The sequence below is a fragment of the Myxocyprinus asiaticus genome, chromosome 43 (genome assembly GCF_019703515.2).
Source record: "Myxocyprinus asiaticus isolate MX2 ecotype Aquarium Trade chromosome 43, UBuf_Myxa_2, whole genome shotgun sequence".
Classification (NCBI taxonomy): Eukaryota; Metazoa; Chordata; class Actinopteri; order Cypriniformes; family Catostomidae; genus Myxocyprinus; species Myxocyprinus asiaticus.
This window is the reverse complement of record NC_059386.1, coordinates 29286889-29402415: the sequence shown is the minus strand read 5'-3', so window position 1 is coordinate 29402415 and position 115527 is coordinate 29286889. Positions and strand designations below refer to the sequence as shown.

At 37.7% G+C, this 115527-nt stretch overlaps 6 protein-coding genes and 2 long non-coding RNA genes across 12 annotated transcripts; 3 read left to right on the top strand and 5 right to left on the bottom strand.

The window, feature by feature from the left end:
- Nucleotides 1-7282: 7282 nt before the first annotated feature.
- Nucleotides 7283-22524, bottom strand: LOC127433325 (galactosylgalactosylxylosylprotein 3-beta-glucuronosyltransferase 1-like). 2 transcript variants are annotated; one of them, XM_051685120.1, is made up of 7 exons: nt 22384-22524; nt 20996-21060; nt 20733-20829; nt 18189-18314; nt 14384-14895; nt 13728-14024; nt 7283-13472 (listed from the first exon to the last, which is right to left on the bottom strand). In XM_051685120.1, exons 3-7 carry the CDS (start codon nt 20803-20805, stop codon nt 13386-13388), a joined length of 1095 nt encoding a protein of 364 aa, XP_051541080.1. In that variant the 5' UTR covers nt 20806-20829; nt 20996-21060; nt 22384-22524; the 3' UTR covers nt 7283-13385. The 2 variants fall into 2 exon arrangements, with proteins under 2 accessions (XP_051541080.1, XP_051541081.1); XM_051685121.1 differs by lacking the exon at nt 20733-20829.
- Nucleotides 22525-30229: 7705 nt separating this feature from the next.
- Nucleotides 30230-41194, top strand: LOC127433954 (glucose-6-phosphate exchanger SLC37A4-like). The gene is made up of 10 exons (XM_051686344.1): nt 30230-30301; nt 31071-31525; nt 31978-32210; nt 35709-35961; nt 37633-37788; nt 37969-38054; nt 39661-39774; nt 39925-39990; nt 40092-40230; nt 40375-41194. Exons 2-10 carry the CDS (start codon nt 31378-31380, stop codon nt 40539-40541), a joined length of 1362 nt encoding a protein of 453 aa, XP_051542304.1. The 5' UTR covers nt 30230-30301; nt 31071-31377; the 3' UTR covers nt 40542-41194.
- A 998-nt stretch (nt 41195-42192) lies between these two features.
- LOC127433674 (40S ribosomal protein S25-like) lies at nt 42193-43487 on the top strand. The gene is made up of 5 exons (XM_051685767.1): nt 42193-42285; nt 42589-42681; nt 42844-43027; nt 43216-43314; nt 43428-43487. Exons 1-4 carry the CDS (start codon nt 42205-42207, stop codon nt 43308-43310), a joined length of 453 nt encoding a protein of 150 aa, XP_051541727.1. The 5' UTR covers nt 42193-42204; the 3' UTR covers nt 43311-43314; nt 43428-43487.
- A 2771-nt stretch (nt 43488-46258) lies between these two features.
- Nucleotides 46259-55386, bottom strand: LOC127433673 (mitochondrial intermediate peptidase-like). Of its 4 annotated transcripts, none has more exons than XR_007895908.1 (9): nt 55321-55386; nt 55051-55221; nt 52832-52880; nt 52685-52735; nt 51492-51544; nt 51242-51395; nt 51096-51173; nt 49996-50969; nt 46259-46460 (listed from the first exon to the last, which is right to left on the bottom strand). XR_007895908.1 is itself a non-coding variant. In XM_051685765.1 (9 exons), exons 4-9 carry the CDS (start codon nt 52724-52726, stop codon nt 46453-46455), a joined length of 540 nt encoding a protein of 179 aa, XP_051541725.1. In that variant the 5' UTR covers nt 52727-52735; nt 52832-52880; nt 55051-55221; nt 55321-55386; the 3' UTR covers nt 46259-46452. The 4 variants fall into 4 exon arrangements, 1 of the variants encoding a protein (XP_051541725.1); XR_007895909.1 differs by having other exon boundaries at nt 51269-51395; XM_051685765.1 differs by having other exon boundaries at nt 50765-50969.
- Nucleotides 55387-55566: 180 nt separating this feature from the next.
- LOC127433675 (uncharacterized) lies at nt 55567-58644 on the bottom strand. Its single transcript, XR_007895911.1, has 3 exons — nt 58326-58644; nt 56430-57789; nt 55567-55621 (listed from the first exon to the last, which is right to left on the bottom strand). It is a non-coding gene; the product is annotated as an uncharacterized LOC127433675 (long non-coding RNA).
- Nucleotides 58645-60544: 1900 nt separating this feature from the next.
- LOC127433837 (non-histone chromosomal protein HMG-14-like) lies at nt 60545-64056 on the bottom strand. Its single transcript, XM_051686090.1, has 6 exons — nt 63852-64056; nt 62591-62617; nt 62447-62476; nt 61850-61885; nt 61625-61729; nt 60545-61526 (listed from the first exon to the last, which is right to left on the bottom strand). The coding sequence occupies exons 1-6, from the start codon at nt 63867-63869 to the stop codon at nt 61479-61481; spliced, it is 264 nt and encodes an 87-aa protein (XP_051542050.1). The 5' UTR covers nt 63870-64056; the 3' UTR covers nt 60545-61478.
- Nucleotides 64057-69526: 5470 nt separating this feature from the next.
- On the bottom strand, nt 69527-78622 carry LOC127433606 (uncharacterized). The gene is made up of 4 exons (XR_007895905.1): nt 78516-78622; nt 78287-78367; nt 71775-71909; nt 69527-69641 (listed from the first exon to the last, which is right to left on the bottom strand). It is a non-coding gene; the product is annotated as an uncharacterized LOC127433606 (long non-coding RNA).
- LOC127433605 (immunoglobulin superfamily member 5-like) lies at nt 76943-89287 on the top strand. Its single transcript, XM_051685639.1, has 8 exons — nt 76943-77108; nt 78533-78841; nt 83262-83546; nt 84034-84165; nt 85124-85151; nt 85297-85434; nt 85589-85641; nt 86504-89287. The coding sequence occupies exons 1-6, from the start codon at nt 77066-77068 to the stop codon at nt 85388-85390; spliced, it is 891 nt and encodes a 296-aa protein (XP_051541599.1). The 5' UTR covers nt 76943-77065; the 3' UTR covers nt 85391-85434; nt 85589-85641; nt 86504-89287.
- The last annotated feature ends 26240 nt before the right edge of the window (nt 89288-115527 follow it).

Sequence of the window (115527 nt, the reverse complement as noted above, 5' to 3'; positions counted from 1 at the left end):
TGAGGGGATGTTACTACCCATTCTAACCACCTGGCGTCTGCTTGACAGGAAGTCCAGGATCCAGCTGCACAGCGAGCTGTTTAAGCCTAGAGTTTCTTGTCAAGCTTGGAGGGCACTATGGTGTTGAATGCTGAGCTGTAGTCTACAAACAGCATTCTCACATAAGTGTTCCTTTTTTCCAGGTGGGAGAGAGCAGTGTGTATTGTAGATGCAATGGCATCATCAGTGGAGCGGTTGTTGCGGTAAGCAAACTGCAATGGGTCTAGTGATGGAGGCAGCACAGAGCAGATGTAATCTCTGATTAGTCTCTCAAAGCATTTGCTGATGATGGGGGTCAGAGCAACAGGACGCCAGTCATTTAAGCAAGTCATTAGTAGCTGAAATATTATGTATTAGACCCTTTATGTTCACTTTGTATATGAAAACTTAAATTGCACTGGCCAATCAGGCAAATGTACAAACATTACACAATTAAGACTGTCATAAATACAACTGTCATGAATCCTGCCTTTGTTGTTCCTCCCACTCACCACCAGAGGGCTCCATCACATGGGGATTGACTTTAACTCTCTGGACTCCATTTCCCATAATCCCCGTACCTGTCACTGATTACCTGCTCAGCTGTTTCTCATTTACTCAGCTATTTAAGTCTCACTCTCACTCTCTATCATTGCAAAGTCTTGTTTTGCCCTGGCTGACATTTCTAAGCGTTCTCTGAGTTATTGCATTATCTGTGTATGATCCTGGACTGTTTAACCTGTTTTGACCCGTTGCTGGCTGCCTACTACTACTGCCTTGTTTACCTGGAAATAACCTGTAATTGTTTATTTTCTACCACTCTGGATTGCCTTTGTTATTACTATTGCTGGTGATTGACCCTGCCTGTCTCTATTATGACGTTTGTCATTATTAAAGCTGCACATGGATCTCAACTCTGATGATTCAGCATTACAGAAGATTTTGCCACAAACCGACTTTTTTCAGCGGCTTCTTTCAACTAACCATGGGGTCTCAACTCCTTCATCGAACACCAAATGAAAGATGCTCAGGGTCCCTGCTCATCTGCGTGAACATGCTGCATGGAGGCATGAGGACTGCAGATGTGGCCAGGGCAATAAATTGCAATGTCCATACTGTGAGATGCATAAGACAGTGCTACAGGGAGACAGGAAGCACAGCTGATCATCCTCGCAGTGACAAACCCACCTTCGCTGGACCAGACAGGACTGGCAAAAAGTGCTCTTCACTGACAAGTCGTGGTTTTGTCTCACCAGGGGTGATGGTCGGACTCATGTTCATCGTCGAAGGAATGAGCATTACACCGAGGCCTGTACTCTGGATTGGGATCAATTTGGAGGAGACATCCTCCTCCCTCATGTGGTACCCTTCCTGCAGGCTCTTCCTGACATGACCCTCCAGCATGACAATGCCACTAGCCATAATGCTCTTTCTGTTCGTGATTTCCTGCAAGACAGGAATGTCAGTGTTCTACCATGGCCAGTGAAGAGCCCGGATCTCGATCTCATTGAGCACGTCTGGGACCTGTTGGATCGGAGGGTGAGGGCTAGGGCCATTCCCCCCAGAAATGTCCAGGAACTTGCAAGTGCCTTGGTGGAAGACTGGGGTAACATCTCACAGCAAGAACTGGCAAATTTGGTGCAGTCCATGAGGAGGAGATGCACTGCAGTACTTAATGCAGCTGGTGGCCACACCAGATACTGACTGTTACTTTTGATTTTGACACATTATTCCATTTCTGTTAGTCACATGTCTGTGAAAATTGTTCAGTTTATGTCTTAGTTGTTGAATCTTTTTATGTTCATACAAATATTTACACATGTTAAGTTTGCTGAAAATAAAAGACGTTGAAAGTGAGAGGACGTTTTTTTTTTTTGCTGAGTTTATATTCACATCTGATAACAGATGCATGCAAAGGCAAGACATTTTAATTGTAAATGTAGGGGAATACAGTTACTAATATTTTGTATTTTAAATAAGTAATCCTGTTACATGTATTCTGTTACTCCCCAACGATTAAGGTTAGAGGTTTGTGCTACCATACGCCCCTTACCCCAAGTATTAAACTTTGGCTACTCATCACTCACCGTTTGTGCTATGGACATGCACGATACCTGAAATCATGCAGCTTATTGAGGAGAGGTGTGCTATATAGTGACACCTCACTGAAAGCAGATGTCTTCCCCACATTTTTTACTAATAAGTTTACAGCCATCAGCAATACATTCTCCACACCATACACTCCCAAACACCATCTCCTGTATGCAGATTTTCTATCCTTATGTTCTCTGCTCTGACTGACACTGAGGTCTCTAAACTCCTCCTCTCTAACCACCCCACCACCTGTCCCCTTGACCCCCACCTTCTCCAAGCCATTTCTCTATCCATCCTACCTACACTCACACACATAATCAACACATCTCTACTTACAGGCATTTTTCCCACTACATTTAAGCAGGCTCGAGTAACACCTCTGCTTAAAAAACCTACACTTAACCCCACACAAGTAGAACACTACAGACCAGTCTCTCTCATCCCGTTCCTGGCAAAAACACTTGAAAGGGCAATTTTTAATCAGATCTCTGCCTGTCTCTCGCAGAACAAGCTGCTGGATGACAATCAGTCAGGCTTTAAAAGTGGACATTCCACAGAGACTGCCCTGCTGTCTGTCACTGAGTCGCTGAGACAGGCGAGAGCTGGATCCAGATCTTCCGTCCTGATTCTACTGGACCTTTCTGCAGCCTTTGGCACAGTCAACCATCAGATCCTACTCTCCACCCTCTCTACTCTGGGCATCACAGGAACTGTGCTTGACTGGTTTAAGTCCTTGTGGGGATGGGGGTGTGGTCATGTATCTGTCTGCAGCAGAGGGAGAGCAGTAAGGCTCGTCACCTGGGCTGTCATTATCATTAACACCTGCGGAGCATCAGGGATCCGGATCAGCATCCCCACCTCCATCACTAGACACCGAACCTGGCAGTGCCCGGCTTCCCCGCAGCTCACACAGACCGGCCCAGGTTTCCCTACTGTGCCCATGGGGGCTGTCTCGACAACCTGGGGGGGAGAGCAGAGGGAGACAGGGGAAGGGTGACACACAGACAAGGGGAAGGGTTTGGGTGGGGTTCCTCCCCACTTCCGAGGAGCTGGAACTGGACGGAAATGGGAGGGGTGGTAGGGGGAGTTTGTGAGATAGGAGAAAAAGAGAGAGAAGAGAGAGAAGAAAGAACTTCTGGTGCGCTGCCTCCTGGAAATGCCATCATGTAGTCTTCTGCCAGCTGGATGGCCTCTTCCAGCGACACCGGGCGGTGACACTGGACCCACTCGGCCATCCCGGAGGTAGATGAGAGATGAACTGCTCCAGTGTCACCAGGTCGATGATATCCACAGCACCGCGGGTTCCCTCAGCCAGCAGCCATCTTTGACAGGCATCCCGGAGCTGTTGCGTGAAAGCAAATGGGCGGCCATGCTTCCCAAACTTCAGGGTCCTGAAGTGCTGGTGGTTCTGCTCAGGACTACGGCCAACCCGTTGCTTGATCGCCTTCTTCAGGTCTCTGTAGTTGAGAAGGCTGGCGGCAGGAAGTTGCTGGGCCACTAGCTGCGCTTCCCCGGAGAGTAAAGGTAACAGGCAGGCCACCCATTGGTCGAGGTAGGCCTCGGGAAAATCACTTGGCCCCAACTTGATGAGGGTAACAGGGGTTGTGGGCTCTGGGGTCGCAGCTGCAGCACCCTTCTCTGGCGATCAGGCTCTGGAACACCTGCCGATCTTCCGCTTGAGCTCGGAGCAGGACTTAGAAACGCTGTTCCTGCTCCAGGCGTAAATCCATGAGAGCTTGATGTTGGTTCTGCTGGATGCTGGCGAGGGACTTGATTACTTAGCCCAGTGGTGAAGGGTCCATGATGACGTTATCCTCCAACTCCTGGGTTTCGGCACCAGTGTAACAGAGTTCGTATTTTCAGGGAAAATGGAGGAGTCATGAGGCAGCGGAAACAGTCAACGTGAGTATATTTATTACTAATTTAGCATCAGAAAGAACATAAACAAAAAGGGCTCTTTGTGGCCAAATAAACACACTAGCAAGTCAATGAGAGTTCACTTCAATATTAGTAGTCACACACACAGTCGACTCTCTCTCTGCTTTCTCTTTCTGCCGACTGATGCGTTTGTCAGGTCTCCCTCCGCCATCACTATAACAAGATACAGGTGTTAATGAAAATGACAGCCCAGGTGACGAGCCTTACCACTCTCCCTCTCCTCCAGACAGATACATGACCATGCAGGGGGTTCCCTGAGGGGGATTTCCCTCTAGAGCAGTCACCTGTCGAGTCCCTCAAACACAAGTTTGACCAAGTGAGAGTCATCGATGGATGTATCAGGTACCAGTGAGTTTAAAAGGGGATACATATCAAGCTTTGGTGGATTCGGGTTGTACCCAAACCTCTATCCACCAACGCTTGGTGCAAGGCGGAGCATTGGATAAGAATAAACGATGTTTGCAAGTGGTGTGTGGCATGCCGTGATTGTAAGTTGGTGAATCCACCGGCCACTCCAAAAGTATCATTGCGCCCTCTACCACTAATCGAGGTCCCCTTCGAAAGATTTGGCATGAACCTCGTCGTGCCATTAGAACGGACCGCACACGGGCATCGCTTTGTATTAGTTCTGGTGGACTATGCAACGTGATATCCGGAAGCAGTGCCCCTACGCAACATCTCAGCACGTAGTGTTGTGGAGGCACTCTTCAGAATTATCTACCGAGTGGGAATTCCAAAAGAAATCCTCACTGATCAAGGCACTACATTTATGTCATGAACACTACGCGAACTGTGTGAATTGTTAGGTATTAAATCGATTCGCAACAGTGTTTATCACCCTCAAAAAGATGGGTTGGTGGAACGATTGAATAAAACCTTAAAAAATATGCTTTGTAAGTTCATACACAAGGACGCTAGAAATTGGGATAAGTGGCTTGAAACCCTGTAACCCACAAGCCTCCACAGGGTTTTCCCCATTCGAACGTCTGTATCGGTGTGCTCGACATGATGCCGGAAGCTTGGGAGGAGGGACCTTCAAACAGTAAAAATGAAATTCAGTACGTTCTTGATCTTAGAGCAAAACTCCACACTTTGGGTCAATTAATTTGCTCCAAGCTCAGCAATGTCAAAGCTGACTGTATTACAGGGGCACTTGACCATGGGAATTCGCACCGGGAGATAAAGTGCTTGTATTACTGCCCACCTCAAGCTCTAAATTACTCGCCAAGTGGCAATGACACTTGAGGTCACACAGCGAGTAAGAGATCTTAATTATGAGGTTATGCGATTATGCGGTCGCATTAACCTCATAGACCACCATTCGAGACCACCCCGGGGGTGGTGGTTCGTAGCTGCCCCATTGCCTTCCTGAGCACAAGAAATTATTTTAGATATGCTGAGCACAAGAAAAGGGCAATGCTCGAGAAGAGTCGCACATCGATTGGGCCAGCCTGGTGGTTCTGGTACCTAAGAGCAACGGGACGGTCCGGTTCTGTGTAGACTATCGCAAAGTGAACACAGTATCCAAATTTGACACGTACTCAATGCCTTGGATTGACGAGTTGCTCGATCAGTTGGGCACGGCTCAATTTTATTCAACACTAGACTTAACAAAGGGTTATTGGCAGATCCCTTTAACTCCAATCTCCAGAGAAAAAATAGATTTTTCCAAACCGTTCGGCTTACATCAATTTGTGACTCTTCCGTTCAGTTTGTTCGGGGCCCCTGCCACGTTTCATTGTCTCATGGACAAAATTCTCAGACCACATACAGCATATGCCGCCATATATTTAGATTATATTATTATTTAAATTAATGACTGGCGGCGGCACATGCAACATCTGAGAGCTGTCCTGAGGTCGCTGCGATGGGCGGGACTCACGGCCAATACAAAGAAGTGCGCAATTGGGCGGGTGGAAGTTCGGTATCTGGGGTTCTACTTGGGTCACGGGCAAGTGCGACCCCGGGGGGGGGAGCTGGCAGGCCGGATGTTGCCCCGGCCTGAGTCAGTCGATGGGAGTATGTGGGGATGGGGGCGTTGTCGTGTTTCTGTCTGTGGGAGAGGGAGAGCGGTAAGGCTCATCGCCTGGGCTGTCTCTCATTATAGTGATGGCGGAGGGAGACCTGAAAAGCTGACAGAGGCATCAGTCGGCAGAAAGAGAAAGCAGAGAGAGATTCGGCTGTGTGTGTGACTACTAATATTGAAGTGAACTCTCATTGACTCCAAAACGGTCAGAAATCTAGGAGTAACCATCAATAACCAACTCAATTCACAGACCACATCTCAAAGACAGCACAATCATGTAGATTTACACTCTACAATATCAGGAAAATAAGACCCTTCCTATCGGAACATGCCACTCAACTTCTTGTTCAGTCACTTGTCATAACTAGACTGGACTACTACAACACTTTCATTGCAGGCCTCCCTGCATGCGCAATTAGGCCCCTGCAAATGATACAGAATGCAGGAGCACGTCTGGTCTTTAATGAACCAGAGAGTGCATGTTACACCACTCCTTGTCTCTCTTCACTGGCTGCCGGTTGATGCACGTATCAAATTCAAGGCTCTGATGCTGGCATACAGAACAGTCACTGGGTCTGTTCTAGCATATCTAAAATAATTTCTGCAGAGCTACGTTCCTACCAGAAGCCTGCAGTTGGCTAATGAGTGGCACCTTGTTGTACCAACACAGAGGCACCAAAACACTTTCCCGGACTTTCGGTTTCACTGTACCTCATTGATGGAATGACCTTCCCAACTCCATCCGTGAAGCAGACTCACACTCTGTCTTCAAAAAACAGCTAAAAACACATCTTTTCCATGAGCACTTAACCATGCAATCATAAAAAAGAAAAAAATATATATGTATATTCTAATCTGTCTTGGATACTACTATTCTGATGCTAATGAAACTTTGTATTGCAGCACATTTCGTAAGACTGTCTCCTTAAGATGAATCGCTTATGATGTATTATTCCTCTTTTGTAAGTCGCTTTGGATAAAAGCATCTACCAAATGAATAAATGTAAATGTAAATCAAAGGGAGTGGGCTTGTTTGACTTAGGCCAGATAGCAACCACACAGAACACTTTAGCAACTGTTTGTTATTAACATTTTTATTAATTCCATACACAAAAACCAATAAACACAACTTAAAATACGGAATCAGTTATATAAATTAAAACCCCTCCCCCCGATCATCCAACCCCCCCACCCCGACCTGACACAAACACGCATTACAGTGGTCTCTTACAATTATAACAAAAAATTAGAAACAAACTAAAAAAAAAAATAATACTTTCAAAAAACAAATACAATGCAAATACACATCAAGCTAAAAATTCAAAATCAAAAATCCTTCTCCACTGCCCCTCCCCGAGAACCCTCCAAAAAATCAAACTATCCACCCCACTTCCTATTAAACAAATCCCACTTTCCCAACCTTCTGTAGATCGCCTCCTCAAATGTCACAACCTCACTCATCTCCCCGCACCACTCCCGAAATGAGGGTGCCCCAGCCGTCTTCCACCCCCTGAGTATTATTCTCCTGGCCACCATAACTCCGGCCAGGACCCAACCTCTCAAGTGGCTATCCCCAAAATTAATGACCTCCCCATCATCCAAAATGCAGAGTCTGGGGCAAAATGAAAACTGTGTGTCTAACACACCACACATAAATCCCTGAACCTTCAACCAAAATTCCTGTATTTTAACACATCCCCAAAAAACATGGGTTGTGTCCCCGTCTTCTGATTGGCATCACCAGCAGGTGGGTGTGTCTTTAAGACCAAGTCTATACAATCTAGAGGTGGTCCAATATAAACGATTCAAAATCTTAAATTGCATCAGATGCACCCTTGAATCTCTAGATGTAGACTTGACATTTTTTAGAATCTTAGCCCACACTCCCTCCTCCAATACCAAATTTAAATCTCTCTCCCATAATCTCTTGAGAGAAGTTGAAGCTCCATCCCCCAGACTCTGAATTAACAGCGAGTAATACACTGATGCCTCATGACCTTTTCCAAAAGCAGTTATCACCACTTCTAGAGTATCTGCCATTTTAGGGGGGTGTATGCTACTCCCAAAAATAGTACAGAGCAGGTGGCACAGCTGTAAGTACCTGAGAACTGAGATCTAGGAATCCTGAAATGTTGGACCAAATTTTCAAATGATCTCAACCCACCACTCTCATATAGGACACCGAGTGTATTAACACCCCTCTCAATCCACTTCGTCCAGCAGGAAGGGGACTCACCAATACGCAACTTTGGGTTTAGCCATATGCTCGAGGCAACATTTAAATAAATGTCTGAATTAAACACTTTGGACACTTTTGTCCATAGCACGTGCAGATGCGAGATAACGTGGTGCGACTTAACTTCTCCAATTAGTTTAATAGAAGGGTTTTGTAATAGTAAAATAGGGGCAATAACTTTCTGTTCAATTCCAAACCAGTGAGGGGCTCTCTCAGGTGGAAGTGACCAATGAGCTAAATGTCTGAGACCGAATGCATAATAATAAAACAAAATCTTGAGTAGGCCTAGCCCACCTTTGTCAATCAGTCTATGTAACTTGTTGATAATGTAACCTGGGATGCTTTCCATTCCAAATGAAGGACTTCGCTATGCTATCAAATTGCTTGAAATAAGAGAGGGGGACATCTACAATGAAAGATTGTAGTAGGTAGTTGAATTTTGGAATACAATTCATTTTAATAACATTAACCTTCCCAATCATCGATAATAATACTGAGCTCTCATAATAATGAAGCCCACCTACTCACATCACTCGAAAATCTTTTTATTAAAGAGTCAAAATTAACTGACTAAATCACATAATGTTGCTGGGAATAAAATGCCCAAATACTTAATGCCCTGTCTGGGCCATTGAAAGGTGCCCGGTTGAAAAGCCATTACTGGGCAGTACGCAGTCAGAGCTAAAGCTTTGGATTTAGACCAATTAACTCTGTACCCCGAAAATTTAGAAAAGGAATTAATAATTCTGTGGAGGCAAGGCATAGATCTAGTGGGGTCAGAGACGAATAATAAAATATCATCTGCGTAATGTAAAAGCTTATGCGCCACGCCTCCCGCCGTCACCCCTGGAAAATCATCCTCCTTTCTTATCGTGGCTGCTAATGGTTCCAGGGCAAGACAGAACAATAATGGGGAAAGAGGGCAACCCTGCCGAGTGCCCCTATTCAGAGTAAAATAATCTGAAATTAATCCATTTGTTTGTACCGCCGCTACAGGGTGTCTATAAAGTAACTTAATCCATCTGATAAAAGTATTTCCGAACCCGTATATTTCGAGCATCTTAAAAAGATAATCCCATTCTACCATATCAAACGCCTTTTCGGCGTCAAGTGAGATGGCAGCGACCGGAGTCTGATCATTCGCCACTGACCACATAATATTAATGAGACACTTAATGTTGTCAGAAATGCTGTGGCCCCTAATAAACCCCACCTGATCTACATGTATAAGAGATGTCATAACTTAATCGGTTAGCCAGAATGTTTGCCAAAATGTTTTACATCTAGTTGGATCAGGGAAATTGGATGGTAACTTTTACACTCGCTTGGATCTTTGTCCTTTTTAAGAATCAGACTGATCCGGGTTTGTGTCATGGTTGGGGGAAGCTTTCCATTCTTTAATGACTCTGTATAAACTTCTAACAAAAGTGGAGCCAATTCTGTAGCATAAGATCTAAAAAATTCAGCGGCAAAGCCATCTGGCCCCGGAGCCTTGCCAGTAGCCTTGACTCCAAGGCTATCTCAGATTCAAGATAATTTTTTTACTCAGTCGTCAATTTAGGGAGTTCTAATGGTTCCACAAAGTTTCTAATATCTTCATCAGTAGATGAAGATGTGGAACTATAAAGATCAAGATAGAACACTTTAAAGGCATTATTAATATCAATGGGTGAGGAAATGGTAGAAAAAGACTCTCTCTGCTTTATATATCTAGCCAAAAGCTTCCCTGCTTTGTCCCCCGACTCAAAGTATGACTGCCTTGCCCTGAACAACCAAAACTCCACTTTTCGCAACAAAATAGTATTATATCTGTATTTCAATCGGGTCAATTCTCTGAGGCCATCAGACGACATTTGGCGCTTTAGCTATGCCTCTGCACTTTTAATATTCTCTTCCAACTCCACGAGTTCTCGTGCTTTGGATTTTTGGTGAATGAGGCATACTGTATGATTTGACCCCTAAGAACTGCCTTAAACGCCTCCCAAGCCACGCCCACAGAGGATACTGAGGACCAGTTGGTCTCCATATAAACACTGATTTCGGTCTTTAACATTTGTTGGAAATCAGGATTTTGCAAAAGGGATACATTAAAGCGCCAGCTGTATGATTTCTTTTTCTCCATATGTGGCAACACCTCCAATCTCACCAGGGCGTGATCTGAGACTAAGATGTTTCCAATTGAGCAATCAATAACAGATTAAATGAGGGACTTAGATATTAAAAAAAAAAAAATCTATTCCAGAATAAATCTTATGGACTGATGAAAAAAATGTATAGTCTTTACCAGATGGTCTGCAAGTCCAAGATTTTTACACATCCTGTGAAGCCTCAGTGTTGCTCTAGGGGGCTTACACACTTTTGCTTCACTTTTGAGTCCATCAATAGATTAAAGTCTCCTCCCAATATTATATCATGAGGGGTGCCAGCAGCTTGCAACATCCCTTTAAGATCTATAAAAAAGCCCTGATCATCAACGTTAGGCACATAAATATTAGCCAAAACCAACCTTTGCCCCTGAATTTCTGCTAAGACAATAATGACTCTTCCTAATTTATCTTTAATCTGTTTGAGAAATTTGAATTGTAGATATTTATTAATCAATACAATAACTCCCTTGCTCTTACTTGAGCCAGCACTAAAGAAAACATGTCCACCCCATAACTTCCCAATTTTTTCAGCTTCCTGTGGGGAAAGATGCTTTTCTTGAAGAAACACTATATCATATTTTTTACACTTAAGAAAAGAAATAACTTTCCTTCTTTTTATGGGGTGCCCCAACCCATTCACATTCCATGTGGAGAGAGATAACCCACTCATATTAACATTTGACATTTTGATATGACAGAAAAAAATGTGTGTCAAAAACAAGATTATACAGACCACATTCCACCATTATTGCAGCAATCAAACCCTGAACTTCCCCCGGAACAAAACAAACAGGAAAAAGATAAACGTGCGCATTAACCCCGCGCACGACAGCACCAACCGGCGTCAATCCCTCTAAATTCAAAGAGTCCGTGTACGCCTACACGCAACAATTTTGCCATCGGATTATTCAAGTCCGGTGCTTCTACACAAATTTTGTGAGGCAGAATTACATAACAGAATATCCTTTGTAAAACAGACACCAGCCAATAGGCAGCATAAACACAAAGAACATGTAGATTCATTCACAGAACTGCCTTGAAGGTGTGTTCCTCCACAAAACAAATTCCAGCCGATATAAAGCCATTCAGTTTCCTCGGACAGACAAACAATTGTTCAGTGAGCTGGCTGTTATGAGTTCAGCAGATGACGTAATCATTCTACTGTCCCTTAAAAATACTCCACAAAAACAAACTCCAGCCAACAGGAGGCATAAGCACATAGAACCAACAGATTCATCCACAACTGTCCTGAAGCAGTGTAATTCCACAAAATAAACTCCAGCCGCTAGGCGGAACCAACGCAAAAAGAAACAAAAATGGCGCCCAGCTTCCTCGGACAGCCAGAGTAAATACAGCGAGTTAATCCACTCTGGAGCTACATGAAAAACCCCAAATGGCTTACTCACCCATTGTTTTTATAAAAGACAGTGCTTGCTTGGGACATGTAAATACCCTGCGACCATCCTTCATTTCTATTCTCAGTCTGGCCGGAAACATCAGTGCAAAAGCGATCTTCCGTTGATGTAAGTGTTTCTTACATTCCTTGAATCGATCATGTTTCTCTCTTGTCAAATTCGCAAAGTCCAGGAACAAGAAAACATTGTGATTCTTCCAAGAACGATTTCCTTTGCTCCTCGCCTCGCGCAACACGAGATCTCTATCGGATGATCTCAGAAATTTGGCCAGAATTAATTGGGGCCTGTCTCCATCAGCAGATCTGTGAGCCGGGACTCTGTGAGCCTGCTCGATTTCCAGTTTATGGCCTGTTATGTCGAGCAGACTCAGGAAGAGCTTGTCAAGGAATTTCACCATATCTCTGCCTTCTTCATGCTCAGGAATTCCAACAAACCGTATGTTATTCCTTCGGCTCCTATTTTCCAAATCTTCCAGTTTTTCCAAAAAATTTTCCACGACTATTTTGGTCGCAGGCGAATTAAAGGATAATTCCCTTTCCAGTGACTCCAGATAATCGGTCCGTTTCTCAACATCTCCCAATCTTGTAACCAACTCAGAGAATTTAGTTTCCATTGCTGTAATCGATTGACGTATTACAGCGAGATCCTCCAAGTCAGCAACAACCTTAGTCAGCATCACCGAGATGTTGGACAGTTGACGCTGAATTTCTTCTCCTATCGTTTCTTCTCCTATCGTACTTTCCAAATCGAGTCCCCGGTCTGCAGGCCCAGAGGTTTCATCTTGAGCACATAAGTGTCTTTTAATGTCTCCAGAGCCCGAGAATTTTGACTTCTTTGCCATGTTTACCTCAAAGAACAAATATGTAACTGGGTGTATCGAATCTCACTGGATTATAACATGAAAATAATAAAAAAAAACAGCAAAGTGCGCAGAGCTCGTGATTCATACGTCTGCTTCTAGCATGGCGTCACGTGATCCACACTTTAGCAACTGTAAAGCAATGTACTAACAGCCACTCAGAACATCTTAGCAACCACATAGCAATGCCCTGGCATCATGGTAATGAGTTTTGCATGGGCAAGTTTTATGCTTTTGTTTGTTTAATAAGACAAAACAGTAAGACCTGGACAGTGAAATAAATATTTTTATCTGAACTCCAATTTAAATCAGCATTGTAAAGCTATTAGGGCAAAAGCTTTCCAGAGAATTTATCTGGATTAAAATACAGACATGTTGTGCAGCACGAGACAGTTTCACTCTTTCCTTTTTAATTTCCTTTTAATCCTTTTTAAGGATGCAGATTTTTTTTTTTTTTTTTTGTCTCAGAGGGAAAACATTCATTGTATAAAAGGATACAAATGGAGAATTGCTCTTTGTTGTTTGTTGGTTGAATACTCCAGTGTGTCTCAGATGAGGTGAAGTTCACATTCAGTGCAGTGAACAATGACATTTTCAGCATTGTTCAACTTGTAATACTGTTAAAAAAATAATACAGCATGGTTGCAGTTCATCATATTTCCACGCTGACATCCGTAAATCCCTTTTTTCCTTCATTCACAAGCACAGGTCTTTCCGTTCGCGTGTGCCAGACCAGCACCTGAAAAAGAAAATGGTACACCAAAACACATTGTTTTGCTTATTTTTTTCATCATGTATAACAACATCTTAGTTTCTGACTTGCTACAATAATTGATGTCATATGTTTTAACTTAAATTGATATTTCAACCAAAAATGAAAATTCTATAATAATTTATTCATGTTGTTCCAAATCTGTATGACTTTCTTCCTTTTGTGAGGAATGTGAGTAAATGATGACAGAATTTTCAGTTTTGGGTGATGCCATGGAGGCACCTTTGTGCAGTTGGCAGCTTTGGGTTCCAGGTCACTAAGGGTCACCAGATCCTGTAACAGACTGCTCTCCTGGTATCCGCCCTTTATCCCCCAGAGCTTAAAGTAGGCCTCAGGTTTACTGAGGATGAGCTGGAGGTTCACAGCAAACCCTGCCATATCGATGGCAAAAGGTCGATGAGGGTCAAACACCGTCCTCCAGCCGGACACTTTGCCAAGAGAGTTGATTTTGGGCGATTCAAATCGAAGACCTCCGACAAAGGCGACTGGCCAGACAGATGCTCTATGAGTCCAACGCATCTGCAGAACATTGAGGAGGAAATAGGTCAGGTAAAAAGACAGATCAAGACAGCTTCAGGACGGTAATGTCTAGATCAGTGATTCTCAATTGATTTGCTTCAGGACCCAACCCAACAAAAATGTATAGTTTAGCATCTAAAAGTAAGTATTAATTCAAATAAATGTATTAATTTGATGGTTTTTCGCATAAGCTCGTAGATTGGACACAAAAGATATAGGACGTTTTTTTCTAGCTTATCTGGCTAGCGGAACTATGCATGATTATATAGCAAGTTACATTGTATTATTTGCATTTAGCACAGTTTTTTCCTTGCAACCCATATTTGGGTCAATGAGGACCAAATTTGTTCCTGTCCTACCTCTTCAAACAGCTCCAGGCTGTAGGTATTGTCATCATCTGCAAAATAGACGATTCCTTTGTGACCAGAGTTGCGGTTGATGTTTCTCCTCAGCCAGCGGAGGGCCAGATTCCTCTGCATGGTGCCACGAGGGATCTGTGAATTTTTGGGTTTCATTCGCACCTTGAGGTTTCGGGGAGTCTCTATGTTCAAGTGGGTGTAATTCAAACCCGTGTTCTCCAGCAGTCTGGACACGAGTGGTGTTTTCCGCGCTGAGTCCTCCACCACCAACCAATGAAGGTTGGGGACGTGTAGGAGGGTGTTAGCGAGGCGGGTCAACTCCGCCTTCTGGACAGGCCTACTGTAGGTTGGAGTTATAATGTGAAGAGTGGGTAGTGTGTCAGACCAAGTCGGGAGTCGGCTGTAGATGTACCTCGTCCGGGTGACCTCTGTGATTTGCGTGTTTTCCGTGATGCAGGATTCTTGGAGTCTGAAGCCTCTTCTGTGAGCTTTGCTAACCCCTGACCTGTCATCTATCACAAGAAGAGACAGCCAGTTGTTTTTAAAACTGTCAAAAAGAGGTATTTTGTTTGTCTATCTATCTGTCTGTCTGTCTGTGTGTCTGTCTGTGACAGGTAGGATGGTTTTGATGGTTTTTCTTTTACTGCTCTGGACAGTCAATGTCTATGCGCATTCCTTATGGAGCGTGCTTGTTGTGCGTCACTTATTAGAGAACGAGTTTGCTAATAGTAAGCTCTGCTCTCCGTTACTGAGCACACATGTGCCTCTCACTCATGATTGGTGCGCATTAAGTATTTGATTTACGAATGGTGTTTATAAGTGGATGTTTGGCACTATAGTGTGTTTCTCTCCCCCGGTAAGCAGTTTAGTGCAAACGAAATGTAAGAGAAATGCAAAATGCAACTCTCTCTCCTGGTGAGTTGCGAGTTTGACTTTTATTCTTGTGCTTGTACCCAATAGATCCGATATTAATTTGTGTTTATGTATATATTATTTGGTTGTAGTGCGTCGATGTGATGAGCTTCAGTGTGTGGTAAGAGCCTTCTCCTTGAAGGTAAGGCATTTATTATAGGGCTTTAGTGGGGTGATTTTATAAGTGGTTCCCCAATTTTATATTTTTAAAACTGTTCATAATCTTGCCATTGCAGGTGTGGTGCGGCCTTGTAAAATGCTAGCTGCTGTTTCTGCGTACCTGTTTCTGCGTACCTGTTTCTGCGTACCTGTTTCTGCGTACGTACCTGTCTACACACGTGGTTCATCATGCTGTTTTATCAAAGTCGCTCATTGAATTGGTTTTGCCAGACTTATTGCAACATGCCTTGTTTCTGTCTTTGACCATTCTGTGCTGTTGATTGTACAATTTGCAATTATTGTTTTAGTTTCCACTGAAGAAAGCCATTATGCTTTGAATATGACAAGTGTTTGGAGAGAATTAGGATTTCTGTTTTCGTTTCAGCACCCATATTAACAGGTGTAACAGATTACACCTTTCACATTGTAAGCGTGAGTCGTGAGGTGAAGCGTCCCAGATGTGGCAGTTAGCAGATAGTTTCAGCGCGAGCCTATTGTTGCCGTGCGGCTCACACTGAGCTCAGCGACTCTGGGTGCAGTAGAAAACTAAAATAATCAGGAGATTTTAGAAAAGACGCAAAAACAAATAAACAATACTTAAATCGAACCTACTATACACTACAATTTACTAGTCTGCATACAAACAAACACAAAATAACTAAATAAAGGAAAAAATAAATAAATAAACTGCAGGGCCCGTGTTGTTTATATACAGAGACAGTTTAGAAGAGACGGACCACTGGTATTAAAATGAATGGGAGAAATTGGAACGCCACCCTTACAGGTAAAAGAGTTTTAGATAAAGACATCGCCTGTCAATCAACTCAAGAACGTACTTGCGCATTAGATGAATCAGCCTGAAAAAAGCATTTTTTAGCGTAATCTGAGGTAAAGCAGCATAATTTATGATACTATTGTTGTCAGATTTTACTGCTGATTTTAAATATATTCTTTACTCATAATCTTGACCAACATTGGCTGACTTGCCTTGAAAGGGGCTTTGATATTTTATCCAATCACGACAAGTGTGCTGATAAACAAGTGCAAGGGAATGCCCATCGTTGCTGTTTGAACCTTGAAAAGAGACGCGGCTAATGTGAAAGCCCAAACACAACGCGTTGCTCACACCTCGCTCACGCCCCGCTCACTGAGTATGTGTGAATCCGGCGTTATGAGCCAAAACATTTTGCCACTAACAGGTGAAGCGATTAATGTTGATCATCTCCGAACAAGGCCACATGTCAAGGTCTGGGTAGATTAGATGGTAAGCAAACAATCAGTTCTCGTAATCAACTTGTTGAATGCAGGAGAAATGGGCAGGAGTAAAGACCTAAGCGACTTTGACAAGGGCCAAATTGTTATGGCCAGAGGACTGGGTCAAAGCATCTCTGAAACTGCAAGGCTTGTGGGGTGCTCCCGGTCAGCAGTGGTGAGTACCTACCGACAGTGGTCCGAGGAGGGACAAACCACATACCATTGACAGGGTGTTGGGCGCCCAAGGCTCACAGATGTGCGAGGGCAACGGAGGCTATCCCTGTCTGGTCTGAACCGACAGAAGGTCTACTGTGGCACAAGTCACAGACAATTTTAATGATGGTTATGGGAGGAATGTCACAACTGCTGCGTATATGGCTGCGTAGCTGCAGACCGGTCAGAGTACCCATGATGACCCCTGTCCACTGTCGAAAGCACCAAAAATGGACACGCGAGCATTGGAACTGGAGCTTGGAGCAGTGGAAGAGGGTTGTCTAGTCCGATGAGTCCTGTTTTCTTTTACATCACATGGACATCACATGTACATGTGTGCTGTTTACCTGGGGAAGTGATGGCACTAGGATGCACTGTGGGAAGACGACAAGCCGTTGGAGAGTGTGTGATGCTCTGGACAATGTTCTGCTGGGAAACCCTGGGTCCGGCCATTCACGTGGAGGTCAATTTGACACGTGCCACCTATCTAAACATCATCACAGACCAGGTACACCCCTTCATGGCAATGGTATTCCCTGATGGCAGTGGCCTCTTTCAGCAGGATAATGCACCATGCCACACCCCAACATTTTCAGGAATGGTTTGAGGAACATGCTGAAGAGTCCAAGGTGTTGCCCTGGCCTCAAATTCCCCAGATCTCAATCCGATTGAGCATCTGTGTGATGTGCTGGACCAACAAGTCAGATCCACGGCGGCTCCACCACGCAGCTTACAGGACTTGAAGGATCTGCTGCCAATGTCTTGGTGCCAGATACCACAGGACACCTTCAGGGGTCTTGTAGAGTCCATGACTCGGCGGATCGGCACTGTTTTGGTGGCATGTGGAGGATCAACAGCATATTAGGCAGGTGGTCATAATGTTTTGGCTCATCTGTGTATATTTACCATGATTGCCATAACTTTTATCAAATTAACGTAAACAGGCATTGAAATACTACGTTAACTATTAGGAAGATTTTAGAAGGGCTATATAATCTATAGCAGTAGCCTAAAACAATGTTCAGATTTCTATTTGGCAACATTACCAATAGCCTGCGTGGTCTAGGAGATGTCAGCCGCAAAGGAAAATCATTTCAGAGGCAGAGCAACTTATTATTTATATTATTTATATTTTGATGGAAGACAATTTTTTTCTTTAGAATAACCTGCACTACTGAATTGTGCACAATAAGACTAGAAATAGATATTGGGTCCGTTTTGATTTCATGTTGACATTAAAGCATTCTAGAATCAGCTTTGTATTTACCCCTCTGAGCTGGAAGCAAAGGATTGACAGCATGTTGATGCCAAATTGAGATGAGCAAAGTCCAGGGTAACACGATCAATATGAGCGCAAGGATGTCTCTTCTCTTGTGCATTTCCTCTGTCTGATCTTTGGGGGAAAAAAAACATGACGTTATTCTCTCCTCTTTACGGACTCATAATTTCTAAAAGATATGCCTGCATAATTTCCATCATTGCATTGAGTTTGTCCCAAACATGCATCATAGTGATTTGAAGCATCCAAAAGCATAGCTAAGTCAGGTTGTCACTACTTGACAAGCTGCTCAAAAAATAGATGCTATTTTTTTCCCAGAAAATAGGTCAGCAAAAGCTTTAAGCTCTCGACTATCATTCAAATAAAATATTAAAGAGCCCAAAAACTGCAACTGCATCCTCACAATCTCAGACCTCCAAAGAAGTGTTTCTATAGATGTGTCTCTATCAAGCAGGGCCATAACCACCATCATCCCTCTACATTGCGAGTAAATCTTGCATATGGGAACAAATTTTGTGCTTTGCAACTTCAAAATGTCTGCTATTAGCCACTGGCTAGTAAATATTCAGTTTTCACTCGCCAGTGAGTTGTGTAGTGGTGAAGAACAATTTTAGTGCAGAGATCCTTTCACTGCGTGTTGTGTCTCATGAGTGTGCACTCAGAAGGAAATGTACCTTATTTGGCAGCAGTGGGTCCTGAGGTGTCGTGAACGCACTGTCACCATCGCTTTAGTTGAGCGATGATATGCTACATTTACATTGCATTTAATGACGAAACTCTGATTTTGCTTAAACTTTTCCACACACTGTTTTCACAACATTCTTCGTTTAACAGCATGGCTACAGACCAGTGTAATATGCCTGTTGGAAGGTAAAAAGTGTTGCAAACTCGAGAGCTTGTCGATTTGAATTTGAGAACTTATGATTTATTGACAACAATAAATATTTGTACACGTCAGTCAATACACAGAAATGTGTGTCTAAAGATGATCTCTATGATATATATCTATATTCATTGAATAATGTCTCTTTTAATATCCTTTCTGTTATTAACAGTCAGTTGTTGATCAAAAAGTAAAAAGAAACATGAATTGCACGTACCATTTAAGCACCGTTTTATATGGAGGGCCAAACTACTCAAAATTAAATAATTAAATAAATATTTAAATATTTAAAGAAATCATTAAATACATAGTGAATTAAATAAATGTATTAAATAAATCATTTAATATTTAAATAAATAATTAAATACATAGTGAATTAATTAAATGCATCATTAAATCAGTACATAAAATCTCCCATGTATTTCATTTCAGCACTAGCTTTGAATAAGTTTCATTTAAACAATAGTTATCTGCCTCCATTTTCATTTAAGAGCTTGCCTTGGGATCTTTTTAATTTAAGCAAGAGCATTACCAATACGCCAATCAAAGCAGGTAGGTGTAATCAGCACTCCTTTGTCAGCAGTCCAAAATAATCAGTGGAACGCCTAAAGTTTGATGACGAGTGAAGAAGAAATAGAGACAGTAGCTGGCACGTGCTGACAGATGGAGTCATCAGAGTCAAAAAATACTAAACTAACCAGAAAGTCCAAAGAAACTGATTTTGAAAGGTGATGCCCACTCTTGTTGAGTGACATACTGATTACCATAACCCTGAAAATGAAAAGAAAAGAAACTCATGCGTGAATGTAAAATCAATGGATGCAAAATAGTGCTAAAATAAAATACAAGGGACATTTATTAATTTATTTACTTTTATCATTAATTTAATATTTGTATAGTTCTTTTTTTTTTTTTTACAGTTTCATTATGTATTTAATGATTTATTTAAATATTTATTTAATTATTTAATTTTGAGTAATTTGGTCCTCCTTATTTTTATACATACTGTATCAATGTAAACTCAATATAAATACTTGTAAACCATACAAAATATGTATATAAACAAACATGCTACAAAATGTAGTAAGTATAATAAATATGTACATATATCTAAATATTTAAAGGGGCAATCAAACGTTATGAAATACTTTAACTTCAACAAACACTGTAAATACTGAAGAAATGAACAAATAGGCTCTTGCCGCATCTATGCAGGAGGTTGGTAAAAACCTGTGCAAAGCCATAACCCATAAACCTAAACCTTGTTGCTTTTTTTACATAGTACATTTTATATAGTATTATAGTATATTAAGTTCCAACCTTGTTTTGCATTAAAACAGTTTTTCAAACAGTGACAACAGCTTGTATTATTATTATTATTATTATTATTAATGCAATTTTATGACATCATATAAATTGATAGAATGTGAAATTTGCACAAAATTTAAAAAAGCTAAAATGTGATTAAAATGATGAAAAGCGAAATATGAAATAAAATATACACTCTCACTTACTATAGTGCATGAAGTCATATAAATGAACACTATATAGCCTATATGTCAAGACGCCCCCTTCCCAGTTTGCTTAATACATTTTCAGTTTCATTACGCTTGCATGTTGTCAAAAGTCTGGTAAAAACTCAAATTTACTTGCCAAAGCCGATTCTTTCTCCAGCGTGTCCGTAGAGGGTTGACCATAGACACTGAGTGGGACACGTCTCATCCAATATTCAGATTAGTGGTTGATCTAAATGGGTTTTTCAACGGGTGGTTCTTAACTTATTATATTTGGACCACCAAATGGTGACTATTTGTCTAGATACTGTGGTTATACTATGATGCTATGGCAATATCAGATACTGAGTAGAATTGTTTTGTTTCTCTCATTTGTCAGCATGATACAATGAGCTCACCTGTGTTTATCCTTCTATCATCATAACCCTAGCAGCAGACATCGTCTTAGTGACTCCATCGGTATCTGCAAGATGACAGTAATTGAGACAATTAAATCACATTAACTTTCACAACAGATGAACAGTAAACATTTGATGTACAATTTCAATAAAATATGTTTCTTTTATAAATAAAGACAGATAAAATTAACAAATGCAAAAATAAACAAACAAGCAAACAAACAAATACACCAACAAACGAAGAATCAAATGAAGAAATTAATTATTTACTAATTTACTAACATTTCTTTGGTTTAAGTTTCTCAATAACTTTCACCCCACTTAAAAAAAAAAAAAAAAGAATTAATATGCACATAATTAACAGATATGTATTCCTGGTCAGCACGTCACTTCATGAAAATTCATAGCTTCTCTGAATTGTTTTCTCTTTGCCACTGAGCAAACTCTAGTGCTGCATATTCTCTCTGGTTTGGCAGATCATTCAGTCCATGAGAGTCAGTGAGGATTTCAGGGCATTAAAGGAAATAAAAGCTGGTACAAAAATATGTAAAAGGTACTATTCTGTTTTAGATCAGAATTCTACTTTGGCAACTCTGGAAACCCAGAAATAAATACACACACACACACACACACACACACACACACATACATACATTCTCTCGCTGTCTGTAATTTGAGTGTTAGATTTGGGTCAATCCATTGTGTTCCACAGCTGAAGTCACAAAATAATGAGCATCACCAGGGATTCAGTTCTACATGCTACATACTGGAGTCCAATTAAGGCCCCAAACCATATACAGGATTTTGGATGTGTTATGCATTTCAACTGTATAGGTTTGAAGTTAGAAAAACTGCATCATGACACATTTTAAAATATTTTTTGTATTCTAACCAGATTCATATCCTTTTATATTCACACATAATATTCAATATTCTCCATAACATTTATACATAACAGAAACTCTAAGTCTGACATTCCGATTCCCATATTTCAAGATTATGCATCTCAATCTTTCTTAGGATACTTAATAAAGATGTAAGCATTCTGTCTAACCCAAAGTGTTACACAAACATTTGCCAATAAACAACTCCAGACTCACTCACACAAATGTCTAAACAACCAATGAAATGCAGCACTCCTCTGTGTCTCACCTGTCTTGGTTTGTTGTGTGTGCTTTTTTGCCCAAATTGGTTGTCATAAAAAACTGTGCTTTATTCAGCACAACTGAAAACTGCATAAAATTACTTGGCATCTGTACTTCCTATATTTTACATTTGTAAGCATTCTCACAGTTAAGAGGAAAACACATCAGCATCTGCTCTATAGAAAACTGCATAAGCATATTTAGAAGAAAAAAAACAGTTTGATATAAAAGCCAGTTACTTACATGCTCAATCTATTTCTCATTGCCTTGAAACAACCATTTACACTCTATATGTCAGTCAGATATCCTGCTGGTGGCCTTTGAGAGGTAGGACAATGAGAGCAGGGGAGAGATACGGCTGCTGGGCTGGTGTGGGCAGTGCCAGGTCCAGCGGGGAGAGAAGAGGTCATCCCTCTGGAAGAATGTGTCCTCTCATTCAGACAACAAAGACTGCAATTGTGGACACTGATGGGAGATGGCAGCAGAGACAAAAGGCACTCATCAAAAACGACACCAACTGAAATTCTTTAAACATGAGAAATAATAAATATTACCTTAAGAATGAAACTTTGTCTTATTCATTAGGGTTCTGATATTGTTTTGAGGTTCTGAGATGCTGCCTGTGAAGTGTGTATTTTTTTCTTGATCATCACAGAATGTCTTTCTGTTTAATTCGCAAACCATACCAATGCACACGGGTAAATCTGCTGTGGAAAGTCTGTCAGGTTCACTGTAGAGAGGCTGGAATAAAGAGAGGAGACCGATCAAAATAAGACAGCAAAATCAGACTGAGGGGATGATCAGGCAGTCAAATCAGTCTGAAATGGAGATCAGAAAGTAAAATCAGATGAAGATCAGACAATAAAATCAATCTGAGTTGAAGATCAGACAGTAAAATCAAACTGAGATGGAATCAGACAGTAAAATCTGTCTGAAATGGCCATCAGATAGAGAAATCAGACTGAGGTGGAGATTAGACAGTAAAATCAATCTGAGTTGAAGATCAGACAGTAAAATCAATCTGCGATGGAACTCAGACTGACAGGATGATCAGACAGTAAAATCAGTCTGAAATGGAGATCAGAAAGTAAAATCAGACGAAGATCAGACAGTAAAATCAATCTGAGATTGAACTCAGACTGACAGGATGATCAGACAGTAAATTCAAACTGAGATGGAAATCAGACAGTAAAATCTGTCTGAAATGGAGATCAGAAAGTAAAATCAGACTGTGGAAATCAGACAGTGATATCAGGCTGAGGTGGAGATTAGACAGTAAAATCAGACTCAGATGGAGATCAGACAGTGAGATCAGACTGAGGTGGAGATTAGAGAGTAGAAATCAGACTCCGGTGGAGACCAGACAGTGAAATCAGACTGAAATGGAGATTAGACAGTGAGATCAGATTGATGTGGAGATTAGAGAGTAAAATCAGACTCAGGAGGAGATCAGACTGTGGAAATCAGACAGTGATATCAGACTGAGGTGGAGATTTGACGTATTAACAGACTCTGATGGAGATCAGACAATAATTAATCTGAGATGGAAATCAGGCAGTAAAATCAATCTGAGATGGAGATCAGACAGTGAAATTAGACTGAAATGTAAATCAGACAGTAAAATCAGATTAAGGTGGAGATTAGAGAATAAAAATTAATGTTACTGTCTGAAAAGGAGATCAGACAGTAACATTAATCTGAGATGGAAATCAGACAGTAAATCAGACTGAAATGTAGATCAGACAGTAAAATCAGATTGAGGTGGAGATCAGACAGTGAGAGTAGATTGATGAGAAATCAGACAGTGACACTAGATTGGGGAAATCAGTTTAAGATGAAGATCAGACAAATCAGAAAAATCAGGCTGAGGAAGAAATTTGAAAGAAAGAAAGAAACAAACAAAAATAACAAAGATATTTTGTGAACCATTATCTAAAAAGAAATTACAGGTACAAATAGTACCAGTTCCTGAATACCAACTCCACAATCTAAAAGTATGCATAATAACTGTTGCTATGGCAACAGAGGGAACAAATGCTAGTATGAGTGACAGACGCTTCCCTCTGAACTGCTCCTCTCCTCTGTTCTCCCTCTTTCCCACCATGTATGTCTTTCTCTCTCCATCTTATTTCAATGTGTATTGTTTCAAAATGAAATTAATTCCATCTTCACTCCATTCTATCTACAAAACATGTGTGTAATCCGATGCTGCTGCATTACTTTAACTGCCAAATAACACCAGACCCACAGAGCAAAGTTCATTCTCTAGTTCTGTATTTAGATCACTGCTCAGTTTAAAACATCCTCTAAATGTCCTAATTAATGCATTCACCCTGTAGCACCCGAACAGAGTAAACAGATCATTCTGCACGTTCACGTCCAATTGCAGCATTAATCACAGTTTCTAAGCTACAACAACAAAACCCATAACAAAAAAACTGTAACACGGTTTAACCTTAAAGAGTTCACCCCACAATGAAAATTCTGTAGTCATTTACTCACCCTAATGTTGTTCCAAACATGGCTTTACTTCTTCTATGGAATGCAAAACAGATGTCAGGCAGAATTTTAAAGATTAGAAAAAAGATGCAATTTTATGGCATATTCTAATCTAAAACTTGCATCAGTACTGTATGTAATTTACAGCTGTACAAAGACAACAAGACAGGCTGGGAGACAGCTACACTCCAACACTCAAAATCTAATTTGAAAAGAGTAAAGCATCCTGTGTGCTCTCTCTCTCTCTCTCTCTCTCTCTCTCTCTCTCTCTCTCAAATTTGAAGATGTCAATTTCTAAATATTTGCTAAGACACTGCAGTAAAAATCTACACAGCATGTCAGAGGGCTAAGCTGTTGTATGTTTAATAGGGGAGCTAATACTGCAACCTCTCAAACTTTATCAAATGTCTGCTATTCTAGAGCAATAGGGAGTCCGAGACCCCCAGGGGGTCCGCGGTGGTACCGCAGGGGGTCCGCAAATTATTGTTTGATCCACCACTGGTGGCATTTGTAATAATCACTCACTCGACATGTTGAAGTCCTTTGCAGCTGCATGCCAAATCTTCAAGTGTGGCGTAAAATAGCGCTAGTCAGCAAAAGCGCGCGGCCCGGACAAACCCTTCACACGATCACTGCTCATCACGAGCCGCTCAAAGCGCGACACACATCAGGTTCAGCAGCGCTGCAGTGGAGTGTGAGTAAAACGCCTCTGCTTTGCGTTGGTCGCGCTGTGCAGTTGAGCAGATGACAGCCTGCTTTTAGAACAATAGCGTACTTGCCTGGTTTAAATAAATAGTTACCACTGAGATTATCAAGCTGGCATATACGGTCCTTGACGTTCCACACATACAAGACAGTGCTCTCAAATCAACATAATTAAAGGAGCACTCAATCATTGTTTTCCTCATTACAAGTTTTTACTCCATGAAATCAACAGTAATTTTAAAATACATGTATAAAATGTATCACTCACATGAGATGAAGACTCCATTTTAGTAACCTTATAAAAGTTGTTTTATTCTGACAGGGTCTGTCTGTTTTTCTGTCTGTCTGTCTGTCTTTTTCTTTCTTTTTGGAGGAGGTTTGGCACATGGATTTACAAGGGAATTTAAAAATGTCATTTCATGTCAAAAATGTTGCAGACACCTGCTGTAAATCCCTGCTGAAAAGACCAGCTAAAACCAGCGTAAACCGGTTGGCTGGTTTTAGCTGGTCGCCTAAGCTGGTCAGTTAGCTGGTCTCAGAGGGGGTTTGAACACTTTTTAGTTGGTAAGGCTGGGAGGCCAGCTAAGACCATCCTGACCACCCAAGACCACCCTGACCACCTAAGACCATCCTGACGATCTAAGACCAGCCTGACCAACTAAGACCAGCCTGACCAGCTAAGGCCAGCTAAGACCAGCCTGACCAGCTAAAAAAAAAGAGTTCAAACCCCCTTTAAAACCAGCCTGACCAACTATGACCAGGCTGGGCGACCAGCTAAAACCAGCCAACCAGCTTATGCTGGTTTTAGCTGGTCTTTTCAGCAGGGTAGCATTTAATGATTATTTCAATGGCTTTGCAATGTTAACATCATGAAATATACATACAGTAATATGGTAGCCTACCATCCTCGTTTTTATAGGCATAAAACACAACACTCAATTTTATACAATATGTAACGGGGGTCCAGGCTCCATCTCTCTACCCAGCAAGGGGTCCTTGGCCTGAAAATGGTTGAAGACCCCTGTTCTAGAGTACAGAGTTTTACTATCTGTACATTATGTGAGGTGAATTTGAGTAGGGCTAGATGCCAAATTGTTAAAGTGATAGTTCATCCAAAAATTTAAATTCTCTCATCATTACCTCACCCTCATGCCATCCCAGATGTGTATGACTTTCTTTCTTCTGCAGAAAACAAACGAAGATTTTTAGAATATTTCAACTCTGTTGGTCCATACAGTGCAAGTGACTGGTGCGCCAGACCTTTCAAGTTCCAAAAATCACATAAAGGCAGCATAAAAGTAATCCATACTCCAGTGATTTAATATATATCTTCTGAAGTGATACAATCACTTTGGGTGAGAAACAGATCAATATATTTAAGTCCTTTTTTTTATTATTTATTTATTTATTTATTTATTTATTTTATACCATAAATCTAAATATTTTCATTTTCACTTTAAGAATATGAACATGAAACTGGAGATTTATAGTAAAAAAGACTTAAATATTGATCTGTTTCTCACCCTCATCTATCATATTACTTCTAAAGACATAGTTTTCACCCCTGGAGTCATATGGATTACTTTTATGCTGCCTTTATATGATTTTTGGAACTTGAATGGTCTGGCCACGATTCAATTGCATTGTATGTACCTCCAGAGCTGAAGTATTCGCTTTTTTATTTTATTTATTTATTTATATTTTTTTTTTTGCCAATGTGTGAACGACTTGTAATGCAACTTAAAAAATTAACCCTTCCCGGACTTTCTAGGTTGCCTATTATAGCCTGTAGACTGATTTTCATGAAGGGAGCGGGTCGGTTTTGCCGGGAAAATCCAAAGGATGTGACGTTTATGCACTCTCCCAAGAGCCTTCTACTGAATCCAGTCTGGCTAAGCGGGAACGTGATTGTGGTTGAGCGAAAACTAGAGTGAACTTCGGCAGGGCATTTGATTCCTGGAGGGACCTTTGTTTGGTTTTGGGGATCAAAACCGACCCTGAATTGGCGCTCTTCTTATTGGACAGGTAAGCTTACATAACTGCAAAGCATGTGAAATATAGTGCCATAAGGATTGATCTGTGTAATTTTAGCTAACTTGATCTTGCCTGCGAACGCTGAAGAATTGCAAGGTACCTTGCTTTGTAACTTTCAAATAATTTCAACGATCTCCTCTTTATACTAAAAGTCAGGAATACAGGATAAATTTAAGCAAATACGCTGGTTTCTTGATCGAAGTACAACATATGACATACAAAACGTACAATAGTGCAACATAACAGTATAGTTCGGTAGTATGTAGCTGTATGTGTGTATCAGTATGCTATGTTAGCTGATAAGTAGTTTTAGTTTAGTCTCAAAGTTTGTAGTAAAACAATCATAACTGTGTAATTTTAATTATGCTACCTCACCTGTCAGCATGATGCTGGTGAATCACCTTCAGTCTCTTTGTATGTTACGTCATTTTTAAGCATAACTTGTGCTGTTCAGTATCACCATCTAGTGGCTTCAGTGCAATGGTTGGCTACATACTGTATTTGAATTGGGATAGTTCACCCAAAAATGAAAATTCTCTTTTCATTTACCCTCATGTCATCCCGGATGTGTATGACTTTCTTCTTCTGCAGAACACAAATTAAGATTTTTAGAAGAATATTTCAGCTCTGTAGGCCCATACAATGCAACTGAATGGGTGCCAAAATGTTGACCCTCCAGAAAGCACATAAAGGCAGCATAAAAGTAATCCATACAACTCCAGTGGTTTAATCCATATATCCAGAAGTGATATAATAGGTGTGTGTGAGAAACATCAATATTTAAGTCCATTTTTGCTAGAAATTCTTTTCCCTGCCCAGTAGGGGGTGTATGCATGAAGAAAGTGAATCAACAAAAAACAAGAAGAAGAATGTGAAAATGAAATCAGCTGAGCAGGGAGGAGAATTTATAGTAAAAATTTACTAAAATATTGATGTTTCTCATCCACACCTGTCATATAGCTTCTGAAGACATTGATTTAACCACTGGAGTTGTATGGATTACTTTTATGCGGACATATGTGATATTTGGTGCTTCAAAATATTGGCACCCATTCACTTGCATTGTATGGACCAACAGAGCTGAGATATTCTTCTAAAAATCTTTGTTCATGTTCAGCCATCCAGGATGGCATGAGGGTGAGTAAATGATGAGAGAATTTTAATTTTTGGGTGAACTATTCTTTTAAGCACCAAATACACAGGTCTTGTTTCAAAATTATTAGCAACCATTCAGCCACTGTATGAAATTAATTAAACTGAATTAAAATTAAAACGTTTCATTAAAACATTAAAAATAACTATACTGATAAGTCAAACTTTAGGTTGGAATGGGGCAAAAGGCACACCTAAAGGAAAATTAAGTCACAAAGTGTCTCAAGATTTAAGAAATAAATGTATTTTTATTGATGGAGCAACATAATTTGAGTGAAATGATATAACAACAGAAGGTTGTTTTGAATACAGTTCAAAGGTGGCAAGGGACCCTTTTACCCCACACCTGGTGTAAAAGTCTCCATCACTTGGGGTAAAAGACCCCTAAGGGGTTATAGTGATATAGTGTACTTAGCGGGGCAATAGTAATAGGGCACAATTTGTCAACTTATGCAAATATATTTGAGACAACAAGATGCTTTTTTGAGTTACAAATTAAGATAATGCTTATTCAAAATAACCACTTCAGAAAAGGCTGCACAATTCCCTGTTAATTGCAAAAAACAATTGGTATTTTGTAATATCTCAAGTATTCTATAAACAAACTAATCTTCATTAAATCTATTCCCTGACTTAAGAAAAACAGTGTGTTTAATAAGGGCCTTTAGCCTCTGCAACAGGGGGCTTTTATTTTTTTTTACCCCAAATGCTATCCTTTCACTTATTGGACAGTTATTGATTTTTTTTTTTTGTTTTTTTTTTTTTGTTTTTTGTTTTTTTGTTATGTATATATAATCACCTTGAACATAACTGAAAATTACTAATAAGTATTTTGTCTAAAAATAAGTGTGATTATTTCCAGGATGTTCGTAAGCTACATAAATTTATAACATTTAAAAAAATATTAAATATTAGATCAGATTGCCTCTAAAATCAACCTTTAGACATTACACGCAATGTTCTCATGGAAGAGGGAAATTTTGCAGTTAACAGTGACAAACAGGTGTTTAGGAAAGTGCTGTGGTAGTTTTCTTTTCTCCCCTTTTCTCCCCAATTTGGAATGCCCAATTAATTCCCAATGCGCTCTAAGTCCTCGTAGTGGCGTAGTGACTCGCCTCAATCCGGGTGGCAAAGGACGAATCTCAGTTGCCTCGGCGTCTGAGACCGTCAATCCACGCATCTTATCAGGTGGCTTGTTGAGCGCGTTACCGCAGAGACCTAGCGCCTGTGGAGGCTTCGCGCTATTCTCCGGCATCCACACACATCTCACCACGTGCCCCACCGAGAGCGAACCACATTATAGCGACCACGAGGCGGTTACCCGTAGTTTTTGATGCTATTTAGTGTTTTGGGAGAAAATAAAATCAAAGAAGCCTTTTGCCCCGTTGTACCCTACTCACTAAAACAAATATCTTTCAATTCAGTTCAGCAGTTATAAGATTTTACCTTTAGTAACAGTTTATATATATATATATATATATATATATATATATATATGTGTGTGTGTGTGTGTGTGTGTGTGTGTGTGTGTGTGTGTGTGTGTGTGTGTGTGTATGCTCCAGAATTGCAGTTAAAGTCACATTTTTACAGTAAAAGTGAAAAAACACGTATATGTGAGGATTGCGCCCCCGCCTCTTACCGTGAGAGAGAAAGATACCTAAAGCCCGCCCACTACTTCATGAATGACAGCTTTACAGCCAATAGAAACACAAATCAGGGAAGTTGTTCCTGCAGCGGCGTGAATTCTGAACGAGAGCCCTGGCTGCTTGAGGTACATTTTATTCTCTAATCCTTACATAAGAAACCGTAAACTAACGTCAAACTGTGTAAACAAAATTTATGTCGAGAATTATCTCTCACATACGCGATACGTTTGTTATTAACAGTTCTGTGGCACTGAGGATGTGTGTTTAGGTTGATTTTGATGCAGTGACGTCAGAGCGCCGTTGAATGTGTTTTACTTGTTTATAATCGCGTTCACTGCGCGTGCTGGCGTCATCACTTGCTCGCTCTTTCAAGGGCATTTCCACGGTCATGAAAAGCGCAGGATGATCCAGGCGCAGGTGTACCAACTCCAATAGTAGCCACCTGCCAAAAACATCTCTTAAATTCACATGTTACGTATTGCATATCTTTATTTTACATGATAATCCTTTTCAAACCGCATGTTGAGAGGGCATGTGCCCAGCTGCTATTTAAAGCCAGCACGCATAGTTATTTTTATCCCATGTCTTGGCAGGGTTGCAAGGGGCATTCCCTGCATCGTGTTTCAAATTTATATACCACTGTCAAAAAGGCCACTTTAGATGGCCACTCTCAAATAACACTTGGCATTTAGGTGACTGAATGAGGGCTGTAGACAGTGCTGCTGATAGTCTTATGAAAGAATCCTCAGTTCTAGCCTGATCTGTTTTTATTTTGAAAGTCTTAAATAGTGCTGATCTAGCGCAGATGCATTTGAATCCATGCCTTCCTCATAGCAAGCATCGGGATGCTGCTTGCCAATAGAGCAAGTAAACTAAATTTGAAATGTTTTTCAGGTACAGCAGTGAATGCTGAACGGAGAGAGGCCGTGCACAGATTTAAGGAACCTGGAGAGAAGCTGATAAAATTTACATCCCCCTTTGAAGGCAAATTAAATGAATCAGATCTTTGGATCACATTTTAAAAGTTTGAGTTGGTAATGTTTCATTGGGAGAAGGTTGGTTATTAGAACTTAAAGATTTCCAGACTGTCTGATCTGGTTTCAGCACAAAATCACTGGTGTCACTGTCATTGGCCACTGGATCTTGGATTTTGTATTTATTTATTTTTATTATATTTGTTCGTCATCTTATTGGTGCAATCATGGGAGCAACTGGTTATGGATATTATCGCACTATTATATTCATCTCAATGTTTGTGGGATACATGCTGTATTACTTCAACCGGAAGACTTTCTCCTTTCTGATGCCATCAGTGATGGAAGAAATTGACCTGGATAAAGAAGAGCTTGGTGAGTGTGCATGTCTTCTGCCTGTCCAGTAAAGGTTTTGGATTGGATTTTCAGATTTTGTACTGTAACACAGAATGCTTCTTTAAAGCACAAGTGTGTTTTTTTTACCTTTAGCTTTACCTTTAGCTTCACCAAATGGAATTGCAAAAATATTGCACTTCTTCCATTGGTTGGACTAACAGATACTTCCGACCCCAATCTCACGCAATTGGATTTGCCAGTGTTGTCATGTCGGCCTGGTTGGGATGCTCAAACAAAAAGAGCAATTTTCTGATTGTGCAAAAAAATAGTTTTTTGGTTAAAGCAACCTACTGTACAGTTAACTTACCTATAGTTGTCTTTGCATGCATAAAAATTATACACAATATCTTTCTTACTCAGAAAAGTCACATTATTTAGGAGAGCATTTTTCACAAGTCACATTTATGTTTTCCCTGTTTCCTGTGATGCAGGTCTGATCACCAGCAGTCAGACTCTGGCCTACGCTATCAGTAAGTTTATCAGCGGAGTGCTTTCGGATAAGTTCAGTGCTCGCTGGCTCTTCTCCATTGGGCTTTTCATCGTGGGCGTCATAAACATCTTCTTCTCCTGGTCGTCTACTGTCATGATGTTTACCTTGCTTTGGTTTGTGAATGGGTTCGGTCAGGGTTTTGGCTGGCCACCATGTGGAAAAGTGCTTCGGAAGGTAACGCTTTACCCATCTTTCATGGATCGTTCACACAAAAATGAAAATTCTGTCATAATTTACTCACCCTCATGTTGTTCCAAACCCGTTTGATTTTCTTTCTTCAATGTAATACAAAAAAGAAGAAAAACTCACCACACACCTGATAAGTTATTAGCAGGTGCGTAGGAAAATCAACTGAGATAAGTAAACAAGAAACAAAATCCCGCACGCTGCTGTTGCTTGCGAATAAACAGTTTAATGAATTGATACAACTTTTTAAGGGCTGACAGCCTTAATCACTATTTACTTTCATTGTATATAAAAAAGAGCAACATCAGCAGCATTCATCAAAATATCTCCTCTTGTGTAACACGTTAAAAAAAAAAAACTCCTGCGAGTTTGGAACAACATGAGGGTGAGTAAATGACATCATAATTTAAATTTTTGGTTGAACAACTAAGGACAGATTCTCTCCTGTGAGGACTTGCTCAGTGGGTCTGACCCTTTGCTTTAAATCTAGTCAGTGTACACATGTTTTCTGAGTTAGCATTGTGCCAGGAATAGTTGGGAATTCTAAACGCAGACCTTATACTGCTTGCTACGGAGCCCCTTAGAGGATATGGCAGGACATTTTTTTCTGAAATAGTTTTGCATGCCTTCACAATAAGTTTTGTGTTCCCTCGCAATAGTTTTGCATTTCCTTGCAATAAATCGCAACCATGGTTTTTCTGTAGTTACCATATTTTAACCTTGATATTCATAGTAAAACCATAGTAATAATACAGGAAAATGAAAACTATGGCAATAAAAATCATAATTTTGTGGTTATTATGGTTTTACTGTAAATATTTGTAGTACAACTATAGTAACCACAAGATTAACCATGGTTAATCCATAGTAAAACCATTGTTACTATCATGATACAGTATGCTGTAATAAAACCATGGTTTCCGCAAGAAAAAAAATAAACGTGGTTAACCTACAATAGTCAAGATTACTACAGTATTAACATAGAAAAATTATTTCCGCCAGAAACTATAGTTACTACAGTCTACAATATTACTATATTAAAGCCATAGTAACTGCATAATTATGATTTTTATTACCATAGTTTTTGTTTTCCTGTATTATCACTGTAGTTTCACTACGAATATCATGGTTAAAATATGGTTACTCTAGTAAAACCACGATGAACTTATTACAAGGCAAAACTTATAGCGAGGGAACGCAAAACGCACTGCCCATGAAATCAATCTGGGATCCTTATTCAGATCTAATAAAAATAAAAGGCAGCAACAGTTATCTGTGCCAGACCAGCCTGGAAAACAGTTTATGTCATGGAATTAAATTACTTTAAGAGGGTGAAAACATGAATATTAGGCCCTTATCCAGAATGCTTTTGAACAAAGGAATATTCAGAGTTCAAAACAAGCTCAATCGACAACATTTATGGTATAATGTTGATTAAAACAAAATAAATTTTGACTCGTCCCTCCCTTTCTTTAAAAAAAAAAAAGCAAAAATCTGGGTTCCAGTGAGGCACTGACAATGAAAGTGAATGGGGCCAATCTGTAAACGTTAAAATACTCACTGTTTCTGGGGCCTGGGTAGCTCAGTGGTAAAATACGCTGGCTACCACCCCTGGAGTTCGCTAGTTCGAATCCCAGGGCGTGCTGAGTGACTCCAGCCAGGTCTCCTAAGCAACCAAATTGGCCCGGTTGCTAGGGAGGGTAGAGTCACATGGGGTAACCTCCTCGTGGTCGCTATAATGTGGTTTGCTCTCAGTGGGGCACATGGTGAATTGAGCGTGGTTGCCGCGGTGGATGGCGTGAAGCCTCCACACGCGCTATGTCTCCGTGGCAACGCGCTCAACAAGCCACGTGATAAGATGCGCGGGTTGACTGTCTCAGACGCGGAGGCAACTGGGGTTCGTCCTCTGCCACCCGGACTGAGGCAAATCACTATGCGACCACCAGGACTTAGAGCGCATTGGGAATTGGGCATTCCAAATTGGGAGGAAAAAGGGGAAAATAATACAGCCACAAGATGTAAACTCTGTGTGTTAATGTGATTTTAGTGTGATAAAATCACTTACTAACCTTTTCTGTGTATCGATAGATCCAGTCGTTGCCATGACAACATAATGCTTGAAACCCTAAAGCCTGAATGACTTCAAAAACAACGATTTTAAACAATTTACAGCTGAAATAATACACAAGTTTTAACAGAGGAATTAATGCAAGTGCTTTTATAAAATTATAATCTTCACATTTCTGCCTTTAAACCCTACATAAAATTGGCCTCATTCACTTCCATTGTAAGTGGCTCACTGTAACCTCAATTTTTGCTTTTTAAAATAAATAAAGGGACGAGTCGAAATAATGTTTTTGTGATAATCAAGATTATGACACAAATTCTGTTGATTGAGATGAACTTGTATTAAACCCGGAATAATACTTTAAGATTTATCTCATGATTATTTGGCATTCAGATTTTAAATTTCAAATAATATGGAAGCAGATCAAGTAAGTACCTAGAAAATCCGAAACTGGCATTTCTCTGTGTGGTCAGCGCCTCTTCTATGAGTTGCGCGAAGTGTCCTGATCTAAGGGGGAGAGATTGAAACTGCACCCGGCTGATGCACACTCTGTCGCGGGGACACTCATACCTCGAGCGCGCATGCTTAATGCAGCTAGATTATAACATGATGGCTCGCGACTTATTGAATCTTAATATATGTCACTGTGTGTTTCTAATCGTGAAGAAAATTGGCAATACGCAGCTTTATTAATAAGAGTTTGTTTTTTGTGAGTTAAAGATGGATTGAAGTGAACAGAAAGGTGAGAGAGGTAGTCTTCGCCCCATTATACACTGCAACAAAATAAGTTTTTGATTTTTTGTTTTGGCTTTTTTTCCAATATAAATATATAAAACACCTTTAAAGAAGAAAAAATTGTTATCTGAGAATGTTGAATATAATATTACAAATACAAATATTTTAAAATATCTAAAAATCCTTTGAAAGAAGATGCATTCATCTGAGAAGCAGCATATAAGATATTTAGACTTACATTTAGAGAATAGATCTTGAATATAAGTATATTTTGTCTTTACTGCGCTCGTAGAAGTATAACCAAGTGAAAAAATACACTTATATACAAAATACACTTATATTTAAGACATTCTCTTAAAGCAAGTTTAAATATCTTATATGTTGCTTCTCAAGTAATTGTATCTTGTTTTAAGGATTTTTAACCATTTTAAATGGAAAACAAGACAAAAACACTTGATAACAATAGGATTTTTTGCAGTCATTACGGTAATGATAATTTTGAGGGAAATGTGCATAACAATAATGAAAGTAATATCACAATACAAAAAATCCTATTAGTTCTAAAAAATACGGTTCGTTTTCTTTAAGCAAAATAAAATGTTGTATTTTTTGTCATTTCATAACATGATATTATGCATAATTGTGCAGTCTAATTAAAATGACTTCATTCTGGCTTTTTTCAGTGGTTTGAACCATCTCAGTTTGGGACGTGGTGGGCCGTCCTGTGCTGCAGTATGAACCTGGCCGGTAGTTTGGGACCCATCATCACCACAGTGTTGGTTCAGTACTATAACTGGAGAATCATCATGTCCATGTCTGGGGTCATCTGTATGGCCATCGCTGTTGTTTGCCTTCTGCTAGTGAAGAATGAGCCCAGTGATGTTGGGCTTCCCAGCATTGAGCCTGGAGCTCAAAAGGGCAAAGGAACGAAGGGAGGTAAGAGAAACATGTGTCATTAGGGCTGGAATTTTATAATCCTCTGTTTGACAAAAGCAAATATTTGCTACAGTACAATGCTGCTTTAACCCTACAGGTATGGTCAATATATATGTATATAATAAAATGTAAAATCTTATAAATACACTAAATCCCAACTGGTAGTTTAGACATTCTAATAAAGGAAAACAAATAATATTTTATATATATTTATAATATATTTTAATTGAATATTTAAAAATGTTTTATAAAAAAAACTAAAAAAAAACTTTTAAAAATAAATTCACTGCTATTTAAGATCTGTTTAGTGAATTTAAAGCTACACTATGTAACTTTTGGCCCTTTAGCGGTTAAAAAATAAAACTGCATGCATATTGCGGAAGAACATTGTTTTGGTTGTGCTTCGGCTCTGCTCCTCTATGCGGATCAATGTGGTTCGAGGCACCGGTGTACACATGGATACAGGACATCTTATCAGAGCGAATGGATAGATAAATAACGAAAGAAAGGAAAAGACGGATATCTGAAAACATATCATCTGAGCAGGTAAGTGCCATATCTTATGCTGTTGTTTTGACTTATTGGAAACATTGATGTTTTGAAATAAATTACATTACAAAAGTTAGGCAATGTTCGTTAACATTAGACATAACAATTGCTAGTCTGATAAGGTCAAACGTTGTAAAGTTTTAATAACTGCTGGATATTTGGCCAAATAGACCACGGTAGTAACTAATTTATAGATTGTCATTGTTACCAACCAGTGGTCAACATAATTTCAAGACTCACATGTCATTGGCAAGCCTAGGACTAAAGGATTTATTTATATAAATTATTGCCATTATAAAGAAAAATACACACGTGTGAAAGCAAGTGAAAAGTTCTGCACCAGTTACAGTATAATTATTGTATTTCACTACACACGCACACAGACGTGTATGTGATTACACAACTATACATAAACCATATCAATAAAATATCTTACCTGTTGAGTAAGAAAAAAGCCATCTCTAGGTCGCTTTTAAATCCTTTCAGATCTCGGAGTTGTCACCACCTCTGAAAAGCCAAGCCAATGTTGATTCGGGTTTTATTACGGACTCTGTCACTTTCCCTTTTTGCATGTAGACTCTGCTCTGTTCGGGGTTTCTTTTTTTTTACAACTGGTGATTCCCCGGAGGTTTGCCATTTTTAATGATCCATGGTCAATTTTTCTCATTCATTGTGACAACAAACTTTCAGCTTCACACTACTCCCACACACGCGCTACAATAGCCGGAGCTTATTTTCTCTGTGTACGGACATGACGTGACACACACGGGCGAATGACGTATGTATGCAATTTCCCACTAAATCCGTCCTGACAGTTCTAAAATATAAATAATTTTTATAGGTTTATCAAAGTGTATTTGGGTAAAGACATGGTTTGGAAGATGGATTTTTGTTGCACGCTCTCATTAATAACATTTTGTCATTTTTTAACAACAACAAAAAAAAGTTACAAAGTGTAGCTTTAAATATTTCAGGCAATTGAGGGTCAAATAATTAATTATAAAAATTAAAAACATTCTGCAATTTGTATACTGTCATGATTCACTGTTATATTCACTGTATATTGCAATGTTTATAAACCACTTTTGGCTGCTGCTTCTGTCAATCAACCCCTTTTTCCAGCTCCTAATGATGAAAGCACATTGAAAGACTTCCTGCTGTCTCCCTACCTTTGGGTGCTGTCTGCGGGCTACCTGGTCGTGTTTGGGGTGAAGATCGCCTGCACTGACTGGGGTCAGCTCTTTCTCATGCAGGAGAAAGGCCAGTCTGCAATGATGGGTCAGTTGGTTACTTTACCTGAAGTATCAGTGTTTGGTTCCTCATGCATTCAAAAGCATTATGGATTCCTCTTGAACTTCAAGATTAAATCAGAATGTGTTCTGAAAACAGCCATTCTCCCTGTATGAGTTCCAAAGCTGTCTGTGTTGTTTTTGGCCAGTGTGTGTTTGTTTTCTGCAGGCAGTTCATACATGAGTGCCCTTGAAGTTGGTGGCTTTTTTGGCAGCATTGGAGCTGGTTATCTGTCTGACAAGGCTGTTGCCAGGGTGGGTACAAGGGCAATGTAAACAGGCCATTAATAGGTTGATTTCCATCTACAGACCACTGCAAAATTATCAGTTTCTCTGTGTTTGAGTAAAATTAACATTTTTGTTTTATTCTATAGCGTACTGACAACATTTCTCCCACATTCCAAATAAAAATATTGTATTTTAGAGCATTTATTTGCAGAAAATGACAACTGGTCAAAATAACAAAAAAGATGCTGTGTTTTCAGACCTCAAATAATGCAAAGAAAACAAGTTCATATCCATTTTTAAATACAATACTAATATTTTAACTTAGGAAGAGTTCAGAAATCAGTATTTGGTGGAATAACCCTGATTTTCAATCACAGCTTTCATGTGTCTTGGCATGCTCTCTACCAGTCTTTCACATTACTGTTGGGTGACTGTATGCCACTCCTGGTGCAAAAATTCAAGCAGCTCAGCTTTGTTTGATGGCTTGTGGCCATCCATCTTCCTCTTTGTCACATTCCAGAGGTTTTCAAAGGGGTTCAGGTCTGGAGATTGGGCTGGATCTTGATCCGGTGGTACTCCATCCACACTTTGATTGACCTGGCTGTGTGGCATGGAGCATTGTCCTGCTGGAAAAACCAATCCTCAGAGTTGGAGAACATTATCAGAGCAGAAGGAAGCCAGTTTTCTCCCAGGATAACCTTGTACGTGGCTTGATTCATGGGTCCTTCACAAAGACTTATCTGCCCGATTCCAGCCTTGATGAAGCACCCCCAGATCATCATCGATCCTCCACCTGGTTGTCTAATGGTTAGATGGAGACCTGGAGAGGTCTTCAAGCCACAGTGTCTCGCACCCACTGTGAAATTTGGTGGAGGATCAGCGATGATATGGGGGTGCTTCAGCAAGGCTGGAATCAGGCAGATTCGTCTTTGTGAAGGACGCATGAATTAAGCCACATACAAAGTCATCCTGGAAGAAAACTTGCTTCACAGCCAGGTCAATCAAGTTGTGGATGGAGGACCACCGGATCAAGACCCTGTCATGGCCAGCCCAATCTCCAGACCTGAACCCCATTGAAAACCTCTGGAATGTGATCAAGAGGAAGATGGATGGCCACAAGCCATCAAACAAAGCCGAGCTGCTTGAATTTTTGTGTCAGGAGTGGCATAAAGTCACCCAGCAGCAATGTGAAAGACTGGTAGAGAGCATGCCAAGATGCATGTAAGCTGTGATTGAAAATCAGGGTTATTCCACCAAATATTGTTTTCTGAACTCTTCCTAAGTTAAAACATTAGTATTGTGTTGTTTAAAAATTAATATGAACTTGTTTTCTTTGCATTATTCGAGGTCTGAAAACACAGCATCTTTTTTGTTATTTTGACCAGTACTTTCTGCAAATAAATGCGCTAAATGACAATATTTTTATTTGGAATTTGGGAGAAATGTTGTCAGTACTTTATTGAATAAATCAAAAATGTTAATTTTACTCAAACACATACCTATAAATAGTAAATCCAGAGAAACTGATAATTTTGTAGTGGTCTCTTAATTTTTTTCAGAGCTGTAGATATTGGATTTGTATTGCAGCAAAGATGTTAAATGCACAATAACTTCTCTATGTAATGTTGTACAGCAAGGGTTGGGTATCTATGGTAACCCTCGTCATGGGCTGCTCCTGATGATGATGGCAGGCATGGCTGTGTCCATGTACCTCTTTCGGGTCACCATCACGCCAGAGACTCCACAGGTAAACTTGCTTAATTTCAGTGTTTTATTTTTCATTGTAGAATCTATATGGGGATGAGCCTGTATCTATTCATATTTGGGTATGTTTTTCCAGAATCATTTAACTCTATTTGCAAGTTCTTACATTAAAAACATATATCTGCTTTCGTAGGAAGCACCGCTTTGGGTTTTGGCTCTCCATCCAGTTTCAGTTCTCACTGGTGTTTCAGAGAAAGAGGTATAGATCCCCAGCATTTAGCTAGAATCATGTTTAAGCTGATTTCGCCATCACCATGATCATCATGCTTAAATTTGCTTTTCTCTGTCTCTGTTTTATAGCTTTGGATTTTGATTCTTGGTGCAGCATTTGGATTTTCCTCGTATGGACCAATCGCTTTGTTTGGGGTGATTGCGAGTGAGAGCGCCCCCTCCAATTTCTGTGGGACGTCCCACGCCATAGTAGCTCTGATGGCAAATGGTAAGTCTTCTGAAAAATGAGTTTCATGATACATCATGAAGATAGATCTAGTCAAGTCACGTTTTTACTGCTGAAATTCTCAATGTCAACATATTTTCCTCACAGTTTGATTAAGTGCATAATTATTGTTGAATGTTTTTTCAGTTGGTGCATTCATTGCTGGTCTGCCGTTCAGCACCATTGCGAAAAACTACAGCTGGGACACAGCATTCTGGGTAGCAGAGGTCACCTGTGCCGTAACAACAGTTTGTTTCTTCTTTGTGCGTAACATGCGCACAAAAATGGGCCATGAACATAAAAAAATTAACTAATCAGAGAGCCATGCCAATGTGACAGCACGCTGCCAATCAGAGACCGTTAGGACATCTGTTCCGAAAAAATGGCTTCATGGTTGTAATGTCAGTGTTACTGTTATTTTTAGTAAAAACATATTTTTTTAAACTTGCACTCAATTCACCTTCATTATCACATTATAGCGACCCTTTTGTCAGCAGAAATGGCACTTCATTCTCACACTTCAGCTAGAGAAAATGTAGCTCCATGGTACATCTTTCAAAAGAACAAAACTTTTACTGTTTTTAAAAATAGAAATGTTTACGTTCTTTCTAAATCTGGAGAGTTTTTTAGTTTCTTATGTAATAACTTGAATTATATCACATGAATGTTAATGCTACTTTAACATGGAGGTTTTTGATTAAAGCATGAATTGAAATGTCACTAGTTAGGTGTCCCTCTTTGTTATTTGCTTAACAGCTTTTCTAGAACTTACACACTATTACTTACAAATAAATCATTTTGAACTTTATAACTCTGTTCAAATGCCACTGTTATCACTCCAAGGAATTTAATTTTTAAATATGTGTCTACTTGGGACAAGAAATTTCATGCACTCAGCTGTATCCTTTATGATGTATGAAGGTGTAAAAAAAATATTGTGCACATTAAAGTTTGCTTATCTGTAACAAGAGAATCATTTTAAACACTGTTCTTTCTCATTTTTATTTTGTGCATTAACTTTTTTAGAGGTGTAATATTTGTACATGACTTTGTGTTTAATTGGCAGGTACTGTGAAATACTAGATTTAAGAAGCTGTCCATTTAAACTTAAATAGCTCAGTCAGCGCATGCCACAGCAAGTCCTGCCTTTTTATATAACTCAAAGAGGAACAAGCAAATTATGTAGGTAACAACTGCGAAATAGTTTTAAGTTGAGTATCAACATGTCACACTGCAGGACAGAAGTTTTTCAAGTCGGCTACCCATATGCATCTCTCTCTCAAATCTGTGACCTGTAACCTTGCATATTAATGCATCTAGGCATAAGTTAAAGAGTAGTTTTAGCAATTTTTAAACATCATATCTTTAAAGATACAACTACAGTATTCTTGCGATCACACTTTATTCACACACTATTTTTACACAGTTTTACAGACAAACGTCTGTCTATGTCTAGAACACATGCTAATTACTTGGGGTTTTTTTTTACATTACAGCATGACATGATGTACAGTAAATCATGCATATTTGAATCCTATGTCATTTACTCAGTTAAGCTATTTTTTATTTTCTGTCCTTAGAAAAACCTATTTAATATTTTTTAATTAAATCTATTATTAACAATTATTTTTTTTAAATCTCCTATTGTCTTTTTATTCTACTTGCATCCGAAATAATAATAATAATAAAAAAAACAAAAAAAATTATTAGCCTGAATATAAATAGAAATGTACATTCTAGATGTAATTCTAAAATGTACTGTAAGTCACAAATAATTCTAAATAGGAATCCTAATTTTGTATATATACATGTTTAGAATAATGCATTATTTTGGTTATAAGCAGTACCTTTTGAACTCTGTATCTTATCAAAATGAATGTGCTTTCTAAAAAAAAAAAAAAAAAATTACACAAACTCGCTCCTGTCCTGCAGGGTGTGGGCGCGAGCTGCAGGGCGCCACGACCGCTCGCACTTCTCATGTCGAAGCGCACGCGGACAAACCGGAACTGCGCGTGCGTCACTTTCTTTCTCTTCCGCAGCTCGCAACGGCTCAGCATGGTGAGTGCTCGAGCGACTCCTTCACGTTAGAAAATATAACTTTTTACCCGGGCCTAACGTGTTAATGCAGCACTATAACTACAATATCCTATGTATTAAAGCATAAACAATAACATAATGTATCTTAAGTGGGTCATTTCAACCTTTATGTGTGATTATTTTGTGTGGAGTTTTGCCGTGCCGAACGCACATTGTTCGCGAGGCCTGAGTACACGCACGCCGCAGTGGCACGCGCTTATTAAAATAAAATGAAATTATGTGTTTATGCGCGTTGTCTAAAATGTGTTCGTTTTGATTCTGTAGCCGCCCAAGGATAGTAAGCAGAAGAAGGATACGGGCAAGTCCAAAAAGGACAAAGATCCCGTCAACAAATCCGGAGGCAAGGCGAAGAAGAAGGTAAAATGCACACAAATGCTGATATTTACACTAAATTATATCCGTAAAAAATTATGGCAGCCGTGTTTAAAGCAGTTGACTGATTCATGCACATGTTATAGTGCAGTTGCATGTAAAGGCTTCAGGTGGACTTTAATTTTTGCCTTCCTTGGTCCTGAGCAGAAGTGGTCCAAAGGAAAGGTGAGGGACAAGCTTAACAACTTGGTCCTCTTCGATAAGGCTACTTATGACAAACTGTACAAAGAAGTTCCCAACTACAAGCTCATCACACCCGCTGTGGTATCTGAGAGGCTGAAGATCAGGGGCTCATTGGCCAGGGCTGCCCTCCAGGAGCTGCTCGGCAAAGGTGATGATCAGATGTTGTGGCTACAAACATAATTACCAGAATTAACTTTTACATGTATAATGGTGTTTAGATTTGACTCTAGACAATTTCACGTATGGAAATCGAGACTATTCATCACAATTTGTCAGTTGTGTGTTATGAATGGTGTATGAAGGACAGTTGGAATTAAAGGTGTTTTTTGTTTTCAGGTCTGATCAAGCTGGTGTCTAAACACAGAGCTCAGATCATCTATACCCGCAACACCAAGGGCACAGATGAGGTCGCGCCAGAGAAAGAGGCATAACATGGTAATTATAAACTTGATATGTTTACTTTTACTGTATTTTTCAATAAAAACGTTTTTATCATCTACCTGACACTGTGATTAATTCCTCTCTTTCTTTTTTTTTTCCCTGCCCAGATTCCATCCTGGCTTGAGTTATGGTCTTTTGTATAGGTAAATAAACAGAAATTGAACTTGTGTTTGTGCATTTCTTCTGCTTCAAAAGAAGAGTTTATATGCATCTTGCGTTCGAAGTGTCTACACATTTTGCTTGAGCCGATCATCTGTGAGCTTTCAAAGGTGAAAAATTACTGGTTCACTTTTTTTTATTTTTTTACTTAATTTGTACAAATTTACCATATAGAATACATCTTAATGTCTAAATGTGAACATTTTTAAAGTGTGTTGGAATGGTTGTTTACTATTTAACTGTGACTTAAATCTTAATGAAAATCACCATCTACATTCCGTTAGTGCCAGTGTTCTATTCACACTTTAAAGGAGTTGTTCACTCATAAATAAAAATTCTCAGTTACATGCCCTCATGCCATCCCAGATTATTATTTTTTTTTTTATATTTCAGCTCTAGGTCCTCACAATGCAAGTGAATGTGTACCAATATTTTGAAGCTCAAAGCACATAAAGGCAGCAGAAAAATAATCCATAAGATTTCAGTAGTTCTATATCTTCAGAAGCAATATGATAGGTGGGTGAGAAACAGATTTGTATTTAGGCCCTCTTTTACCATAAATTATCTTCCGTTCCCAGTAGGTAGCGATATGCACAAAGAATGCGAATCGCCAAAAAGCAAAAGTTTGTGAAAGTTGATATTTATAGTAAAAAAAATGAAATAAACTTAAATATTGATCTGTTTCTCACCCACACCTATCATATTGCTTCTGAAAATGGATTTAACTACTGAGATATTATGGATTAATTCTATGCTGCCTTTATGTGCTTTCTGGTGCTTCAAAGTTCTGGTCACCATTCACTTGCATTGTGAGGACCTACAAAGCTAAAATATTTTTCTTAATTTTCATTTGTGCTCACAGAAGGTCATACACATCTGGGATGACAATGTTGTATAAAGTATCCATTTGTCCTACTTGAGTTAAAGTAAAGATACCTTCATGTAAATTGACTCCAGTAAAAGTTAAAGTAGCTCATGAGAAAACGACTTAAGTAAAAGTAATCAATATTAAATTTACTTAAGTATCAAAAGTACAAGTACATTGCATAAATTATGGAACAGTTCATTAAACCCATGGCAACCTGTTTATTGGTGGTGCTCATCATTTACTCATCCTCATGCCATCCCAGATGTGTATGACTTTCTTTCATCTGCAGAACATAAACGAAGATTTTTAGAAGAATTTCTCAGCTCTATAGGTCAATTCAATGCAAGTGAATGGTGGCCAGAAATTCCAAGCTACAAAAAGCACATTAAGGGAGCATAAAGTTATCTATACTACTACAGTAGTTAAATCCATGTCTTCAGAAGCAATTCCGTTGGTGAGAACAAACCAAATTGTAACACATTTTTACTGTGTATCTTGCCATTGCAGTCTCTAAGCACAATCCTGATTTCAAGCTCTATTTTACTTTCTAGTGCTTAACGCATGCGCAGAGCCCTAGATGGCACTATAGGGAGTGTAACTGAGCTTGAAATCCTGATCGCCAAGGAGACTGCTAAAGTCAAGATTTGTAGTTGAAAAAAAGGTTATATTTTGGTCTATTCTCACCCAAAACCAACTGGATCAGTTCAGAAAACATTGGTGAAACCAGAGTCTTCTGGTTTATTCTTATGCTGCATTTGTGTGCTTTTTAGAGCATCAAAGGTCTGGCCACCATTCACTTACATTGAATTGAACTGCATAACAGCGATATTCTTCTGAAAATCTTTTTTTTGTGTGTGTGTGTTCTGCAGAAAAAAAAAAAGTCTTACACATCTTGGATCGAATGAGGGTGAGAAAATTATGAGAATTTTCATTTTTAAATGAACTATCCCTTTAATGGTGCGTTCAAGTCGCATCAGAATGATCATATTTATGGGATGTGTAAATGAACACCACAGTCCATACAAATTGGAGCATTAAAGGAGGGAGTTGAGTCATATCAGTGACCAGAACAGAGACTTGTGGGGGTGGGCTCTTTTCATTTGGGCCAATAAGCAACCACCCAGAACACCCTGGCAACTGCATAGCAATGTGCTGAAACACAGTTAAAACAAGTTAACAATAGCATAGCAACAACCTGACAACCACCTAGAATACCCTGTCAACTACAGGCAATGTGCAGAAAACAGCATAGTAAAAACCTGGCAACCACATACTGTAGCAATGAGCCAAAACACACAGCAGAGATCACATTGACAACTGCATAGCATGCCCTAGCAACCATCCAGAAAACCCTAGTTACCACATATTTTAGCATAAATGTGCTACAAAACAAATATAACCACCAGTAAAAAAAAAAAAAAAAATGTAACTCACATGAGCAGTTTCTTGTCTACCCCAGTGGAGACAGACGACGGAACACGTAATCTGGCGCACGCGTCGCATGTGATTTTGATTCAGATTTGTGATTTGCAAAATGAATCATTCAGACCGCTTTTTGAATCTTTTTGTTCAGTTCAAAGGAATACAATTTAAAAGATTAGATTCAAATGATTCTTTCAACGAATCACTATCACCGATCTGCATGCATTTTTGAACGTACAGCTGTCATTTTTTTGCAGTGTTCAGTCACAAAAGGGTCTGGAGAAATTTGTTGGCGTAAAAGTATACATTTTCTCTTCAAAATGTAATGAAGTGAAAGTAAAAGTCCAAAAAAATATTTATACTCAAGTGCAAATATTAAAAAGCTGTACTTAAGTACAGTAGTGAAGTATTTGTACTTCGTTACTATACACCTCTGGTTTTTTATGAAATGCAGCTAATCACTCTAAGCAGAAAGACACCAGGCTTACATGTAATCATATCACATTTTAATGAGGCTTAAAAGGAAGAGAGGAAATAGTGAGGTAGCACCCAGTGTTTCAAGAAGTAATCGGGATTGTAGTGACGTTACAATTATCAATGCTCCACTAAATGCAGGATTTGAAATCTGCATCAAGGTCCAACACTAGTGCATCTATAAAGTCTTCAGTGGTTGGAGCCTTCTGTTACATTCCTGGGAATAAGAAATGAGATTCAGTGGGTGAATATTGAGATTTCATTTATAACACTACACGTTGGTTGTTACAGTTTGAAGTGATTTAAAATTGCATTTCACGAGGACTAAAAATTCTGATTCTAAAAAAAGCAGGGTTTTATTTTAACTTGTACCATCAGAAAAGGCTCTTTATAACCTCCATGAGCAAGCATCTCTCTGCGGTAACGCTCTTCCATCACTCTGCAGCGGAAACACGCAGTTCGGTGTTTTATTAGACTTATCCAGTCAGTTAATGTGTACACCAGTGATAATGAATAGATAAAAAGTTTGAATTAATGTACAGATTCTTATAGAAAGAAATTGGTACTTTTATTCTCCAAAGTGGCATTCAACTGATCACAAATTATAGTCAGGACATTAATAATGTGAAAAATTACCATTACAATTTGAAAAAAAAAAAATTAAGCGCTTCTTAAACTACTTCAAAGATTTCTCATCCAAAAATCCTCCACGTGCAGCAATGACAGCTTTGCAGATCCGTGGCATTCTAGCTGTCAGTTTGTCCAGATTCTCAGGTGACATTTCACCCCACGCTTCCTGTAGCACTTGTAATAGATGTGGCGGTCTTGTGGGGCACGTCTCACACACCTTACAGTCTAGCTGATCCCACAAAAGCTCAATGGGGTTAAGATCCATAACACTCTTTTCCAATTATCTGTTGTCCAATGTCTGTGTTTCTTTGCCCACTCTAACCTTTTCTTTTTGTTTTTCTGTTTCAAAAGTGACTTTTTCTTTGCAATTCTTCCCATAAGACCTGCACCCCTGAGTCTTCTCTTTACTGTTGTACATGAAACTGGTGTTGAGCGGGTAGAATTCAGTGAAGCTGTCAGCTGATGACATGTGAGGCATCTATTTCTCAAACTAGAGACTGATGTATTTATTCTCTTTTTTAGTTGTACATCTGACCTTCCACATTTCTTTCTGTCCTTGTTAGCGTCAGTTGTCCTTTGTCTTTGAAGACTGTAGTGTACACCTTTGTATGAAATCTTCAGTTTTTTTGGCAATTTCAAGCATTGTATAGCCTTAATTCCTCAAAACAATGATTGACTGATGAGTTTCTAGAGAAAGCTGTTTCTTTTTTGCCATTTTTGACCTAATATTGACCCTAAGACATGCCAGTCTATTGCATACTGTGGCAACTCAAAAACAAACACAAAGACAATGTTAAGCTTCATTTAATGAACCAAATAGCTTTCAGCAGTGTTTGATAAAATGGCAAGTGATTTTCTAGTACCAAATTAGCACTTTAGCTTGATTACTCAAGGATGAGGTGTTGTTTTTTCAAATAGTGATGGTACTGTTTTTTACATCAGTGATGTCCTGACTATACTTTGTGATCAGTTGAATGCCACTTTGGTGAATTAAAGTACCAATTTCCTTCCGAAACAGGAAAATCTGTACATTATTCTAAACTTTTGGCTGCCAGTGTATGTATATATGTAAAATTATCGAAAGAAGTACGTGGACAGCCTTGCTTGACATCATCATCAGGAGCAGCCCATGACAAGGGTTACCATAGATTTCCAACCCTTGCTGTACAACATTACATAGAGAAGTTATTGTGCATTTAACATCTTTGCTGCAATACAAATCCAATATCTACAGCTCTGAAAAAAATTAAGAGACCACTACAAAATTATCAGTTTCTCTGGATTTACTATTTATAGGTATGTGTTTGAGTAAAATTACATTTTTTTGTTTTATTCTATAAAGTACTGACAACATTTCTCCCAAATTCCAAATAAAAATACTGTCATTTAGCGCATTTATTTGCAGAAAGTACTGGTCAAAATAACACAAAAGATGTCGTGTTTTCAGACCTCGAATAATGCAAAGAAAACAAGTTCATATTAATTTTTAAACAACACAATACTAATGTTTTAACTTAGGAAGAGTTCAGAAATCAGTATTTGGTGGAATAACCATGATTTTCAATCACAGCTTTCATACGTCTTGGAACCGGTTAACATCTCTGTTCATGAGTTTACTATATGGATAACATTAAACAGCCATGGTGTCCATGGCAGGACATGATGAAGGAAGCTGCTGCTTTCCAACAAATACACTGCTGCATGCCTGAAGTATGCCAAAGACTATCCTGACACTCCACAACGCTACTGGGAATATGTTTTGTGGACTGATAAAATTAAGGTTGAATTGTTTGGGAAGAACATGCAGCTCTACGTATGGTGTAGAAAGGGCACCACATATCAACATATAAAAATCATCCCAGCAGTGAAGTACAGTGGAGGGAGCATCATGATTTGGGGCTGCTTTGTTGCTTTCAGGGCCTGGACCGTTTGCAATCATTGAGGGAAAAATGAATTCCCACTTGTGTTAAGATATCCTACAGCAGGCCTATTCAACAAATTTTCAGTGGCTCGCGTGAGGTTGTCAGTTGTCTTAGGGGCTGTTCACGCCAAACATGTTTTGTGTCTGATTGCACTGTTTTTCCAATTGTTTTCATGTGTAAACTTATGCTAGACAGATGATGTGCCAGGTCTCTTACAATGTCTCGTGGAGAAGCGACATGTTTTTAGACACTTTCAGAGGTTGCGCTAAAAATAATACATAATTTTGACAAAATGGAAAGATTAAAGTACTAAAATCATGGATGACTGGCAAGTGTGAGTTCGGAGAAACAGAAAGTTCTATTCATTAATTTGGTCAAGAAATTCGATTTTCGATTTGAAAATTCAAAAGTTTAAATCAATGCATCTATAACAAACTTCACTCTTATTGTTCAATAAAATTTTAGCATCAGTCTAATTTACTCCAATTTTAAAGCACTTTTAAATTTATTTTTCAAAATTTCCAGCTGGGAAGAACAAATACTTTGTTTTATTTATATAGTGAACAATTGTTATAGGCCTTTTATAACACAATATCTGATAGAAGCTTTATGTTAACAAAATATTCTGGCTTGGCCCACATGCCCCGGAGATTTTTTCCATGTGGCCCACTTGTCTATGAAGTTGAATAGCCCTGTCCTACAGCGTGGCTGTACACCAGCTGAAACCCCATAGAAGTTGGTTGATGCAGCAGGACAATGACCCTAAACATTGAAGTAAATCCACAACAGAATGGTAAAAAAAAAGAAAGAAAATCCACCTTTTGGAGTAGCCCAGTCAGAGCCCAGACCTTAACCCAATAGAGATGCTGTGGAATGACTTCAAGAGAGCCATTCACACCAGACATCCTAATAATATGCTGAGCTGAAGCAGTTCTGTATGGAAGAATCTAATCCACAACTACCGGAAACGCTTGGTTGAGGTTATTGCTGCCAAAGGAGGATCGACCAGTTCAATAAAGACATGAAAGGTTATAATTGTTTGTGTGTTGTTAGCTTAAGCACATTGTGTTTGTCTATACTTGTGACTTTGATGAAGATGAGATCACATTTTATGACCAATTAATTCAGAAAACAAGCTAATTTCAAAGGGTCAACATACTTTTTCTTGCAACTGTATATGCATTTACTCATGTGACTCACTTCTCCAGTCTGATAATGTCAAGCAAACTGTCTCACAGCTTGATAATCTGAGGCAAAATCCTCCATCAGAACAGATGGAACTTCAGCAAAATCTGTAGAGCACCTGGTTCCTTCATAGTAAAAATGAAGGAACAAAACAAAAAAACAATTGTGGTCAAACAGTTATTTGCCATGCAAATTTACCGCCTTATTTGTTGTGTCATATATTGTGAAAACATTTGTCACAAAGATAATTATTAGATTTCAGAGATCCATACTTTAAAGGTGCACTCAGTAATTTTTCCTCATTAAAAAAGTTTAACTACTAATGACATTAATTTAAAATTTTGCAATATACTGTATGTAGGAAATCATGACCACTCACATTAAAAGACACCAGTCATATCAGTAACCTTATAAAAGCTGTTTTAATCTACATGGAGAGGGTCCACACATGGGGGCTGCCATGTTAGAATCACATAACCAGTCGAATACTACTCGATTAATCTCAGTAACAGTCCTGTTTTGTGACACTTTCACTGAGTGATTAAAGTAATCATTGCTGACTATGAATACTAAATTTCTATAATGGCATCTGAAATTGAAAACTATTAATTTTAAATGATGCTGCATCCAAGCCGCTAATTGCCAGTGTAAGTCCAAGATGACACAAAGACAAAAGTTACTAATAGACCCCCCACACACGTTCATGCATTTCATACATCTGATTTATACAAAAGTTTTGTAACAATTATTCAAATGTCAGTTATATTGCATAATAAATTCTGACCAGTGACATGCTGATACCATGTCCTTCCTAACAAAGAGTGCATGGCATGTCCCATCTCGTGGAAGAGGTTCTCCTCCATGAAAGGAGTGAGCAAGGATGGGGTTTTGCTCTTGGGTAGAGGTAGACTCAGCATCAGCACCACAACAGGAAGCTGGTAAACACCAACTTCCCTGAACCGCCCACCACAAATGGTGAAGTGACAGTCCTGCAATATGAAAGATATTCACGTTACCAGCCAATACAACAGGCATAATCTTGTATTATATTGTAAGCCGTGGTCTAGTGGTTAGCACATATGCTTTGTCGCATTGCGCTGAGCAGCACGCTTTACCTGGTGAGGTTTATCAGGTCTTCGAAAGAAATCACAGTAGATGTATCCCAACAGCCCCTCTGTTTCATGGACCACAGCCTGTTTGCAGGTGAAGACAACAGTCAAACCTGAAAACTAAACAAAAGAAAAAAAATTCTAAAGCTTACCAGTTTTCGAACGTCTTTGTTCCACACCTCACCCATCTTCGGCTCCTCCGCTTGGAAAGAGATGCCAAGCATATGCGTAAAGAGACGGCTGAGTCCCTCCATGCAAGCACCAAGAGAGAAGTATGGACTGTAAACGCTGGGATCTATATTAAACCTAAAAAGTACACAAGCAAAAGGGTGTATATAGGTATCATTTTCAAAGAGTGGCAGCTTGCTATTTGAATATTCTGCACACATGAGAAATTTGTACATTTCTGTCCATATGGCTCCACTGAGGGCTGCATGATCCCAGGGCATCACTTCCTGATATGCAAAAAAAACAAAACAATATTAAGCAAATGTGATTCATTCGGACTGCATTTGTATGATTATTTTAAAAATATATTTATAAATATTTGTGAAAAAAAAAAAAATGTTACATTGATTTTTTGAATAATAATAATAATAAAACAAAAAGGAAACAAAATGTATGCAAAACAATGTCAAATCAAAATGCACCAAGTAAATATTTACGTGATTTATTGACAGGGACTAAAAATGCAATGTTTTTCATTTCGGTTTGTTCTGAGCAGAAACTGTATTTTTTTGGTTCTGCAGGCTCCTTTATAAATGGTAAATGGTTAGGACAAAATAAAAGAATGGTTAATAATGTTCTTTTTAAAATGACAGTACTCTGTGCTAAGGGTGGGTGATACCAGTTGCAGTGTTGCCAGATCTGCAAAAGAAACAAGCGACCTGTCTGGAAAAACAAGCTGAAAATAAGCCACTTGCCTCACGGAAATGAGCAATCATTTTTTTCCTGTGTGGTCGATATATCAGCATGCATATCATCATAAGCATACAGTTAATTCAAGTATAATTTTAATTACAGATCTGCTTCTCAGTCAAAACACGACAGCATCACATCTGGATTAATGCATCATTTCTAACAATAATTCAGTGAAGATTTGGAAACAACTGAAAAATTTACTTTTTACCTCTAATAATCTGGATTAGCTGTGCATGTATATGTAGTAATTATACATAGTTGTTAAAAAGGTCTTCATTCACAGAGTGCTACATCAACAACATGCAATTAGGCAAAGAAATGTGTGATGCAGCAGTTTCCTTCAGGATCAAAGCACGTTTCCTTTTTTCGGCCAATACTAAGTAATAGTAATTCTAAAAATATACTGTGATAAACCCTTTTAACTTTGGTTTCATTAAAAAAATTATCGGAACAAAATTAACCGGATATAGCTGGTTACTAGCATTTAAAAATAACGCTTACACTCCTTTTATGACTTAATTTCCATTTTCGGTTAAGTTCTGCAAAACATTTATTTCGTTTTCATTTTTTTTTTTTTTTTTTTGTTTTGTTCCTTGAACCGTTTTTATATATATATTCACAAAATATTAATATTCACAAAACGTCAAACAAAAATGCAAAAAAGAAACATTTACGTGATTTGTTGAGTATGTTTTCTTTTTCATCTCACTCATCATCTTGAAATCCTTTGAAGTTTTGTTTTAAAACATGAAAGAGAGTAAAGTTTATTACACATTAAAGATTTTTATAACATCAAGTGTGTGAAAATGTGTGAAACATACCTGTCAGAGAGTTTTTCTTTAAGCAGCTTCAAAAACTTCATCACAGTTTCTGAAAAACAAACCCGGCGTTTGCAAATTGTTACCTCGGTTTCTTTATTTGCTGCAGCTTTTAGCCTAGCAGATGGCGCTCTGATTTAACACTGTTTTTATCTGGTGTTTTAGCCATTGTTCCTTTCAAAGCCCTGTGTGCAAACGACTCATAGCCCACTAATGTTGCCAGCTCATGTCTACAAGCCAAAAGCTCATCCAGGCAAAGCAAGAGACTATTGTTGGGGTAATGAAGGATTTTATATGCAGCTTCCCGCACCTATCAGAGGGAAGATGTTTGCTTACCAAACATGCAGAAGAAGGAAAGGCAATTTATTTATAAAGCACAATTTAAAACAACAGACTGTTGACCAATGTACTGTACAATAAAATAAGTAGAGAAAACCAAACAATAACAAGCATAAGTATGAATACATCAAATAAGCATACTAAACAACAGGACAAAAAAAATCTCAGCTTATGGTTAATTAAAAGCCTCAAAGAAAAGATGAGTTTTTAATTGAGATTTAAAAGATAACAGCGTTGGAGCTGTTCTAATATGCAGGGGTAAAATGTTCCAAAGCTTTGGGACCACTACTGAAAATGTGCGGTCTCATTTTAGTTTGAGTCTGGATGTAGGGACACTCAAAATTCTCTGATCAGATGACCTAAGAGATTTAAGGGGCTTGTGTAAGTGTAAAAGGTCAGAAAGATAGCAGGGTGCTAACCCATTTAAAGATTTAAAAACAAACAATAAGATCTTAAGATCAATTCTATAACGGACCGGCAGCCAAGAAAAAAGCATACGTTCTAAGCCAGCTTACATAGAGCAGGTCACACCATGAAGAAACATTAAAGATTTAGCTCAATCACATAACTACAGGCCTAACTCACCCAAAAATGAACATTCTGCCATCATTTACAGTATTCACCCTTATGTTGTCTTTTTCCACACAGTGAAAGTGGTGTCTGACTATTTAAAGGGATAGTTCACCCAAAAATGAAAATTCTCTCATTATTTACTCACCCACATCCCATCCCAGATGTGTATGACTTTCTTTCTTCTGCAGAAAACAAACAAAATATTTTTAGAAGGATAGCTCAGCTATGTGAAGTGAATGGGGTCCAAAGCTTGAAGCTCCAAAAAGCACATAAAGGCAGCATAAAAGTAATCCATACAACTCCGGTGGTTTAATCAATATCTTCTGAAGTGATCAGTGATCCAGTTTTAGGTGAGAACAGACCAAAATGTAGCTCCCTTTTCACTATAAATCTTGACATCAGTAGTCTCCTTGGCGATAATGATTTCAAGCTTGATTACACTTCCTATTGAACCATCTAGCACCTTGCGCATGCATCAAGTACTAGGAAGTCTAATCGAGCTTGAAATCATGATCATGCTGAGAGACTGCAATGGCTAAATTAAAGTACAGTGAAAAATGAGTTATATTGCGGTCTGTTCCCATCCAAAACTGATTAGACCGCTTCATAAAACTTGAATTGAAACACTGGAGTCATATGAACTTCTTTTATGCTGCATATATATGCTTTTTGGAGCTTCAAAGTTTTAGACCCCATTCACTTGCGTTGTATGGACTTACAGAGCTGAGATATTCTTCTAAAAATCTTCGTTTGTCTTCTGCAGATGAAAAAATCTTACACATCTGGGATGGCATGTGGGTGAGTAAATGATGAGAGAATTAACATTTTTGGGAGAACTATTCCTTTAAGTGAATGGTGACTAACATCTCGTTTAGTGTACCGCAGAAGAAATAATAATGAGGATGAGTAAATGATGAAAGAATTTTAATTTTGGGGTGAACTATCACTTAAGCTCAAGCACCAAACAAAGAAATGGTGACTGTGATTGTTCATTTTTGCACGTTCCTGATCGCCTCACGCCCGGCCGATCGTATTGCCTTTTTGAGTATAATTTTCTGACCGCGAACGTATAGAAATGCGTTCGACACAAGCACACTACAACTGCTTTGTGACACTCTTTTAGTATGGTCAATGGCCAGCGCGTGAGAAGATGATGCGCACAGCTGAGAACCGCGTGCGTGAGTCAAGCCACGCGGCTGTTCTGATGACGCAATTTGCGTCAAACATACTGTGCACGGAGCGATCTGCAATGCGCATACCCAAAGTATACTTTTGCATTAAGGTGCATGGAAACATTCGATCACACGTACCAGTTCGTAAGGAGAGTCAGCATGCAGCCCACCGATCTGAACGCAGTTCCCGTCTATGGAGATGTGTTCTGGTAGAACCTGCTTCTCTATGGCATTCGGGAGCTGGGAACCATTTAGAAACTCGTGGTAAAGATCTAGGAGCATCACGTTCAGAGCGACAGCCTTTTTCCTCTGAGATAAATCATACAGAATGATATACTGTATAAAGTGGTTAGCGTAAATAATATTAAAAAAAGGTTCATGTGAAGGCTTGTATTTGTTCTTACAAACCTTCGATTCATCTATATGTATCCCACTGATCTTAAAATCAAACATGAAGAGCTCTGCAACTCTCCTAAACCAGCAACAGAACCACATAAACACAGCCAAGATGAGTCCACTATCAAACTGTTGTTTGGTTTAGATATACATCTGCTTCTGTTTAACTTCTCTAAAGCTTTGTAAGGTGTAATTAATGCACTTTCTAGTAATTTTAGTAGGGGTTCAATAAGTATTTGTGCAGAGTACAGGAATTCCACTTGCCTTGTGTCTGGGCTAAAACAGCTTCATTCTCCAGCAAATTCTTCAAGCTCTGAAACAAATCCACATTTGTATTGAGCCAGTAACACACACTCATACAAAACACAAATGTCATCACTGTACAAAAAGTCATATTAAAGGAATAGTTCACCCAAAAATCAAAATTCTCTTATCATTTACTCCCCTTATGATATTTCAAACCTGTATGATGGAAGAAACAGTGTCATAAAGTGTGTCCCAAACCGCACACTTCTGCACTATTCTACTTAATTTTGTAGTGTAAGTAAAAAATAACACAAAAAAAAAAAGTGTACAATGAGTACTCGGATGATTCGCTGCTTCAGCTGTCAAAGCACAGTGTGGATTGTTAGACACTTCATGCACTCAGCGCTTGTGGCTTGCCGTACGTAGCGGAAGGGGCGAAGTTACCTAGCTGCGAGGCTGCATAATGGAGAATGTAGCAACTAATAGCGAAACTTCTGTGACCTAACAAATGTGAGTTGTATGTTTTACCATCACACCACGCTGTGTGAATATTTATGTTGTTTCAGACACAAGTACTGAACTGAGTATTAAAGCTAGTGGCAACACATTGCATATGTTTGTGACTTCACTTATGTCAGCTCTTAAACAGCGAATGCAGATAGTAAAAAGATAGTTTCATTTGGGAAAATACTACCTTCAAACATTTATACACTACATGACAATTGAGTGCATAGTGTATATTGTAAGTGCATATTGTATAATGCGTAATTTGGGAAACAGCTATACAGTACAAGTTTGGGACAACACGAGGCTGAGTAAATGACAGAATTTTCACATTTGATCAAACGTACCCCTTAAAACAATAGGACACATACTTCTGTACAAAGGTTCCAATATCAATGCAGGCTTCGCCAGCTGAGGAAGTTCAACTTGCCACAGGCGCTGCTGATCCAGTTCTACTCAGCAGTAATTGAGTCTGTCCTCTGCACAAACTGTCTGGTTTGGTTCAGCTCCTAAGTCAGACCTCAAAAGACTTCAAAAGATAGTTTGGACTGCTGAGAGTATTATTGGCACTCCCCTACCCGCCATGCTAGAGCCGTACACATCCAGAGTGACGAAAAGGACTGGTAAAATCACTCTTGACCCCATGCATCCAGCACACTTCCTCTTCAAACTGTTGCCCTCTGGCCGGCGCTACAGAGCACTGAGCATCAGAACCACCAGGCACAGGAACAGTTTTTCCCCTCAGGCCATCCACATCATGAACAGTTAATACTGACCCCAAATACTTTCCTTTTTATCAACACAACCATGTGTAATATTCAATCCATCCATTCCTACTTATATCTATATTTCATTTATATTTTTTAACATATGTATCCTACCTCTTCTTCAATACATCACCTGCACATAACTGTATATCTGTATATAAAATATTCGAACAACATTATTGCTCTATTGTCTATTTCTCTTTTTTTTTTTAATCTGTTATATCTTATTTTTTTATTTGTATGTCACTATATACATATACACTGGCAGCCAAAAGTTTGGAATAATGTACAGATTTTGCTGTTTCGGAAGGAAATTGGTACTTTAATTCACCAAAGTGGCATTCAACTGATCACAAAGTATAGTCAGGACATTACTGATGTAAAAAAACAGCATCATCACTATTTGAAAAAACAACACCTCATCCTTGAGTAATCATGCTAAATTTGGTACTAGAAAATCACTTGCCATTATATCAAACACAGTTGAAACCTATTTGGTTCATTAAATGAAGCTTAACATTGTCTTTGTGTTTGTTTTTGAGTTGCCACAGTATGCAATAGACTGGCATGTCTTAAGGTCAATATTAGGTTTAATAATATTAAAAGAAACAGCTTTCTCTAGAAACTCATCAGTCAATCATTGTTTTGAGGAATGAAGGCTATACAATGCTTGAAATTGCCAAAAAAACCTGAAGATTTCACACAAAGGTGTACACTACAGTCTTCAAAGACAAAGGACAACTGACTCTAACAAGGACAGAAAGAGATGTGGAAGACCAGCTGTACAACTAAACAAGAGGATAAGTACATCAGAGTCTCTAGTTTGAGAAATAGACGCCTCACATGTCCTCAGCTGACAGCTTCATTGAATTCTACCCGCTCAACACCAGTTTCATGTACAACAGTAAAGAGAAGACTCAGGGGTGCAGGCCTTATGGGAAGAATTGCAAAGAAAAAGACACTTCTGAAACAGAAAAACAAAAAGAAACGCTAAGAGTGGGCAAAGAAACACAGACATTGGACAACAGATAATTGGAAAAGAGTGTTATGGATCTTAACCCCATTGAGCTTTTGTGGGATCAGCTAGACTGTAAGGTGTGTGAGACGTGCCCCACAAGACCGCCACATCTATTACAAGTGCTACAGGAAGCGTGGGGTGAAATATCACCAGAGAATCTGGACAAACTGACAGCTAGAATGCCAAGGATCTGCAAAGCTGTCATTGTTGCACGTGGAGAATTTTTTTATGAGAACTCTTTGAAGTAGTTTAAGAAGCTCTGAACATTATTTTCAAATTGTAATAGTAATTTTTCAAGTTATTAATGTCCTGACTGTAATTTGTGATCAGTTGAATGCCACTTTGGTGAATAAAAGTATCAATTTCTTTCCATAAGAGCAAAATTTGTACATTATTCCAAACTTTTGGCCGCCAGTGTATATTATATCAGTGTATGTATATCTGGTTGTATTCTCTTTGCACTATATATATAAAAGTCTCACCACATTTTTCTGTAAATAGTCCACTCGCCGGTGCTGAACATTAAAGCAGCTCCAACAGCAGACCGTGTACTGACGCGTCTGTAGAGCGCGTGTGAACGCTGCAGGATGAGCCGCGCGCTGCGCATCACTGACCATCATACACAATACTCAAACATAACACAACAACATCGGTCCCTGAGAAAATCAGTTGTGAAACAAGCGTACTGGCTCTTATGAGTGTTAATGCAAACATGTATAACCTAAGTAAAAGTTTCCCAGGGCGTAATGCGGAGATCAGCGGTAGATTATACATCACATGTGAAACATTGCCAGAGTGTTTAGCTTTACTTAGCACACTTAGCTTTCACCGCAGCACTTTACATTAACAGCAATAAAACATTAAATGTTTAATCAGTAAAGTATAATCCAGAAATGTCTGTAATATTAATACATTTAAAAAATATTATCTATATTTAGGGTTTATTATTATTACTATTATTTTTTTTATATTTTTTTACATCATACAATAACGAAACTGTGCAGACGTTGTGTAAATAGTATGTGACGTAAATCTGGTTGTAAATCCATTCAGAGCAGCGGACAATAGGTCTGCTTGCCAGTGTTGTTCTCGACTAATACACCGATATAAATGTTTCACGCGAAGATTAAGCCTTGTTATGAATCTGAAGTCTAACACAATGATTAACCACTGCATCCCTTCATGGCCAAAGAGTCATAAGACACTCAATTTACAGTTTTTAGTTACAACAGCCAAATTCAACATTCAAAATGTGACCAGTTGATCTGCTGAATGCCTTGGTCAAAGTCTAATCTTCATTTCCAGCGTTTTTTTTTTTTTTTTTACAGTAATGAGTCACTCAAGGAAAGACATTTCCTCCATTTTGGTGGTGAAGTTGCATGTCTTTGGTCAAGTTGGTGTTTAGTCACCTTTCCCCCCCAGAATTAGAGAGTGTAAAAGCAGGCTTGTTTTTTCAGTTCCTTGACAAATGATCTCAAGGGAATCTAGCCAAGAGCATTAGCTTGTCAAACCCACACTGGAAATAGCAGGAATGTGGCACAAAGCACAGACACTCCCTTGCCTTAAGTTCACGAGTGTTAGAATATAAACAGGAATCTTTATGACAAATATATTCTAGGGCATTACAAAGTTGGAGAAAGCTTTTCAATGGAGGTTTGGTTTTGCTTTGGGGGCAAGGTCACGTTTAGGTATCATAGAAGTGTTCACATATGGTGGCCAAGTGTTGGTTATCCAAGGTACCTTATCCATTTATCTTATTAGGCAGTTTCTCTGTTTTCTTAGGCAAGCAGAGTGACTGTTGCTGTCAATTCCTGTGTCGACAGGTGCTGTTGTTGAGCTCAGATCCATCTGCCTCATCTCTGATTTAGGGATTAAGATACCAAAATCTGTACAAAGCTGTTTTTGACTAATAATCTATACATGTAAATGATTTTTGTCTAACACTCACATTCATCTGTCTAAACAAATGGATACAACTTTACTGAAAAAGTCCAGTTACTGATATCAAATGTTGACATTGCCTTTAAATTCATTATAGCCAATCGTAGCTTACACCATTGTAATAATAATTGTAATTATAACCTCTAAATTCTATCTTAACAGGTGTGAGAAGCCATCATTTGAACAAACTGCTGATAATGTTGTAGAAGTATCACTTACTGTGCCAAAAAAAAAAAATCATGTTTGAGTAGTGAAACATGATTTACATAACTTTAACACCAAATACACTTTAACATAGTCCTTGATTACTCTCTAACTACAAAATGCTTAAGAGATCTGTCTTATTAGGATATAACATTTAACACTATAACACATTATTTATCCTGGTGAGGGGGAATTGCAGAATCTGCTAATCTAGAAACCGTAATTAATTACTGATGTTAATCGACTACATTTATCATCAGAAAAAAGTATTATTATAATATTTACACACATTTTCTTAAAAAAAAAAAAAAAAAAGAAACATTGGACAAATGTGCTTCATGAGGTAAAATCTAAATTAACTTGTTTTATTCAAGTAAAAAATATTATTTAATGACTGAATCAAGTACACTACATGCAGTAAAATAACATTAGTTTTTAAAGGTCAGATCAGATAGAAATTGCTCCTTTATTCTTTTCTATTTCCTTATTTTAACTCATGCAAGTATAGTTAAACCTACAGTAATGAATGTAACTTCAAAATCAAAGGGAAAACAGGTTATCACAACTGAATTTTATTGGCTTGTTTTATCGAACCATAACACACAGAGATACATCTCTAAACAATGATCAAAAGAAACTGTACATTTATACTTGATATCTAAGTCCCACAAAAAATATTGCTACTGCTGGTCAGAAAGCTTTACGGCTATTGTGATTTTACATGTAATGACTCAGTTGTCCCCAATTTAGCAATATAATGATGTTAAAGAATCGCCGGCTTTGCTGAGAACAGAGATATTAATCCCATATTTGCCATCTGTACCATATCACACATTGGCCTTAATACCCAAAAATCTTTTTTTTCACAGCAGTTTTACAAATTTATTGTGGTACTATCACAGAGGAGACGAAATCAATACACACAAAGCACAGGCCTGACATGAACTCCAGTACTAGAGAATATGTTTATTTAGCAGAAATGATTATGAAGAACTGCAGTTAACATATGGAACACAGCTTACAAACGTCCTACAAGTAATCTTTCGCCTTATAAACAATAAACAATTAGTTATTTGCCCATCCCCCCCTCCCTCCCCAAACACACATTACAAGTTACACACAAAACAAAAAAATCCCTCATAGAGCCAATGGAATGTTAGTCATTCGGACAAGCTCGGTAAGATGTCCAGCTGTCTGTGTACACAACATGCCTGCAACCTGCCGCTCTACCTCTCATTTTGAAAGAGAGAGAGAGAGAAAAAAAAGCCTGTCGGCATTTACGATGACGGTCATTTTTTTCTGCCGATGTAAAAATGTAGAATATGATGAGATCACTTTCAAAATGTTTCTTTTCTTACATAAAAAATGTGTCTCTACAATTGAACTACTAAAAAACCTGCCTTTAGAAAATAGTAGATAAAAATATTCCCCTGAATTGTACAAGAAAAGAGGTACAGGGAGTGCTGGTAAAAGATGACACCTCAGCAAAGTTATTCCCCATCTTCTTCGTCTTTCTTGTCTTCTTCTGTTGCCGATGCCTGAAAAAAAAAAAACATTTGAGATTGCAGAGTCTGTTTTTGAACACATCATTTTAGGTTGTTTTTCCATAATTTTTGCCAGCCTATGAGCATCTCACCTCCTCATCAGCTTTTGTCTCTCCGTTTTCTGCGGGCACCTCCTCTTTCTTCTCCTCCTTGGCCGCCTTGGGTTCCTTCGCCTTCTTAGGTTTGGCAGGTGCCTTCTACAATGTGACAAATCATTTTTTATATTATTGCTAGGCTACAATTCCTAATTATTTGTGGAGATGTAGATGTTTGTATTTAATATTATTAGTAGTATTTATAATACATAGTTTCCTTACCTTTGGCTTAGGCTCCGCCTTTGGGGCTGCAGGTTTCTAAAAACCCAAGAGTTATAACACATGAATTATTACAACTAATCAGCGTTGGGTAAATTACTCAAAAATAGTAATCAAATACAAATTACTAATTATTTCTCTAAAATTGTAATTAGATTACTAATTACTTCATTGAAAAAGCAATCACATTACTAATTACTTAAGTTACTTTATAAAACACCTTTCTGCTCAACAAATGTTAAATAATGTTTGTATTTATACAAGTCATTCACTCAGCACCTCACATTTTTCCTTAACAAGGACTCGTTACGCGGCCATAATTCTTGTATTCTACATAAATAATTTTATTTTAAATATGCATAACCCTATAATGTACTTAAAAGTAATTAAATTAATTGAAAGTCTGTAACTGTAATCTGATTAGAAAAAAATGTAAATAATGCGTTACATTACTTTTTTTGGACTAAAAGTAATTGTTACAGTAACTAATTACTTTGTAATCAGATTACACCCAACACCGCAACTAATAAACAAACAATATAAATAATAGTCACATCTGCTGAATGACTGCAAATTAGTGTTAAAAACACGAATACTCACATTTACCAATCTCTCCGACCTTCTTTTAGGCTGTAAAGCAAACAACAACAAGGTTAAACATAGTCAAACCACAGTGTATTATATTTTGACTTGACATCAGGCCTTACTATGTATTTCACGCATTAAAGAGGGAGTTCTGCTTACCTCAGAGACTTCAGAATCATTGTTCGCCTATGGAGGGAAAAACAGAGAATGTTATTCTCTTAAATCCAAATTAATCCATGCATTTTGTAACAAAAGTCATAAAAGAAATAAACACTCTTTATTTGGGTCTAATGAGATAAATAGCTGAATGCATTAGTTAGACCACGGTAAATCGTTTTTTTTCCATCCCATAGCCACACAGCAATGCATCAGTGTTTATGTTCTTCCTCCATTCGTCCATGTTGTGCTGCTGCCCCGTCCGTTTGCATTGCAGCCGTGTGTGTGCACCGCCCCCTTCATGCACAGCGACTCATTCGACGCTGATTAATAGAGATTTGCGCTCGCCCCACCCACCCCACCGCAAATGGCATTCCCGCCATTCACTTTCAAACCCAACATCCCGAGGTGCACGGGGGAAAAAAGCTCTAACGAAAATAGAGAATGTGAATAATAGGAAACACCAAACAGTGGCGCTATGATGTGTAAAAATATCGCCATTGCATAATCGCGAACTTGCACGATCGAGTATTTCGAGATGCGGACATGCATTAGTCGCCGAATTAAAGCCCCAACGCAGGAATTAAATCCCTAATGCACGGATGAAATATTGCACCGTCTGTCACTGCATGTTCAAAGCCATATAGCGAGTTTAACCCATCGGGTTGAGCTCAAGGGCAGCCATGACACTAAAAAACAAGCCTTTACAAACCGATCATTGCTTTTAGACAGGCATGTGCAATTTCTGGAAACCGTGGCTAAAAATAAAAATGGCATGTATAAAAATAAATATTCGATGCAACAATTTGATGTGCCGCTTTGCGCGCGACAGCCTTGGGCTATGAGACTGTAAGCTGCACAAACGAAAACTAAGATCGTTACACCCCCTTTGTCTGATCAATGTAGACAGACTTCCCATCTAATTATAAACAACAACAACAACAACAACAACAACAACAACAAAAAAACACAAAATATATACACAAATCATCGCGCATCTGTCCGTATGCATGCAAAACAAGCACGCTTAAATGAATTCTAAATGCAGAAAAAAAATCTCAGTCGCGCGTTCTCGAATCAAAACACGCGTTCATTAAAACACGAGTTTGCAAACACGAATTTCTTAACATTACAAACTGGGGGGGAAAAGAAAATTTGCGTGCACAGTGAATGCATCCGTGCACTTTTCTTTTTTCCTCCTCAATACTGCATATTCTATTAAAGATGGTGCCTCGATAAATTAAGAAACCATTGCGCTACTTACTTTGCTCCTTTTAGGCATGGCTGTGGATTTGTACAAGCACAAAAAGGGTTTGAAATACCAGATGCAAGGATTTAACGCTGAAAAACAGCAGCCACTGTGTGTTGAGCACGGTAAAAGATTCACACAGTAGGTTTGATCAGTGTATGAAGACGTTAATGTTCCTCCGAAACAAAAACCTGCTCAAACCGGATTGGATTCTCCTCCTCCTCCTCCTTTTTCTTCTTCCCTATTCAATTCATCATAGCGCGAAACAGACGGCGGATTTTGAAATACTACTATGGCGAAGACATAGCTCGTGAATATTAAGTAGGCTACGCTGACGTAACACGGTAACCTTCCTAGAGCGTCCAGTCACGTACCTTCATTAATATTCATAAGCTACGCCTCGCTCATAGTAGGATTCGTTCATTAATTAACAGACTTGCGCCCCCTTGTCAACGTCTGCCTCTCGGCCAATCAGGTAAGCCGTATGAGTTAACGTCATGTTGCTCGATTTATATTCACGAGACCAGCCTTGTCCATAGTAGGGTAATCAAACTCGTCTCTCCACCTCCTGCTCCCAGTGATTGGCCTGCGGAGACCCACTGCACATTTTCAAATCATAGCAAGATACCTGTGTGGACAGTTTTGCATGCCAATCACTTGGGATATTATTTGTTTTTGCAATGATTTACAAGATTATTTTGCAGTTGTCGTCAAGCGCTTGCAAGGCAGCCCTGTTTCCTGTTTAAAAATGTTTGGAAAGCCAAAGCCATATTCTCATCTCTTAATTTTTCAAAATAACTAGACCATAGCTGTTGCGCAATATGGGCTTTATTTTTTATTTTTTTTATTTTTAATCATGGTTTCCAGATGTGTGCGTGTTTATTTGGGGGCTGGATTTGAAATATGCCGCAAAGGTGTTTGTGTTATTGAAGCCCCTCAAGCATGAAAAGGTTTGCAGAGAAAATGGCGACCGGACAGAAACATTTCTCCTGTTACACCAACAAAATGTTGATAGCCTTTCCCCCTTCCTATAAAAGCTGCGCCACTTAGTTACATTGCTCAAAATGCTACATATCAGTGCTGGTGGGGCTGTTTCTTTTATCTAGATTTTTAATTTGCTGGTTTATGTGCGAAAATAATTATTTCTGATGTTAATATTGATGAGGAAAAAATATTCCCAATGCCACAACATAAAAAAAATAGACTTCACTTGAATTTATAAATTCCACAGTAACATATAGTGCTTATACACAAGGATTTACGTAACAACAAAAACAATACATTTATATTCATGAGTACAGATTTAGCAAAGACAAAATTCACCTCCATTTTGCACATACTGTATGTGTGAATTTTATGCACATGAAGCTATGTTTTGTTATATGCATGTAACAACAACACAGTAAAAAAAATAACCAATACATTAAGCAGCTTTTACATGGCATAATAACATGTGCATACATCAATACACTGCACAGAGCATGTTTACCTATCATATACACACAGATCAAACACAGTGTATATCTGATAATAATATTCCTTTGTAGGGAAATTGTGTGTGTAATGGCTCTGTTACCTAACAGATGCTTTTCAGTAAATGGATTTCAGAAATGTTGCTCTGTTAAAGTCGTTTGAACGGTGTTAACCTAAAACATGTGTTTATCAGCTTGGTGTTGTCATACATGCATAAAAATAAGGTTCTTAAATGGTTCTTTGCTGTTTTTTGGCTCCCACAAAGAACATTCCCTTATCATGAACCATATATTTACTTATTTTTGCTCTTAAGGGTTCTTGGGTTGGCTATATGGTTCTTAATTAAAGACTGAAAAGTTCGTAATCGTTATGTTTTAGGTTCTTCAGGCCAGCGTATTGCTTTTTCTGTCAATAGAGTAAAAGTGAAACCCTACTGGATATATTGACGGTTTCCTAAATGTTTTGTATCTAACTATAGGACAAAATGTTCCCTATGGACTTCAAAAATGTTTCCTAAGGGCATCAGCCTGTAAAACCATCATTTCGGTTCTAAGTAGAACCTTTATTTTGAAGAAAGTTGATGTCCAACTTTTCACATGGTTCACAACATCATAAAAATCAATCCCTTTCTTAACCACACTACTATCTCCTCGTTCAGACCCTTGCGATTTCACAGCTAGGCCATAGTAAATCCCATCTGGTCCCCTCCCCCATGAAAGCATTACCCCCCTTTCTATAGGCAGAGCATTCAGGCGGGAAAGTCTTGGCGTCCTGCTCACGAAGAAGTTCTCTGCATGCACGTGTGTGCCTATTCAGGAATGGGGTGGGGGTGGGTGTAAGTGGGTGTGGCCGATGAGTTTCAGATAACAGGTCTCAGATGAAGGGCCTCTGACTGTTGCCATCCTTAAACTCCAGCTGCAGCAGAGCTGAGACAGGGAGGAAAGGGGCACCAAAGTGATCTGTACAGCACACGATTACACTGCTCAAAGTCACTAAACATATGTGAGAATGAGATCAGTCTGCATGTGGTTGCGTCACTAAGAGAAACACACTAGAAAGTGTACAATGAGGTCCATACAAGTCAAGACAACCTTTTGAATGTCCTCAGTGTTTGGCCTCATGTTTATTGCAATGGTTCACATGCTAAAAACCTACATAATTTAGCTCTGTATGTGTGTTTATTTTAAACAGAGAAGAATGCCAATGTTTCTCACAGGACAATAAAACTTAAAGTTGCCTATGGAATTTAAGTGTTCAAAACTGAAATTGTAAGACACACACTTCATTATTACTGTACTAATTATGTTTCGAACCCTTCTGACAAAATGCTGTAGTTGCTATAGTGATTATTGCTACTAACTATATTTTGACATTTCTTGAAGAAAATATAAGTGGTAAAACTTGCTTCCATGGTGTTGTGGGTGGTTTCCGGGGCATTGCTGTGTTGTTGCTAAGGTGCTCTGAATGGTTTTAATGTGTTGTTTTTCAGTTGCCAAGGTGTTCTGGGTGGATGCTTACTAGACCAAGCCAAAAGAGATCACCCACACGTAGGACATTTAGATCCCTGGATATGGTTTGGGAATTGGGATAGTTTTGTGTTCCCTTGGCATATGTTTTGTGTTCCCTGGCAGTATACGTTTTGCGTTCCCTCACAATTAATTTGGGTTCCTTCGCGATATCTTTGTCCATCTCTTACAAAAATTAACCATGGTTTAAACAGTAACCATAGTTGGACTATGATATTTGTTGAAAAACCATAACCACAAAATGTACCATGGTTTTACCACAGTATGTAAATTTACAGTACACTATAGTAACACCAAGGTTAATTTGTGGTAAAGTAAACCATGCTTTCCACCCAAAACTAAACAAATAAATGCCCTAACAAAAATTAACCACGGTGTTACTATAATAAAACTAACCATGCTTTTTGGGCAGAATGATTGCGATTTGTATTACCATAATATTTGTTTTACTTTATTATTACTATGGTTTTACCATGAATATTATGGATAAAAAAGGGTCACTGTAGTGAAACCATGGTACATTTTGTGGTTACTGTGGTTTTACTACAAAAACCATAGTTCAACTATGGTTACTGTATTAAAACAATGGTTAATTTTTGTAAGGGATGGCTAAAGGTATTTCAAGGGAATGCAAAACGTATTGCGGGGGAACGCAAAGTTTATTGACAGGAAACTCAAAACGTACAGCGAGGGAATGCAAACTATTGCAAGGGAATGCAAAACGTATTGTGAGGGAACACAAAACGTGTTGCGGGAGAACGCAAAGTTTATTGACAGGAAACTCAAAACATACAGCGAGGGAACACAAACTATTGCAAGGGAATGCAAAACGTATTGTGAGGGAACACAAAACGTATTGCGAGGGAATGAAAAAACGTATTGCTAGGGAATGCAAAACTTATTGTGAGGAAAAGCAAAACTATTGTGAGGGAATGCAAAATTGATTGTGAGGAAAAGCAAAACTTACTCACAAAAAGTAAGCTTTCAAAATCGTTCTGTCATTTAGTTGTTTATGTATTTATTTGAAGACTATTTTAAGTAAATTGAAGTGAATTAAATAAAATATTATTTAAAGTGGTGGCTATAAGTAAGATTCCACATAACTTTGGTGGTTATCAAGATAAATGTCTGTAAAGGAAACGTTTTCTGTTCCGTAAAGTTTAAAGATGCATTGTTAGGCTCAGTCTGAATAGATTTACAGTGGGATGCATTTGATAAGTGAGATTAAGATACTCCGGTCACCTTGAGGTATTTCCAGTAGCTTGAACAAAAGCCTCTTTGAGGGGCAGCTCTTCCTGTGGTTCTATCCTACCACCTGCCACAACATCTTGCTCAATCATCTTGCTTTATATTGCCCACTTGAACATTAATCGCAACTAAGTCATTTAATTAAAGCTCATTTAATTAAAGCTACCTTTAGCTTTGACTATTCACTCAAACACAGACCTGCACAGTAGGATGGTGAATTCTAGAAATATAAAATATATATAAAAATAGAACAATAGTTCACCCTAAATGAAAATTCTCTGTGACACAAAAGGAGATTCTCAGTCACAATTGAATTCATTGTGCAAAAAAGATGCAATGAAAGTGAATAGTGACTGAGGCTAATGTTCTGCCTAACATCTCATTTTGTGTTCCACAGAATAAAGAAATTCAAATGGGTGTTAAAACAACATGAGAGTAAATGATGAGTAAATGGTGACAGAATGTTCATTTTCCATTGATCTATCCTTTTAAGATAAACACTACAAGTACAGACAAACATACATGTTATAGAAGAGCAAGTGTGACCCAGTGACTGTATGGATCAGTAAGTGGATTTCTCCACTTAGGTGAATGGCTGCCTGCCCATCTGGACATGCATGTAAAGCCCAGATTATACATATATAACTGTGAGATGCGGCAGGGGTCAGTGAGAGAGGAGCAGACAGAGGGAGCTCGTCAGCAGAGAACTGTCTGTTATACAGATTTAGCATTATAAATGAAAGCATTTATTGATTCGTTGATATATGGAGTTGATGCATTAAAGGAGATTTAGAGTGTTTTTCTGTATGAACATCACTGTATACCTCTCTTCATCCCTTTAATTACATCTGATACTGGAAAATTATGCTACCATGGTTTAATATGTTATGCACTAAAAAAAAATTATCCTTTGTCTTTTGTTTGCTATGTTTGATGTAACATACATTTACAATGGTCTTTAGCAAATGCATCTATCCAACAAAACAACATACAGTGCATTCAAGGTAAACATTTTATCAGTATGTGTGTTCCTTGGGAATCAAACCCATGACCTTGGTGATGCTTGCGCCATGCCCTACCAGTTGAGCTACAGCAAAATAAACTGTAGATTTATCTATCCACACACACACACACACACACACACACACACACACACACACACACACACACACACACACACACACACACACACACACACACACACACACACACACACACACACACACACACTCTCTCTCTCTCTCTCTCTCTCTCTCTCTCTCTCTCTCTCTCTCTCTCTCTCTCTGAGCATTTCATTAGGTACACCTGTACACCTACTTATTCATGTGATTATCTAATTAGCCAGTCGTCTGGCAACAGTAAAAATCATGCAAATATGGGTAAGGAGCTTCAGATAACGTTCACATTAACCATCAGTATGGGAAACAAATGTGATCTCAGTGATTTGGACCGTGGCATGATTGTTGGTGCCAGATGGGCTGGGATTTTCACACACAACATTCTGTAGAATTTACTCCAAATGGTGCCAAAAACAAAAAAGATCCAGTGAGCAGCAGTTCTGCAGATGGAAACGCCTTGTTAAGGAGAGGGGTCAACAGAGAATGGCCAGACTGGTTCGAGCTGACAGAAAGGCTACTCTGTACAATTGCAGAGATCAGAATACCATCTCAGAATGCACAACACTTTGAACCTTGAGGCGGATGGGCTAAACAGCAGAAGACCATGTCGGGCACTTTATTAAGACATAGAGTTACTATTAAAGTGCTAGGTGAGTGTATACACAGTATATATATATATATATATATATATATATATATATATATATATATATATATATATATATATATATATATTGTGCTCAAAAGTTTGCATACCCTAGCAGAAATTGTGAAATTTTGGCATTGATTTTGAAAATATGGCTGATCATGCAGAAAAACTGTCTTTTATTTAAGGATAGAGATCATATGAAGCCATTTATTATCACATAGTTGTTTGGCTCATTTTTAAATCATAATGATAACAGAAATCACCCAAATAGCCCTGATCAAAAGTTTACATACCCTTGAATGTTTGGCCTTGTTACAGACACACAAGGTGACACACACAGGTTTAAATGGCAATTAAAGGTTAATTTCCCACACCTGTGGCTTTTTAAATTGCAGTTAGTGTCTGTGTATAAATAGTCAATGAGTACTACAGGCTGCTCTGGAAAAAGACGGTGTGGTTGTTTCAAGGGCCACAATATTTGTTGACCCCTCTCCAAACATAGCGCTTATGGTTGTGACCAAAAAGCTATTTTGGTCTCATCACTCAAAATTACAGTGTGCCAGAAGCTGTGAGGCGTGTCAAGGTGTTGTCTGGTATATTGTAACCAGGCTTTTTTGTGGCATTGGCTTCTTTCTGGAAACTCGACCATGTAGCTAATTTTTGTTCAAGTATCGTTGTATTGTGCTCCTTGAAACAACCACACCATCTTTTTCCAGAACAGCCTGTATTTCTCCTGAGGTTACCTGTGGGATTTTCTTTGTATCCCGAACAATTCTTCTGGCAGTTGTAGCTGAAATCTTTCTTGGTCTACCTGACCTTGGCTTGGTATCAAGAGATCCCCAAATTTTCCACTTCTTAATAAGTGATTGAACAGTACTGACTGGCATTTTCAAGGCTTTGGATATCTTTTTTATATCCTTTTCCATCTTTATAAATTCCATTACCTTGTTACGCAGGTCTTTTGACAGTTCTTTTCTGCTCCCCATGGCTCAGTATCTAGCCTGCTCAGTGCATCCACGTGAGACCTAACAAACTCATTGACTATTTATACACAGACACTAATTGCAATTTAAAAAGACACAGGTGTGGGAAATTAACCTTTAATTGCCATTTAAACCTGTGTGTGTCACCTTGTGTGTCTGTAACAAGGCCAAACATTCAAGGGTATGTAAACTTTTGATCAGGGCCATTTGGGTGATTTCTGTTATCATTATGATTTAAAAAGGAGCCAAACAACTATGTGATAATAAATGGCTTCATATGATCACTATCCTTAAATAAAAGACATGCATGATCAGTCATATTTTCAAAATCAATGTCAAAATTTCACAATTTCTGCCAGGGTATGCAAACCTTTGAGCACAACTGTATATATATATATATATATATAAAATATTATAATTTATCAAACCTGGAAATAAAGTTTTAGGAATTTGGAAAAAAAGTAAAGCAAACAAAAGTTATGACATAAAATGAAGAATAAATGTAAGATTTTGCAGGATTTTTAAGGTCACTAATCAAATACAAGCAAATCTGTGAATTTGACCATGTTAACTCCTTTCCTTCCTTAATTTATCAACCAAAATGTTATGCTGATAATACAATCTGTAGTGAAAAATGTTGTATAAAATAAGAAAATGCAAAATATAAACATTTTTACTAGTGGTCGCAGACTTATATATATAGTATAATGTATATATATATATATATATATATATATATATATATATATATATATATATATATATATATACATTACCTATTTATTTAACTTCTTTATGATATTTAAGCAATCAATCAAGAATGTCTATTTCTATTTAAACCTGTGCTATTCGGCAAAAACATGCACAGAATACACAACATATATGACAAAACTGTAGCCACCAGAGGCCAATGTCAGTGGTTAATTTTCACAGAAGGATACAGAAACCTGCTGTGATCGAGTATCACAATGGAGATTGCCTTAACAGTTCCAAGACACTCCTTAGACATGCATCTTTCTTAGACAATCATCATGGCTGACCAACTTTTCTTTTGTGATGAAGCTTATCGCCTCAAACTGTAGTGAAATCACAATGACAATTGATGTAATCAGTTGAATAACAAAAGAACAGTTGGAAGTCAGTAACTTTAGACCATAATGAGGGACACAGCAGTGAATGTAAAGACTATATATTGATATTTAGTGCCTTAAAAACACAGTGAGGGTCTGAGATTGTCTTGGGGATTCCCCTCCCCCGTCCTATAGATGATTTCCTGTTTGCAACACAGGGGTTTTTCCATACAATACTGCTGTTTGTGTTTAAGAGCTTCCCTCAGTCTGCCTACAGCACACACACACACACACACACACACACACACACACACACACACACACACACACACACACACACTTACCATATATGAGATGTAATTACGTCAAACTGAATATATTTTCATGTAGGCCTAAACTTCTATCACACTACATCAGTTGTTTTATTAAACGTAATAAATACACACATTATGTTTTGAATATAGAAAAGTCATGTAATTGTATATCATCACAAATAAACGGACCATTTCGCAAGAATCTCCAAGAACAGACTGATTTGATTGTCAAAATTTGATATGGGGCAAATAAAAGCGATGCCCCCTGGCCGCAAATGGGTTCATTTTTGTTAGATTTCCAAAAGACAGCAAACTCTTCATTAAGTCAATTTATTATCACCATGCTGAATGACACACATCTCTTCACTAAAATTAAGAAGTTTATATGTTCTAATCTAAAACAACTGATAATCGGTCGTTTGCTTTTATTTTTACACCACTAGAGAGCGACAAAAGCAAAGTCATTGCGGATGCAACGCAGCCCATCACTCAGTTTTGTACTCAGTACTCGTCTGTTTTGTCATATTAATGTATCTTGGCTGAAAAAATTGATAGTATCCGTCAAAATACTACCGGATAAAAACAAACAAATGTAACAGAATTATTTTCATCATGAGCCAAACACTTTCTTCATGATGTGGAGAAGAAAAAAAATAAAAATAAAATACAACGGTATTACCATCTGCCTGAAGCCTGCCTGTAGCAGTATCCCTGAATAACACGTTCCTAAACCCTTTAAGGGAAAGTTCACCCAAAAATAAAAATTATCTCATCATTTACTCACCCTCATGCCATCCCAGGTTTGTATGACTTTCTTTCTTCTGCAGAACAAAAACAAAGATTTTTAGATGAATATCTCAGCTCTGTAGGTCCATACAATGCAAGTGAATGGTGACCAAAACTTTGAATCTCCAAAAAAGCATAAAGGCAGCATAAAAGCAATCCATAAGACTCCAGTGATTTAATCCATGTCTTCTGAAGCGATCCAATTGGCTTTGTGTGCAAACAGATGTAGTGTAATCGAGCTTGAAATCATGATTGTGCCTAGAACCTACAATGGCAAGATATAAAGTGAAAAATAAGTTCAATTTTGATCTGTTTACATTTAAAACCGATTGGATTGCTTCAGAAGACATGGATTGAACCACAGGAGTCGTATGGATTGCTTTTATGCTGCCTTTATGTGCTTTTTGGAGATTCAAAGTTTTAGTCACCATTCACTTGCATTGTATGGACCTACAGAGCTGAAATATTCTTCTAAAATCATCATTTGTGTTCTGCAGAAGAAAGAAAGTCATACACATCAGGGATGGCATGAGGGTGAATAAATGATGAGAGAATTTTCATTTTTAGGTGAACTATTCCTCTAAGACCTTAAACGCAGTGTCTCTGTCTTTCAAGGTCCTGTATAAAAGTGCTTTTGCTTCGCTGAACGTTTCAGTTCAGGACAATATGTTGAAGAGTTCAAAAGAAATAACTGCAGTGCAAAACATGAGTCGTATTTAATAAGTCGTAATTTATGTTTTATACATTTAATAAAGTAAAAGCGAAATCCCAATACCCCCTAGAATACACTTAAAGGGATCGTTCACCCCAAAATACAAAAATCTGTAATCATTTACACACCTTCATGCCGTTACAAACCCAAAAGACTTTCTTCCGTGGAACACAAAAGGAGAAATCTCTAAGATGTTGACACTCGCTGCTCTTTTCCATACAACGAAAGTGAATGGAGACTGAGGCTGTCAGCCCCTAACATTCTTCCTAACATCTAATAAAGAAAGTCAAACAGATTTGGAACAACATTAAGTTGAGTACATTTGTATTCTTCATTATCCAAAAACCGGTCCACTCAGTCATAAAATCTTACACAGTTTGCTTGACTGGAATTTACATTCCAGTTAAGGGTTTGGTTTGTGTTTATCTGCAGTGATTGAGTGATGTCTGGTGGCACAAACAGTCAAATCTAAGTTAAAGTTCGTTTATTGTCATGTAGGTGAAGAAACCAAATGTCTCCTTAAGGGCAACAGTACATGTGATACATGTGTTGAACAGGAATATGCGTTTCAGGCATGATGTTATCATTACCTGTTTGCATATGTCCCTCTCTGAATGCTGTACAATTTGTATTTATTTATATATTGGTTTATTTGTATAGGGACAGTACAAAAATTTAAAAAGATGCATTGTACATAAAAATTATAGCACATGCTAATTTGCATCTCAGGTCCCTAGATAGGCTTTTTTCACTAAAAACTACATAAATCAAGCAATATAAACTAATCACACACACACACACACACACACACACACACACACACACACACACACACACACACACATATATATACATATATATACATATAGTAAAATTAGTACAGGTCTGGTTTCTTTTAAACCCGCGCTTAACCAATATTATGAAAGATTTTAGTCTGTTATTGATTTTATTTCAGATGGTAACATGCTCCAGAGTTGGGAACCCTTCACAGAAAAGGCCCTTTGCCCCTGAGTTGTTCTATGATAGTCAACCCTACAGTTACCATTCACTGTGCTCCTTGTTGTTCTACTACCATTCTGTCTATTTAGCAATTTACATAATACCTGTGGGGCTTTATTGTGGATACATTTATACACCAATTTTATGTAAATTTTTATGTACATTTATACAAAAAAATTAAAACTAAGAAAATGTTGTTTTGTTAAATATTGCAGTGATGATTGATTTGGTTTATTGTCCATGATTTTTAAAGCCAGATTGTAAAGTGACATTATATGATTTACTGTGGATTCACTTGTTTGAGTCCAAACTGTAATGCAATATGAAATATGCGACAAAATCACTGAATGCATAAAAAAAAAGCCGCCTGCTTGGAAATGCACTGTCTAATATATTTGAAACAATGAAAGTTAATCTTTATCTTTTTTTAAAGTTTCTTTACGTGTCTATCAAATGTGAACTGAGAATCTAAAGTAATACTTAAGAAATTGAATTCTTTTACCTCTGCAATTTTTTTATTTGTATCTTAATTTTCATTGTTCCTTTTTGTTTTCTATTAGAGAAACACATGCTGTGTGTGAATGTCAGAAACTGTTTTTCTGACATTCAAAGTGAGGTGGTTATTTTGGAGCCACTGAGATATCCCCTCCAAGTTTGCATTTAAAATCTCAGCTACTTTTGCTGGTGTTTTAGCTGACGTGTAAAAAATGGTGTCGTCAGCAGAAAGCTTACACTTAATATCTGGGCAGCAATTTGGCAAATCATTTATAAATAAACTAAAATGCAATGGACCTAAAATTGAACCTTGGGGTATTCCTAGTTTTATTGTTAATAAAAGATAATTCCCCCCCCGATCAATAATCACACATTACTCTCTTTTTTTATAGGTAAGAGTCAAACCACTCAGATGTTTGATTACAAAAATTAAAAGCAGTTCATTTAGACAGAAGAATATCATGGTAAACAGTATTGAATACCTTTTTCAGGTAAATAAAAACTGCTCATACAACATGCCCCTGATCTAAAGAACATCTTACGTTTCCAAAAAATAACAGTTTGCAGTTTCTGTAGAGTTGGGCCTAAAACCAAACTGCAAATGTAGAATAAAACAGCTTTTATAAGGTTACTGATATGACTGGAGTCTTCATTTTAATGTGAGTGGTTGTGATTTCCTAAATATACTGCAAAATTACAATTAATGTCTTTAGGAGTTAAACGTTTTTAATGAGGAAAAAAAACACTGAGTGCACCTTTAACGTTCTCTCAGACATTTGGATCCCACTGTATATCTGGTAAGATCCAGGAATGACCACAGTACTGATTGTCAGTGCTTCTCTTTTCAAACAAACAATGATTGTATCATTGAAACTGCGTTTATCCATTTCTTTCGTAAGATTTCAATAAAATACATTCAGTTACAACCTCATGTGAGCCCAAACAGATGGGTTATAGGCTCATAGACCCCAGAAGAATCTTTTGGGTAGACAGGCCATTTATTTGACACGTAATTAATCACTGACTTCAAATTATCACTTGATCTAGAGCACCCATATGCAAGAATGGCTCAATGGGTTTCGACTGTGTGGAGATGCAATAGAAGTCTTGTCTCTCTTTGATCTTGATTAAGATGAAAGGCAAGCAGGTGGACTTTGGCCCTCCCATATAGGCAGACAGGTGACATAGGTAATCTAAAGAACAATGTTCCCGGATAAAACCCTGGAACTTTTTTTAATGTAGGCACAGTATACTAATACTGAAGTTTACTTCCTATAATAATATTTAATTTCACTTTTCATGTATGTTAAAAATGTATCTGTCGCTATTTACCTAGTAGATGCTGTTGTAGATGGTGTACTGAACAAATATTGTAGTAATAATAAAGGGCTTGAACTCTTTTACAGTAGCAAGATTACATAATTATTTCATAAGGGAGTGCAGACACTGTTTAGTATCATAATTTCTTAATAAAGATTTTATTTTAAGACTCTCCAGCCAATGAGGCAGGAGCATTGTGGATATTAATAATATAATAGTTATGTTTTAAACAGAACTGCTAAACTAGATTGATTATAAGAACTTAATATTTTCCTAGTTTGATTATAAAAAAGAGATAGAATAATCTGAGGTTTGTGAAACATGCAAAGAATCTACGCATACCTTGTAATCAAACCAAAAAATGTTCATGACAAAGACACACCTAGAAAAACAAAATTCCTGACTGAGGTTTGAAGAGAATCAAATGAACATAGCATTCATTTTGAAGCTTCAGAATTGGTCATCCCATCAATTGCCATGGGTTTCTAAATGCTTTTTATTTATTTTAGGGTTTGGATGTTGGTGTGACAAGAAACATGGATTTTTTCAGACTGGGGCTTTTTCTTCTGATGATGAAGGGTGAGTTTACATATTAATCTCTTCAGGGTTCCCACGTTCTGGAAATGTAAGGGAATTTGTTCAATTTTGGACAGTAAAACAGTCATTGAGATTAATAAAATAAATTTCACTTGAATAAACTTCCTACTAAAATTGAAAACTTTAGTTTAATTGTGAAAAATCAAAAATAGAGCCAAAGTTCGACCCCTTTTTAAATTAAATACTGATAAAGAAAATCAAGTTGAAACTCTTTAAATGTATAAAATATTTTTTATAGAAATTATTAAATGAAAAGAATGGAAACAAACATGTTGTTATAACATGATTATAAAATCATTTTAACATTGTACAAAGTCATAGACATTTTTAAAGTGAATATATTATTTCTAGATCTGCTCATCTCTAAAATATTTAGTTGGTTCGAAATTATGCATCTTGATTTTATTTCTAAAGAGAGGAGAAACCAGAGCAGAGTGCATTTCATGGATTTTCATTGAGAACTTTACTGAAGACTACATGATCGTTAATTTGGTCTTTCTCTTTGTTTTTTTTTTGTTTGTTTTTTTTTTCTTCTCTCTATTGGGAATGCCCAATTCCCAATGTGGTCTAAGTCCTTGTGGTGGTGTAGTGACTCACCTCAATCCGGGTGGCGGAGGACGAGTCTCAGTTGCCTCCACGTCTGAGACCGTCAATCCGCACATCTTATCACGTGGCTTGTTGAGCGCGTTACCGCGGAGACATAGCGTGTGTGGAGGCTTCACGCTATTCTCCGTGGCATCCACGCACAACTCACCATGCACCCCACCAAAAGTGAGAACCACATTATAGCGACCACGAGGAGGTTACCCCATGTGACTCTACCCTCCCTAGCAACCAGGCCAATTTGGTTGCTTAGGAGATCTGGCTGGAGTCACTCAGCACGCCCTGGATTCGAACTCGCAACTCCAGGGGTGGTAGTCAGAGTCAATACTCGCTGAGCTACCCAGGCCCCCTTTCTCTTTGTTTCTGAAGGCATTCAACAATGTAAATGGTGTATTTTTTAGTACTGCTGCAAGTCTGAACAGGCACTTTATCACTGCAGTTTTAAAGTACAGAACAAACACCAAGTTTTATCAAAAAACATTTGTCTTTTGCTTTCCAGGAAAACATTTAAAGGGATATTTCACCCCAAAATGAAAATTATGTAATCCTTTACTCACCCTTGTGTTGTTCCAAAATGGTATGACTTTCTTACTTTTTTCAGAGCTTGCCGGCCCCTGTCACTATATGAATTTGTTGCACTGAAAAGAGAAGTGTGAACATTCTTCAAAACATCTCCTTTTGTGTTCAGTGAAAGAAAGATAATCATACATGTTTGAAACAACATGAGGCTAAACAAACTAAGCAGAGAGAAGATAAACAAAAGCATGTGAGTTTTAATGAACTGACTGTGTTTTGCACTGCAGGAGTGGCCGCTCAGGTGCAACTAGAGCCTCAAAATGCAGCTGTCCTCCGCGGTTCACAAGCTCGTTTTAACTGCAGCACATCTCTGCCCCCATCTGTCATGACCTGGATGGTCAACGGACGCTTAGTTCTCACCATTATGGGAACGGGGGTGTTGAACAGTATGGAACGTTTTTCTGCCAGAAATCTTACCACGCCTGGAAATTTTAAGTGGGAGTTTATTATAAGCACTGTACAGAGAGATGATGCTGGTGAAGTCACCTGTCAGGTTTTGGGTGGGGACCCTCGAATGGCAAAACTGTCTGTACAAGGTGAGCAGTTTTTTACGTTTTATTTGTACTCATTTCCACTCATGCTTCATGCCACAGAATGCATATAAACCTCTAAAATAAGTGCATTTCCATGCACAATCTAACAACAATTGTGCTTCCCTGGTTAAAAGACCAGCTTAATCAGCATGCAATTCCCATGCTTGGTTTTGATCTACGACACGTAGATTTTTGCTATTTTATTATTACATTTAATTATACAAATTTTGGTAACACTTTACAATAAGGTTCCATTTGTTAACATTAGTTAACAACATTAGTTAACATGAACTAACAATGAAAATACTTTTACAGCATTTATTAATCTTAGTTAATGTTAATTTCAATATATAGTAATACACTTTTAAAATCAAAAGTTGTATATGTTACTATTAGTTAATGCACTATGAACTAACATGAACTAACATGATCAACTGTATGTTTATTAACTAACATAAACAAAGATAAATAAACACTGTAAAAAATATATTGTTCATTGTTAGTTCATGATACCTAATGCATTAACTAATGTCAACGAATGAAAACTTATTGTATAGTGTTAGCAAAATGTTATTCTGGGTAACCTTAAAAAATGGGTTCATTTAAAATTAAGCATCTTAGTATTTAATTGTCCAATTACACCAGTGACACAATATAAAAGCAATGCCTTTACACTTTAAATATCATCAGTTTATTCATTATTTTTCACAAAAATTAACTATTGAAATTTTGTCTTTCTGTCTGATATTTCAAATAACTTTCTGATGAATTCATATAGCTTAACAAATATGATTGAACTCATGAAATTATATATATATATATATATATATATATACATACACACACACACACATATATATATATATATATATATATATATATATATATATATATATATATATATACACACACACACACACACACACACACACACACACACGGTATATCTATACTGTATGTATGTATATGTATGTATGTACATACATATACATGCCTGAGGGACATGTCTAGACATTTAGCAAAAAACAGAAATTTATCAGTCAATGCTTTTTACTGTTGAAGACAATATTTAGGACTCTCCTTCATTCAATTTTTAAAGGTGTAGATACACAGTGAGGTGTTTCTCTTTAAAGTTGTACTCCTTAAGAAATGAATAGTAATTTTGAAACATATGTGTAAAGTTGGTCATGACCACATGAGATAAAGAAACCAGTTATATCAGTGGCCTTTTAAAATTACCGCACTATTGTGACTTGAAGACATTAATATATAAGAGCTAATTTTTCTGCTAAAGCATAATTTTCTGTAAAGCTGCTTTGAAATGATGTGTGTTGTAAAAGCGCTATACAAAAAAAAAAAAAGACTTGACTTGACTTACAAGCTGTTTAAATCTACATGGAGAGCAGGGCTGAATCTAGAGGGGAGCTGGGGTAAGCTTTGCCGCGATGCACTTAAATGGAAGACATTCGTCAACAGACACACAGGTGCGCATCCCTACATATGTGTGTCTGTGTGTATATACAGTATATATATAGTATACAGTGTGTGTGTATATATATATATATATATATATATATATATATATATATATATATATATATGGTCACATAAAATTCGGCTACAACCAAGCCCAGTATGAACATGCACAGAGAATTAATCTTTACAGCTAGAAATATCTTCACTAACTAAAGCCCTTATTAGTACTAAAAGTTTCCTTTTAATTTCAACTTGAAAATGCAACAATACAAGGCCAAGATGAATGAAGAGGAGTTTGGCAGCCGTATACATTAACATAATTGCTTCATTACTGTAGTACATTTAAGAGAATGGAGGTTTAATTTACAAGACCTGACAGTGAAGATTTTATGGACATCCACAATAAGTACAAAGTGAAACAAAAGGCAAAATAGAACCCAAAATGTTCACTGCCACACCTTTGAATCATTACATTCACCTGTCCTGCTGTCCTGAGGGAAATTGTACAATTACATCTCCAAGTGCAGACAATCAATAATAATCTACTTCTTAATTAAACTGGACCATGTTCTAAGACGGGCCAAACCATCATCAAAGTAAACAAACATATCCATAGAGATTTAAGAAGAGATTTTGAGCGAGTGTGTTTGTAGAGATTCAATACAGGGCTAAAAGTACAGTATGTAGACACCCTTTTCTAATTAACCAGTTTGACTTGGCTCCAGTGAGGACAAATCTTAATTCTAAAGCATTCAGTGATATTCTAGAGCAGGGGTTCTTAAACGTTCTCGGCCCAGGACCCCAATATGACATTTTGCGTTTATCTGGGACCCACACTTACAAAACTGAATTTGCTACATGCTGTATGTTAATTTATTAACTTTTTTATGACTAAAACAATTGTGATATAGACTCTTTCAGAAATCATTACTGTTTTTCACAGACTCAAAAAAACAAAACAAAACAAAACATGGTAACACTTTATAATAAGGTTCCATTCGTTAACATTAGTAAGTATCATGATGTAATGTTTATGTGTGTGTTCATGTATATCATGTCTTTTATTTTGTATTCTATTTCCTGTTTCATGTCATGTGTCCCTGGTCAGGTATTGTGAATGTAACATTGTCAGTTTATGTCAAGCCATGTTTATGTCAAGTCAAGTTCAAAGTCAAGTCAAGTTCATGTTTATGTTTCACGTTTGTAATTAGTTTTTTTTTTGGATATCACATTTGTCAATAAAATTGCACTTGGGTTCTTCACGTCATCGTCTTCATCATTGCCAGCAGCCACTCATTACACATGAACTTAAAAAAATATATATATATATATATATATATATATATATATATATATATATATATATATATATATATATATTTACAGCATTTATTAATATTTGTTAATGTTAGTTCATAAAAATACAACTGTTTATTGTTAGTTCATGTTAGTTCATAGTACATTAACTAATGTTAACATATACTACTTTTGATTTAAAAAAATGTGTTAACATATGTTGAAACTAACATTATCCAAGATTAATAAATGCTGTAAAATGATTGTTCATTGTTAGTTCATGTAAACTAATGTTGTAAACTAATGTTAACAAATGAAACTTTATTGTAAAGTGTTACCAAACTAATTGTAACACATTTGCACATGCATACAAACATGCATTCTCTCAAATTGTAGAAATAAATAAAAAAATCTTATCATATTGTGTAACCCCTACAAAAATGTGCCATGGCAGCCATACAGTAGTTTCTGCCCAAAATACCATAGTTAATACAGTTATGGTTAATAAAATAAAAATATTTCCAAAAAGATAAAACTGGTGGGAACCTTTTAGTTTTTTTAGTTGTTTTTTTTTTTACAGTTTGAAGGAAATACAATATGAAGTTTCATAGAAACTATGATGACCATGTTAAATTGTTCATACATTTGTAAATAATGTTTCAAAAGAACAAAAAAGATAAATAAATTAGTGTCAAGCTGACCATTATTCATGATACTGATGTCTTTCTATTAATTTAGAATTGGACTATGAAAAATTAATTGCATGACACACAACAGTACAGAGCAACTGTTTGTACACAACACTTGGATAGACAGTACTCATATTTCTGCTTATCTTCACCACATCAACTCTTAACTATTTTCCTGTCTTACTCGAAAAACGACTTTTCATCTTGTTCTGACAGAATTTTCGCAGCCGCAGGCGCTGCATGAGATTTTGTCCAGTTGGTTATGGGTGAGAACAGACCAAAATATAACTCCTTTTTCACTTTACATCTTGACATCAGCAGACTCCTTGGCGATCATAATTTCAAGCTCGATTACATTTCGTAGTGTCATCTAGCACTCTGCTTTGGCACCAAGTGTAATCCAGCTTAAATTCTTGATCGTGCCTAAAGACTGCAATGGCAAGATGTACAGTGAAAACTGAGTTACAATTTGGTCTGTTTTCACTTAAAACTGATTGGATCATTTCAGAAGACATGGATTAAACCACTTGAGTCATTTGGATCACTTTTATGCTGCCTTTATATGCTTTGTGGAGCTTCAAAGTTTTGGTCACCATTCACTTGCACTGTATGGACTTACAGACCTCAATTGATATTGCAGAGAAAGAGAGCATGCCTCAATATCAAATGATGAAAGACTAAAAAAACGTCACAATCCAAAATGTATGGTTATGCGACCTAATTTGGACCACGACCCATAGTTTAAGAACTGTTCTGGAGAATTGTGTGCTTTCCCTTTTTTTTTTGTATCAGCCTAACAATGACCCTGTGGACCCAGTGAGGTCCGTAAAGAAATGGATTAGCAGCTAAGTGAGGAGCTACTCCATAATTATGAGTTAAATGCTCAACAAGCACATACGGGTGTGGTGTTTGCTGGATGTCCACATACTTTTGACCATACATTCTACTGTGTTTCTCTCCAGAACGTGGTAGTGTGGAGATTATAGGTGGAAATCGGACTGAAGTGCAAGGAGTTCAAATGGAGTTCCAGTGCCAGGCCGTGGGCTGGTTTCCAGAGCCCAACATGTCCTGGTCCATAAATGGGCTGTCAGTGGGAAACTGCAATAGCAGCTCTATAGCTCAGGGAAATCTGTTTAACTCCAACTGCTCGTTGAAGCACACAGCAGTCATAAATTCTTCTATCCAGTGTTTTGCCACAGTTCCTGCCCTGAGTACACCAGAAAGCAGCACTGTCTTTCTTACAGTTGGTAAGATCATTTAACCTCATTTGCATGTTTAATCAATAATCAAAATTGATTAAATAATGATGATGGCAAACACGGTATCACACAAAAATCATGTTAACACGTATAATGTTTATGTGTTGTGGCTATACTTTTAAAATAGTGTGTATGTGAATGCTTATGGACTGGCTCCATTGTGAGTGCCTTACTGAAACTGCAGTTTTATCTTATATTTTAAATAAATGATGGGTGAGTCAAAATAATTTTGTCTAATCAACATTTTGGCATATTGAGCTTAACTTGTATTGAACCTAGAACAGTCGTTTCAACCCACTCAGAGCAATTGCCATCAGCAACAGCTAGAAGGCACTGCAAACACCAATGAAAATTGGTGTCCGCCATGACAATTCATTATTAAATTCAGAGTTAATTGCAAGGATAAGTCTGCTGACCTGTTAGGCTGACACAAAAGGAACATGATGCTTGACTCTCTTTCCTTTGTCTGTTTAAGGTTCCATAGTCAAAGCCACTGTAAGAGACCAGACGATATTGATCGCAGTCACCGTGGCCATCAGTGCTGCTGCTCTCCTGTATCTTCTCATCATTGGAATTATTTTATGCCGCAAGAAGAGTAAGAGAAAAAGTGAGTGTTTTGTATACTACTTGCACTATACTGTACAGTGTGCCAACTTAGGATAAGTGTGATGGTTCTCTACTGACCTTTTCATGACAATGTACTTACACATGAGCTCTGAGCATAAAACTAATTTATTGGCGTTAAAGGTACACTCGGTTATTCTGTGCTAATTGCTAAACCTTCAAAGAGAAAGAAATAGTGATAGTAGAATATGTTCTTGGAAAATGTTTAAAATAACACACATATGAAATGAATACTCCAAACATATCAGTCTTATAGAGGAAAAGCTGCATGCACCTTTAAAGGAATATTCTGGGTTCAATGCAGGTTATGGTCAATCAACATCATTTGTGGTATAATTTTGATTACCACAAAACGTATTTTGACTAGTCCCTTTTCTTTAAAAAAAGAAAACATCGAGGTTACAGTGAGGCACTTACAACAGAAGTGAATGGGGCCAATTTTTGGAGGGTTTAAAGTCAGAAATGTTAAGTTTATAATAATAATAATAATAATAAAAAAAGGCTAGTAAGCAATTTTATCACACTAAAATCATGTTAACACACATTGTTTACGTCTTGTGGCTATATTTGTAAAACAGTGTGTATTTTAAAAGTTAACAGATTGGCCCCCATTCACTTTCATAGTAAGTGTCTTACTGCAAGATAATGAGGGGTGAGACAAAATTAATTTTTTGTGGTAATCAACATAATGCCACAAATGCTGTAGATTGAGATGTACCTGTATTGAACCCGAAATATTCTTTTAACGAAATCTCTGGATTTTCCATTTTGTTGTTTTATTTATAGCATTTAGTGCAAAAAGCTTTTGGTTATACATTGGATTTTAAATTGGACACATTTTAGATGGAACCCAGGTTTAATCTCCCAATTATTGTTGTAATTCTGGTCTTATCATCTGGTCTAAGTACAGGTCTTAACTCTTTTTCTTGCTGCTTTTACAGAATCAAATTACCAAGAGGAGGTCAGGAGGTAAGAGATGACTGAAAGCCAATGAGTTCCAGTGTGTCTTTTGGATTTAAGAGTGATTTAAAAATGCTAATGTAAATTTGATGAACTTTTCTCTCAGCCTTGTTGTTGTGAGTGGCTTTACTGATAAATCTGTGCTCATTTTCAGGACACAATCACAGAACAGGATGCCAGAAAATATGAGAGGTAGGGACAACCGGGGATACATCACAGATGGACGTGGTGGTGAGACTCCAGTATAAACAAACAAACACATCTTCGGGAACGCCGCTCTGCACATTTCAAGGCAAATCAAGAAGCCCCTATTTCTCTTTCTCGCACTGTCATGTCTTTTAAATTTAAGGATTCAGCAAAGCATGAATATTCTGTCATATGTGAAGAACTCTGTGCTGTAAACCTTCATTCCAAAGACAAGTAGAAAACTTTGCTTCTCTTTACAGTACGAGACACCAGTGGTGGCATCTGACACACAAACTATTCTAACAAACATCAGGTGAGGCCTCAGGTCAAGCTTAAAGTCAACATGAAATCAAAATGGACCTTTCTTACTTAATACACATTTCTGGTCTTATTAGTCTTTGATTAAAATTTAGTAAACTCACAATCAGTTCTCACTTCATTCTAGTATTGAACGGCCACTTTTCACAATCCAATCAATTCTCAATTGATAAAATCAAACCCCACCTAAATTTTTTTTCACATTTAACTAGGAAATACACTCATTTAGCACTTTACACTATGGTCCTATAAAGTTCCATATGTGGTCTTCTGCTGTTGTGGCCCGTTCGCCTCTAGGTTTGTCATGTTGTGCATTCTGAATTGTACAGAGTGATTATCTGAATTCCTGTAGCCTTTCTGTGAGCTCGAACCAGTCTGGCCATTCTCTGTTGACCTCTCTCATCAACAAGGCATTTCCTTCCATAGAACTGCTGCTCATTGGATGTTTTTTGTTTTTGGCAGTTTTCTGAGTAAACTTTAGAGACTGTTGTACATGAAAATCCCAGGAGATCAGCAGTTACAGAAATACTCAAAACAGCCCGTCTGGCACCATTAATCATGCCACGGTTGAGATCATATTTTTTCCCCATTCTGATGGTTGATGTGAACATTAACTGAAACTCCAGACTGGTATCTGCATGACTTTATGATTTGCACTGCTGCCACATGATTGGCTGATTAGATAATCGCATGAATAAGTAGGTGTACAGGTGTTCCTAATAAAGTGCTCAGTGAGTGTATGTCATATAAAAATGGTTGCGAATGCCATTTTATGTTGACTTTAATATTTCCATAAATTTCATGAGCATGACTGTTTGGCAAGACTTTAGATCTGACTCATGTATTTGGTTTTTCAGATGCCCAGTGCAAAAAATGGCTTTTATGAAGATGATCTAAGCAGTCACATGCATGCAACCATCGTTTAGAGTCTAAAACTGACTAAGGAACATTTATGTTGGAATTTAGAGTCAGTAGAAGCACATATGATGTTATTGTACATAAAATTATAATTGTAAGTGTAATTACAGAAGAGAGCCGATGGACTGCAAAATCATATGTGCAGTGGCTGGAAATACTAGCACACACTGTGATCTTCATCTGCACAAAATTATTTATTGGCTTTATTGGGAATATATTAAATACGGTGGCACCAAAAAGTATTTGGACATTTAAGCCTTACTGAAAAATGTATGATTTTATTTGGATTATATAACAAAATATCAAACCAGATTTTAATATAGCACAAACACACTTAACATTTCACAAAATAAATTTGTTAAGTTTCAAACGATAAAACATTATATATAATATTCAAAATGGAAATAAAACATATTGACATACTTTCTGGTCGTGAAACTTGGAATATATCCATAGTTAAAGTTGCTAAATTAACTATGCCTGTAGTTACCTAGGCATAAACATGAACTTTCAGGTAACAGACTTCATGCATTCACTAACAATGAACATGGCACCAGTTGGTTAAAAGTAGGGATGCTTCGATACCATTTTTGGAGAATGCGTACCAGTACTGATAGTTCTTTTTGATACTTGCTGTATAAATCGTATGCTTCTCTTTTGTTTTATTTTTTCTGAATTCCATATTCAAAAGTTTATTTCAATTTTATCATCAAAATGGGGTATAAATAAATAAATAAATTAAAACTGTAATCAAAGGAAAATAGAACATAATTTCAAAATAATGTTGTAATATTTTTATAAAATGAAGAGCTTTTATACAGAACCTCACAGCACAATTCAAAATATAACACTGGAGTTAATTTTGTCAAATAAAGTGCTTCACAACAGAGCATCACAGATGTGAGATATTGCTTAAATATAAGACAATGATATTGATTTATTATTATTATTATTATTATTATCATCATTATTATTATTATTATTATTAGTAGTAGTTTAACAGTGAGTGAATATTACATAACTATATTATTGATACATTTATGTCAAACTTTTTTCCATTTAAATTGAGGTTTTAATTTGGCGGAAGCTTTTATTTGAGAGTGAAGCCCTTTCTGTTTCTGTGTTTTTTTGATGGTAGCTTCTCACCTCCTGAAAAGCAGGTCGCAACCTGACCCAGTGTGATTATTAGACCGCAAAAGGCTGCTATAAGTATGTAGTCTGTATGTGTTGCACGCTAAAATGTGAATTAGTGCTCTGCTTGCTGTCATCTGCTACAAACAGAGCTTGCGATGCTCATGATGGTGTTTTAGAGCTCCTTTGTATGAGCAGCTGGCTTCACATTTACATTCAAACTTTCTTAAAACAAGATCTATTCAATTTAAAGCATGCAGCACATGCAAACTACAGTATATATTTATCTCATTAAATCGCAGCCTTTGCAGTTTGATAATCACACTAGGAAATAACGTGATTTTAATTTGTGCGCTGAATGTTTATGCAATGGCATTCGTACATCAGATGGTATCGGTTTATGGTATCGGAGCATTTTTACAAGCATGAGTACAAGTACATGTGCGCAGTATTGGGACATCCCTAGTTAAATGTAAATGTAATAATTTCTCAGAAGAGTGAAGTTCTGAAAAAAGGTGTAACATTATTTGTTTGCAAGAGCCACTTGATTTCATATTTTGTTTCCAAAGCAATGAAATTCATACATTTTTAAGAGCACCTTAAGAGTTTCCAAATGCTTTTGGGGGGCCAATATATATTATGTTTTAGATTAGTTTTTTTCTACCTGTGATCCAGTTTTTCCAGAAAACTTTGGAATTGTGTATTACATACTGCATATTTTTTGTTGCCAATGTATGTTTGAACTTATGAACTCACATTTTTTAGTCTTTGGGCTTTAACATGCCAACATGCCAGATCAGCTTGGACAAACTGATGGCGGTGGAGGGCCTGAAGATCTGCTGGAAGTCATCCGTGTCCTCATTTTACGAAACAAATCCTCTGGTGTCGGGTCATGGTCAAATCACATCACATCCTTATTTACCAATATCACTGTACATCCTTATATGGGCATACTGCTTTCATCAGATGCTTGCATTGCAACAGCAGGTTTGACTGTAACAACTTCCCTTTTTATAGATGCTCACAATTAAAACGGATTATTCATGAGAAATGTTTAAAGAGGACCATCGAATGTGACACATCATGCTTCATGGAGCATAACGCACTTAAACAGTTCATCTAAATCACTGATTCTTCTCCACAGGGTGAAAATTGTTTAGACTGCAAAATGACATTATTTATAAAGTAAAGTGCCATGAAACTAGGGCGGATCCCTGTGCTGCTAATTAATCAGTCAAGCAATTAATCACTTGGTCAATCAATACTATCTATTTTAAATTAATCTTACTAAGTCCCTTCTATTCATGAGCACTTTTCCTCACATTTATATGGCACTAAAATCCATAAAATCTTACAGTTCTGAGCCTTTTCTCCCAGTTAAATGTTCTTTAATTAACCAATTACTGGTTAACCAATTATAACCAAGGTGTTCTAAGACGGGTTGGTTTGAGTTCAGCTAGCTCTAAGTTGTATTGTGTATGCATTTTAAAAAAAACTTTTCCAAAGAGCAATTCATTATTTTTACATATTTATGTATGACTATATACTGTACAGTATATTCAAATGAATTCAGCAATAAATACATTTTTTGAATTTGGTGTAAAAAATTTTTTTGTAATTTGTCAAACCTTGAATGGGTAGATGGATGGATAGATAGCCACTAATATGTAGACAAAATCAAACCGAAAGCTAGATATGAGACATAAAAGTTCTGCTTTTCCAAGATGTGAAGTAACAGTGTGCCTCTTTTAGATGCAGACATGATTTGGAGGTTCTATTTAAAATATTCCTTTAGTAAAAAATCTGGCTTCAGTTTGTATCTCACATTCTCAGCCAAGAGTTCTGCAGTCAGTGTTTGTGAATATTAGCCCGCTTTCATCTTTTCCCTTAAAAAATAATGAATGTTCATAAATAAATAAATAAAGCAGCATTAATGGGCAGCTGTAGGCTATTCCCCTGTGGCTTGTTATAAGCTTTAGAGTCTTCCTCATCCTCATGCCTCACTCCACCCAGATCAGAGCTGGAGGAGCAGCTCATATTCTTCCTCTCATTACGGCCACACCAAAGACACTTCCTGTTATGTAACAAACACTGTGCACCTGAAAACCAGGCAGTTATGGAACATTTCCAGTTTCATTCTGGTACGAAATGAAACACCTTGGTGAACACTCACAAAAAAGTACTGTAGTGGTACCATGGTATAGTGATGGAGTTAGATGGTAATCCCATGGTACTTTCATATACAGTACTGTGCAAAAGTCTTAGGCACAATAGATGATTCACAAAAACATTTGTCTTAAGATGGTTATTTATATCTTCAGCTTTAGTGTGTTAATAGGAAATTGTAGGACATTTTAGAATCGCAATCTTTCCTTTTGCCAATAGAATAGAATAGAAGAACAGGGAGCCCTGCAACAGATGGCATGGCCCCTACCGAGACCCCCACTGAACATTACGCCAGTCTGAAATTACATGAAGAGACAGAAGCTATTGAGACAGCTTAAATGGATAGAATAATTGTGGCAAATTATCCACAAAGCTTGGAACATCCTATCTGCCAGTAAATAAAAAAAGCTGTGAACCAGATGTACCTAGGAGAATTGGTGCTGTTTTGTAGGCAAAGGTAGTCACACCGAATATTGATTTAGCTTTTTTCAATGTTTATTGAACTATGTATGACGTTAAAGAAAACTATTATTTTTGAAGACATCCTCAATATGCAACATTTTTCACAAGGGCTTAAAACTTTTGCACAGTACTGTATATCATGGTACTCTATGACACCATGTACCTTATTTGGGACAATCTCACTAAACCAGTCAAGAACACGTCTGGGTCATATTGGTTACCCCAAAATCAAAAGAAAGAAATATAAAGTTATATTTCACTTAAAGAAAATAAAGCCTATTTTGGATAGTATTTAAATATTTTGCATTGTGACATTTACAATTAAGCACCACAGTTCTTAACACTGTATTGCTAAATGTTTCTCCTTACTGTAATGTAAAAATATAATTATAGAGTAAATAACATAAATTATTTACACATTATGGTAATATTTTAAAAACATTGCATTGCAGTAATTTTTGACTATAATACAGTAACAAAAATACATTATTACAATATTTAGGATGTAAATCACCATTGAGAATAATGGGAACTACAGAAAAACTCAAAAGTAAAACATCGACATATATTATGGTAATGAGAATTTAGGGGTAAATGTGGTTAACTGCCATACAAATATTGTCACAATGCAAAAAATAAAATAAAAAAATAAAATAAAAAAACAACAACAACTTAATAGTCCTTAAATATTTTTATATAATTGTAAATCATGCTAAATATGATTATTTTTCTTTTGATTTTGGGGTGAAATGTGACCTCGACATGTTTGCCCATTCATATACCATGGTATTTACATATAGGTCTACTCCAAGGTACTTCAAAGACAACCATGGAATTACCATGGTACGTCTAAGAAACAATAGTAATACCATGGTACTTTTTGGCTATTGAAGCCTGCTAAAGATGCCTGAATTAGTGACTTTGCTGGAAAATTATTTATTGAATGACATATGAAAAAATTAAGGCAAAAATAATGTTTAGCCTATACTGCACACCAGGGTCAAAAATTAACAGATGCTCAGGGCAAAAATGCCACCCAAAATTCCCCCGAAATTACAAATATGGAGGCAAAAATGTCCTCTTAATGCATTCTTTTTTTTTTTTTTTTTACATTTTTTTTATTTGTTACATCTGATATACAGTAGTTCTTCATATGCTATATTTGTCCTAGTTACACATATTATGGCATAACATATGAGTTGATGTTGATTTAATTCTAGGGTAAGCAGTATTAAATTCTCAATCTTAAAAATGTATATTATTGATTAAAATGGCTATATTTGACATAAATGGACGACACACATTTTATGTTTTAAAATCCTGGGAACAAATTAATTAAACATTAATGCCACTTAATTTAAAAGTTATTGTCTGACACTGCTGCACACCCTACTAAATTTCTATTTCATAAGACTGATTCATTGCCTTTCTTTTTATTATGAGACACTCAACATATTTATCTTTTGGTTGTATTCTAATTTCACTGTGGTTATACCCTCGAATGGCTTTGCTTAGGAGATCATCTTATTCAGTCCAAGAACAGCCATTAAAGTAAAACCCTTTTCAAAAGCATTCTCACTTAAATAGCATGCACCTTCATAGGTACTGCTATGAAATTTTCAGAGCTCCTCATTCTCTCTGTTGGCATGGGCAGATGTGAAGCCGTCAGAGCTTGGCCCACCATTAACAATCTCTCAGAATTAGCTGCTTAATTCAATTGGTTTGAATGGCTGTCTTCTCCCAAAACAAATTATCATGGAAATGAAATTGTAAAGGTCAGCCAGACTCAGACTCTACAGTTTATTTGTCAACACAGTGCTGCAGGATCTCTCGCTAAAGGCTCTAGGAGTTAATGAACCACCATGACGTTTTGGAAAACCACGCAGAAAGATGGCAGCCACTAAAACTGAAGCACACGGGTGGTCTTGCCAGAAGATATAACATGCTTTCAAGCTTGATTACCATATCAGAGCAAAAGATTGGAGAGGAAATAACATGCTTAAAGGTGAAGTGTGTAATGTTTTCGATGTTAAAATACTTTCTCCTATCCAGTGTTTGGTAAGTTACTCTAAAAAAAAGTAATTAATTACTAACTACTAATTACATCTTCTACAGTGCAATTAGATTACTGTACTAATTACTCTGTCTGAAAAGTAATTGCATTACTTATTCCTAATTACTTTCTAAAACCCTTATCAACCTCGACCAGATGAAAAATACAAGGATAGACATGAAACTGTTCTTTTAATTCTTTCAAATAAATCATATAAAATCAAATAAATTATTAATGAACTGGCCAAAGAATTTAAGGGAGCTGCGTTAAATTAGAAAACATATATTTTAACATTAGACATTAAATTTCAATTTTAAATTCACTATTGTTTATATAGAATTGTTCTATAGTCTATATAGTATTTAACACAATTACATCATTAGTAACTGTAATTAAATTACTGAAAAATTAAGAGTAATACCTTACTTTATTTTTTCAATGAAAAAGTAATTTCATTACAGTAATTACTTATTTAGTAATGCATTACACCCAACACTGCTCCTATCCCAACTTAATATACAGAGGTAACTATGAGTAAGCCATTTGTGGGTTGAATACCTTGAAAAGTGTAAACACTGTGGCTCTGAGACACAATCAAAACATTGCTCTGATTGATTAAGCATCCCAACCAGTCCAACCAGTCAGACACAGCAACATTGGCTCAACCAGTGGCATGCATTTGGGGTGGGACTATCTGTTAGACCAACCAATTGTAAATGGTTGTGCGTTTGAGAAACCTTATTATTGAAAACTAATGGCACATAAATTACACCCTTCACATTTAATGTTTTTTGAACACTGTTTTTCTCAACCTTGACTTCAAAATGTAACATTTTCTCACAAAAGCAATCTTTTACCTATCTTTATTCCCCTACAAGCCAGCAGAAATGCTTCCTTCTGTTGTTCTGCATGGGGCAAGCACACTTGGGGCTCATTTCTGTGTGCATAATTTAAAATATTGTGCTATTTTTGTACTTCCAACAGAAAAAGCTGTGCTGATCAGCAGGGTTTTGCAGATGAATTCATAAGCCAGATGTTGCCAATGAAAGATTCCTCAGCTAATGCCTTTAGGTTCAATGCTGAGCTAAAACATTGCTATATAAGTCGAACTTGTCAACTGAAGGCTGCTGCCTAACAATCACTAATGCTTCTTAAAGCCTGCAAATCCATTCTAAAAATGTTCATAAGCTCTAATAGAAGCAGCATTCGTTTAGTCAAGTTTCTAGTCCAATAAGCACACTCATGCATACTGTAGTCAAGAAGATCTCTCCACTCAACATCCATGCCATCAATAATTTGCATCATTAATGAGGGCTTATTAAAATTGTATTGCACATGTAAAGTTGCCATGAAGTTATTTGGAGCAAGAAACAACTCTTGCTCTTCCAATGAGATTTGCAAGTGGCTTTATCACCTTTAAAATCTCATGTAATGCTCAACATTTTTTACATATTAAAGCTTTCAAGGATGACAGGTCTAGGTAGGTAAAGCAGCTTAACAATGCAAGGAAAAATATCCTCAAAACTGTCCATAGAAACAGTAATATACTGCAATAAATAAAGATACAGAGTCTCCCAGGAAGCCGTAGGAAGCGGTGGGTTCCTGTTGTTACAGGATAGTAATAATTCAGTAAGATTCAGTGACAGTGAAAGCCATTTTGTTTAAATGAGCCCACAGTGAATTTAACACTTCATTACGATGCATTGTTGATGAAAGTTAAAGTGCAGAACACTTGGCATCAGTCCTCAACCCGCTGTCACTGTAAAGATCCGAAAATCACTTCCCCATTTTACTCCCCATTTGATTTTTACATTTTTTGAAGAAAGGTTGAGTGGTGCTTGCCCATGCAGAACTCGCCACCGCTATACTAGGGTGTTCTGGATGGTTGCAAGGGCTTTTACAGTAGGTGGTTGCTAGAGTTTGCTGGTTGGTCAAAAGAGCCAACACCAAGTCTCTTTGATATTCTGGTCTCTAGATATAGGTTGGGGTCCCTCCTTCAGTGTAAGTCTATGGGAATTTCCCCCTTGTTTTACCATTTACCAGGTGAAAATTATGCATTTTTTCACTTAGAAAAGAACTAACTAGATTTTTACCATTTTTGGAGAAAATGTGAGTGGTGCATGTCCGTGCCAAACTCACTGTCACAATGCTGGAGTGTTCTGAGTGGTTGTCAGGGCATTGCTACATGGTTGCTAAGGTATTCTGAGTTGCTTTTAGCACTTTACTATGCAGTTGCTAGGGTGTTGCTAGGTCTTTGGTTAATGTTTCAAGTCAAAAGAGCTCACCCCCAAGTCTCTATGATATTCTGGTCCCAAAATATGGCTTGGGTCACCCTTTTTTTAATGTAAGTCTATGGGATTTTTCTCTTCAATAAGCGGCACAATTTTAAGGTATCATTTATGCACAAAGGTGTGGGATGAGTTACACACAGAAGTTAAAAGGAATATTCTGGGTTCAATACAAGTTAAGTTCAGTTGACAGAATTTGTGGCATAATGTTGATTACCACAAAAGTTAATTTCGACTTGTCCCTCCTTTTCTTTAAAATTAGCAAAAAAATTAAGGTTAAAGAGAAAGTGTATATAATTTTTATAAAAGCACTTACATTAATTCTTCTGTTAAAACTCATGTATTATTTGAGCTGCAAAGTTGTTTAAATCGCCATTTTTATGGTCGTTTTAGGGTTTGGGATTACAACGTCATGGCAAAAAAGCTGTAAAAATTAGATATAACTTTACACAGAAAAGGTAAGTAAGCGATTTTATCACACTAAAGTAATGTTAACACACATAGTGTTTATGTCTTGTGGCTATACTTTTGAAATAGTGAGTATTTTAACGTTTACAGATTGGCACCATTCACTTCCATTGTAAGTGCTGTAACCCAGACATTTTCTTTTTTTAAAGAAAAGGAGGGACAATTCAAAATTAATTTTTGTGGTAATCAACATTATGCCACAAATGTTGTCGACTGATCTTAACTAGAAATTAACCAGGAATATTCCTTTAATGCTTAGGATTAGGGGTTATGAACAAACCTCTAACCCTAAATACAAACAATAATAATATGTTTACCTTAGCAAACACCACTGATAACAGTCGGGATATGCACAGATAAGCAAACAGAATGAAAGAATTAACACTAAGAGAGGTCTGAAAGGGGTTTCCTCTCTTTGTGACAGGGTTCACTATATACGCCAAGTTGAGTCAATGCCAGCAAACACTTTCCCCTCCTCCTCTATTTTCTGCGGTTATCTCATTGTAGGCAGTTTTTGTGCCAGCAATGCACTGGAGATGATTCATAGTATTCTGCTAATGGCCATTGATAGTCTATCAGGAATGGCCCTAATTAAGGCTTAAGCATTCATAGAGCTTTATCTGTGTAATTAATAACTGAGAAGTAATCACAAGTAGACTTTAATTAAACATTTGGTTGAATATGTACAATAATTTGTTACCGCTGTCATGTTTGGCTGGATTACTGTTATGGATTCTTCTAGTAGAACATGATACACAACATCAATAGTTCAAAAAAGATGTACTAATTCTCATGGCATTCCAAAGTGTCATTACAAATATTTAAGTAAATATTTAAATACTTAAGCCCATTTTTAAGCCCAAATTTCGCATTTCAATTTCATAAAAAAATTCCATCAAATTGAACTGTGTAGTTTAAAAAAAAAAAATTGGAATAAAATGTTAAAAAAAGAAATATATATATATATATATATATATATATATATATATATATATATATATTGATTTTGATAAAAGATTATTCAATTCATTATGATGGTATTTTGTTATGAAATTGAAATGCGCAAATCTTAAAATCTTTTTTTTAAGTGTGTGTTGTTATTATTTTCCATTGAACACAAACATAGAAATTTTTGAAGAATCGCTATCCAGCTCTTGCCATAAACTACCAATGCCATTTTTACATCAATTACGCTGAAATGGCACTTTTGGGCCTTAAAATATATTTTAAGAGTGCAAGCGTTACCGCAACGCAATGCCTTAAGTCATAAACGCAAAGTTAATGGGCATGGCCATGAAGTTTTGATATTTTCGTGCAAACATGCGCTAAGTGTAGGCGCAAGTGGGTTTGGCGAAATCGTGCACGCAATGCGCAAAAAGGCTGGACCAAGTGCAATTTAATTGTGACGATCTCCTCCGGTTATTCCAGTGCCTGTGCCATATTATATAGTCCATTCCCTCAAGCACAAATGATTTAAACAAAGACAGCAAATTCATAAGAAGTTGGTAGTGTAAATAGATTGTATACAATGAATTAAAATAACAGAAATATGGACTGCTTTTTTGTGCATTAACTGCGTCCTTGTTGAATGCCAGGCATATTTCTATGACAGTGACACGCTCCTTTTATATGCATGGAAAATTCGATTCTCGTCAGAATTTTGATGTACAGTATGCTCCTTTATATTATAGAGAATGTAAGTATTATTAATTAATTTCATCTACTGACACACAAATCATGGCTTGTGTTAACAGTGATTGTATCTGTGCGCACTTCACTTCTACTGGCCGATTTTGATTTTGAAAAAAATAATTAATTTATTGAAACACAAACAAATTAAACCAAATATATTTCTAAATTAAAATTACCCTAATTTAAACATTTTACTCTGTCCAACTTCTTCCACCGGCCCCTTCTGCAGTGACTTAAATTAGATCATAAATAAAATTGTAAATATAAACATAATGATAATAATTGAAAAATAAGCTAAGACCTTTAGATAGTTTAACACAATCTCATAATAATATTTTTTTTCTCAAAACGGTTACGACAGTAATTGTCAGGAATTTATTTATTTCTATTAGTTGAGTTACTGCACAATTTGATTGTGTTTGAACAAGCTTGTAAATGTAGTTGATTATGTAATGCAAACATTAAAATATATTGCCTTACAAGTCATGTGCTATGGTAGTTGTTTTGATGTCATAAGTTAGCATTGTGTGAGGAAGAGGGCGTGTAAGTCTTTATGAACTGATAATCTGCCATTTATTTGCGATTTGTGTGAAAATGAATAAAAGTCCTTGTTGTTATAGCGCCTCTAGTGTTCATTTCACCAGAAAACTGCCTTGATATGTACAACGAGGCACGTACAGGTTTTTAGTTATAGTATCGTGATTATATGAGACCAGGTTGTATAAAGCTATCGAATGGCTTCAGCTGACTTGGAATATATAGCACATACTCTTTAAGTTATATGGACTACCTTTATGGTGCTTTCATTGTGTGTTTTTTTGTGTGTGTGTTTTTTGGAGCTTGACACACCCTGGTATGCCAAAGGCTGTGTAACAATTCTTCAAAAATGTCTACTTTCACATAAACTGCCTGTCAAAAAAAAAAAAAAAGTTGCATACTCTAATATTTAGTTGGACTGCCTTTAGCTTTGATTACAGTGCGCATTCGTCGTGGCATTGCTTCAACAACCTTATGCAATGTCACAACGTTTATATCCATCCAGAGTTTCATTAATTTTTGGCCGAGATCTTGTATTGATGATGGGAGAGTCAAACCACTCCGTAAAGTCTTCTCCAGCACATCCCAAAGACTTTTAATGGGGTTAAGGTCAGGACTCTGTGGTGGCCAATTCATGTGTAAAAATGATTCCTCATGCTCCCTTAACCACTCATTCACAATTTGAGCATGATGAATCTTGGCATTGTCATCCTGGAATATGCCCGTGCCGTCAGGGAAGAAAAAATCCATTGATGGGATAACCTGGTCATTCAGTACCTTCAAGTAGTAAACTGACTTATAACGTTGCTGAGTCTAGACCTGACCAATTGAAGCAACCCCAGATCATAACACTGCCTCCAGAGGCTTGTACAGTGGGCACTATGTATGACAGGTGCATCGCTTCATGTGCTTCCCTTCTTACCCTGATGCGCCCACTTTGGAATAGGGTAAATCTGGACTCATCAGACCATATGACATTTTTCCATTGCTCCACAGTCCAATCTTTATGCTCCCTAGCTAACTGAAGTCGTGTTTTCAGATTAGCCTCACTAACAAGTAGCTTTCTTGTGGCCACACAGCTGTTTAGTCCCAATCCTGTAAATTCTCATTGCATTGTGCATGTGAAAATGCTCTTACTTTCACTATTAAACATAGTCATGACATCTACTGTCGATTTTTTAAGATGTGACTTCAACAAGCGTTTTAGTGATCTCCGATCACGATCATTCAAGATTTTTTTGCGACCACATTTCTTCCGCAAAGCTGACGGTTCACTACTATCCTTCCAGGTTTTAATAATGTGTTGGACAGTTCTTAACCCAATTCCAGTGATTTCCGCAATCTCCTTAGTTTTCTTTGCTTGATGCAGGCCAATAATTTGCCCCTTCTGAACTGAAGTAACATCTTTTCCACGACCATGGGATACATCTTCCGGCATGGTTATTAAAGAAGTGAGAAGCTACACACTGCATCAGTTAGGGTTAAAATAATTGTTGCCAGCTGAAACATATTAATCACTGCAATAATGTACCAATCATAGGCTCTTAAGTATTTGCTTATTGCAATTTTTTATTTATTTTTTGGCCAGGCAAGCATAAGGGATTGGAACAACTTGAGGCTGAGTATACTGTATATTGAGACAGAATTTTCATTTTTGTGTGAACTATTCCTTTAATGCTATATTTTGATATAAACAGAAAACACAGCCACAGTCCTTCTCTAAGGCATTAAAGAAAAAGCAGCCTGCACATAGTAGTGAAGTGCTGCAGTATAACGCGGGTCATTATCAAACTCCTGCTTAGAGCTGGAGGGCAGCAGAGACATTATGACACTAGGCAGCACCATTAACAGGGACTGTCTGCAGCACTGTTTACTCAGGATAGACCAAAAATACAGACTTGAACACAATTCTCTTATGTAAAGAATAGAGTTGTGACCTTCTAGGTGGCTGTGATTTTAATTAAAGTGGTGAGACACTAAAAACATGTAAAAAAAAGGATAAAAAAAGGTTTTTCTTTTATTTATACACAGTAAGCTTTCACATTTTTTTAATCTCATGGCGACGAGTTTCTTGCACAGGCCTGTTTTACCAGAGTCAACAGAGCATGCAGCCGAGTGCCATTGACTGCCTTTTAATTTCTAATCTCCATTAAAATGTCTCTATTAAAATCACTAAAGTGAGTCTTGCATCTTTTATTAAATCAAGGCAATTGACTCTTAGACTTAAGATTTATCTGTCATTTTACAAGCCAACAAATAAAAATGTTACGGTAATACAAGGGAACAAAGGCAGAAATATCCCCATTTGTAACACAATTATATGATTTGACTGTAGATGCAGCACTGTAGATGGTTTTACCCCGGCAACAGAGTAATAGCTCGTGTTTAATGGAGCTCATCTGTTTCAGAGAAATGATAACATCTGTGATAACCAAACTCGCTCTGCTTACCGATTATAAAGATGGCGAATCGAGTGCACCAAGCCCCAAAACGCTTCGAAATTGTGTTAGTTTATGGGTGGCAGCATGCAAACAGGAATACACCCAGAAATTGAGCTGCCATGTTGCAGTGGAGTTTTAAACTGCATGTTTTAAACTGCATGCTAGCTCCTCAAAGTAAATACACTCTACACATTTCACACTCTGCTGGGCAACTCCAAACATGCACAATAAATGTTAACAAGAAAATGATCGGTTTTTAAAGGGATAGTTCACCCAAAAATGAAAACTCTGTTTTCATTGACTCACCCTCATGTTTTTCCAAACCCATATGCTTTCTTTCTTCTGTGGAACAAAAGAAGGTGTTAGGCAGAATGTTAGGGACTGACAGCCTCCATTCACTTTCATTGTATGGAAAAAAATAGCATAATCAACAGATGAAAGAAAGCCTTGCAGGTTTGTTCAGAAGTATTATTTTAACTAACCCTCATGACATCCACTAATTAAGGTCCAGTCTCTTCAGTAGGGGTGAGACTAGTGGTATTTGCTGGTGAGGCATCTTCCTGCTTCTGTTTTAAAGACTGTATTGATCCTAACTCCATTTATGCCAAGAACCACTGCAGCAGTAAAGGTTTTGCCTTGGCTTTCATCTGAATCCACAGTGAGTTAAGGGCTGCATCCAGACTCTCTGTGGGGAGATGCGGTGTCTGTATCCAGGTGCATCAGCACACATACTGTTAGAATATGGACCTGCCTTAAACTAGCCCATTTCTGCTTTAAAACTCAGTGATGCAAACTGAAAACTGACGCATTTCAGTGTGATCTATGCTAGCTTTTCTATAAACAATATTTACATACAAAGTCCAGGTGTGAAAATTATGTACACACATGAAGGTGCTTGTTTATATTCCTTTCTGGTATCTAAAAGATATATGTAGTGCAATGAAGGAGAACAATGTACTTGTATAGCTACAGTCAATGCATTGCAATTTTTGTAGAAATATATAGTAAAATCATGATATTTTAATGCATTTAAGGTTGTAGGTACATTACAAGTGTAACCGGTCCTACTCGGTCCTACATTTCAAGTTTTACTCTGTTACACATGCATTTTAAAATATCTTGCTTATATTATATTAAACATACAGTATAAGCAAGATATGTTTAATGCATTGAAGGCTGTGCACAAACACACACGCACTACTAGTACATTCCAATGCATTACAAACATCTTGAACAATAGAAATCCACAAGTATGCAATGGTGCACTTGGGTGATTATTCAGGAGATTAAACTGGTGACATCAGAAGCATTGACACCGGCAGCTTTCCATTGGTTTAGTGCAAACGTGATGACATGAAGGGAGTTTCAGCTCCAAGTATAAAACTCCAGCAGGCGCACAAACCCACGCAGCGCGCGTACTGGAGGACTGCATCACTGCTGTTCTCGTGCCGAATCCACCCAACATCATTCTCATCCAACATGAGTGAGGTGAGCTCTCCTCTTACCATAACCGCTCAATGCACGATGCATCACTCTACTGTAATGGGAGAACGCTTCAGAAATGAGGTAATGGGGTTTCCCTAGGTGGAAATTCTCTTTCTGTTGACTGGGCGGAACTGTAAGTGTTGGTGGCAAGTGAAAATGCAACATTAAGACTTGCGTTTATTGCATTCAAATTATGACAGTTTAAGACACGTATTTACCTGTTTATTGAGGTTTTTAAGCGCATGTTTTCTTGCAACTCTACCGCAAAATGTTGTTTTAAAAAATGTAACCGTATGTTTGATAACGCATGGGAGCGAGCGACGTATTGTAAATAGATCGTTTTGTTGCACGTGCGCGCAATGGCAGATTGTCGAATCAGCGTTATCACCGCGATGCCAAATGATGCAACAAATGACAGCTGGTTCGAACATCAAACTGAACTGACTCTGTTAGATGGTTTATAGATGATGCCAGAGATAGAATTAGTTTTCTTATTTAGATTTAGTAATTTGATTCATTCATTTTAAATTAATTGTTTGTATTTGCATAAAATAAATGTTCTAGTTAAAAGCTGTTTGCGTGGTGAATAACGAAATTCGGTTTATTTACAATGCACAAGGAGCCACCTCGAAATAGTTCATCAGTTTTACACTCGCATATTTTCCGCCTTGCTGGCTGGATTCCGTTTTCCTCCACATGTAACGATGTTTTCAGGTTTTATCTTTGAATTTGGTCTGAATTAAAGACTGCTTTGACTATTAAACTCAAACACGCGGTCGCATCTGCCCCCCTCCACGCGCTCAAGATGCCCAAAGCGCGCGCGTTTTCTATTTGATGCTGCGCATGTGCGCGTTCGGCGCGTCTAACACACTGCAGTGCTCGGAAAGGAGCCGCTTTCGCAAACGCATCCCAGCAGGGTCAGGAAAAGTCGGAATGATACGTAAAAGATAAGTCAGGTCTTGATTAAACAGCATGGTTAAATGTAGCCTTCACCAAAACGGCTTAACGGGGCGCGTGGTGCACTGCGCATCTTCAGTGTATATCAGCATATAAATCTGTTTGCCCATTCAAGCATCTTGACCGACAAACATGTTTGAACAAAGCACATGTGTTTTATCAGCACATGACCAGCGAAGCAACTTTGGAATCCAGAAATGCTGGATAGAGCAGCACTCATGCCGGTGATGGCAGAGAATTCTGTATGTAGACTTTATGCAACAATCCCTGAATTATTCAAGATCTTCCCTTGACCTATTTCAGCAGTACATTCTCATCACAGAAGAGCCAAATGAGAGATTCCCATGTCTTCTTAAGTCAAGCGCACACTGTGAGACAAACTTGTCGCCCTTTCGTGTTTTAAAAGTGCTAGTGATTTTTTTATGGATCCATATATTACCCGAAAGATATCAGTGAATAACAATACGTGTCCTGAAATATACCTGTCACTCTGACAGTACTAGACTCTGTATACAGCAAAACATTTTTGTCATATTATTTGTTTAGACAATCAGTTTCAATTTTGTGCATTCACAGGGCAGCAGGAAGTTGAGAGTGTGGTTACTGTAGTGTATCTTTGAGTGAAATGCCATATTCCATTTCATAAGCAGTTTTCAGAACCAGTTTCAGTTTTGCAAAAACCCCATTTTGTTACCGTTGATATTGACAACTTTGACAACACTCGTATAACGTGCTTCTGCACTCCTGCTCCATCTCTGATTACTACAGTCTCAATACAGCGCAACAATCTGGTTCCGGAAGTAAAAATCCCATTCATTTTTTATATAGACTAATTGATTTTCAACGATGACTTATAAACCTTTAAAGACAGACCTAACTTGGGCTCCGAGGTTGTTCATCGATGGTACAGGTGCATCTCAATAAATTAGAATGTTGTGGAAAAGTTCATTTATTTCAGTAATTCAACTCAAATTGTGAAACTCGTGTATTAAATAAATTCAATGCACACAGACTGAAGTAGTTTAAGTCTTTGGTTCTTTTAATTGTGATGATTTTGGCTCACATTTAACAAAAACCCACCAATTCACTATCTCAAAAAATTAGAATATGGTGACATGCCAATCAGCTTATCAACTCAAAACACCTGCAAAGGTTTCCTGAGCCTTCAAAATGGTCTCTCAGTTTGGTTCACTAGGCTACACAATCATGGGGAAGACTGCTGATCTGACAGTTGTCCAGAAGACAATCATTGACACCCTTCACAAGGAGGGTAAGCCACAAACATTCATTGCCAAAGAAGCTGGCTGTTCACAGAGTGCTGTATCCAAGCATGTTAACAGAAAGTTGAGTGGAAGGAAAAAGTGTGGAAGAAAAAGATGCACAACCAACCGAGAGAACCGCAGCCTTATGATTGTCAAGCAAAATCGATTCAAGAATTTGGGTGAACTTCACAAGGAATGGACTGAGGCTGGGGTCAAGGCATCAAGAGCCACCACACACAGACATGTCAAGGAATTTGGCTACAGTTGTCGTATTCCTCTTGTCAAGCCACTCCTGAACCACAGACAACGTCAGAGGCGTCTTACCTGGGCTAAGGAGAAGAAGAACTGGACTGTTGCCCAGTGTTCCAAAGTCCTCTTTTCAGATGAGAGCAAGTTTTGTATTTCATTTGGAAACCAAGGTCCTAGAGTCTGGAGGAAGGGTGGAGAAGCTCATAGCCCAAGTTGCTTGAAGTCCAGTGTTAAGTTTCCACAGTCTGTGATGATTTGGGGTGCAATGTCATCTGCTGGTGTTGGTCCATTGTGTTTTTTGAAAACCAAAGTCACTGCACCTGTTTACCAAGAAATTTTGGAGCACTTCAGGCTTCCTTCTGCTGACCAGCTTTTTAAAGATGCTGATTTCATTTTCCAGCAGGATTTGGCACCTGCCCACACGGCCAAAAGCACCAAAAGTTGGTTAAATGACCATGGTGTTGGTGTGCTTGACTGGCCAGCAAACTCATCAGACCTGAACCCCATAGAGAATCTATGGGGTATTGTCAAGAGGAAAATGAGAAACAAGAGACCAAAAAATGCAGATGAGCTGAAGGCCACTGTCAAAGAAACCTGGGCTTCCATACCACCTCAGCAGTGCCACAAACTGATCACCTCCATGCCACGCCGAATTGAGGCAGTAATTAAAGCAAAAGGAGCCCCTACCAAGTATTGAGTACATATACAGTAAATGAACATACTTTCCAGAAGGCCAACAATTCACTAAAAATGTTTTTTTTTATTGGTCTTATGATGTATTCTAATTTTTTGAGATAGTGAATTGGTGGGTTTTTGTTAAATGTGAGCCAAAATCATCTCAATTAAAAGAACCAAAGACTTAAACTACTTCAGTCTGTATGCATTGAATTTATTTAATACACGAGTTTCACAATTTGAGTTGAATTACTGAAATAAATGAACTTTTCCACGACATTCTAATTTATTGAGATGCACCTGTATATGCTTCCGCTGAAGCCATCAGTCTGCATTATTTCAACTTTATTGTTTAAAAATCATCTTTGATAGTGGAATTCATGCTAAACAACTACATTACCCATGGTCCAGCAGAGAAAGCTTCACCAATCAGAGAACCACACCCAACCAATGGTGTGGTTCTGCGAAACGTGCCTCGGCGTGACCGCCCACTCCAATGACGCACTGTGAATGATGTGAATGAGTCGGTGTCTCTTCAGCCTTAAACTACTTATCTATTTTTACATATCAGACATTATTGCAATAAACGTAAAACATACTGTTTCTATACTTATAATCATCAACCTAAAATCAATAGTTTTATATATTCCCATAGTTTTTTTTTCAATTACATCATTCGCAATGCTTCATAGGATTGTAATCTGTGCCCTTATGAAAGACGGTAAGTACACAGTTTTGTACCATGTTTTTTTAATTTTTTTATCTGATTTTCAAATATTTTTTGCCTCAAAACAAAGTTTGTGATGTTGTGATTCACTTCAGAGCTGGTTGGTTTGGTTCATAACTTACAACTCTTTTATGAAGAATTTTATGAAAAGTCTAAGGGAAAATGGAACCCAGATGGCTGACTAAGTGGGCAGGCACTGTTGTGCTCTATTGTACAACAATATCTTTATAGAGCGGGGTTTCGGAAAGAGTGGGCACGTCTACTGGCGGGTGGTGGGTGTATGCTAGTGGTGTGGGGGTGGTGGTTTTATGCCATTTTGGAGCAAAATAAATAAATTAATAATAATAATGTAACGGGGGGGGGGGGGCACCTGGGTAGCTCAGCGAGTAAAGGTGCTGACTACCACCCCTGGAGTTGCGAGTTCAAATCCAGGGCGTGCTAAGTGACTCCAGCCAGGTCTCCTAAGCAACCAGATTGGCCCAGTTGCTAGGGAGGGTAGAGTCACATGTGGTAACCTCCTCGTGGTCACTATAATGAGGTTCGCTCTCAGTGGGGCACTTGGTGAGTTGTATTTGGATGCCATGGAGAATAGGGTGAAGCCTCCACACGCGCTATGTCTCCGAGGTAACGCACTCAACAAGTGATAAGATGCACGGATTAATGGTCTCAGACGCGGAGGCAACTGAGATTTGTCCTCCGCCACCCAGATTGAGGCGAGTCACTACACCACCACGAGGACTTACAGCGCAGTGGGAATTGGGCATTCCAAATTGGGGAGAAAAAGGGGAGAAAATATAAAAATAAAATAATGGAACGATGACAGGAAAAAAGACCCCTGTCATCTTGTTCTCCCGCTTTATGACAACATTAAATCTACTTGTTTTTCTACTGTTTTATGCTTACAAGGGATGTGCCCGAAGCCGAAAGGCACGAATAATGGCACGAAAGGCACGAATAATGACTTCAAAACGAATAACAGATTCATCCGAATAATATAACAAATATTCATATGACTAATTATCCAAGAGGCACAAGGATGAAGCAACATTTTAAATAAACATAGCCAAAATTACAGTGAATTTATGAATCTGTGCAGCCAGTATTTCTAAAATGTAAACATTATGAATGAAAATGCGCACATTGTAATTATAAATTGGATGGGCATGGTCTCGTTTGCGGTGTCTGTTAATTGTGTGTGTCTGGAGCTTATCAAGTGTAACATTAAGATACGACATCATATACACTTTCCACTTCTTGAAATGTCTATGTTAATATATCACACGATTCACACGTGATTCCAAAGTATTTATTTATAGCCTAAACCTGACCGCAGTGTTAAATTCCTAACAGTGATGATTTCACGTTGGAGCCCGTCTATCCGTCTTTTAAAGTTGACAACGTTTATATTCACATCAGTGATTAAGGAAATTATCTGGTTAAGACTTTATTCCGAAAAAAGTTAAAATGCTCCATAAAGGTTTAAATGCTCCATAGAGTATTCATCTATCAGGAATATTCCTCCTTATGTAAAACGAAGAAACTGAAACATGCTCTGTCTTTTTTCCCCTAGTCCTTACATCAGCTCCGATTCCGATCAGGTTTAAGAAAATCACACAGAACAGAATGTAACATTTTGATGTCAAATTAAATACATGCAATACTACAGCATTAAAAATAACTATGTATTTAAATAAATCGCATGATTTAAATGAGACCCATGCTTACAACACCTTTAAGTCTACGACAAGTCTGCTACAAGAAAACCCAGATTGCAGCAAAACGACAGAAAACAAACTGCGAATCTTTAAATGTGCACAGGACGACAAGCTTCAGTCTTGTAGTGTGTGATCCAAGACAGTCTAAGAAAGACTGAAGTGCTTTGCATAGCTAACCTGGGTCCGAAAAGAATGGCTAAAAACATATTTCATGCACACAACATGGGTGATGGTTAAGCATTCCATCACTTGTAAGGTACCGTCTTCTCCACATAATTGTCCATAGTTGTCACGTCTGCCACCTTGACAACTTTTAGAGCAGCTAGCATTGTGGCTGGATAACCCCTTCCTTTCTGCTATGAGGGTAACCTGAGACCAGTAAGTGTAAAAAGTGTTCAACATTCAAGACTTTTTGTTTCAGTTGAACAAGCGTTTTCATCCATGTACTCTTTGTACACTACATTTCGTTACATTTGAACACACTACTTGCTCTACTTATACTACAAAATGGCATAGTATATTTCAGAAGTATATGAAACGGAACAGATTTTTGTATTGGTGATACAGAGATGCTCATTAGCCTTCTCATAACAATACAGGATGTTAACAATAGTGCCTGATCTTCATTCATAATGAGTGAATGGTGTGGAAAGAACGAATCAAGAGGGATCTGTAATGAAAAATGAGGGAGCAGAACAGGACAGCTGTCCAGTTTAGAAAAATCTGTCATTTGGATTTGATATGTTTGAGATTGTAATCTCTTCTGTTTGAAATTTCTCTGACACATTACCTGATTAGGTATTAGAGTCATTCAGTTTAAACAGGGATTTAACATATTTCTACTCAAAATACACTGCAAAGACAGATGAGATCAGACAAAGATTACACACAATCAGTGGTGAGCTTAGTTGACGGCAGTACATGGATTGATTTCGAGTCTTTACAAAATCTGACAGTGGAGCAATCAATTTCTCTCTGGGCCCTCCCATTATTTTGAGGAAAGCTACTGCTGTTTATTGGTAAGCAAATCTGTACATTTCAAAGCTATAGAACGAGACCATGGGACTAAATCCAGGAGGTCCAGATTTGGAGGGCAGGGTAGATATTGAAATGCTGTCCGTGCAGAGAAATTAAGCGGATTTGTAGATGAGGACACAGGATGGATTTGGACCATAATAGGGGCCGTGTTCTGACAGCTGGCATAAATTCTGCCTTCATGTCCACATGGGAGGTTCCTACTTATGGGTTCTGAATTTGTAATTACAATGGGAGTTGTAACGTGTGATTTTGGTCTTAATAAAATGGACGTGTTGGGCAATTTCATATTTCTTTCTCACTTTTTGACTTACCAACTAAGACAGGAAGCTTTCTTTAGAGCTAATGAAACAAAATGAAGTGCAAAGGATGCTGCCACAAAGAACTGTGGGAAATATAGTTTCCTCATGCAAACCTGACAAATGAGTAGTATTTTCTGGCAAGTTTTAGTGCTATTTTTCATCTGAAAAACAAGTAAAATACATACAGACTAAATTGTACAGTCAACATTCACAATGGCAACGTATGTAATTATGACCAATATCAATTTACTACCTTCATAATTGTTAATTGACACGCCCCCATCTTGGAATTAATGTTGCATGTAAATCTTGTGAGACTTTTTGCAGAATGAGGTTTACCAACCGGATCTCATGAGAAGTCGTAAATTCGAATGAGTTGGCTAAATTGTATGAAATCATACAAGTTTGTTCATATGACGTGAAAATACCCGGATGTGTAATGCGGATGTAAGTGAAATTTCCATGTGTCAGACATGTACATGCCCTAACCCAAACCCCATATCTAAACAAAACCATCGATTAGAGTCTGTAAGGATGATCTGAAGCTTAAAAAGTATGTTTTGTTTTACGGAAGAAGAAACTGTCACGTTTTAGAAGGACATAAGGGAGAGTCATCTGATTGGCTGTTGGAAAAGACGCATTTGAACAGCCCAACGATTTAACCAACTCGTAGGTTTCTGTACGATTTCTTCGTAAAAGTGTGTTGGGGTTACAATCAAGGCATTTAAAGTCTTATGGGACATTTTTGGGATTGTTCACCCAAAAAAAGAAAATTCTGTCATACTTAAGGCTGCACAATTATAGCAAGAATCATAATTGTTGATTATTGTCCTTGATATTGTAATCGCGATCATTAATGTCGATTAAAATATTAAATTACCGTGACATCACAAAGTAAGCAACCGTGCAGTTCTTCAGAGTAGCAGATTTCAATGGTGGATATGAGCTGCGCTCCAGTTAATTTTAAGCATCTTTTAAGCATGAAATATTGTAATAATGTTTGTTAATGTTAGGCCAAATAAAAATGATTTAAAATGGATATCTATGGTATAGAATAAATTAAATTAATGCTAAATTACTGCTTAAATTATTAGTCCACGTACAGTAAATAATATGACATATTCAATTTTCAAAATTATTAATAGCCGATTTAAATTGACAGAGTTACTTACTGCCTTCAGTAAGCCCTTTGGTGGCGAGACAGGGGACCATTCTTCCCGTTAGATCTTCAATGGTGATCTTGGTAATGTAAGATAATCGTTAGATCATTTTTGGCCTCAGTGGTTGCACTTTGGAAAGTAAAAACAGTCATTTGCGATTGGCGTTTGTGCGATTCGTGAAAAATTTAAATCTACCAATAACAGCTGCATGGCAAATGGGTCTTATTAGAGCAGACGTGATAACAATGACGGTGATTCCTGAGATATGCTATTGATGTCATATTCTTTATGTTGGCTACACCTCCAAAACACACTTAGAACAGTTAAGCTGAATTACTTTATTGCTATTTTGTACATATCAAATTCACATTGGCCTACTTATTAACATGACAAAACAAAACTGTTATTCAATTTTTAATAAATTGTACACAGAAATCGAGCAACGCGACAAACTCTCCTATTACAATGACTGCTGTCACTCACTGTTTGAGACCTGCATTTCGATGGAAGCTCAATTACGCTCCACACAAATTTCTGCACTCTCGCGAATGCTCTCATTAAAAACAAACCTGTCTAATCAGCATAATAATTCAATTATTTACACCACGTCTATGCCTTGATTAGAACGGGAGCATTTTAGTTTTGTAGTATTGCTCATTTGCAGTGTATATAACATCAAAGTATTCAAAGTAAGGAGACGAGACATCAAAGTAAACATCAGTGTATTTAACATTCAAAGCGAGCGTTGCAATATGCAATGAATCCAAAATAATTCCAAAGTGCTTTTCGCTCTTGTTCTACAGCTTCTTTTCAAGTGTCAGGTGATGTTTCTTTAGTATTCATTTTCGTGTGCCACCGCAAACAGAGGTGGAAAATAAAGCAAGCATTTGGACATTCAGATGGTTTAAAACTTGCGCATTAGGATGAGTTGTCATATCTGATTGTACAGAGGACTAATTTAAGCAGCTCTGATTGGCCATTGCCATTTCATTTAGTTAGTTATTGGTTAGAATACTCAACCGCTGCAAAAACACGTAAATAGAAACCATTGACGCTACAGAAGCAGACTTAAATTGAACGCTGTAATTGTCAGTTTTCACAATTACATAATCGTGGCAGCCGTAATTGTAATCGCAATTAGTTTTTCGATTAATTGTGCAGCCCTAGTCATACTCACCTTCATGTTTTAAAAACCTGTTTAACTTTCTTTCTTCCTTGGAACTGAAAAGGAGATGGGCAGTATGTTTAATCTCAGTCACCGTTCATTTTCATTGTATTGAAAAAAGATGCAATGAATGTGAATGGTGACTGAGGTTGCAACTATCTAACATTCTGCCTAACATCTCCTTTCGTGTTCCACGGAAGAATGAAAGTCATACATGAGGGTGAGTAAATTAATTTTCATTTACTCATTACCACACAATAACTTGGTTACCCCCTTCACTCTAAATGATGCGCTTGATCTATTTGGTAGTTCATCTGAAATTAGCAGATCCATGTGCTATGAACTTGATGGAGATCAAAAGCAACTTTTGGCCCTTGAGGTGCAAACACTGGATGTAATCAGGCCTGACAATTGATTTTTATACATTACGGCCCAGCGCGTCTGCATCTTCCACATGGATAAAGAGGAAATACACGCTCGACTGTGCGCATGGGGGAACCAGACTGCACGCGGACCACACGTATAAACAACAGCCCCCCTGACCAGGGCACATGGTTCCTTTCCATCTGCTCGTTTATGTCTTCATCTTCCTCTCGCTGCATTAAACATCTGACAGTGCAGCACTAGATCTCGGATCCCGCTTTGCACGGAGAAGATTTACTGTTTATTTCCTTGGTCAATTGCCGAGCGCAAACTCGCCGGAGTCTCCTGCAACTCAGCACTGCCCTGTTTCCCTGATGCATCAGCAATGTGTACACAGTATTGAACTGCCTGTCAGATCCTGAAGCTATTATCGGCAGAAGGGATTTGTACCGCTCGCTCCTCAGAAGAGTCTGAAGGGTTTGTTATTGATTCATGGAAAGTGGTGGTGTTGTAGAAAGCACTATAAGAAAGGATGGTTGGCTGACAACATCTTTCTCAACATTTTGATCCCCCCAATCTGCAGATTAAAGGAGTCTATAGTGAATTACATCCACCCATGGAGAACAGCAATTCTCAGACGTAAAGACATGCTAATTTGAGCTCTGGTTGAGACCATTTCTGTTAGGCAGAATTTTATTTTTAGTCCCCATTCATTTTCATTGCATCTTTTTTCCATACTATGAAAGTAAATGGTGACTGAGGCTAATATTTCTGCTATTTTATTTTTGTGTGGAACGATTATGTATGACTGAAAAATCGCTGGAAATATCCAACGCACAGATCATTCATTACATGTGGCATCTTAGCGCAATGTGGTGTGCTTAAGCACCTCCCAACACTGTTAGGCTGGATATTGTTAGATGTCATCCGTTCTGCTTTAAAACCCATGAAATGGCCCCTCTATCTTTAAATTCGCTCTGTAATGTCAGGTGCATAACCTGCATCCGTTCTGGGATGAATTACATCCACTTTAATGTGCCTGCTGTTCACAGTCATGTTTGTGATTCTTCCTCTTCTCAAACCATAATCATTCTGACAAACAAACACAGATTCTGCTCGGATCTTCTGTAATCCCTCTAAACTGCCACAGCGAGTCTGACTCCAGCACTTTGCCCAACCTCGCTGGCTGTGCGGTAATCCCTGCAGCCGCTCTGAAAGGAAAATGTCACTGAACAGGATAGAAAGAAGGATGAATGAAAGAAAGAAGGCATATTAGGGCAACAGGGGGATTAGATTGAGAGAAAATAGACCATTAAAGTGCCCATGAGGAAGATTTGACCCCACACTTTTAGTGTTCTGACTCAAGACTCAAGGGAAAATTCACTAAATAGATAGCGTCACTTTTGTGCAAGGTATTTGAGTGATAAAAACTGCCTTATTCACTAACCAACTACAATCCAGTTTAACTAGACACTGTTCATACTTGTATGCTGCACTATGCGTATTTCATTAAGTAATTGTCGTTTTTTCAGCACAAACACAGCACACTTTTGATATTTTAATGAGCCAGTTCAGATGCCTGGTGGAGTATGCCACATCGTGGTCTGCTTCATCCTCCACAGTCTAGCAAACTCAATCTCATGACAAGTCGTAATAATAAATAAGAAATGTTCTTGTTAAAAAACTTACAACCAGCCTTCAAGATGAGGATTTTCGGTATGTAAATTGCATAACTTTAGATGTGTTTGTGTCCTTAACTGATTTGCATAATTTATTTAGTAAATCAGGTGCCAAAACAATGCAGACAGTGAGTGCAGATTTCTTAGTGAATTCCGCGCTCAGTCTTTTCCAAACTTGTTCTCCAGGGTGATAGGATCTTACTGCCCATGTGAGGCGTGATCTCTCTTCGTGAAGGGTGACCGGGGGGCTTTCACGTGTTGGTGGCAGAAGGAAATACCCCTGCAGTGGTGTCCTCCTCTGATACATGGAAAGGGAGGTGCATGGTGGGAGGTGCCTGGAGGCAGGCTGCATGTCACCGCTAATGTCGCTAAATATTTGATGAGGAGTCCATGCTCTTGCCATCATCAGTCTTGCTTGGATTATATCAGAAGGAAATATCACAATATCAATACAGAAGTACAAGATGGGGGTAAAATAAAAATAAAAAATAATAATAATAATAAAAAAACAGGTTTAGGGAGTACATCATGACAAAAATCATAATTGTCGGACATGTCTCTTTTGATGGAATGGAAATAAACCTAAATGGTATGCTGCAATTGGCACTTTCAATGATTAGTAAATTGTGGCAGTTGCAATCTTGATTATTTATTCTACTAATTGTGCACTAATGTTAGTAATGTACAGTACATATAACAAGCTAGTAAAGAGTCAATAAAAGCGTCTTTCAGTCATTTGTACTCGTTGCCTCAAGTGTGATAAGACAAGTGTCTGTGCTGTTTTCTCTTTCTTACTCTCTTTTCCCCTTTGTAATATTTTTTCAGAAGATTTGTAGAACATAAATGAGTCGCAGCATTCTGGAACAGTGTGTTACCGCAGAACAAATTAGATTCCTGGAGAGGATATTGTAAATCACACAAATTCTTCTGCACTGTACAATATATTATTTTGTTTGAGTCGTAAATAATGTTCAGAAGAGGAAACAATCAAATCTGACCTTTTGAATATTCACTCAAAGAAATGCCCTGAAAAATGGCAATCCTATCGTAATGAACAAATCCCTGGCCCTCGTATAAACTTCGGTATGTCATTTAGTCCCAAACTGTTTGTGCTACGAACATGAATGAAACCTCAAATTGTGCTACTAGTTGAGGAGAGGTGTGCTGTTACTTTTTTAAGAGATCGGACTTAAAATGAAAAAAAATAAAAAAAATAATCCCATAGATTTAAATAGAATTAGCGCCATATCTAGGGGCCAGAATGTCATAGAGACCTGGGGGTGGGGCTATGTTATCTTGGGCCAGTAAGAAACCACCTAGCAACCACCCAGAACATCTTAGCAACCACCTAGAACACCTTAGCAACTACATTAGCAGCGGGATAAAAACCGCACAGAACAGCTACTGCATTACAATGCCCAGGCATAAACCCACAACACCCGTCATGGCAACAAATTTAGTATGAGAAATCATTTTATTTCTTAATTAAAGGTAAAAATGTAGTTTTAAAGGATACTCATTGGAATCAAATACTTCATAATCTAAAATTCTTATTTTTCAGTTTAAAGGGATAGTTCACCCAAAAATGAAAATTCTCTCATTATTTACTCACCCTCATCATATCATATTGCTTATATATATATATATATATATATATATATATATGGATTTAACCACTGGAGTCATATGGATTACTTTTATCTGGCCTTTATTTGATTTTTGGAGCTTCAAAGTTCTGGTCACATTCACTTGCATTGAAAGAAACAAACAGAGCTGAGATATTCTTCTAAAAATCTTTGTTTTTGCTCTGCAGAAGAAAGAAAGTATGCAATGGCATGAGGGTGAGTAAATGATGAGAGAATTTTCATTTTTGGGTGAACTATTCCTTTGAGAATTTCAGTTTATTCAGTAAGATCTTATTTGATTCTAGTAGGATCCTTTAAGATTATTTTCAAATGATACTAAAAATTAACTTAACAATCCTATACACATTCCTTTAGGATATTATTTAATTTTTTTTTGACACAGGGAAGCATTTGATTATGAATGTTGTGCAATACAAGAAGATTCTGTGCCATAAATATCTCACTATCTGATCCAACAGTGAGATCTGCCCGGAGATAATCATTTGTGGAAACATCCGCATGTGATTTCACACATTCAGTATTTGCGTCCTGCAGTGTTTTCTGGTGGTGTAGCGCTCAAATAAAAGCAGCCATTAGAGCTCCCATCCTCCTGCCAGTTTCCTACATTCAGCCGAGCATCTGTTAGCCTTCAAATATGACGCATCGGAACAGGTTATTTTTCCTCTCTTTAGCCGTCTGTGGCCTAGTTCTGTGTTTTTCCTTTAAATTCTTAATAGATGTTGAGAACAGTATGGAACCCTCTCCAAGAACTCAAGCTGCCAAAAAAAGAAACATAAATAGCACTCCAAATGGTTCAGAATAAAAAAAAAAAAGTAATTTAACACGGCAGGATTTTGAGGGAGGTGTAAACTGTATTGCTGTTTTTTTTTATTTATTTTTTTAATGTGGCTGTGAATGAATTTTTGGTAGTGGGACATTTAATTAGCATTTTTACAGTGCAAAAAAAAAAAAAAAAATCAGTAATTGTCTTGTTTTCCTGTACAAGTATCTAAACATCCTTAAAACAAGATACATTTACTTGAGAAGCAAAGCTGCATTAGATATGAATTAAGTTTGTTTTTCTTACTTCAGTGGCAAATGTTCTTGTTTTAAACATAAACCTAACAAAATTGTGTAAAATAAGGAAAAACTATTTGTTAATAAAGTAATACAACTTTATTGAAGATATATTCTCTGAAAAGTCTTATTATCAGTCTTATTATCGTACATAATTATTAGGGATGCATTGATGTATCAGCTGCCGATGTATATCAGCCAGTTATTGACCAAATTTAAACCATCTGCATATCGTTAATAAGCATAAAC

Coding starts and splice junctions, on each gene's coding strand:
- LOC127433325 (XM_051685120.1), bottom strand. CDS start 20,805: ATGAGACGTGTCCCACTCAGTGTCTATGGTCAACCCTCTACGGACACG. Junction 18,315..20,732: donor GAAAGAATCGGCTTTGGCAA/GTAAATTTGAGT, acceptor TTTCCCCCAAAG/ATCAGACAGAGGAAATGCAC. Junction 14,025..14,383: donor GCCTGGAGCTGTTTGAAGAG/GTAGGACAGGAA, acceptor AATGTTCTGCAG/ATGCGTTGGACTCATAGAGC.
- LOC127433954 (XM_051686344.1), top strand. CDS start 31,378: ATGGGAGCAACTGGTTATGGATATTATCGCACTATTATATTCATCTCA. Junction 31,526..31,977: donor CCTGGATAAAGAAGAGCTTG/GTGAGTGTGCAT, acceptor CCTGTGATGCAG/GTCTGATCACCAGCAGTCAG. Junction 38,055..39,660: donor CTGACAAGGCTGTTGCCAGG/GTGGGTACAAGG, acceptor AATGTTGTACAG/CAAGGGTTGGGTATCTATGG.
- LOC127433674 (XM_051685767.1), top strand. CDS start 42,205: ATGTCGAAGCGCACGCGGACAAACCGGAACTGCGCGTGCGTCACTTTC. Junction 42,286..42,588: donor GCTCGCAACGGCTCAGCATG/GTGAGTGCTCGA, acceptor TTGATTCTGTAG/CCGCCCAAGGATAGTAAGCA. Junction 42,682..42,843: donor GAGGCAAGGCGAAGAAGAAG/GTAAAATGCACA, acceptor GGTCCTGAGCAG/AAGTGGTCCAAAGGAAAGGT.
- LOC127433673 (XM_051685765.1), bottom strand. CDS start 52,726: ATGATGAGTGAGATGAAAAAGAAAACATACTCAACAAATCAC. Junction 51,174..51,241: donor ACAAAGACGTTCGAAAACTG/GTAAGCTTTAGA, acceptor ACCTGCAAACAG/GCTGTGGTCCATGAAACAGA. Junction 50,970..51,095: donor GACCTGATAAACCTCACCAG/GTAAAGCGTGCT, acceptor TTCATATTGCAG/GACTGTCACTTCACCATTTG.
- LOC127433837 (XM_051686090.1), bottom strand. Junction 61,886..62,446: donor GGTCGGAGAGATTGGTAAAT/GTGAGTATTCGT, acceptor TTGGGTTTTTAG/AAACCTGCAGCCCCAAAGGC. Junction 61,730..61,849: donor AGGCGGAGCCTAAGCCAAAG/GTAAGGAAACTA, acceptor GTCACATTGTAG/AAGGCACCTGCCAAACCTAA.
- LOC127433605 (XM_051685639.1), top strand. CDS start 77,066: ATGGATTTTTTCAGACTGGGGCTTTTTCTTCTGATGATGAAGG. Junction 83,547..84,033: donor CACTGTCTTTCTTACAGTTG/GTAAGATCATTT, acceptor TGTCTGTTTAAG/GTTCCATAGTCAAAGCCACT. Junction 85,152..85,296: donor TACCAAGAGGAGGTCAGGAG/GTAAGAGATGAC, acceptor GCTCATTTTCAG/GACACAATCACAGAACAGGA.